At 35.3% G+C, this 138,055-nt stretch overlaps 1 long non-coding RNA gene and 1 other non-coding gene across 2 annotated transcripts; one reads left to right on the top strand and one right to left on the bottom strand.

Moving 5' to 3' along the window:
- Nucleotides 1–17,622: 17,622 nt before the first annotated feature.
- LOC140595059 (uncharacterized) lies at nt 17,623–78,699 on the bottom strand. Its single transcript, XR_011996454.1, has 3 exons — nt 78,525–78,699; nt 75,913–75,992; nt 17,623–20,152 (listed from the first exon to the last, which is right to left on the bottom strand). It is a non-coding gene; the product is annotated as an uncharacterized lncRNA (long non-coding RNA).
- A 15,456-nt stretch (nt 78,700–94,155) lies between these two features.
- LOC140595234 (U6 spliceosomal RNA) lies at nt 94,156–94,261 on the top strand. Its single transcript, XR_011996759.1, has one exon. It is a non-coding gene; the product is annotated as a U6 spliceosomal RNA (small nuclear RNA).
- Nucleotides 94,262–138,055: the final 43,794 nt, after the last annotated feature.

Genomic DNA, 138,055 nt, shown 5'->3' with positions numbered 1-138,055 from the left:
TTTATGATGGTACACTTTTTCCATGTTTAGAATAAAAGGACAAAAACACATTAAAGGGACTCTAAATAGAAATATGATTTACATCTGATATATTTGGATGGTCTCCAAAACCACAATAGAATCTCTCATCCTCTGATCACCTTCTGGTGCTGATCTTGCCATCGTTTAGTTATTCAAAGACTCACATTCTCTCACCAAAAGCACATGGATCTATCTTGGAGTTGCTTTGTGTAACTCATGGCCATAATTTTCAGTATTTCTTAGACAGCATGTTGCAAGATCCTTTATGTGGAGAGTATATCTGATGAGTATTTCTACTTCTCAGTTGAAAAAAAATAGACATTTTGAAAGACCAAGAAATAAACATAGGCCTTAGACTGCATTTCTAAGTATCTTATAACTTAAAGAAGAATTTGCCAATTTAAATGCAGTGTATAATATGCAGGTGGTATACCAGTCCATAGGGTCAGTAGGATATAATTTGACACTCCCTTAATCAGACAATAAGGAAATAGCTTAGACTCTTGGCCAGATGGTCAATAGCTATATTATTTCAAGTATGTATCTTAAACTCTTTAAGCCTCAATTTAGTTAGCTGCAAAATGGAGAAAATCAATTCTTAGGGTTATTGTGAACCTAAATGAGAATCTATTTGTCAATTGATTAGCACAATGCCTGAAACAGAGTAAGTGCTCAATAAAGGTCAGTTGTTAATTATTATTAATAATTTGTAGATATCAGCTAGATATTTCCAGATGTAAGAGTACATGTTGCAAATGAAATAGGAGAAAAGTCCATTTAAAGGGGAAAAAATGTTAATCTAAAAAAAAAGGTGGTTAGAAATGGTTCTATCCTTTAGCTCAGGTAATCTAGTTTATTGATATAAATTCCAGAATCGCATAGTGTTCAGAAGGCCCAGGACAAGATGCTAATTTTTGGAATACTGCAATATAGGCAAGAGCACTAAGAAAAGATTTTGAATATAAGAGAGTTTTGAGTAGAGGATGGAATTGACTATGACATATCAATAATCATAAAAATATGCCTCTGATAATAATTTACATGGGAGTTTAATAAAATGTCATGTAATTTTTAATAAATTACATGGGAATAAAAATTCTACACAGCTGTGGAGGCCATAATTAGCATTCCAGATTATAAGAAAAATAGCTGGTACCACTTAATCCCAGTTTTAACTGACCAGTCACTTATATATATATTAATTACCTGCCTAAGCACTTCTCCTGGAGGGAAACACCTCTGCTAAAATTTCCTGGATGCATTCTAAATTCAGAAACAGGGAAAGAGCGTTTTCTCCGTGGAACACATTAAATGCCTGATATTTCTACACCAGTTTGTGAGGGAGTTTGAAGATGTCTCTCTGATCATCACCCAACCCTTCTGGGTCTCTAACTCAGGATAAGAGAATTCATCTCTAGTTAAAGAGTGAAAAGAGACAGATGCAACCCAGATGATCTGTGTTAGCCAGAGAAAGATGTGCTGTACTTTGTTCTGAGGAGGGAACTGGAGGGTCAGCTTTTCTTCATTCCATCCTCCTAGGAACTGAAGCCACAAACCCCCACCCCTAACCTCCCACTTCTACGTTCTACTCCCCTACCAGTTCCCTCAGGCAAAAACTGCTTGGAATTGGTTAACTGCTAGCTTAAGGAGTCTGAAAGAAGGAGAAGCAAGCAGGACTCCTGGCGAAGGTAAAGTGGTAGAAAGACAGACAGAACTTTAGAAGAGAGGGAAAAGAAAGATGGCAGTATGCTAGTGAGGAAGGACCTTCTGCTACCAACCTGAGACAGACAGGCTATGGCTTGAAAAGTGGGTTGAGGGTAAATATAAAGAAAATTTACATCATTAGGATTCCTTGCATGTACTTCATTTTCTTTGTAAACATACCTTTCCAATTTTAAGAACATAACTAAGGACTTTCACTTCTATTATTATGTTATTCACTTGGCTGCCATAACAAGATTTATTTCTCATAATTCTAGGGGCTGAGAATTTACAAAATCAAGGTGCTGGGGTGGTTCTTGGTGAGGGCCCACTTCCTGGGCTTGTAGACAGCCAGTGTTCACATTATGTCCACACACAGTACAGAAGAGGGAGGGGTTCTGATCCCTCTGTCCCTTTCTAAGGGCACCAGTCCCAAAAAGGAGGCTCCACTCCTATGACCATACAAACTCAAAAGCCCCAATTCCAAACATCATCATATTGGGATGAGTGCTATGACATGTGAATTTTGGTGGTAGTGAGTGGGGGACACATTCAGTCCATAGCAGTAATGCTGTGACTGCCTCAGGTAAAGTGAGCATGAAAGGGTGGAGGCAGGACTGGCCATTAGGATTCTAGGTGTTGATGTCAGGAAGATTGACCTTTCCACTTCCCATCTTTGGTTTCCAGTTTTCCTATTGTCTTTCTATAATGATATCATATAGTATATCCACATAATACCTTTAATTGTAAAACAATGACATGATTTCTTCAATAGAGAAATAACAGAGAGAAATATTTTACTAATGTCTTATCTTTCTTTCCTGGTTTCCTTCTAGAATGTAATACTTACTTTTTTCACATTTTCAAAGATAATTAGTGTACTTTTTCTTCTCTCTCCATTTTAGAAATACAGTGACCCCAAAAGCATTGTGTAGGCTGGGTGATGAAGTGTTCAAAAGCATTGGATAGACCCCATTTCAAATCCTAGTTTTACGTCTTACCAGTTGGTTTAATTTCATTCAAGTTGGGAAAATTAAGTAAGAGAATCTAACACCAAATATGCGTGCGTTAAATGGCATACAATGAACCCTTCTCGGCAGTTTTAGTAATATTTTCTGCTTTCTTGTATCTGGAAAGATCTGATATTTAAAACTATAACAAAATTGTAGACTTGTTCTACTGAGATTAAAATAGTCAAAGTTGAGCAAATTTACAGCCCCTCTGAAAAGCATCCAAATTCCTATAAACACACAGGAGCACAGCAACCATGATCTAAATGTAAAGGTTACCTCTGCACAATCAAGATGTGAATTATTTCCTGTCTTATTGGATGTTACCATATTTTCTAAAAATCACTATTTCTGCCTCTCTTTCCCTTACCCTCTGACAATCAGTCATTGAGTCCTTTTAATTCTATCCTCTGATTATTTTGGAAACTCATCTCTTCTATACCCACTGCCATTGTGCCATTTCTTGTCTGGATTATCTCAATCAGTGTGTTTGTTTGTTTTTTTCCACTTGCCTCTCTAATCCATCCCTTTTGCATTTAAAAGAACAAATCTGATCATATTTCTCCACCTAAAACCTACCCAGTGGGTTCTCAATGCCTTACATGACTCATTAGAAGGTTCCTAGGTTGGCCTGCCACATACTGCTTGTTGTCTTCTAGTTATCCATTTTCTCCTTTTCCTTAAGTAATAGAACCCTTCCCCCCATTTTTAGGAGGCACATAGTTTTCCACACTGAAGGTAAAATTCCCCAACTTCCCTTGTAGTTCATTGTAACCATCTGTCATCCTGGTCGCTGGAATGGAAGAAAGAGTGTCATGTACCATTTCTGCTAAGCATCCTTAGAGTGAGGCAGCGTGTCCTACTTTACCTCTTTCTCTTTCCTGATAGATTGTAGTATGATGGTTGGAGCTGGATCAGCTCTTTGAATTTGTGAGGTGGGTTGCTAAAGATAGTAGAACAGCAAGAGAGAACCTAAATTTATAAGAATTAGTGCTTCCAAACTTGCCTTAGACTGGTTTCCTCAGGTAACAACTTATGTATGAGAGAAATAAACTTCTGTCTTGTATATGTCAATATTATTTTGAGTTACTGGAAGCTAAATCCTAAAATATAGAGCATCCACTATCTTTCAAAGTCCTTTTTACTTTTCATATTTCATATTCCATCTCTTTACTACTGGACTTCTCCCTACAATAATACCAATCTCAGAATGGTTTCATTCTTACTGCTTTTGTTCATGTTGTTCCCTGGAACTTGCAATTCTAGTCTTCCTTATTCAGATTTTAGAATTCCTACTTGATTTTTAATATACCCTGTTCAGACATCATCTCCCATAAGCAATCACTGACAATCTCCCTTATGCTCTCAAAAATAATTTTGCCTTTTCTCTGTGTCTTACACCTTCCTCAGTTGTATAGGATTACACTATTTCACCATTCACACACATTGACAATTCCTTATTTATGTGTGTTTTTTTTCCCCACCATTCCTTAAGGGAAGTGATTCTATTATATACATTTGCTGTGTCTAGCAGTAACTGACAATCAGTAAGTAACCCATAAAAATTTGTTGAGGTATGGTTTTGATTGTATAGAGCATAATTACAATCCTGGAGTTTTTAGATAAAAATAATGTTTCATTGTCATTATTTCTCAATTCAAAGGGGAAAAAGAGCACACTTATTTGTTCCATTAAGGGCTGTTAAAATTTTTCAATTTTTCTGTTGTTCCATGTTATTCAAAACTGCATGACTTATTTTCAGATACTGCATTCTGTTTTGAAATGCTTCATGATAAAGAATGTGACCTCAGATCAGTGTTAGAACATTAAAGTCACATTTAATTCCAGTGTAATAAAATTAGCTAGAATTGAAAGGCATAATTTTAGATACATCTATTATCTTTCTAAAACATAACTTTCTAACAATATTTCTTTTTTGTATGAAATCTTGTACCCAACTTTTTTCCCCTAAATGTTTCAGAACAGTTTCCCATGTTTTTTTAAAGATTTTTAAAAAATTTATTCATGAAAGACACACACACAGAGAGAGAGAGAGAGAGAGGCAGAAACATAGGCAGAGGGAGAAGCAGGTTCCCTATGGGAAGCCTTGTGTGGGACTCAATCCTGGGACCCCAGGATCATGCCCTTAGCTGAAGGCAGACTCTTAACTACTGAGCCACCCAGGTGCCCTCCATGTTTTTAAGTCATCCTCAAAACCATTAAAAAATACCTACATAATATTTACTATATGGCTTCTATATTTAACTACTCTATTTTTCTGTCCTCATGGATTTGCCTATCCTGGACATTTCATAAAACTGACATCAGGCAATATGTGGTCTTTGTGACTGGCTTTTTTCACTTTGCATAATGCTTTCAAGGCTCATTTGTTGTTGTATCCACCGGTATCAGTACTTCATTCCTTTTATTGCTTAATAATATACCATTCTATGTCTATACCACATTTTATTTATCCATTCATCAGCTGATGGGTATTTGGAGTGTTTCTATATTTTGGCTGTTATGAATAATAATGATGTGAATATTTATGGACAAATTTTTGTGTAGACATATATTTTCATTTCTCTTGGGTATATACCTACAGATGGGATTGCAGAATTGTATAGTGATTTCATCTCTAGCATTTGGAGGAACTATTAAACTGTCTCCCAAAATGGCTATACCATTTGACATCCCCACCAGCAATGTATTAGGGTTCCAATTCCTTCACATTCTCCCCAGTGCTTGTTGTTGTTATTGGTATTTTGATTACAGCCATTCTAGTGCCTGTGAAGTGATATCTCATTGTAGTTTTAATTTCTTTTCCCCAGTGACTAGTGATGTTGAGCACCTCATCATGTGCTGATTGGTCATTTTTATATTTTTGAAAACTCTCATTTATTTCTATAACAAATCTCACCAGTCTGTTTTAGTTCATAGAATTTAGTGTGCAATACTCTAGTGCTAGTACATTCTGGAGATATTCAACGTCACATAGCAAAATGGAGTAAGAAAGGACCTTAAGAGTTTTTAAGTGAAATACAATTAATTTACAGTTAAACGAATTAATAGCTAGAGAGGTTAAGTGATTGCCGATTGAGGTGAAGCAGCCTAGAAATCGAAAGCAATGATTACTTTCAAACCACTGTGGTCTCCTTGCAAATCACAGAGAGACAGGGTACTTTGTCAATGATATAAACTCTCAATTTACACTTGAATGTTTTGGTAGCAAGAGAATTGAATGTAATAGACAGTAGAAAAATATCCTGCTTTACTTTTAGCTACTGAAAGAAACTGGTAATAGTTTGAATTTGTACAATTTATCTCAGCTGATGACCTAGACCTAACAATTCTGTCCGTAGTAAAGCACAATATTAATAGGTTTCAAACATATCACTCAAGGAAAGATATCTAGCTTATCCGTTGCTGGATTAGGACCAGGATATTAAACTCTTAGATTCCTGAGTCACTCACTGGGTTGGTAATCTTTTAGCTAAACACTACACTGCACCCTCTTTATTAGATCCTTCCAGGAAGCAGAGTTGTCTGCAGTCCCTGGTGCAATTACTCTGGGAGTAGTTCATTCTAATAAAATCACACTCAGGAAATATTAAACTACTTTTTTTTTAAAGCAGGCTGTGTAGAATTTGCTGTTTGCACAGATGAAGTTGTATAGACTACACAGAATATTGAGAAGGAACCCAAAAGAGTTTATTACTGACTTGTTCTTTCCCAAATGTTAGTATTCAGAATTTCTAAACCTAAGGCATATCTGAGATGCACAGGAGCAATGTGGGTGATGTGCAGTGTTGTGTTTATCAAAGTCATTTCACATCAAAGGGGCAGTCATATAATGAAAGAATGCAAAGCATAAATAATTTTTCAAATTACAATAATTAAACATAAGTCACATTTATCTAGGGAGGCTAGCTTTAATTTTTTTTGAAGTTTTTAATTTAAATTCCAGTTAGTTAACATACGGTATAATATTATTTTCAGGTGTACAATGTACTGATTCAGCACCTCCACATATCACCGGGTGCTCATTACAGCAAGTGCACTCCTTAATCCCCATCACCTGTTTTACCCGTCCCCCCACCCACCCACCTCCCTTCTGGTAACCATCAGTTTGTTCTCTGTACTGCTCATTCATTTTGTTTCTCAAATTCCATATATGAGTGAAATCCTATGGTATTTGTCTTTTTCTGACTGACTTATTTCGCTTAGCCTGATACTCTCTAGCTCTATCCAGGTTGTTATAAATGTCAAGATCTCATTCTTTTTTATGGCTGACTAATATTCCATTGCCTATACATACCACATTTTCTTTATCCACACACCAGTCGATGGATATTTGGGCTGTTTCTGTAATTTGTAGATAATCCTGCTATAAACATCAGGGTGCATGAATCCCTCCAAAATCGTTATTTTTGTATTCTTTAAGTAATACAAAAGCATTTCTTAGGTAAATACTAGTGCAATTGCTGGATTGATCATGGAGCAGCTCTATTTTTAACTTTTTCAGGAACCTCCATACTGTTTTCTACTGTGGCTGTACCAGTTTGCATTCCCACCAATAGTGCAAGAGGATTCCCCTCTCTCTGGTGAGGATGTCCTCACCAGCACCTCTTGTTTCTTGTACTGTTGATTTTAGCCATTTTGAAGGATGTGATGTAACAACTCATTGTAGTTTTGATTTTTACTTCCCTGATTATCAGTGATGTTGAGATCTTTTCATGTGTTTGTTACCCATCTTCTTCTGACTTGTTCTTGTCTTCTTTGAAAAGATGTCTAATCACATCTTCTACTCATTTTTAATTGGCTTATTCATTTTTGGGGTTTTGAGTTTTATAAATTCTTTATATATTTTGGATATTAACCCTTTATCAGATATGTCATTTGCACATATCTTCTCACATTCCATTGGTTGCCTTCTAGTTTTGTTGATTGTTTTATTCACTGTGCAGAGCTTTTTATTTTGATGAAGTCCCAATAATTTGTTTTTGCTGTTGTTTTCCTTGCCTCAAGAGACATATAGAAAGAAGTTGCTGTGGCCAATGTCAAAGAGGTCACTGCCTGTGTTCTCCTGTAGGATTTTGATGGTTTCCTGTCTCACATGTAGGTCTTTCATCCATTTTGAATTTAGTTTTGTGTGTGGTGTAAGAAAATGGTTCAGTTTCATTCTTTTGCATGTTACTGTTCAGTTTTCTCAACACCATTTGTTGAAGAGACTGTTTTTTTCCCATTGGGTATTCTTTCCTGCCTTACTGAATGAAGATCAATCGACCATATGGTTGTGGGTTCATTTCTGGGTTTTCTATTCTGTTTCACTGATCTATGTGTCTATTTTTGTGCTAATACCATACTGTTTTGATCACTTCAGCTTTATAATAAACTTGAAGTCTGGAATAGTGATGCCTCCAGCTTTGCTTTTCTTTTTCAAGGTTGCTTTGGCGATTTGGGATCTTTTGTGGTTCCATACAAATTTTAGAATTGTTTGCTCTAGTGCTGTGACAAATGCCATTGGTATTTTGATAGGGATTGCATTAAATGTATAGATTGTTTGGGGTAGTTTAGACATTTTAACAAAATTTATTTTTCCAATCCATGAGCTAGCTTTAATTTTAATGGCAGATAACATCTCATGATTCAGTGAGTGAAACTGGACTGGAAATCTTGTTATTATCCATGGCAAAGCCACTTAAGAACTGCATATTTTCAAAGGTCAGGTAACTAGGGATTTTTACCTTTGAATAGAAATAGATACTAATAGAGAATATGTCTCAGGGATTATACCTGATGTTGGAAAAACTACTATATTTCTAATATTCTATATCTTATATATATTGTATATACTTTATAATCTAGAGATCAACCATAAAATACTAGACTGCAATGAATATAAATTGTGTTATGGAAGACATGTTTAGGATTTAATAATATTAGTACACCATTTCTTCCGAGGATATCTCTTCTGTATTTTTTGCATTATTTTATCATTGTACATCTTTTCAAAATAAAATAATTTGAGTATAAAGCAAAGGACTACAATTGTCAAAGACATTTGAAACAATTTCATTATTTTTTTGTGTATTTCTCTAAAATCTCTTAAAATTATTCTAGATCTTTAATGTTATTGAAATCAAAATTTTATGTTGTAAAATTTCTGATTTTGATTCTTTTGGTAAGCCTGCTTTCTCTTTTGTGACCAATAAGAATTTATAAAACATTCTATTTCATCCTCTATGCTTTCTTTCACAAAGACTTTTCATATCAAAGTCCATGATATACAAAATTATTGCTTTTATAAAAAAATCTTGTATATTCTGAATCTAACACTAAAAGATGACAAAAGTTCCAAGCTTGCATGTACTATTCATAATTACAAGAGAAATACCAATACTGATTACATATGAAATCCATCATGATCTAAAGATACTCTTCAGGACTTAGATAAATTAGTACCTCTCAACCACTTTGAGGCCATGCCAAATCCATTTTCTTTCTCAAGGGAAATTTCATTTCTGAAATTCCATCATAAGTAACTGAAATCTAAGTTACAATTATTTTTAAATATTTAAGAATTTCTATCTCAGAAATTTTCTTATTCTTCTCTCTCTTTGCTTAATTTTACTTAAGTATATCGAAAGGTGAGTACTAGTTTGATTTTTTGTGTTTCTTTGTTAATTTTTTGTTCTTTTATTCATTTAATATTTATTGACCATTTACAATAATGAACAGGAAGCTACTGGGGTGACTGGATGGCTCAGTCGATTAAGCATCTGCCTTCAGCTCAGGTCATGATCCCAAGACCCTAGGATTGAGCTCAGCAGGGAGCCGGCTTTTCCCTCTCCTGCCTCTCCCCTCTGCTTGCTGTGCTTCCTTTCTCTCTGTCTCTCAAATAAACAAATACAATCATCTGAAAGAAAAAGAAAGAAAGTAAGTAACTGGGATGCCTGGGTGGCTCAGTGGTTGAGCATCTGCCTTTGGCTCAGATCATGATCCCAAGGTTGTGGGATCAAGTCCCTCATCAGGCTCCCTGCAGGGAGCCTGCTTCTCCCTCTGCCTATGTCTCTACATCTCTCTGTGTTTCCCTCATGAATAAATAAATAAACTATTTTTAAAAAAGGAAAGAAACTGTACTGATATCTATACAAGACAGAATTAAATGCCAAATTGACCCTGCTCACAATCTACTAGGATAGCTAATTCATGCATAAGTTGAATACAAAGAAAATAAATGTTTTTTCTCTCCTTTCTATTCATCTTTGTGACTGTGAAAAAGGTAAATCATGAATGAGAGAGATATTAATGTTATTAGCTAAAATGAGAATTTAATTCTAATTAATTCTGATGCTAAATACTGTGTATGATTTAGGTGTATAATAATTTGCAGAATGTAGTCCTTCTTTTAAATATTTACAGGTCTATTGTGGAGTCAGATAAATGAATAGATGCCTACTACACAATTTGACAAGTATTATAATAATGGGAAGTCCAGAATAATAGAGAACAACAGAGAGGGGCTACAGTGGCCTGGACAGAACTTAAAGTGTGACTCTAAAGTTCTGAAGGTAAACATGAATATATATCCAGGTGGACTGAGAAAGATTGAGGGTGGGAAGGACAAGTCAGAAGCATAGACAAGGTATTTTTATGAAACTGTATGGATGGAAATGACCCTGAAAAACCTTGATAAAATGTAAAATCTCTGAGGATGTTTGTTGTTTTTGTTATCTAGAAATCAACATAATAGACACTCCAGAATAAGCCCATGGAGTAGTTTTCATCTTCGATTTTTTAAAAAGATTTATTTATTGATTCATGAGAGACACACACAGAGAGAGGCAGAGACATAGGCGGAAGGAGAAACAGGCTCTTTGCAGAAGCCGGATGTGGGACTCGATTCCAGATCAAGGATCACGACCTGAGTCGAAGGCAGCCGCCCAACCACTGAGCCACTCAGATGTCCCTTCATCTTCAATTTTATTTGTGAATTGTGTAAATTTTTTAAGTACATATTTTTTTCATGCTGAGGAAGCAATTTCCTTTTCCCTCTAATTATTAGAACTGTGTTAACAGGACGCCTGAGTGGCTCAGCGGTTAAGCATCTGCCTTTGGCTCAGGGCGTGATCACGAGGTCCAGGAATCGAGTCCCACATCAGGCTCCCTGCATGGAGCCTGCTTTTCCCTCTGCCTGTGTCTCTGCCTCTTTCTCTGTCTTTCATGAATAAATGAATAAAATCTTTAAGAAAAAGAAAAATAGAACTGTATTAACCTCTAAGGGAGTACCATCTAATAGAGATCCTGACTAAATCAATACATATCTCGGAGGGCTGGCTGGGAGAACTAGAAAACTCAGGGGTCTGGACAGATAAAGAAGGAATAAATGATGATAACAATATCTTTGTCTGATATGTGCCTAATCAAAGAGAGCTGTAAATGAGGAATCCTACAAAAGTAAAAGTGTTATCAGTCCAACATTCAATGGCAATATCCATAAAATATGCTCAACATCTGCAGTCATCAGGGAAATTCAGATTAAAATGACAAAATCTCACTATCTACCACCAGAATCTCTAAAATCAAAAAGTCTGACAATATCAAGAGGTGGCTAGGTTATGAAGCAACTAGAATGACCTCATCTCCCTGCTAGAATGTAAAATGGTACAGCCACTTGGGAAAACAATTCAGTAAAATTAAGCACACTTACCATATGAACCAGCAATCCCCATCCTAGGTAATTACCGAGGTAAATTAAAACATGCCCACACAAGATTTGTACATGAATATTCACAGCAATGTTGTTTACAGCTGCCAAAAACTGTAAACAACCAATATGTCTATCAACAGGTGAATTAATAAGCAAATGATAGTTTATCCATATGATGGAATACTGTCTAACTAAAAGGTACTAAAGCTACTGTTACACACAACATAGATACATAAAAAGAAAGAAGAAAGAAAGGAAGAAAGGAAGAAAGAAAAGAAAGAAAGAAAGAAGAAAGAAATGAAATAAGAAAAGAAAAAAAAGAAACCACAAAATCTGATTTTCTTTATGTGAAATTTTAAATCTGTATAAATTTACAGTATCAACAGATCAGTGGTTGCCTGGGTTAGGGGCTAGGGAGATTGCACAGAGGCATGAGGAAACATTTTGTGTTGATGGGGATATTTTATACCAGGATTGAGGTGGTGGTTATCTAAATGTATATATAAGCCAAAAATTCATTAAATTATATACTTAAAACTAGTGCATTTATTGTATATAAAAATAAGCCTCGGGCAGCCTGGGTGGCTCAGCGGTTTAGCGCCACCTTCAGCCCAGGGTGTGATCCTGGGGACCCAGGATCCAGTCCCACATCAGGCTCCCTGCATGGAGTCTGCTTCTCCCTCTGCCTGTGTCTCTGCCTCTCTCTCTTTCTCTGTCTCTCATGCATAAGTAAATAAAATATTTTTTTAAAAGCCTCAGTAAAGTCGATCAACAATAAGATTTTTAAAAAAATCCATAAGAGAGGGACGCCTGGGTGGCCCAGCAGTTGAGCATCTGCCTTTGACTCAAGGCGTGATCCAGGGTCCCCGGATCGAGTCCCACATCAAGCTCCCTGCATGGAGCCTGCTTCTCCCTCTGCCTGTGTCTCTTCCTCTCTCTGTGTTTCTCATAAATAAATGAATAAAATCTTTTTTAAAAATTCATAAGAGAGAAAACCAAATACTGATAATGAGATCTTTTATGATATAAAGTGACTTTTCATTAAATGAGTGGATAATCTGTTGTGAATAATTGGTGACACAATAGCCATGAGCAAGTATGGCATTTACGGTTATGTCTTTTATCTGCTAGATGATGCTAGACTCTACATCATCTTTTTTTTTTTTCTTCTACATCATCTCTTATTCCCATCTTAGACAGTTCACTACCTGAGGGGCAGACAGTAATAAGATTAGACATAAAGGTGACTTGAGAATTTCATGTAGGAATAAGGAGTGATAAGACTATGCATTGTTTACATTGTTATTATAGGGGTACAGCTTTGCATACTGGTTTAGGCATATTTCATTCCCAGGGATCTCATTCACAATGAATACTGAGGTTTAAGGCATAATTTAGTATTGATACCTCACTCAAGTAGAAAATTAGCATAATTCTAGCAGCATTCTAGGAAATTGCATGAAAAGGGCAATAGACTATATTTTATGTGATCCAGGTGGAGATACATAAATGAAAGCTTTAAAGGTTATTACTCTCCGTATCTGTTTGGTAATTCCAAACATCCACCCTATCACCAATTTTCACCTGGCACACTTTAATTTGGCATTTGAAATTACTCACCATCCTGCCCCTTTTTTTATAATAAATTTATTTTTTATTGGTGTTCAATTTACCAACATACAGAATAACACCCAGTGCTCATCCCGTCAAGTGCCCCCATCAGTGCCCATCACCCATTCACCCCCACCCCCGCCCTCCTCCCCTTCCACCACCCCTAGTTCGTTTCCCAGAGTTAGGAGTCTTTATGTTCTGTCTCCCTTTCTGATATTTCCCACACGTTTCTTCTCCCTTCCCTTATATTCCCTTTCACTATTATTTATATTCCCCAAATGAATGAGAACCATCCTGCCTTTGATAGATCAAAAGAATTATGTAAAATGAAATGATGATGATAAGTAAGGTATGCATGCCTTCACTCCTCATTTTGGCTTTGTGTTCCCCTTCTTATCACTTATCAGGACTATCCTATTACATCACAAGTGTTCAGTACAGGTGACAATAATGAAGCATTGCATGTATTATTAGGATATTAAATATGATGAACAAAGCAGTTTTTAAAAATTGATATAAGAGAAACAATGTGAATTAATATGTATTTCTAGGACTAGAAGTGAATTTATATGTGTTTCTAGGACTTTAAAAAAACAAGAAAACCAGTATTATCCAGAGAAATATTCAAAAATTCATTTAGTCTGTAAACCTAGCCTTTGCCTAGTTTGATCTTGAAACATAGTTATAAAGCATGAAGTAATTGTGGTAGAGTGGGATAAAAGCCATTATCTCTATTTTGTGGTGTACAGTGATTTCTCCAAGGAGATGCTGGACAAAGTACATTTAAATTTTACCCATATAACTATTGATTTTGACATTTCACTAAATTCCTGAGCTTTAATAACTAATTTATGCATCAGATATGAGAATTCAGACGTTTTAATTCAGTGAGTTTCATAGTAGGAATGAATTCCAGTGGAAATCCTTATAAGCTTCTTTAGGTTATAGAATAGAACATGTGGCCTTGGTTACCACCGAGATTTTTTTTTCCTTTAAAGATAAACATGAACACCTTCACGATAAACATCAATTTATGGCATTAAATGTCTTTTACAATACTGGAGCTGATATACAATTTTAGGATACGTGAAGCCTATTCATAAATGTCTATATTAAGGAAACCTGCTTTATAAAGAAGAGTCTTTAATATGGAAAAATAGTCTTCAGGAGTAAAAATCTTCCTCTCAACCCACATCAATGTGCTTCGTGGTGAGTAAGAGAAATTCTTTAGATTTTTGAGTCACCCGAACATTCTTTGTTTCAAAAATTGGGAATGATTGATTTTTAAGTGACTTTAACAACATCTACTAAACAATAAGCTTCTGCTAACGATCACTAATTGGTACTTCTGTCAGGAAGGAATGCATTTTACCCTCATTTTACAGGATATTCAAATTATAGATACTCAACTGGATAGATTAAATTTCCAAAACTCTTACAAATTTAAAAGAAAAAGAAAGAAAGAAAGTAAGAAAAGAAAGAAGAAAGAAAGAAAGAAAGAAAGAAAGAAAGAAAGAAAGAAAGAAAGAAAGAAAGAAAGAAAAAGAGAGAAAATGCCCAGAAACAGGCTGCTAAAAGAAAGAAAGAAAGAAAGAAAGAAAGAAAGAAAGAAAGAAAGAAAGAAAGAAAGAAAGAAAGAAATAGGCTGCTCAGAACTGATCTAAGTGACTCTTAGATGCCATCAGCGATATAGCACCTTTCAAGTCTCTGTCCGGTACCCCAGGGGGCAGCATTCAGATTCATTGCTGTTGTCCCATATTCACAGATTGGATTCTTTACATTCAGCATTTTAGGGAGGAAAAGGGAGAAGAACAAAAGTTGTGAATTGAGTCTCTTTTAGAAAGCATTTTCAACTCTTGGAAACTTGCGCTTTTATTTCACTGGTCAGAACTATCACATGGCCACTTGTAGCTTTCAGGGAGGCTAAAAAATGTAATTTTGCACATGTTTACATACAACCTCTATCAAAATCGGGTTTTATCACCACAGGTGAAGAGAACAAACATTGAGTAGGCAAAGAGAATTGTCTGTCAGAGTGAACAGAAATTCGAGTGAGCAATACAAACATTGCATCTGTGCAACACAGTGGGATTTTCTTTAACTTTTTCTAAGAACGAAAGTCTTTTATCCTTAAATTTTAGTCTAAATTTTTTGCTGTGAGGGTGAACGCTATGCCTCGTTGTTTAGCATTAATAGTCAAATGAGTATATTTGGAAATGGTTTATATGCTAGATTTGAAATAAAAATAGAAATGCTATGTTTTGGCAACAGATGCACCTGGACTAAATCTATGTGTAATATAAATTGTATTTTACCAAATTATCCCATAATATTTGTGTAATTAGTGAATACTTTCTCAAAAACCAGTTTTGTGCACAATATTCCGAACGGTTTGTATTCATTAATAAAGAAATCTGTCAAATGGCTCTGGTATACTGCTATGATGAGGTATTTCCAAAAGCTCTTGTAACTAAAATATAGTGCTTATAATTGATCCCTTTAAAATGAATTGTACATGTGTGTGTATTTGCATTAAACATAATTAGCTAACCACAGCCCACAACTTATGTCTGTACGGTGTGTGTAATCTGTTTATAGAACAGAGCAGATGACATAATGTAGATTTTGGCAAGTAATCACATTCTCCTTCCACAAACAACATCTGAAATGATAAAAAAAAAAAAAATAACAAAAAAAACCATACAGATGAATAGCTCCTCATAGGTAAAATCATTATAACCCACATTTGCCAACACAATTTAATCCTGTTTTGTTGGTCAAATATTTTGAGAGCAAAGTATATGATCCTAGCACATGGCTCAATATTTCACTTTAACAAGAGAGTAACTCTCAGCCATCAAGGATGTGGGGTCAGGAAACACTTCAGTTGGAACCCTGAGCTGGAGGCTGAGCCCACCTGCCCTGGGTCAGCTTTGCTGAAAAAGCCAGCACCATGATCCTACATGTAGTCTTAACCCCATGTGGCCACTTCCTTAACCTTTGAAACAGAGTTCCAATTGTATATACTCCCTCTCTGCCCCCTGCAAAAAAAAGAAGAAGAAAAGAAAAAATGTCATCTAAAGATGTAGAGATCTCCCTTCTGCTCTGCTTCCTGCCATGTGGAAATCCCTCATCACATGTCAGGCATGGAAGGACAGGGCTCTCCCCTAGTTTTTTTTTCAAAGTGATGAAGATATTGCCACTAATCACTAATTTTTCAATATATTCTTCCAGCATCCCGCCTATTCTTAACTGGATTCCTAGTTACTTTCTCATAAAGTTTTCAATTTCCTGAAGAGTTTCTTTAAATACACACACATGTTTTCCAGATTATAAAACTGTTCCTATTCACTCTAAGTTATTTAGAACACTTAGAAAGGTAATGAGAACGAAATTTTAAGTTATCTAAAATTAAGAGGTAAGAATTGTTAGCATTTTTATATTTATTTCCTTTTTAACACATATATTTAAAAATATGTTTAAAGATTCAGATCTTATCTTCTATATACAACTGAGAATTGAGAAAATATTATAAATATTGTTTATGCCATTAAATATTGTTTGGATAATTTTTAGTGCTTTTAGGGTCTGTGTCATGCCACAGTCACTAATTCTATTTCCAGTTTTGGTATTATAATTAACATGGCAATCTTTATACAAAAATCATATCTGTGTTTCTGATTATTCACGTAAGCTTGATATAACAGTTGAGATATTTTCATTGTACAGTAAAAGAAGACCAAACTCTAAGTTGATTTTTTTTAAAAAAAGAGTTTTACTATCTCACTTAACAAAAAGTCTTACTATTACTAGTTAGCATATAAAAAAATTGTTACAGTCCTGCCTTCAGGCAAATTTCTTTTACAGAAAGAATGTACAATGAGATGTGCACTTAAATCTGGCAAATCGACAGGATTCCAGTTATTTTCAACTGTTTGTTAAGAGGACCCCAGAAAACAGCTGTAACGCCAGAAGTTCCACTTCCAGCAGGTGCCTGCAGGTTTTTCAAGCTCCAGCGTTCCCCATCAAAGAAACATTGAGATCCCACCTTGAACCTTCAGTTAATTGTGCACTATATTTCCTGTTCTAATCATTTCCAACTTCTTGGGATCCCACGGTCTTTTGAATATAAGGTAATGATTTTATATGTTTCTCAGGCCTTCTAAGATCTTTGCATTTAAACATTTAACCTGATTTGAGCTCTCACTATATACCACGTGATGACCTAGCTAACGACAATGTAAGATACTTAGACATAAGTACGGTGTGTGGGTAGCTCACCCATGATTGAACCAACTGAATGTCTGTTCTGTGTAATGTAAAATCCTTCCTTGCTTTCTTGTGTTAAGTATATATTCTATTTGTATGGAATTCATATTCAAATAGATTCCTATTAAAGAATGTACTCTTATTGAGGAAAAACCCTCCTATTTTTGAGTTAGTGGTTGCAGCTTGTGAGTATAAACGCTAATAAATATCTTAACAGAAAAAAAAAGATTTTTTTTAAGATTTTATTTAAGTTTTTTTTTTTTAAGATTTTATTTATTTATTCATGAGAGGCACAGAGAGAGAGAGAGGGGGGCAGAGACACAGGCAGAGGGAGAAGCAGGCTCCACATGCAGGGACCCCGACGTGGGACTTGATCCCTGGTCTTCAGATCACACCCTGGGCTGAAGGCGGCGCTAAACTGCTGAGCCACCAGGGCTGCCCATAATCCCCTTTTTAAATAAAAGGCAAACTAATACATGCAAAGAGACTTCATGAGCAAATTGCTTACACAATCTGTTTTCCCCCTACCTAAACTTTACGGTTCATGGTTTCTGTGCGGTCACATTTTGTGCTTTTATTTTCACAAGGTTTCAGTGAATTTAGGGTGAGGCCAAGAAATAGGCAGTTTTAACCTCGCAGATGATTCCTAACTGTGGACCATCAGTTGAAAAATACTACTTAGAGTGATTTGGCTACTTTACTTCTGGCTATTTTTATTTCTTTGTGCTGGTAAAATAAATGTAGATGGAACAAAAGTATCTTTTAAAAAGCAAGTTTCTGTCTTCAGTTTCCAAAATGGTCGGTTCAATGTATCTGATTAATTCCAGAGGCTATGGAGAGAATGTCTGTTTGCTTGTCTTTTGTTTTGGGTTTGAATCAGGTCTGTCCCTTATAGTACAAAAGAGAGTTTGTGAGAAGTAAGATTTTTCAATTGGGAAGAAAGGTGATAAACATAAATTAGTGTGTATGCCTAATTGGTAACAAATTGAAAGGCTTTCCTTTGTATTTGGTGAGAGTAATCATCTAATATTTATCACCAAATTATTGCTCGAGTATATCCAGACTGTAACACTGGTTTTTAAGACAGGCTATTCATATGGGACATTTAAATAAATGTTTCTTTTTCTGTAAGTAATACCTTGGAATAGCACAGAGTGATTTCCTTAACACACCATATGCTGTTTAATTGGCCCTTGCTTGATTTTTGTTGGAGGTAGTTTTACAATATTACAACTTTGGTAACAGTGGTCATTTAATGAACAAATAATAACTGCATTCCAATTAATATATAAATCAAGTCTTCAATTTCATTTTATGTTAATGTGTTGATAAATAAAACTTCAGAAGAACCTGGTTCTTTAATGAGGACTTTCCAAAGTTTAAACTAAGAAGTAGTAGGTTATATAGCTTGCACTACTAGCCAACTTATATCTGTTATCCTTAGATCCTGAAAATCTTATTGTAAGATTCATCATTACAAAATAAACTGCTACACTAGAAAGCATTTTTGACCTAGCATTCTTCTTTTGTTATTTATTATTCCTGCCTAATTCTTGAGCAATAGTACATATTTCTGAAGAAGCCTCTGTTATATTCCAGCTTCCAACATGGTTCTTTGGATTATGACAAGAAAAACAACAATACACAAATATCTTCAAATTGTGAGACATTTCACTACTTTGAAAAGTGTGATTATTTATAACACCTGTTATCATAATATTTTTAAATGATACCAGGTATAAAGACTCTCAATACCACTTCATTAGGGTTATCTTGTAAAAATTGCAAGGCAAAATGCTTTTCCACTTTGAAATGAGGCCTGGGGTCCAATGCAGGGCAAGGAATAAGACCCTTAAATCTTAATCCCACGTTTACTATAAGATAACCAATTGTTATTACTTCATAGTACTTTGTTTTTAAGATGAGGAATATGGGATGCAATGAGTAACTTTGCCTAAAATTACAATATAGGCAATTAGAGCATATCAGGAACCAAAGAACAGCAACTCAGATATACTCCACTCAGTAATCTCCTGTGTCTTGAGTTTAGAGAAACACAATGTGTGTATATCTCAAAATCAAGCCAAATAATATTTCTTACCACTAGAATGTATATTAGCACATGTGAGGGCTGTGCTGGGGGGGCGGTTACAATTTGCCCCATTAAGTCTGTGCTGGTGCCACTTGGGTGGCACTTAGGTAGGGGCTTGGAGTAAAGTAGACTTGGTTTGAACCCAACTCTACCACTTCCTTGGTATATGACCTTGGACAGATTAGTTTTCTTGACTTTTCTAAACCTTAGTTTGCTCCTATGTGAAATAAAGCAAGTATTAGGAATGACTCAAAGTATTTGTAAAAATAAAATAACAATTACATAATGTTCTAGACTCAGAGACCTGGCATAGGGTGAACTTCTATTCTTCATTGTCACCTTAAATATGAATATTATTATTTTTTAGCTCACAGAAGAGGAAACTGAGGAACATCAATTAAGGCACCAACCATCTAAAACCATTCAAGGAAAAAAGTGGTAAATCTGAGATTGAAACCCAGACTATACAACTCCAGATAAACATACTTAGCCACTGTGCTAACCTGTTTGATTCTTCTATCTGAAACACATTTCTACCCTATTCCTCCTTCAGGAAATTCAACTTTTTCTGGACATTTAGGATAGAATGAAACATAAAGCCAAATAACTTCCTATAGCTAAATGGAAGGTTAATGGGAATGGCTCCTGCTAATTCTCAGCATGGCACGGGACTTCGGTTATTGCTGAACTGATGCAGGATCTTCTCCATTGCTTTCTGTTTGGTTCTTCAAGGTTCTGAAAAACAGATATATATCAGAAATCATAATAGCCATTTTACCCGGTTTCCAGAGTACGATGATTATAACACAGTACTGGGGAAGATGATACTCCCCAGAGTACAGTAGTCCACCATCAACCTCTTCCATTCTCCTTTCTGCCTTAAACATTTTCTGAAATTGCAGGCTCTGGATTATCATAGAAAGAAAAACTTAAGGAAGTAAACAATAGCACTTTGGCCATCTAAAAAAGTAGCCCACCGGCACAAATGAAATAACTGTCTGATTTTCTACAGGGCACCAAGCCTGGGACTCTGACTTAGTAAAGAGAAGAGGTTTTCAATGACCCTCTTGCAATTGGATAAAGACTCTCGTTTCATGAGACAAAAGCATGGGTGGCCACAAATTATTGCCTTTAGTCATGGTCTGTGGCTGTGCATGGGCCTTTGAACAATACTGGGAAGTATTGAGGGTACTTCCTTCACCTAACCCAGAGTTAGGTATTTGTCTTTATTTCTAAGGAGGAACAATCAATTGCATGAATAGTGAGAGTCCAACATGATGAGTGCTGTAACAGAGATAGTATATGGCACTAAGGAGACACAGAAGAGAAGTAAAGAACTCCACTGCTGAGATAGTCTTTGCTTGGAGGAAGAAAAAGAAAAAAAAAGCAAAAACAGGTCACCAGAAGGTGGTTGCTCTGCCCTAATTGTAGGCAGTGATGCAGGATCCAAGCCGGGGTTTCCGAAATGAATATAATCCCAAGAAAGAAAATAAAATGATACTAAACCATGAAATTTTTTTTGTGGAGAGTGAAAAAGAATAACCTTGGACAATTAACATGGAAATGGCAGAGTAAATTTTAACCTAAAGCACGTAGAAATGTGAGTACCCAGTTAAGAATAGTATGATTTAAGTTCTCATCCTGGTTCTCTCCCTACTCAGTGTTATGTGGCAGGTTAAATCCCATCTCTGGACCTCATTCCTCATTCATAAAGCAAGATGGGTAGCCAAGATGGGCTCTGCAGACCATTCCAGCTCTAGTGTTCTCTGTCTCTGCATCTTAGTCTTGCAAAGCAATAAAAATAGGCAAATGTAGTGCAACTGTCACAGTCAAAGAAGTAGTGCTCGCCTCTACAATTCAAAATTAAGATGGCAGCCCCAAACAAAGTGAGGCCCCCAAAGGAAGCATAGCCAGCGGGCATATTACAGAGATTGAAAATTTAGAAATAATAGCTGTTGAGTACATTTAAATGTGAAGCGTCAGACTTATACCAAAAAATAAATTAATTATTCCTGAATTTAAAAGAAAAGGTAAATTCCAGAAATGAAAAAGAAAGAATTTGCAAATAGAATGAGAGTAAAAAATTAAATAAAATGACCAGGGATAATAATTTTCAGTAGTCACATGTTTGCAAGTCAGCTGTTTATAATAAGTTTAAACTTCAACTTGATTAATTATTTTATTGTTGTCTGTTCTTTTGAAAATAGTTACTTCAAATAGTTTGAAAATAGATCCAGATGTAGTGCTTCTTTGACATTATTGGGTATATATGAGCAAATAGATGATTGATGATTTGATTCAAAATAACTAAATAACTCATGTCAGAAATTCTGAAATAATTTTAGTGTTAAAAGTGTAATATGCAGGGGTGCCTGGGTGGCTCACTTGGTTACACATCTGACCCTTGATTTCGCCTCAGGTCATCATCTCAGGGTCCTAAGATCGAGCCCTGCATTGGACTCTGCACTGGCATGGAACCTGATTAAGATTCTCTCTCTTTCTCTCCCTTTTCCCTCCACCTGCCCTGCTCATGCTCTCTCTCTTTCTCTCTAAAAAAAGTGTCATAAGGCAGCCTGGGTATGATCCTGGAGACCCGAGATCGAGTCGGGCTCCCTGCATGGGGCCTGCTTCTCTCTCTGCCTCTCTCTGCCTGTTTCTGCCTCTCTCTCTCTGTCTCTCATGAATAAATAAATAAAATCTTTAAAAAAATAAATTAAAAAATTAATTAATTAAAAAAGTCTAATATGTAACCTTAAAAAAATTAACCTATTTGTAATAGTGAAGAAATACATTGGCATTATTGCTAATTATTGAAGATTAGTGTATCTATGTAGAAACTCATCTTCACAGAGTTAATTGGTTATTTCTTCTTTCTAAAAAAAAGTAGGGGCAGAGAAAAAAATGTTAAAGTAAAAGGGAGTGGAAATGTGTAAAATTGTCATGAATGGCTAGCTCTCATAAGGATGTTACAATAGGTCTTTGTTTATAGATGCAAAAAGATTATGAGACTTTTCAGTAATTGGAGAGAGCATTTATTTAATTATAGATATTTTCACTATAATTTTAGAGGAAATACCACACAATTACATAAACATTGAATATAATATCTTTTTAATTTGCATAGTGTGTGGTTAAATCTATACTCCAAAATAAACCAGAACCATAATTATATATACTTTTGAAGTTTATGCCTAATCTTTTTACCAAATACAACTCTGTATTATTTTATTTGTAAATATGTTAGCATATCAACACTTTTAACCATTAATATATGGTGATTCCTTGAGAATAATTATTTATATCCCCTTACTCTTTTGCAAATATCCATATCATTTCACCTGGTTAATATTTTAGAAGAATATGGTTGGCAATATTTTTAAAATTTCCATGTTTTAAAATTGTATTTAAAGTTCTATGTAGAATATATTGCTTCCTGTTTGCAATCTATAAGGCTTTATTTCAATTTTTTTTTCTTTTCACTTTGAACCATAATTACTATGTTTATGCTACTTAACAATTTTATGCACACTGAAGTGGTTTTTTGGTTCAGTGTAAGTTGCCAACATAGTTTTGCAATGTTTTCTACAATGCACATCTTTATAACTGTTCGATGAAAGAATTAATCTATTTATCTGAATCTTCCACAGTATACAGTAGATCTTTGGAAAAAAGAAATAGTTTTTAGCCTAAGTAAAAGAGTTTCTGGTGATTATAGTGCATTTCATTTAAAAAAAAATCTTAATTCTCTTAATAAATTTTCATTGCTCATCTGCTATGAACAAGGCACAGGAATTCACACAGGAGCTGGCATGAACACTGCCTTTAGTGAATTTACCAACTCTGAGGGGAGACAGGACACATGCACCATCTAAACAGATAGAAAACAAATTAGAAACACAATAGAAAATCAAAATTTTAGGGACACTGAGTGGCTCAATTAGTAGCATACAACTCTTGATTTCAGTTCAGGTCATGATCTCGGAGTTATGAGATGGAGCCCCGGGGTGGGCTTCACACTGGGCATGGAGCCTGCTTAGGATTCTCTCTCTTCTTCTCCCTCTCCTCCCTCCCCCTGCTCCCTATTCACTCTCTCTTAAAAAAAAATCAAAATTTTATAACAGACAAAAGAACAAATTTGGAAAAGATGAAACTGCAAAAAGGTTGAGAGATAGACAAGAGACAAAGTTGTTTAAGCCTCTTATGCCCTCGCATCAAACATCATTCTCAGCAAAATGCTACCTGGCTTTCTATTCACTGAGAAAAATGAAGCAATCAGAAGAGAACTTCCATTAAGTACCACCACCACTTCTGTCCACTTCCCCGCACCACCTTATCCCTGGTCACTGTGGGTCACCTGTACCTTTATCCAGGCCAGTCACTCCATTTTCTCTCCAGACCTCATTCCTTCTTTCCTTACATGGATGTTTCTCCAGCCATTCTTCCCTCTGCCTCCTATATCATTAAGTTTTCTTTCTCTTTGATTCATACTGATTAGCATACAAACATTCTTTCTTTGATAAAATAGGTAAACCTCTTGATTTCATTTTCCTCTCCAGGGAATGACATACTCATTTTCTTCACTTTATAAAACTCCTTGAAAGAATAGTTCCCATTTGCAGTCTCCAATAAAATTCTGAATACACGATTAATCAGCACTTTCCGTCTTCAATCCAGCAAGAACTTGATTCAGCCTTTCCTGGTCCTCACTTTCATCGACCTTCACCTATCAGCAGCTACAGATGCAGGTGATCGTTCCTGCTTGAAATCTTTGCTTTGATTTAGCTTTCTGTCTACACTCACTTGGTTTCCCTCCTAACTTTCTGTCCTTTCTTTAGCATTCCTTAGTATTTCTCCTCATCACCTGACCTCTACCCTGAGCATCAGGACTCTACTCTTGGATCAATTTCACTGCTATTGGAGCTTACTCCTTTGATGATTTCATTCAACACATGACTTCAAAGATGATCTTTAGGTTGATCACTCCAGCCTATGACCTCTTCCTCACCATTCAACTGCCCACTTGATAGGATTACCAAACTCATCAAATAAAAATGTAGGACATTGGATAAAATCAGAATTTTTGACTAGCAATGCATAATTTTTTTAGCATAAGTATGTACCATGAAATCATTTGTTTTGTACTTAACTAAAACTAGTTTTGGGATTTGTCGGAAATTCTAACTTAACTGGGCATCCTGTGCTTTATCTGACACCCTATCACCCAATATCTCCATGTTTCCACTTTGATGCCCAAGAGGCATCTCAAATATAAAATATCCAAAACTGAGCTCCTGAAATTCCCTCTCACACCAGTTCCAGAATATCCCTTATCTCAGAGCAATGCAACTTCATTCTTCTAATTACTCAAACCAAAAACATGTAGCTGTCTTGACTCATGTCCTTCCTCACATTCCAGCTTATTTATCATCACATATACTAGGTCTAAGCTCAAATGCAATTATTCAGAAATTGACCTTTTCACCTGGTCCAGCTGCCACAACCTTCTCTTATCTCCCAGTGAGTCTTTCTGCATCTACCTTTATCCTCCTTCAGTCTGCCCTCTGAACAGCAACCAGAATACAAATATAAATGCTTAAGGTTGGAGTCTATATAAGTAGTTGACCATTTTAAAAGAAAACACCAAACTTGGATTTTTTAAAAGAGCCTTTAGAATTAAAAAAAAGTACAGACTTGAATCTTGTCCAGATTGTTTTAAATAATATTTTTATAAGTAAAACTTTGCTGCTCACTAAAGATTTTTCTTCCAAGGTTTATAGGAAGATAAACTACCATTATGTAACCTACATTTGCATCCTTGAAGTTATGTCATTCTGCAGGGTAAATGCCAAAAAGTCTTGGCAGCAGAGCCAAAGGCTGAACTCTTAAAAAGGTTTGAGAAATTTAAAAGATCAACAATTCAAATAGCTATTAAGTGATTGGTTTTCTCCTTCTGTTTTCTACAAAATAATAATAGATGACATTTATTGACCAACTACTGTATGTCAGAGCCTGTTTTAAGTACATGAATCTCTACTGCTCTATCTTCACTTCAAGGTTAAGTGAGTTGGCTGGGGCCAGCAGTATAGCGACGGAGTTCAGCACACTACACATTGCTAAGTAGATCAGGAGCTCCTTCACCTGAGCTATTCAGTCTTTTTTTTTTTTTTTCTTCTTGAAGTTAGAGTTACAGTGAATGTGTCCATGTTTTATTTATTTGGAATTCTTATGTCCTTTGAAAATTCCCTTTGCAATACTTTACTTCTGACCTTATATCATAAGAGAAAAAGATGTTAATAACCCTAAAAATATAAACTGGCTATACAGTCATACACACACACATTCCCAGAGTTTGAAAAAGCTATTATGTTGACATCTACAGCCCCAACCTGCAAAGATATGTTTGAAAGATTAGAACTTAGTAATTATGCTTTTCCATGACTTCTTGAAATCATGTTGGTTAAACAATGCAACTATATTCTGAAGCCCAACAATTATTACTGATGAGTTAAATACTATGGCTTAGTATTATTAGGGGGTCTCTCGTGTGATGCTTAGGAGGATTATGCAGCTGTCCTATGTCTCTTTTGGAATCCCACAGACCCAAGAAGAAGGTTGGCAGAAATCCATAATGGGACCCATCCACCAAATAGTGCTACATTTCTCACATCCTTTACTGGCCACACAGGAGAAACTTCTCCAACTCGAACAATGACATTAAGTAAAAGTTCTAATCAGCAATGATGAATAAACAATTCTGGTGTTTAATCCTGAACGTACATCTGGCAATAGGAAGTTAATCTTCATTGGAGAGCCAATGGATTTCTCAAAGAGAGTAGCTCACAGATTTATTTATGGAACATGTCACAATGATGACAACAGAGTACAGTGGCAGTGTCAATGTGGGCATTTGGCCCCACTGTCAGACAGGTTTTGTTTATTTTTAATGAAAGAAACTAGATTAAATAGAGCCATTTCCTTGAGTATAATTTCATCCAAGAGAAATAAGAGAGAAAGTTTTATATATTTGATGTCAAAACATCACATTGATTCACTTAAAGGACACAAATTGTCAAATTGACTTTTTGTGTTTTATAATAGCAAAACAACTGATTGGTAGACTGATTTTTGTTCACTTTTTAATTGATTGAGTAGTATATATTCTTTTGGGGAGAAAAGAGAGGATAACTATCATATTGATGAGACTTAATTCAATCTCTTTGATTTTTTAACTAAAATGAATACATTTTTTTTTCATGTTGAAGTAAAACTGGTGGTTGAGAAATGAAATCATAAAAAATCAGAGAGTTATTCTCAACATTTTTGTTTCTAGTAAAAGAGGTTTTGGCAGTATTCATGAGGATATTAAAAAATCAAAATTATACTAAACAAGTCAGCATACTTAGATATCACTGCCATATCATAACACAGTCTATGGTTACTTGCACTAGTCACTTGCTTACTATTCAGCATTGTTCGTGTTTAGAAATAAATGTTTGTTACCTTGACCACACTCACGAAAGAACTCATAAAGCAAAGTTCTTGCTGGGGTTATTTGCAATATTTATTGAATATTTCCTTCAGTAAAATGAACCCTTCTCTAGACTGTAGCAAATTTTTACTAAGTTCAGTGTTTATGATGATAGACATTGCTGTAAAAATTTATATTTCTTTTAAGAAGTAGAATTGTATTAAAATATCTCCATAAATTCATTCAAGATTTTATTTAAATTTAAGTTAGTTTACATATAGTGTAGTATTGGTTTCAAGGGTAGAATTCAGTGATTCACCAGTGGCGTGTAACACCCAGGGCTCATTACATTAAGTGTCCTCCTTAATGCTCATTCCTCAATTACCTCATCTTCCCACCCACCTCCCTTCCAGTAACTCTCAGTTTATTCCCTATTTAAGAGTCTCTTATGCTTTGCCTCTCTCTCTGTCTTTATCTTAGTTTTTTTCCTTCCCTTCCTCTACTTTCATCTGTTTTGTTTCTTAAATTCCACATCTGAGTGAAATCATATGGTTTTTTTTGTTTCTCTGACAACTACTTAATATAACACACTTTAATTCCATCCATCTCCACAAATTCTTTGATACTTCTCCCTTCAATTCCCCATTCCTTGTGACTGGATGGTACAAAGTGACTTGCTTCTGACAAATAGAATATTGAAACATTAGGGCACCTTGGTGGCTCAGTAGGTTGTGTCTGCCTCTGGCTCAGGTCATGATACCTGAGGATCAAGCCCAATGTTGGGCTCTCTGCTCAGGAGGGAGTCTGCTTCTCCCTCTCCCTTTGCCCTTCCCCTTCCTCTGTTCGAGATGTCTCTCTCAAATAAATAAATAAATAAAATCTTAAAAAAAAAAGAATATTGCAACATTGACAGTGTGAAACTTCCAAGAATGGGACATAAAAGGCATTGTGGTTTCCCTTTCCAGGATTACTCACTCTGGTGGAAACTAGATCCTTGGCATCTAGGATACTCCAGTAGACCTATGGAGAAGTCTATGTTGTGAGGAATGAAGCCTTCTGCCAACAGCTATGTGAGGAAGCCATCTTCAAAGTGGATCCTCTAGTCCTAGTTAAACTTTCAGATAATAGTAGCCTTGGATGATATCTTAATAGCATCTCATGAGCAACCTGAGTCAAAACCACCCATATAATATGTTCCTGAATTCCTACAGAAATTCCAACCCACAGAATTTGTGAGATAATGTTTCTTATTTTAAGCAGCTTGTTTGGGGAGCAATTTGTTGCACAGCAATATATAATTAATACAGGTAGGTAAACCTCTTTGCTCAAGAAAATACATAAAGAAACCGCTGGAATAAAAGATAAAGCCCTGAAGACATGAGTGACAGTCATAGCCCAGAAAGCCAATAGTGATTATTGATTCGCTCTGCATGAAAAAAAAGTAAGGGAATTGGGTTTGCTTCCAAAGGAACATGAGAGAGAAGAAGAGAAGGGAAGGAATGGAGAAGGCAGTAAATGCCTAGAAGCCATACAACCTCCAGGGAAGAGCTAATGAGAAAACTCAGGAGTTTGGAAGTCAAAGGGATTTTTTGTTTTGTTTTGTTTTGTTTTGTTTTGTTTTGTTTGCAGAACGGGAATTTTTTTGAAATGGAATGCTTGATGTAGTTTTAAGGTTTGGGGTGTGTGTGTGTGTGTGTGTGTGCATGTTTGTGTGTCTATTTGAAAATCAAGGAAATTCAAGATTAGAAGGAAGCAAAGATGAACATAGAAATAAATGTCCCCCTTCTTATTTAAACCTCAGGGAGCTATTTGGGCTTCCTTAACATATTTTGCTTAAATCTCAAGAGTCTCAGGGGTCCTTAATTATAAACATTCAACAAAAGTTAATAATGTTCTTATAAACAATTTGCCCCATCCTGAGACAAACCAAGTGAAGCAAGGCCAATAAGGTTTGTCATAATATTTTAAAGGCTATTTTTCTTTTCTTTTTTTTGAGTGGGTTCCACACTCAGCATGGAGTCCAATACAGGGCTTGAATTCACAACCCTGAGATCAAGACCTGAGCTGAAATCAATGGAGGCATCCAGGCACTGCAATTTTTCTTAACGTCATTTCATGATGCCAGAAAAGTAAAACCTAAACTGACAGGTCATTTAACTGGACTAAATCTATTATCTTCCTATTTTCCTATCTCTCCTTTCATTCACTTTCTTTCTAACCCTTGTTATCTCTAAAAAACTTTCTCTCTAAATGTCTATTTTGCATCTCATTGAGGTAGAGCAATGTAATATTATTCTAGAAATACCATGGACTTTGAAGTCAGATGGGTCTGGGTTCAAATCCCAATTCACATTTTCACCTGAAAGCTGCTACAGCATCTTACAAAATCTTCTTAACCTCTCCCAGCCTCACTTTTCTTTCACATGATATGGGATTTATAATGTTTACCACCTAGGGCTCTTGTAAAGATTAAGTGAAATGATATACAGAAAAGCAGACTTAGTTACAATTGGCAGCTCATATATTGGAAGGAATGGTTGCTCTTGTTATTATGAATATAATTTAAGATTTGCTCTTGGCTATCTGCCCCTATTAAAATGCAAGCTGTTAAAGCAATAAGTACTACCTTTCTATATTACCCCTGAAGAGAGACAAACAGAATGGCCTAGTAAATTATTCTGGAATCTCAGGTTACCTCAAATCTCTTGAGATCTGGGTTTTGCCTCCCTTAGGTTGGGGGAGAGGGCTTTTCACTCTCAGTAGAGGAGGCTGCCTCTAAATTCAACCACCTAACTTTCTGTGAGAATGGTTGAGGAGGCTGCCTTTCGCCTTCAGCCTAAAGCCAATTCTCATGAATATCATCAGACACTAACACTTGGTGCTATTAGACAACTGTGCCTACTCAGGTGTTTTGGTACCAGAGCCCTGTTGACTAATAGGCATCCAGAGGCTGTTCTCATTATACAAGGAAATAGGCATCATCCTTTGGACCACAGCTGTCTGGTGTATCCAGAAGTATCTCAAATGCCTTTCTGTGATACGCTAAGAATATGAGGTGTTGGTTCGCCTTAATGATCTTGGGCTTTCACACATCCCCAATAAAGTTGGACTTTTATATCTATGGTGCATGACACTGTAATACTTGCCATCACACATTTTGCCTGTATTGAACCAAAGATGAAAATCCTTGCCCGGAGAGCATATATTCCATTGAGAAAAAGAAAAATAGAAACAGAAATAAAGATAATGGATCAGTAAAATATGATATATGTATAGGTAAAATACATACCTATGTAAAAGATACATGTGTATTTGAAAAATATGCAGTAGATGAAGGTAAGTAATTTGAAGAAAAAGTAAACAAACAATAGGGAGTGTTGGAGAAATACACATATTTTACTCTGGTCATTTACCAACAGCTAGATGTACCCATGCTCAATGTATGTTCTAGGAGACATACACAGTGATGCTTGTTATAGTGATGTTTAAGGTATTTTTAAAAAGAGGAAAGAGCTAAATGTCCCTCAGAGAGAGGTCACCTGTTAGTGGGCTTCTGAGAGAAAGATGACTGTAGTCAACTAGCTGATGGAAAGGAGAAAGGTTAAGACTGGCATCAGGAAAATTTGGTAGAAGATCACTGAGGTAGGTTAGAGGATAATAATCATAGCAAATATTTTTGGTTGCTTTCCATGTGCTGGATGATGTTCCAAGAAATTAATGTAACCCATTTAATCCTCACAACAACTCTATGTAATAGATATTATTATTATTATTATTATTGTCTCTGAAAGGGAGAGCTTAAGGGATCTTTGCAAGATCACACCTTAGTGGTGAAGACAGGCCTCAAACCAGATGGTCTGAGTTCAGAATCACCATTTCAACTATGATTAACTATGTTACATGCCATATGTTCTCAGTAACCATAAGAGCAGAGAAAGCATGAAGAATTTCCACAAGAGAATTTTTCTAGGAAAAATTATATTTCCTTCTACCTAGTTGCCATCATTTATGTTCTGGGATTCCTGGGAAAAAGTGTTATATGGAGAATAATTTATATGAAAGGAATTCCAATACTAATGTGAGACAATAGTGTTTTACAGCCCCACATCCAGTTGACAGAACCAAGTTCCATCTTCATCAAAATCTGCTTAGAACAATTTGTCTGCTCCTCTTCTAATTAGGTTTAGAAATATTTGGATGAAAAGCATAAGCATTCTGTTTATATCATAAAAATATAATTGTTTCCCATCTGCTTTCTGAGCGACAAATTAAGTGCTAAGTTATGAAGCCTAAAATTATATCAGAGATATTTTTATCTTTTGTATTGTCTCATGTATATGTTTTTATGTTATTGTTACTAGCCCTTGATTTAATGCTAGATTATAATACTTTTTTTAGTTACTACATTATCATTTTGAGTGTGAATCATAAATCTAACATTTTAATGAAATGGCAATAGATTAAAATCAGGCACTAAATGTTCTAAATTATAATGGGCATGGATTATTTTTATTGCAACCATCCTTTTCCCCTCAAGTATGAGATCAAGTGTGTGCTATACAGTAGTGTTCTTAGCTCTAAGATTTATAAAACTGTCATTCTTATACCAAAAATGTCAGAAATAATTTTGTACAGTGTCTACAGCAAGGACATTGGTAATTTTGAACATGGTGAGCCTTCTCTTAGCTTCTTCTTTAAAAAGCTATTATCTCTTTTTAATGCATTTATCTTTAGGTAGAGTTGATTTTATTGTTTAACCATAAAAAGAAAATAAAGGAACACTTTAGATAGATTATTGGATTTATTAGTCTCAGCAAATCCAGTTTGGAATAATAAGAACCTTGTTGAGTCATAAAAGACTGAAATATGGTATATTTGTTCCTATAACTTGAGCTCATGTACTTCATGCTACATTGAAACTTTTAGAACTTTGTAAACTTTTTTACCTTGAAATAACTACGCTATTCAGCTATCAAATAGTCATACTTCTTTCCAGAAAGATTCGAGGATATCAATAACCTTAAAATCCTGTGACATTTTTCTTTTTTGTACGCAGGAAATAACCATAACTCAAGCACATTCTCAACCCAATCTAGTCATTGGGAAAATTGAGAAACTCTTCTATGAAGAATAAATGTCAAAATCTCCATGAGCTCTAGAAAATCACCAAGACTAATTTCTATTGTGTCTGTGCAGTCAGATGAAAGGAAGGACAGATCTTGGAGATGCAGAAAGACCTGGGTTTGAGTCTCATCTCTACTCTGTATTCTGTGATGTTGGAAAAGTCTTGTTTTCCTTTTTTAACTTTAGTGAGGCTCAATTTCCTTGCCCACATTTGTAATTATGAGATAAAAGTATAGCTACTTTGGAGAGCTGTGATGCAGACTAAATAAAACAAAGGGTTTGGCATGGTACTTAAATGCATATCTTGTCCCCATAAATGCAGATCTTGTCATTATTCCTGCCTTATTATTTCATTACTTCCTTCATGATATCCTGGATTTCATGCATAATAAAATGGAGAGACTGTGGTCTCTCCAAATGATAACACTTTACTTGAATGTCCCAAGAATCCAGGTGCTAAGCAAAGAACATGTAAGTTTTTGATTTGTAGGCACTGTCACTCTAAGATAGCATGACCAACATATCAATATAACCCATGGTTCAATAATGCAGAATTGCAAAGAGTGGATTTCAGTATGTGTCACATCATAAATTAACCCTGCTTACAGTAATAAAAAGGATCATAAGAGAATACTATGAACATTTGTATTTCAACCAATTGGATAATCTAGATAAAATAGGCAAATTTCTGGAAACATGAATTACCAAAACTGGCATAAGAAGAAATAGAAAATCTAAATATATATATATAAATTAATGAAATTGACTTAGTAAACAAAACCACTAAACACAAGAAAGTTCAGGACCAATTGGTTTCACTGTTGAATTCTACCAAACATATAAAGAGTTAACACTAACTTTTCCCAAGCAACTCCAAAATTAAAAGAGAAGGGAACAATTCTTCACTCATTTTCCAAAGTCAGCATTACACTGATACTACTGCCTAAAAAATATATCACAAGAAAACAGCATGCCAACAACCCTTATGAGTATAGATGTAAAAATCCTTTGGAAAATACTAATAATTTGCATCCAACAGCATAATAAAAGGATTATACACCATGTCCAAGTGAAATTTTTTTTTTCAAGTTTTATCCCAAGCATGCAAGGGTGTTCAAAATACTAAAATAGAACACATAATAATACATCAATAGAATAAGGGGGGAAACCACATGATCATCTCAACTGATGCAGAAAAGGATTTGGCAAATGTCATGATTAAAAGCACTCAGCAAACTAGGAATAGAAGGGCACTTCATCAACATGAGAAAGGACATTTGTGAAACACCTACAGCTAACATCATACTTGCTTTAGACTGAATTGCCTCCCCTCAAAATTTATATCTTGAAGTCTTAACCCCCAATGTGACTATATTTGGAGCCAGGGTCTATATTGAAATAATTAGGATTGAATGATGTCATGTGGAAAAAGAAGAACAAAGTTGGAGGGCTCACACCTCTTAAAACTTACTACCAAGTTAAAGTAATTGAATCATTATGGTATCAGCATAAGATAAAAATATTGACCAATAGAATATCATTGAAAGTCCATAAAGAAGCCCATACTTCCATGGTCAAGGATGCCAAGATCTATCAATGGGAAAAGAATAGTCTTTTCAACAAATGGTGCTGGAACAACCAGATAGCCACATGCAAAAGAATGAAGTTCGACCACTACTTCACACTCTATATACAAAAATTATTCAAATGAAACAATCACTTAAATGTAAGAGTTAAAACTATTAAACTTTTAGAAAAAATAGGGGAAAATATTCATGACCTTGGATTTGGCAAAAGACTCTTAGATATGACATTAAAGGTACAACCACCAAAGAAAAACAGATAAATAAATAGGACTTCATCAAGATTTAAAACTTTAATGCAGCAGAGGACATTACCAACAAAGTGAAAAGAAAACTTACAGAATGTGAGAAAACATTTGCAAATCATATATCTGGTAAGGGTCCAGCATATAGAATGTATAATGAACACTTGCAATGCAACAACAAAAGACACAAAACCCGATTAAAAATAGGCAAGGAACTTGAGTGGGCAGTTCTTCAAAGAAGATATACAAATAGCCAACAAACACAAGAAAACATGGTCAATCATTAGTCATTAGGGTAATGCAAATCAAACCTGCAATGAGATTTCACTTCACAGCCATTATGATAGATATTATTTTTATTTATTTATTTGAGGGAGAGTGAGAGAGTGCACAAGCACAGGAAGAAGGAAGGGGAGAAGGAGAAGCTGCTCCCTGCTCAGCGGGGCTCAATCTCGCAACCCCGGGATTATGACCTGAGCTGAAGGCAGATGCTTAACCAACTGAGACATCCAGGCACCCCAGGATAGATATTATTTTAAAAAATGAAAGGAAAAGAAAAGAGTAAGTGTTGGCATGGAGGTGGAGAAATCCGAACCCTCAGACATTGTCAGTAGGAATATAGAATGATGCACAACTGTGGAAAGGTTTGTTGGTTCCTCAAAAAGTTAAACATAGAATTTACCATACCACCCATCAAGTCCACTCCTGCTTATAAACCCGATATAAGGAGAGCAAGTGTTCAGACAAAAGCTTATACACAGATGTTCATAGCAGCACTAACCACAATAGCCAAAATATGGAAATCACCTAAATACCCATCAATGGATGAATGGATAAACAAGTTGGCACAAACATATAATGAAATATTCAGCAATAAAAAACATGCTACCGCAAATCTGAATCTTGAAAACATTATGCTAAATAGAAAGAAGCTAGTCACAATAGGTTACATATTGTATTGTTCCATTTATATCAGATCTCCAGGAAAGACCAATTCATAGAGACAGAAAGCAGATTGGTGGTTGCCTGGGGCAGGGGGAAAGGACTTGAGAGTGACTTCTTAATGGGCATGGTGATAAAAATATTTTAGAATTAGAGGCAGTAATTGTAGAACACTGTGAATGTACTGAAACCCACTGAATTGTGCACTTTAAAATGATTAATTTTATGTTATGTGAATTTCCGGTCAATTTTTAGGAAGGGAGGAAGGAAGGAAGGAAGGAAGGAAGGAAGGAAGGAAGGAAGGAAAATTAAAAGAAAGAAAGAGAGGAAGAAAGAAAGAAAAAGAAAAAGAAGGAAAGAAAGAAAGAAAAGAAAGAAAGAAAGAAAGAAAGAAAGAAAGAAAGAAAGAAAGAAAAGAAAAGAGAAAAGAAAAGAAAAGAAAAAAGAAAGAAAAGAAAAGAAAAGAAAAGAAAAGAAAAGAAAAGAAAAGAAAAGAAAAGAAAAGAAAAGAAAATTTAAACCTGTCCCTAGAATACCACAGCATCTAATGGCATTTTCTATAATCAAAAAACCTGTGAGAATTAGCTCCACATATCCAAAGGCAAACTCCCATCACTACAACCAGGTGTAGGATTACTTCTTGACTATTCCTTAGGTTTCTGGGGTCTGACTCAGGCAGGGTAGCCCTAAACTCCTTTGAGTTAGGGAACTTTCCCGGACTCCCCATTTCTTCCTTTGCGTGTGTCCTCCTAATCCCCACTATCATCAATCCCTGCCACAAAAGAGTTCAGTGATCTATCTATTTCATTCTGGCTCTCAATGTAAGCCTCCAGTATTAAAACAGAAGCCCGAATAAAAATACACCATTCTGGATCACCTTTACCCATATCTACCTATTACATAACCCCTACTGCCCAGGGTTCCCTCCAGTCTAGCCAGATAAGCTTAAATATCCTTTTATTCCTAAAGCCAAATTTACTCAACTAGATTATGTGGCTTTATAGCTCTACTCACAAGTATTAATTCTTTTCGAGATGAAATACATTCATTAGTATTATTTAAAGCCTGCTTGGCTTAAGTTAATTTCTGATCCTCTTTTATGAGTTTCTGGCCTTGGGCTTTAATTAATCTATGCTAAGAATGGTAAACCCCTTCCTTGCCATCTATCTTTCCTTATTTTAATAAACTTAAAAATGCTCACACACATTCAGCCCGTCCAACCCTTAGCACTATGTCTATATCCAAATATTTGGTTGTAGAAAGATAGGATAAAGGGCTGCATAAAGGCAGGGCACGGATTTTGAACTTCATGAAGGAAAGGAACAAAACGTGACTTTTGAAAAATGTAAAAATCTTGGTTCAGAAATTTTGGGCCAATAGTTTGCAAAATGAGTTAGCAGAAAGATTTAAGCATCCTCCAGTGACCAAGTAATAAAAATCGCCACCCTTAATTTAAAGAGTCCTGCAGAACTAGAAAAGTGGATGAAGTCAAATCATATAGGATCTCTTTCACCTTTCCAACTTTACTTTTTAAAGACTTTGTATTCAATCTTAGTCCATTTAAATATGCAACTCCTTGGATTCAACCTTCCAAAAGATAGTTGCTTCTATAGTAATTAGCATTTATATAATTATAAAGCTATTTTAAATACACTGCCTCATTTGACCAAAAAGAAAATATAACTGTTGTCATCCTCATTTTAGAGATGAGCAGCCTTAAAATCAAAGCATTTGAATAACTGATAAGCCACTGAACTGGAATCCAAACCCAGATGTTTTAATACTCAGGCTTTCCAAACTCATTTTGCTATTTCTTGAATGACATGTTATGACTGACTGTCCTAAATATCTTTTTGCCTCTATTATTTAAGTCTATTTTTTCTGGTAGGATTTTAGGTCCAAATGATATGGAGACCCCATATGTGATCATTTTGAATTCAAGAATTTTTTTTGTCATTAGCTAATCTGTAGAAAACATTGCATTAGATAGGTTGGAAGATTAAAATAAAGATAAATGAATAAGATCTTGAAATGAATCTATTGAGTGATAAAATTTACACAAACAGCTAAAATGCACATTAACAGCGTTTGCCTAGTTTCCCCTATAACATAACTCCCCTAGGTGCACTTTGTAAGCCTATACAGTTCCATAGGCCTCTCCTGAAGATTCTGATTTCTTGGTATGTTAGTTGGTATATTAGTGTTGGTGTGTTATCAAGTATTCTGGGTGATTTTTATGATGGGAAACACTGGATTATAGAAAGCTGATGGTAATAGCAGGAATAACTAAAGTCCTATGGTACCTCAAAGAACATAGAGCCTACTTCCAGTTGTGGAAATTTACAAAGGCCACATGGAGAAAGTGATATTTAAGTCATTATAGCTGGGTAGGATTTCAAGAGCAAGGCAAATTCACAAAGTATCATGAGTATCATACAATATATTTTGGAATGGAAATTATTTCAGCATAACTAATATTTATGACAGGTATAAAGAAGGATAAGGCCATATTGAAAGGGGTCTTTGACTATTTATTCTAGAGAATTTTAAATTAATTTAGTGTGTTATGAAAAACAGTGATAAGCTTCAGTTAAGAAACCAAAACGATTATCTAAAATTCTGTTATTTTTTACTGACTCCAAAGTGAGCTAAAAGTGATCTCTTATTTTCATTACTTAAAGCAAAACCAACATTTTTTTTGAAAAAGAAGAAAAGCAGCTTATGCACTTTGCTATGCAAGTGAATAAATCATTTATATAAATGCAAGATTAGGGGTGTAAATATAATAATGGCTATTACACTTTGTATATATTCATAGATTCTTTATAAATCTTTCCTGGTAGACTTAAATTTATCACACTGATCTTTGTATCACTTTTTTTTTTAAAATTATGTATCTATCTTATGTCCCTTTTGCATCCCAGTGCAATTATTTTTCCAACGTCCAGGTGAAAAGCTTTATTAAAGTACTTTAATTCAGGAAAGTATTTTGGATTCCAGGTTTATTTTTCCCTTATTATTGGGAAACTCAGTCATGGGGAAAAAATCCTACCAAGCAATCATTGAATTATCCAAATATTTTTCCTCTGTCCATTCTAGACTAAGTACCAAGGTTAGCAAGGCACAATCCTACCAAGGTGGAGTTTGCCTTCCAACAGAGGGAGACACAGGTGCTAATAAATTAAAGCAATGATTCACTATAATGCTGTGATAGAAGAGATAGTAGAGGGATAAAAAAGTGTATTCGATTCTGGGGCTGAAAATAAATGAGTGAAAAGATCAGACTAGAGGTAAGAAAAGCTTCTACTTGCCCAGGAGCATTCAAACCAGATTCAGCTTATTGCACAAATCATGACCTGCAGCTACTCAGGAGAAATTTTGCATGTCTTTCTGAAGTGCTCACACTGGTTCCCCAGAGTGAGTTTTTCATTTACAGTCATTTATATACATTTATGTCTTTTATGTCAAACCATTTTGAAAACACTCTCGAAACATCATGAGACATATTAAACTGTTTTTGCTTAGTGAGGTTATAGACAAAACAGATGCTTCATTACATATAATGGCAAAAATAGGAATAAATTATTACAAATTTAATGCATTAGAGGTCAGTTAAACAGTAAAGGAAGACTGGAAAGTGTGACATTTGTGATATACATGTACCAACAACAACAATAATAATAGGTTATAAAATTCCAAAAAAATGCTCCCTGTTTGAAGCAAAAAAAAAAAAAGTATTTTGGCCAGTGCTGTGCGTGGAAGCTTCATCTGGCGTGACATGGGTAGAATGAGGAGAGAGGACCTGGTGACTACTTTGGGGACTGCTGCCAGATTCTAGGCTAGTGCTATCAAGTACCAGATTATAATGCATCAGGGAATGGAAGGGAAAGAAAGAGGCAAGAGACCTGGCAGTGGTTAAGGCAAAGGCTTCCATCTGATATGATGTGAGGAGACAGGAAAGAAGAATTCAGTATGACTTTGAGGTCTGAGGTCTGAGCAAGTGAAAAATTAGGGGTATCATTTACATAAGCCAAGAGAAAAGCTGGCTTTGAGGGAGGGGTGATCAGTTCTATTTTGACCTCAAAATATGACAGCAAGTGATTGTCGGTAATGTTTTGGTTCATTGAGCTGTACAGACTGCTATCACTTATAACAATAGCCTAACTGGCAAGATCAAGGACACATTTTCTTGGAAACAGGGAAATGTTATTATGGTATTTGATCAGCATATCCAAGTGACCAGTGAATTCTATGCCGAGACAGCCACCCTTCCCACAGAACCCTGTGAGAGAGGTATGTGGACAGAAGGGAATATTAGGGAAAGAAACATCTACTGGGATTTTGGTTCCAAAGTGAAACTTTAAACCTATACAGAACTAGACTAGATTGTGGAAAGCCTTAACGATTCCTTTTGCCTAAGTGGCCTCTTTTCTCCTAGACCTTTCTCTGGTGGTTTCTTGGCTTACAGCTAAGTCTGGTGAAGGAGGTGTGAATATGTATATGCTGGAGTACTGGTGTAGGCTTGTGTGTGTGTGTCTAGGACATTTATCTCCAAATTGGAGGAATTCCTGAACCTTAATTACCTCCAGTTTGGTGAAAGATAATGATAGCAGTATTTAGCATGACTTCAACTATCTAAGTATATTACAGGGATGAATTACTTAATTCTTATAGAAACCATGTTTTTCTAACTCCATTTAACAAAGGGGAAAACTTAGGCAAAGCGAGGTTAAGTGAGTTAACCGAAGTTGTACAGCTGGTAAGTGACAGAGTCAGGATTCCAATTCAAGCAGACTGTCACACTGCTTCTTAGTAAAGCTCTTTTAAATCAATTTCAAACGTAGAAGCTAGCCAAACAGACCAGTGTTCTCCATCAACCCCACAGGGCCTAATGATGGACCACTGCTCTGCATCCCTTCTGTCAGGTTCAATGATGGATCGTGCTCTCCATTCCTTCCATAAGACCAAATGATGGATCAGTGCTCTCCATCCCCTTTGGAAGACATACTGACTAAAGATAGGAAACCATAAACTTCTACTTGCAACATACATTTTGTGCCTGCCACAAAATGTTATATTTGTCCTCAATCTATTTTTTGTCGGTTGACCTTATTGTTGGCATTAAATAATATAATTAAATATTACATTAACTAATGATCAATGGCTGCAAAAGGAAAGATAAATTAGTGAAAAGAAAGAACTATTGATTATATAAAATGTTAAATTTTTAATTAATAAAGAAAAGTCACTTCAATAATATTGCTGTTGAATTAGGAGTGGGAAAGTCAATTATAAAAAACTGTAAAAGTTTAGAATCATTTTGCATTCAGACTGCTATGACTTAACTGCTTTAAGTCATAGTTTTACCTCAAAAAGTTGATATCAGAATTTGTAGATGATATAATAAAAGTTTAGTTTGTGTAAGAAAGGCTACAAATTCTAGTCAGGAGACAGATCATTTAAAAAAGTCTTTATTTATACATCAAAATGTCTGTATTACCTAAAACCATCTACAGATTTAATACAATCCTTATGAAAATTCCACTGGCATTTTTCACAGAGGCAAAAAAAAAAAAATCGCCAAATTTGTATGGAACCACAAAAGACTCTGAATAGCCAAAGCAACCTTGAGAAAGAAGAACAAGCCTGGAGGCATCACAGTTCCTGATTTCAAACTAATACTAAACTATAGTAATCAAAACTGTATATTGGCATAGAAACAGACACACAGATCAATGGGATAGAATAGAGAGCCCAGAAATAAAACCACATATATATGGTCAATTAATTTATGACAAAGAAGCCAAGAATATACAATGGGAAAGGATAGTTTATTAAATTGTGTTGGAAAAACTGAAGTCACATGAAAAAGAATGAAACAGGACCACTCTTTTACATCATATACAAAAAACAACTCAAAATGGATTAAAGACTTGAATATAAGACAAGAAACCACAAAACTCCTGGAAGAAAACATAGGGGGTAAATTCCTTGACATCAGTTTTGGCAATGATTTTTTTTTTAATTTAACAACAAAAGCAAAGACAACAAAAGCAAGAATGAATAAGTGGGACAATATCAAACTAAGAAGCCTCTGCCACAGCAAAGGAAATAAGCAACAAAATGAAAAGTCAACCTCTAGAATGGAAGAAAATATTTGCGAACCACATACCTAACAAGGATTTAATTAATTAATTAAGTTATTTATTTTAAAGATTTTATTTATTTATGCATGAGAGACATGGAGAGAGAGAGAGAGGCAGAGACACAGGCAGAGGGAGAAGCAGGCTCTACTCCATGCAGGGAGCCTGACATGGGACTCGATCCAGGGTCTCTAGGCTCCAGGCTCCCACCCTGGGCTGAAGGCGACACTAAACCGCTGAGCCACCAGGGCTGCCCCCTAACAAGGATTTGATATCCAAAATATATAAGGAACTCATGCAACTCAATAGCAAAATAAGCGCAATTAAAAATTGAGCCTGGAATTTGAATAGACACTTTTGAAAGAAGACATACAAAAAGCCAACAGGACATGAAAAGGTGCTCAACATCACTACTCATCAGGGAAATGCAAATCCAAACCCCAATAAGATATCACCTCACATCTGTTAGAATGCCTATTATAAAAAAGACGAGATAACAAATGCTGGCAAGGATGTGGAGAAAACCAAACACTTGAATACTGTCCATGGGAATATAAACTGATGCAGCCACTATGAAAAACAGTATGGAGATTTCTCAAGAAATGAGAAAAGACTATATATGATCCAGGAATCTTACTTCTGGGTAATGAAATAATTATCTCAAAGAGATAACTGTACTCCCATGTTTATTGAAGCATTATATACAGTAGTCAGTGCGTGGAAACAATGTAAGCGTCCGTCAGTGGAATGGATAAAGAAAATGTGGGCAGCCCAAGTGGCTCAGTGGTTTAGCGCCACCTTCAGCCCAGAGTATGATCCTGGAGGCCCGGAATCGAGTCCCACCTCCGGCTCCCTACACCGAGCCTGCTTCTCCCTCTGCCTGTGTCTCTGCCTTTCTCTCTGTAAGAATAAGTAAGCAAAATCTTAAAAAAAGAAAAAGAAAATGTGTATACATGCAATGGAATATTATTCAGCCTTAAAGAAGAAGGAAATTGGGCGGGGGAGGGCGCTTGGGTGGCATCCCACTTTTGATCTCAGTTCAGGTCTTGTTGTCAGGGTCATGAATTTGGGCCTTGTTCCCCATGAGTTTTGCCCAGCATGGAGCCTACTTTAAAAAGAAGAAAGAAAGAAAGAAAGAAAGAAAGAAAGAAAGAAAGAAAGAAAGAAAGAAAGAAAGAAAGAAAGAAAGAAAGAAAGAAGAAAGAAAGAAGAAAGAAAGAAAAGAAAAAAGAAAAGAAAAGAAAAGAAAAGAAAGAATAAAAGAAAAGAAAAGAAAGAAAGAAAGAAGAAAGAAAAAACAAATGAGAAAAAATAAAAGAGAACCTGCTAGAGGAGTGCATGAAGCCAAAAGAGCCCTGGCATCAGTATCCCCATGATACCCCTCTGCAGTCACACCAAGGCTACACTCGCCCAGAACTGGCATCCAGCAGCTGACTATGGCAGAGTGCTGGAGCCAGGGCCTTGCTGCCCGGCCTGGGATGCCTCCCACAGGCAACATGCAAGGGCCTGGCAGAGACTCAAAGCTCTGCCATCTGCTTCTCATAGGACCACACTGACATGTTTGTATCCAATATACGTGATTCTTCAGCTCAAGAGAGATCTGGGCTGGCCATACACACTGGAGAATCTTTAGCACACAGGTGATAGTTAAGATCTGAGAATGATTGACCTCACTTCACAAGATTGTGTGAAACTAGAAAGGATACGCACTATGACAGAAGCAAGCTGTGCACTTGAGGTAAGTGGCAGGGAGAAGAACTCGAGGTGGAAACTGAGTAGTGGACAGGGAGGTAGGAGGGAGACCAGGAGGTTCAATATTGTGGAAGATAACAGGAAAGCATATTTTAAGAAGTGTCAAGAAATTGAATTCAGCAATAAAAAGATCATGTGTGTGCCTGGCAGGAAGAGTTTTGTCGGCAAAGCCACATGAGAAGCTCCATTTCAGAGGGTTGAGAAAGTAAGCTGGAGGGGATGAAGGGACTTGGTGAGTGAGGAGAATGATCATAAATTTGTTTCTGAATGGGAAATAAAGGGATTTGGGTTCTCTGGTGGCTCAGTTGGTTAAGCATATGACCCTTGATTTCAGCTCAGGTTATAATCTTTAGAGTCTTGAGACCATATCATCTCTTATTCAGTACATTGTCTTTTTGTTTGTTGGTTGTTTCCTTTGCTGGACAGAAGCTTTTTTATTTTGATGTAGTCCCAATAGTTTATTTTTGCTTTTGTTGCCCTTGCTTCAGGGGACTATCTAGAAAAAAGTTGCTATGGCTGATGTCAGAGAAGTTAATGTCTGTACTCTCTTCTAGAATTCTTATAGTTCAAAGTCTCATATTTAATCTATTTTTGAATTTTTCTTTAAATTCAAAATATTGAATTTATTTTTGTGTATAAGAAAGTGATCCAATTTAATTTATTTGCATGTAGCTGTTCACTTTTCCCAACACCATTTGTTGAAGAGATTGTCTTTTTCACAATGATTGTCTTTTTCACAAGAGATTCTTGCCTCCTTTATCAAAGATTAATTGACCATATAATCATGAATATAATTCTGGGCTTTCTATTCTGTTCTATTGATCCTGTGTCTATTGTTGTGCCAGTAGCATATTGTTTTGATTACTACAGTTTTATATCATATCTTCAAGTCTGGAATTATAATACTTCAAGTTTTGTTTTTCCTTTTCAAGATTGCTTTGGCTACTTGGGGTCTTTTGTGGTGTCATACAACTTGTAGGATTATTCTAGTTGTGTGAAAATTGTTGATGTTTTAATAGGTATTGAATTAAATCTTTAGATTGCTTTGGATAGTACAGACATTTTAACAATATTTATTTTCTCAATTCATGAACATGGTATATGTTTCCATTTGTTAGTGTTATCTTCAATTTCTCTCATCAATGTTTTATAGTTTTCAGAGTACCAGTCTTTGACCTCCTTGGTTAAGTTTATTCCTAGGTAATTTATTATTTTTGATGCAATTGCAAATGGGATTATTTTGTTAATTGTTCTTTATGCTGCTTCATTATTGGTGAATAGAAATGCAATGGACTTTTGCATATTGATTTTGTATCCTGTGACTTTACTGAACTCATTTATCAGTTCTAATAGGTTTTTGGTGGAGTTTTTAGAAATTTCCACCTATAGTGTCATGTCATCTGCCAATAGTAAAAATTTTACTTTTTTCTTATTAATTTAGATGGCTTTTGCTTTTCTTGTTTGATTGCTGTGGCTAGGACTTCTAGTACTATATTAAATAAAAGAGGAAGGAAAGGATATCCTTATCTTACTCCTGATTTTAGGAGAAAAGCTTTGTTTTTTTATCATTGAATATGATGTTAGCTCTAGGTTTTTTATATATGTTTTTTATTACATTGGGGTATGTTCTAAGTCTATTTTATGAAGGGTTTTATCATGAATGGATATTGTACTTTGTCAAATGCTTTTTCTGCATCTATTCAAATGATTATACAGTTTTTATCCTTTCTCCTCTTGCTGTGTCACATTGACTGATTTGTAAATATTGAATCACCCTTCCATCCCAGGAATAAATCCCACTTGAACGTGGTGGATGACTCTTTAAATGTATTATTGGATTTGGTTTGCTAATGTTTTGTTGAGGATTTTTGCATCTATGTTCATCAGGGATATTGGCCTGTAGTTCTTTTTTCTTTTTTTTTTCTTTTTGAACTATCTTTATTTGGTTTTGGTATCAGGGTAATCCTGGCCTCAGAGAATGCATTTGGAAGCTTTCCTTCATTTCTGCTTTTCTTTTTTTGAGTAGTTGAGAATAATAGATATTAACCCTTCTTTAAATGTTTGGTAGAATTCACCTCTGAAGAGAGAGTCTGTTCTGCCAAGTTGTTTTCTGGGTTATTTACATATATAGATGTTATCTAGGTGTATACATGGATCAAAGTGAACCTGTAATCCTCCAACCATCTTCCTCAGAAATCCAATAACTACTGATTTTATCACTTTTCTCCAATCTATAATAAGAGATTTTTAAGTCTATTTGACAGATGACAGAATATAATAAAAATATTAAAGTAGTTACAGTTTAAATTTGTTTTTTAAATTTTTTTGAGTGTAGTTGACACACAATGTTAAATTAGCTTCAGCTGTACAACATAGTGATTCAACATCTCTATGCATTTTCCTATACTCACCACAACAGCAACTGCCATCTGTCACCGTACAACACTATTACAATATCATTGACTATATTACCTGTGCTGTGCCTTTTATTCCCACGACTTAGTCTCATAACTGGTAGTCTGTAGTTCCCACTCTCCTTCACTCATTTTGCCCATTCCCTCACTTCCCTCTCTTCTGGCAACCATCAGTTTATTCTCTGTATTTATAGGTCTGACTCTGCTTTTTGCTTGTTTTTTCATTTGTTTTGTTTTTTAGATCCCACATATAAGTACAATCATATGGTATTTGTCTTTCTCTGTCTGGCTTATTTCACTTAGCATAATACTCTTTAGGTGCATCCATGTTTTGCGAATGGCAAGATCAAAGGCTTAATCTGGGAAAATATGTATCAGAAGAGTCCTCAAACTCTACTATCTTTTGGAGCCAGTCTAAATAAGTATTAAAAGAAGGGATTTGTTACAGAACTCAAAGATTTACTTTTGTCATGATATCATGTTATTGGAGTATCTATTTTTCCTTATTTGTTCATAATTATGAATTATATTTCACTCACAGCAGTGATGGAATATTAAAGGGCTTAAAATGAATGGCATTGAAGGTTGAAGGCAGAAGGTTGAAGTCCTTTTTGTCATTGCCTGTGCTACCTCTATCAACAATGTAAAGAATGTTTAGAATGTGTCTGTGTGTGGTCTAGACACTCTGGCTCTCTTGTGATATTTCTGTAAAAAACAAAGAATCACCAAACTACAATAACCTGCCACAAAAAGTAAAGACTGCAAGTCAAGGTTCAGGTTTTACCCTTCCAAAAAGTTCATTCTCAGATGGGTATCACATTTGAATTTAGCAGCAAGTGGGTGCAGAAACATTGGAAGAAATCCTGTAGATTTTTTCTGGTTGCTTTGTAGTTGTCATTCATGGGCAAACAGGTCTATTCTCCTCTAAGCAGTGATATTGTATTTTAGATATCAAAAATATAAACCTTTTCAGAGTCACACTGAGCTGACACTTACTCTGTTGGAAATAGGTTCAGGAAACCATCAGATCGTTTTATGAGAATCAGAATATAATAAAAATATTAAAGTAGTTACAGTTTAAGATTCTAAAGAAAACCTCACACTTGGGGTAGATAAGATTAAAATGCACTTCCTCTTCACATCAATGTACATCATTCTGTAGAAATACCCTAGGGACTAATAATTGAATGTTTATTTAAAAGTGATAGAATTTTCCCCTCGGTGGCCCAGCGGCTAAGCACTGCCTGCAGCCCAGGGTGTGATCCTGGAGACCCTGGATCGAGTCCCACGTCAGGCTCTCTGCGTAGTGCCTGCTTCTTCCTCTGCCGGTGTCTCTGCCTCTCTCTCTCTCTCTGCATCTCTATGAATAAATAAATAAAATCTTTAAAAAAATAAAAATGATAGAATTTTCAACAAAGGATAGTCTGAACTATGGAAAGAAATGAGAAAATATCTTTATGTAGGGAATGGGAAAAGCTCATAGATATTCTCATCCCATGATTTGTCTCAGAATAGCACAGCTTCTTGGTCAGCCACACTGCATTTATATGGGTATAAAAATGTGTTGTCTTCTTATTCCAAGTTTCCAAATGATGGACTGGATCACACTTTGAAATGTTGCTCTCCTTACCAAACATACTGAAGAAATCTTAATAGGTTCCCAATGAAGGAGTCAAAAGATGGCTTTTGTGGTAATAGAATAAAGGTAGTTATTTTAAAGAGTTACAAAATAGGGCACATAAAGTTTTCAGTGATTTTTGGATGGGAAATTCTTTTCCACCCATTGTATCACATAAAAATATCTACACCATAGTATTATAATACACCAAGGAGGAGAAAATCATGCATATTCTTTTAGAATATATTCATGTGCTCTCAGGATATAATTTTCCACTTTTTTGAAGCCAAATAAAGGAAAAATAGATTATTACTGGATATTTCTTTTTAAATGTTGGCCAAATAATGAATGAGCTTGACAAGCACTGGGATTATCACTATAGTCTTTCCCCATCTTCCCAAGCCAGATCTGACATATAAAAATGAAATTTCCCCTTTTTTCTTTTCTTTTCTTTTCTTTTCTTTTCTTTTCTTTTCTTTTCTTTTCTTTTCTTTCTTTTTTTCTTTTCTTTTTTTCTTTTCTTTTCTTTCCTTTCCTTTCCTTTCCTTTTCTTTTCTTTTCTTTTCTTTTCTTTTCTTTTCTTTTCTTTTTTTCTTCCTTTCCTTTCCTTTCCTTTCCTTTCCTTTCCTTTCCTTTCCTTTCCTTTTTTTTCTTCCTTTCCTTTTCTTTCTTTCTTTCTTTCTTTCTCTCTCTCTCTCTCTCTCTCTCTCTCTTTCTTTCTTTCTTCCCGCAGGGGATTTGTTTCTCATTTTTGAATTTCTATTAACATATAAGCAAATGCCTATAAAAATATGGTTTTAAGGGGTCTGTATTCCAAAGTGATATTCACAGGACTCTGTTATCCTGCTAAAATTCCTTACTTTATCCTCCTTCTTTGTATTTGTCTAGAGGTGGAATATTTAAAAATAAAATTAACAGAAAGACTATCATTGAGGTAAAATAGAATGAGAACTTGGTACTTGGTAAACTGAAGACAATGGAAGAAGTCAGTATAAAAGACAGGGCTTTCTTTAAATGAATGCATAAATGGAATTCAAAGTGGATCTTTAAAAACTTTTTGGTTACTGTATTTTGCTTTAGTAATGGGATAAATTTGGAATGTCATTGCCACCAGTGCAAAGACATCTTTTTTTTTTTTTTTTTTTGGAGATGGAGAGGAGCACATGCTATTTCTTGAAGTTGCAAAGCTCTCTTTTAATGGATAGAGTTCTAATAGATAGCCCTTTATCTTTGTACAACAAAAAGAATGAGGCAAAAGTGAGGTGTCAAACATGTACTATTAATATGAAAGTCAACACATTTTTAAAAGACAGTAAAAGTCTGTAAGCACTTTAGAATAATATGGTAAAAGAAATGTTTTAGAAATTCAGCTTTATGTGGAAGAGAATATATGTGCCTAAAAGAAAATTTCCAGGCACCTTAGTAGCTCAGTCAGTCAAGTGTCCAACTCCTGGTTTCTGCTCAGGTCATGATCTCAGGGTCCTGGGATAGGGCTCTGCACTCAGCACAGAGTCCAATTGTCCCTTTCCCTCTGCTCCTTCCCTTGCTCTTTCTCTTTTTCTGAATAAATAAATAAAATCTTAAATAAAAAAAAATTTCTGAGAGGCCAGGGATTTTCTAAAATCAAATAATGGAAAATAATTTAAAAATGCAAAATTATGTGTATGTACTATGGACTATTTCCTACCTTGAATATTGCTGTGGCATTTCTATTTCTGGAATCCTACTATCCAGTGTCACTTCACAACATCACAATATCAGCAATTCAATGGAGTTTCCTCTTTTTATAGTTGATTATAAGAATTGCAGATGTGAGGGGCACCTGTGTGGCTCAGTTGGCTAAGCATCTGCCTTCAGCTCAGGTCATGATCCCAGGGTCCTGGGATGGAGCCAGTGTCCTGGGCTCCCTGCTCAGTGGGGAGTCTGATTTTCCCTCTCCCTCTGCCTGCCACCCCCTCTGCTTATGCTCTCTCTGTCAAATAAATAAATAAAATCTAAAAAGAAAAAAGAATTGCAGATCTGAATCCAAAAGTACATGTGACTCTTATGGCATGAAATTATGTAAACCAGAAAGAGTCCACAAAATCTACAGCATTTAAAAATTTATCTCATTTTAGATAATCAACTACCACTTGATGGAAAATAAAGCTTCTGTTTTTTTGTTTGAGAGAGACAAGAAATGAATATGCCTGGCTAATAAACTGTTGTGGTTTATCCCCATTATCCTTTTATGGTCTTAGCTATATACCAGAAGCTATGGGGCAATGGTCTTCCTCCTTCCTTACTTCCTTCCCTTCTTTCTCTTCATCCCTTCTTTCCTTCCTTCTTTCTCTTCTTTAAAAGTTTTGATCAGCAATTCAATGGAGCTTCCTCTTTTTGTAGTTGATAATAAGAATTGCAGATGTAAGGGGCACCTGGGTGGCACAGTCAGTTGAGTGTCTGACTCTTGGTTTCAACTTGGGTCATGAGCTTAGGATCAGAGGATGGAGCCCCACATGGGACTCTTCACTCAGAGTGGCATCTGTTTAGGATTCTCTCTCCCCTCTCCCTCTGCCTCTCCCATCCCCCCTCTATGCTCTTTCTGTCTCTCTGAAATGAATAGATAAATCTTTAAAAAAAAGTGTTAAAAATCATTATTAAAAAAATGTTTGTTTGTTTTTTACTAACAGACTATGTTTTTAAAATATTCCAATAAGGGAAACAGAAAACAATGGAGCAAGTTAGGTTGAAATTTCAGTAAAGACCCAGAGCCCAGGACTTCATTTCCCCTACTAGCAACCTTATGAATTATATAAAATAAAATAAAATTAAATTAAATTAAATTAAATTAAATTAAAAAGTCTTAGCACTTAGAAAGCATAGAGTATAGTCAAAGAGGTACAGTGAACACACGTGAAGCAATTACATGATGTGCAACACATAAATGTGCTAAATTAGACCATCCATTAGACAGTCCATTAGACTGTGCCATTTGTACAGCAGTGTGTTAGAACCTCTCCCCTGTGTTATTTTTTACCTCCTCCTTCATGGTAAAGTTGTTTGGGTTACCTATAAACTTAAGGGTATACATTTTCAGTAGAAACTTTTGAATTATTAGGGAACTCAAAGGAGGCAGCAACAGGGTCTTCTTGGTGATTGAAGAGAAAAACCACCAGTTTCACTGGGCCAAAAAATAATCAACAGAACAATCTAGCCACACAGAGACATCTAGGGCTCGAGTTACCAGGGATAAAGTGGAATGATAGATATTCGATGCTTTGAAAGAGTTATTTTGTGTGTACTAAGTTCTCTTTTACCTTATTTCTGAAAATGCTCAATTCCATATGACTTATTCAATGAAGAAAATATGGCTTTACATTTATGCGATAGTTGAGTTGATCTTAGATTTCTGGGCACTGGCAAAAAATGTTTGTCAATTCATTATAAATTTTTATCTAAACTTTTATCTATAAAGACCTGAATAGCTACATGCTTTTTGAGAACCAAAGAATAAAAATGATTTTTCTAAGTGTTTTGTGCCCTCTCACTTAGTGAGAATTTATTGAATTTCTAACATATGCATATTTTCCATCATTGCCTTTAATCACATGACCAGGAAAGCAGATAGAGATGTAGAAATTTCATGAAGTTAACAGAAACATTTCTTTATATATCTCAGTATTGAATCTGATTATATTATGGTAATATGACAAATAATCTGTTTCTCCAACAGTTTGTCCTCAGGCTGCACATATAAGATTATTTTAAAGGTCTGTTAATTATAGTCATAGGTATTATAGATACAGATTGTTTCTACCCCCCTCCATTATTAACTGAAATAAAAATAATAAAGATATTTCTTTCCCTTCTTCTTCTATGATAGAAGACATAAGTTTACAATTTTTTATGCAGAGTTTAAAGTAACTGGTACCATTGTGAAGTTTGGTATTCTAGGATAGTTTTAAAAATATCTCAGATTTCTGGGTTGACCAGTCTTGAGAGAATACTTACTGAGTGATGTTAATTGACTATCTCAATGCAACGTTGTAAATATTCTTTCTCCGCAGGAGGAAACTTAAATATAAAAAAAGTTTCTTTTGTTCTAAATGAACTATCAGTGCACATGAACAACTGAAATATCTTTTGAAGATGATAAAACTGCTATTCAGATGTCCAAACCTCATTTTATAAATGATATATCTTAGATTGAAAGGTTAGTTTGCCCAAACAGCTCATAATTAGTGGAGCTGGGATTCAAATTCAGACCTGCCTCCAATATTAATACATTATTTAAATCCTATCTATCCAAGAGAATGAGTCCATTTTAAAAAAATTACCATACAATTATTCTGACTTATTATCCTTTGAAGATCTTTAGAATTTTTAGGTTATATTTACTTTGCCTCTAATATTTGTTGTTGTACTTTCTCTTTTTTTTTCTTGAATTGTCTCACTATAACATTGGCAAATTTGTCTTTGTAAGGAAACCACTTTCGGCTTTGTTCACTCTCTTATGTCTTTTTCTCTATTTTATTAATGTCTTTTCTACCCATTATTGTTTTCTTCCTCCCATATTCTCTGAGTATGTTACACTATTCCTTTTTTTTTAGCTGCTTGAATTTTATTTTCTCACATACATATTTAAGGCCGAACATTTCTTTCATGTTATTTTAGCTATATCTTACAAATTATAAAGTATTTTGTTCAAAATATTTTATCATGTCATTATGATTTCTTATTTGACTATGAGTTCTTAAGAAGTGTTTTATAATTTTTTAATTTTTTTTCTGATTTTATGGTTAATGATTTTTGGCTTAATTGCATTATAACCAGAGGTCATGTTTAACCTCCTTTTATTTTTTTAAAAAAATGTTGTAACTTATTTAATGACCAAGTACATAGTCAATTTTCTAGTAATGTTCTGATTTGCTTGAAAAGAAAGTCAACTGGCATAAAGGCATATGCTCATTAGATCTGGTTTGCTCATCACTGTTCAACTGTTTCTAGTTAATTCTTGACCTTTTTTTTTTTTCTTCTATTACTGGAAGAGGCATGTTAAATTTCTCCACTTTGAAGGTTTGTCTATTCCTCCAAATAGTTCTGTTAATTTTTCCTATATAGATTGAAACCATTATTAGAGCCTTAAAGGATAAATAATAATTCTTCCTGGTATATTTAGCTATTTATATTGTGAAGTTAACCCTTTTTCTTTATTTTTTTTTAGAATTTTTTTTTTTAATTTTTATTTATTTATGATAGTCACAGAGAGAGAGAGAGAGAGAGAGAGAGAGAGGCAGAGACACAGGCAGAGGGAGAAGCAGGCTCCATGCAGGGAAGCCCGACGTGGGATTCGATCCCGGATCTCCAGGATCGCGCCCTGGGCCAAAGGCAGGCGCTAAACCGCTGCGCCACCCAGGGATCCCCCCTTTTTCTTTAGTAATGACTTTTACCTTAATGCTTTCTTGGCCTAATATGCATATTATTCCACTAGTACCTTCCAATTCATATTTTTGTGGTATATTTTTCCAACACTTTTTAGAGCTCTGCATATAGCTTTGAGATATCTCTTCTTAGCAGCATATAGTTAGATTTTTAAAATATTCGGTCTTTGTGTTCTCTTACCTTGATTATTTAGCTCATTCACATGGATTATGTAACAATCTTCCATTAAATATAACTCCTGTACTTAATTTTACATATTAGTTTTTTCCACTGAGGAACTCATTTTATTACAGTTTCCCAATAGGTAAAATGAATGTAGTTTTCAGCAGTAGAAAGCATTTCATGTGTTTCTGTTAATACGATAATATGTAAATATGATCTCTTCCCCGCTCCTAGTGTGATGGGATGAAGACAAGCAACTTAAATGATAACAACAGGATGCCATAATGCAACAGAGTAATGTAACAATTTTTAAGTTGCATCCTGTTAAAGAATAGTAAAAAGCACAGGAAATGGAGACTGCAAGCCAGGACTACTCTTAGAGAACGGCAGTAAGAGAATGACGAGAGAGTAGGGCAAATGTTTGGGAAGGAGGCCTGGTTGTGAGAGAGACTTTTATAGGTTGAGAAGGAGTAGAGAGGCTGAGATCAAGGCATCATTAACCGATGCAGTTAGGGGCTGGTGGATTTGGGGGCTGATGGATCAAGTACAGAAGTGGAGGGACTTACCTGGGAAAAAAGAGTTAGTAACATAGTGGCTACTTTATGAACAAAGAAGGGATAGTAGACAAAGTTTGCAATATTATTGAATTTGTTATTAGGAGCACTTGGGTAATGTAGTCAGTTAAGCCTTTGAATCTTGGTTTTGGCTCAGGTCATGATGTCAGGGTCCTCAGCACAGGATCTGCTTGAGATTCTCTCTCTCTCTCTCTCTCTCTCTCTCCCTCTGCCCTTTCCACTTGTGTTCTCTCTCTCTCTCAAATTAATTAATAATCCTTCTTTAAAGTAGAATATATTGTTAGTTGTGATGGGATTTTTGTCAGTAGCTGCATATTCTAGTTTTCTTGAATGATAGATAATGTATTTTCCCCTTGCTTCATTCCTTTATTTGACTGATCTTTCTGGGCCACCAAAGTGCATCTTTCTCAACATTACTGCAAACTAAAGGAGAAGTCCAGGTTCACCATGTAACCTCCTCTGATATCTGAAGTGGGGAGGTGAATAGGTTCCTCATTCCCACCAGGGTGATGAATGTACCAGTTCCCAAAGTAGTTTCCATTCACACCATGGTGGGGGTGACCATCTTAACATTGGGCAATGTAAAAGGTCTGACATCTCCACTAGCCTTCCTCTGATACCACCCCAGCAATGCGAGGGAAGGTCACCTTGTTACTGTCTTTGGGAGTCCAGGCTCCTCTTGTGTTCTCCACTGCACTGCAGGATAGGGGGACCTGTGTTAGAAGCCATCAGAGATCAAAGTCCCAGATCCTTGTGGAGTAGTGGGGTGCCTCATATAGCCTTTCAAGGATGGAGTCTAGATGATCCACTTTTTGCTAATGGGGGTAGAGATGGGGCCACACTTTTTCTTTTGTGTTTAAATTTCTAGTCTAGTTGGGTTTCTAGTTTCCCCCCTTTTCTTCATCCTTTGGTGAGAGAGAGAACAGAATTTTTTTTCTTTTTCTATTTTGGTCTGTATCTGTTGGTATTTAAGGGAAGCCAGCTTCATCACCATCAAGTCTGGGATATATAAGGCAAACAAACAAACCAACCAACTACAGAAAACACTCAGAGAACTCATCATCATATCATTTCTTGGGTCCTAAAGTTTCTAGCTGCTCTGCCTTCTGCCTACCTTTCAGAGTCTTATTATGCTTGTTTTATGTATAATGTGCATGATTTTTAATCATATTAGCAAAATAAGGAAAAATGCATTTAATCCATCTTGCCAGAAGCATAAGTCTCCAATGTTAGGTATTAATATTTAATGTTAAAAAATATCTTTCATTCTTATTTCATTCTTATTCATATCTATTCTTTCTCTCCCTCTTTCCTTCCTCTTCCTTCCTTCCCTCCTTCCCCTCTTCTTTCCTTTCTTCCTTTTGCTTGCTTGCTTTTCTTTCTTTCTTTTTTTCTTTCTTTCTTTCTTTCTTTCTTTCTTTCTTTCTTTCTTTCTTTCTTTCTCAATATGTCTTGCTCCATAATTTCCAGTTTCTCTTTTCTCTCTTAAACATAGCAATCATCTTTGCTTTATATTCTGTATTTGATAATTCCAATATTTGAAATCACAAAAAGTGATTTAGTTTTACAATTTCTCAATAATGTTGCATTGTTCCACTTAGTTGTTAGCTATCATTCACTGTCAAACAATCATTCTTGGGGAAAATTATTTGTGGCACATACTTAGGCCTGACAAAAAGAATTTTCTTTCCTTTCAGGAGAATTCACATTGGTTTCTGCCAAGTACCTTGGAACACTACCAGTCTAGGTCCACTTTATACAATATTCTCAGCTTAAGGCTTATTGGATCTCTTAGTAATGTGACTTAAGACACAAATCCACTCAAGAACTGACTAGTAGTGACCCTGTCTCAAAGATGTCTTCTTCCCTTCAGTCCCTTTCTGCTCTCTGCAGGCAATTTGACATGCAGTCCTCCAGGATAAGGAGTCAGAGTGGACTGGCTTCTGGGTCACTTTATACTACTAGTGCTGTGGTGCTTTGGGGCTGGAATTTTGTGAATAAGATGGTAGCCTAAGATGAGTCCTCAGTCCCCCATGTCCTGTGAGTGAACGAAATGGCAGCTCTGTTTTTTATAGGCAGCAATTCCTGCCAGGCAAAAGGTACCTTAGATGCTCATATTACCTCTCTGTGTCCAAACCTTCATTTAGATTTTGGACTGATAATCCTTACAATTTTTTCAGGGCTTCCACGATTTTCAGAAGAGTTGAAAAAGAATGTTTTAATACTTTTTAGCAGCATGGTAGGTCTGAATTACCTGAATTTTTTTCAGAAGGGGTAATCTTAAATAAAAGATTAGGAAATTTATTCCAACACTAAAATAGTAATACAAACTATGTGATAAGCTATACTTCAGGATGCAAGATTCATTAATTTTTTTTAAAGATTTCATCTTTATTTATTCATGAGAGACACAGAGAGAGGCAGAGACAGGAGAAGCAGGCTCCATGCAAAGAGCCTGATATGGTACTTGATCCTGGGACTCCAGGATCATGCCCTGAGCCTAAAGCAGACACTCAACTACTGAGCTACCCAGGCATCCCCGCAAGATTCATTTAATAATTACAAATCCAAAGATACACTTAAGCCATTAATAGATTAATATAAGAAAGATTGAATTATCTGCATAGATAACAAAACAAATTTAATAAAACTCAATAATAAAATTTATGTTAAAATAAAATATATTAAAACCCTCTAAATAAACTAGGAATAGAAGAATGATTTACTAATGAAATAAAATATATATTTCTAAAATCTATATTTAAAATCATAACTTAATAGTATAATACTAAAGTCATCTCTCAATTTCAAAAGTAAAACAGAAATTCCTGTAGGCCACTATTATGCAATATTTTTCTAGCAATTTTAAACAATTCAATCATATTAGAATCATTTACTCTTAAAAAAAGAATAAAATTTGGGCAGCCTGGATGGCTCAGTGGTTTAGCGCTGTCTTTGGCTCAGGTTGTGATCCTTGGATTCCAGGATCGAGTCCCACATTGGGATTCTCCCGCTGCCTGTATTTCTGCCTCTCTCTCTCTCTCTCTCTCTCTCTCATGAACAAATAAATAAATGTTTTTTAAAAAAAGAAGAAAACGTTATTTACAAGTTTAAAACGTTAGATATAACGAACTAAGAAATGCCTATTTATAATAAATATAATGGTCAGTTGTAATACATGTAGCAGAATCTAGATAGAAAATATATTAGAAAAAAATCAGAATAATTTTAAAAATATAAAATATAGAGGAACCAAGAAAAATTGTAACGGATCAATATGATGAAAAAAATCAAACTTTTATTAAGGACTATAAACAAAGCAATAATAAATTGGCAGATACATCAAATTTCCAAATAGAAGACTTAAAATGGTAAAAATAACATTATATATATATACATTTAAGTCAATCCAAGCTAAAATTCTATTCTGGTTAACTGAAGACAGTGGCAATATTGTTAAATTTTTATTTGAAAAAAAAAACTCAAAAAATAGCAAAAACAAGATGTCTGTAGGCATCACTGGCAGCTGGAATGAACTCTTTTCCTCCCCTTGGAGTCATGATGTTGTGTGATATTTCAAGGACCACAGAATGTGATTGTTATGCTTACTTACATAAACACAAGTCAATGGACATGGTCACTAAAATGTGTAAATAATTTAGTATGTACAAGAAATGAGCACTTCAGATCAGTAACAAGATGAGTTATTTCATTAATAGTGTTAGAATCACTGATTCACTTTTAGGAAAGAAATAAAGTATCTTCTTGTATCATACAGCAAGATAAATTATAAATGTATGAAGACTTAAATCTAACTTCAATTTAAATGGTCAGGATCAAATAACAAAAGTGCTAGACAAAAACTAAATAAATATTGATATCATCTTAAACTTAAGAAATCTAAGTATAAACCCAAAGGTAAAAACCTTGAGGAAAAATTGATAGATTCGAGTATTTGAAAAAAAATTTTTTTTCAGGAATTATCATAAAAAATTGAAACACCCTGAAGAAAACAGAAAAAAAGTTTGCAATACAGTAATAGATAATCTCTTAATTACTGTATTAGTTACTCTTCAGGCTGCTGTAACAAAATAGCATAGACCGTATTGCTTAAAAACAGATATTTATTTTCTCACAGTTCTTGTGACTGGAAGTCCAAGATCAAGATAGTGGCGGTTTCTCTCTTTTGCTTGTGATTGCCACCTTCTCACTGTGTCCTCACATGGCCTATTCTCTATGCAATATATTCCTAGTGTCTTTTCTTCCTAAGGATACCAGTCTTACTGGCTTAGGGTCCCAGCCTTCTGACCTCATTTAACCTTAATGACTTCTTTAAAGGCCCTCTCTCCAAAAATAGTCACACTGGGAGCTAGGCCTTCAATTTATAGTTTGGAGAGACAAAATTCATTCCATGACAGTTACCATCCATATAAATTATAAGTCCCTCAAATCAATAGGGAAAATATGAACAAGTGGACAAAGAGAAAAAGAAAAACACAAAATCTACTGGGAGAAATATGGATGTTCAATTAACTAAGGAAAATGATTCAAAGCATGGGTTACTAAAATGCTGACATGAAACATGTTATTTGCCTGTAATTAGTGAATATTATACTAAAATATTAATAATTATCAATTAGTAAAGCTAGAGGGAAAATTACTGCTTAGATTTCATGACTGAACATAATAATCTGTTAACTCAGAGCTAAAACTATCTCTATATTTTAGAATAAATGTCCAAATAATTGACAGAAATTTTCATTTTATAGGTAAATATTAAGTACTGAACAGGTGGTACATTATATAGATTACAACCAAATTTGGAATTCAAAATGTCAAAGTTGGCTTTTTTAAACTTAAAAAAATCCTTATATGAATTAAATATGATTTTAAAAAAATAAGATAATTTCTTTCTCAAAAGTCTTCTTAGAAGGCTATAATCTTGGTACTGACAAAGCCATTATGTTTAGTTACACTACAGGAAACTGAAAGGTAGCAGTGCCTTCGCCTCATTGTCTAAAAAAATTTCATTAGGCTTATTTGTAAGTAAGTGGGAAAATACATAAGATGTTATGTAAAACATGGTCATAATTCTGATTGTGGTAAAAAGGATAAGAGGTTTAAAATATGACTAGGATATTTTAAAATTTGTAAGCACCCAAAGTATACCATAAACTGACAGACTATCAGAAAAATACTCAAGGATGTGCAATAGCCAGTGGAAAATGAATCAGCATGGAAGAATAGAGAAGGTGGAAAAGATGATAGGTAACAAATAGTTATAGTGATTTAAACCTAAAAAAAATAGGAACTCTTAAGACCCGTAACAAAAGAGTTTGCCGTACTTCTAACTGAAGGAATGTAATGAACCCATGAATATTGTGCTGAATTAAAAGCCTTTTAATGAAAGTCAGTGAACTACAAAGGATTGTGGCCCACAGTCTCCTGGCAAGCTGCTGATCTAATGACAACCTTGGATCTCTAGGATAATTAATTGCTAGAGAATGAAACAATAGTTTCCAATTGTAAATATTTGTACTTAAAATGTTATGGAGTATCATTCTAGCTCCTATCATGCTTTGAGATTAGTTTTTTGGCAATGTACGTGGTGAGTGATGCATTCATATTTATGTCATGAAAACGAAAGAATCTGCAGATTTAAAGTAAATTGTTTTTAAAAATAAGCTTTTGAGATTACATATTTGATTAATGATATAGTTATCTTTTTCAGTGTCCCAAAAAAAAAACTATGAAGTGGGTGATTCAGGTTAATCTTTTAGAAATACTCACCCACAGAGAAACAATATGCAGTAATTGGTAGAAATTATTTTATGCCTTTAATCAATTGAAAATATTGAAAATAAATTAGACTGTCACCAGACTGGACATGCGGAGGATTCTTGGAATTCCCAAACGATAACATCTAAGTTATAAAGGCTTTACTTTGGAAAATGGCTCTTTTTTATACAAGGTTTATTAGGTGGTGAATTATCCAGAGATACATCTGTGATATTTATTGTAAGCCTATCAGATATTCAAATGCTTAAACTCTAAAAATGGATTAATGTCCATGAGAGTAATTGCTCCTAAGTCCTTAATTGGGATAATACTTGCCATGTGTCATCTATAAATCATATTTTAACTTGAAGCAGCAGGCTCCTTAGGTGATGATAGTCATTATGTAAGAAATAATATTTTGGAATTTCACAAATGTATGCAAAATTCAGACATTTTCATTTTTCTATAGGACTGCATAGTTAATAGCCCTAGGGAAACAGAGTTCTAAAGCAAGCAGAATGTTTCATTTAAGGTAGTAAGTGATTAGTTTTCACAATAGAACAACAAATAGATTCCTAAATAATGAATTTGATAATGCATGGCAATTTGGTATTGAGAATATGACTAGCCACATTTACAAAATAGTTGTATAACAGAGTTAGCAGTCAAGGACAGAAGACAGCCACTAACATATCATCTAGAAGTCATTTATACTCTTTTTGTAGAGGAAAGTTAGTGGTTGGCTTCAGATCCTCTGTCTTAATTCAAACTGCATTATGCAAATCAGTGTGTGAAGCTGGGTCCTTGCTATATACCATGTGAAATGTGCACATCCTTGTAAAAATTCTAATGCATATGCCTAATTTATGCCTCTGTATCATTGAATGAACTAAAGTCTACTAGTTCAAAGGGGAAAAAAAGGATATTTACAGCTGATACTAAGACATTATCATATGGATTAATTATTTTTCTAAAATTCCTTTGCTTTAAGTGTGTATATTTGTATCATACCCACTATGGGGTTTTTCCTAGAGGCCTCACTCACACCTACATAAATGACCTGGGTAGAGATTTCATCAAGCCTTCAACCTAAAAAATATTCCATTCACCCTCACCATCAGTCATTCATTACTTTGAACTGAGTCTGTGATCCTCATTGAAATGCACACATCTCTGAAGGGAGTTACATATATGTAATGCTAATCTCAGTAACATTTCATTATTCATTCTTTATCAGAGTATCTCAAGTTCATTGGAAAAAAAAATGGTTTTGGTGTGTCTGAGGGAGGAAGGAGAAATCTGGAGTTTGGAACTATGATCAGCTCTGGTTGGAGAGGCATAGTTACCTGGAAGACGTTGAAAACATTGAGTGGAGGAAGAGAGGAAGAGGATCAACACAGAGAAAAATAGGATGGCATTGAATTCCAGGAACAACCATGTCTAATTCATATTCTTAGTTTTTCTCCTGATGAACTCTGTGCACCAAAATCAAGTATACCACCAAGTGCTGGACAAATTTTGATATATGTAGTTCCAATCTTACAAATACATTACCTAAAACTGATTTATGTGTCAGTTGTTTCAAAGCTAGAAAACACTTTCCCAGAGAAACAGTGCTTTAAATCATAGCTAGGATCCTGCTTTAGCCCTGAAATTCCATTTAAACAATGTAGTAACTCTTAGCTGTCTATTGCTATAGAACTGACTACCTCAAAATTTAGTAAGAATAACCTTTTTTATTATTTCTCACAATTCTATGAGTTGACTGGTTTTTCTGTTTCATGTGATGTTATATTGGCCTGCAGGCATCTGGGGGCTGAATGGGTGGAAATGTCCAAAATGGACATTCACATAATTGGCAATTGATGCTGGCTCTTGGCTGGGAGCTCTGCTGGCTAACAACCAAAGCGCTTACACATGGCTTCTCATTAGACTTGGCCTTCTTATTGCATAGCTGTTGGTTCAAAGAGGGAGCATCCCAAGAGCAAGAGTGCCAAGAGACAAAAAGGAGAAGCTGCCAGGCCATTAAGGGTTACACCCAGAACTGACAAAGCATCACTTCAGCCATATTCTATCAGGCAAAGCAGACACAGAACCCACTAAGCTTCAACGGGGGGTAGGGAAATAAACTTCCATCTGTTGGGAGAATGCTAAACTCACATTTCAAAAGATGATACGAGATGGAAACATTTATGTGGCCATCTTTGCAAAGTACAGTCTACTCCCTATCTACTAATACCATAAAAGTGAATTTTAAACTGTGTAAGGAGATAGCCATGATGTATTGTACTAAGATCAAGGACTTTAAGGCTTCACATCCAGGTTTACTTCATTTTTGTAAGTTTTAGTAGCCTCCCTCTAAAACATGGGACTTTATAACAATACAAAAACTGCTTATTTAGCAACTGTTAGATTGAAGTGTTTTATACTTGTTTGCTTATTTAATCCAGATGATTGCTCTATGAGGTAAGACCTTTTATTATTCCTATTTTAGAGTTAGGAAACTGAAATAAAAAGAGATTAAATAATTTTCCCAATGTTACAAGATGAATAAGTGACAAAACTGTGATTTCTTCAGTCTTCTCATAAGGTTTAAATAAGGTAATATATGTAATTACAGGAAGTTCATGTCTTCAACATTACATATAACTAATTCATAATATCTTAATGTTAAACACATTTTCATTATGAGGTGTTACAAACATGCAGAAGACTTCAGGAAGCAATATAATAGGTACAAAAAGAACTACCATATACACATTGTTTAGTATTTGACATGCTATGGGTTTAGTGAGCTACAGCTGTCATTATTATTAATATAAGCAGTTTCCCATTTAAATGAAAATTATGGTCCTTAATATACCATGAAGCTTTAATTAATCATTTTTGAATTACAAAAGAAAATTTGGCACCTTTCTCCACCACATTCCCTGCTGCTTCACAGTGTGGTGAGAACTACTCAGTTCTACCCTTTGACTGAGAGATGTGATTCTCCAGAATTATACATGTGTCCACCTTGTGGTGTTCAGTATTAGAACTAATTTGAAGGAACACTTGGGTGAGCATCTGACTCTTGTTTCTGGCTTAGCTTGTGATCTCAGGGTCATGTTGAGCATCTGACTCTTGTTTTCAGCTTAGGTTGTGATCTCAGGGTCATGAGATCAAGCCCTGTGTTGGGCTCTGTACTGAGTGTGGAGTCTACTTAAGATTCTCCTTCTCCCTCTGCCCTTCCCCCTGCTCACGCACTCACTTTCTCTTAAAATAATAATAATAATAATAATTTGGAGAGTAAAGTGAAGAAAACAGTTCTTTAGGCAATTCCAAGACACAAGAATTTAAAGAGAAATTTTGTTCTACATGGGATACATAGGAGACAAAGGAATTAAGGAAGAAATACCATATTGGTTCCTTTAGTCTCTGAAAGTAGAGCATTTCTATTAAAACTTTTGTAAACTGAAATGATGTAAAACAAAGAAGCAATTACCACTAATTTATATGGAAAAGGCTTTGAGCATTCCCAGACCCAAAAATAAATTCTCTTAAGCTTTTCTGATACCTTAGAACACATCTTGCTAATGAATCCCAGAGTAAATTGAGATAGAACACAGATGCTCACAGATACAATTCAAAGCTATGGCCGCTCACTGCTGAGACACTGAGTGTAGTTCCCTGGAAAGGAGCTTGGCAGTGCCAATCTTGCTACACAGTGTATCCTGATTCCTCAATGGCTCAGTGCAAAACAAATGCTGAACACTATTTTTGCTTTTTACCTTTTCCCATAAAAATCATAATTTACCTCAGCTTTCTTTCAGTTAACAAAAAAAGGATACTAATGTAGGTAGGTCTTTTGTAAAAAGGAAGACTTTTAAAAGGTGGGGGATACATGTATCCTCAACATAAAGACACCACATGTTTTTAAATCTGGTGCCTTACTAAGTTAAAGAAGATAGACTTTTATACAACAATGGGTGTTTTGTGGTCTCTCTATATTTAGGAGAAGCTACAATGTACATCTCAGTTCACCAAGAACAGCCTTATTCATCCTTGAGTATTATTATACATCTTTTCACTCAAAAATGTCCCAATTTGGACACTAAATTACATGGTAAGTCAACCTAGATTTAGTCAATGGAATTACCATTCTTTCATCATCCTGAGTTTTATCTTATGTTCTCTTGGCATTCATTCATTCATTTGGCAAGCAAGCAAGTAAGCAAGCATCTACTCACTGCTTAGGATGTGATATTCATTGTACTTGGGACTAAGGATACAGAGATAAATAGAACATAGCTTCTATTCCAAGCGAGCTTACACACTTGTAGGTGTAACAAGCATATAAATATATTATTAAAAATAATGTATCACCAATGCATGCACATATCATACTGTAAAAGAATAGACAAGAATATATCAAGGAAATCTTAGAAGAGGTAAATCTTGAGTTAAGTCCTAAAAGATCACTGAGCCAGATGAGCAGACAAAGGCCTAAAGATATCAGCGGAAAAAGCATCCTTAACAGCGGAAAGAGTATCCTGGAAAGACTATTAGTTTTCTATAGCTTTGTAATAAATTACCACAAACTTAGTGTCCTTAAATAATGCACAGTAATTATGTCACAGTTTTCTGTAGATCTCAAGTCTGGGCACACTATGCATTCTTTGCTCTGGGGTGAAAATCAAGGTGTTGATCGATAATACAGTTCTATCTGAGGCTTGGGCTCTTCTTTCAAGTTCACTGGTTGTTGGAAGAATTCATCTACTTGCAGCTAGAAGATGGAGGGTCCCTGTTTTCATCCTAGCTCTTGGCCAGAGACCACTAGAGGCCATCCTCAGTTTCTTGCCATGGGCTGTGACCAGCTACAATGCTGTTTACTTCCCAGAAAGAACATGTATGTCTCTGATTTCCTGGTCTGTGACCCACTGAATAAAATTCTCTGCTTGTAAAGGACTCATGTGATTATGTCGACCTACCAGATCATCTCCCTATTTTAAGGTCAATTGATTTAGGACTTTAATTACAACCACAAAATCCCTTCATAGCAGGAGCTACAGTAGTGTTTGATTGATCATGTAGAAGATGTGTATACACCAGGGGTCAGGACCAAAGTGGATGGGAATTAAAATTCCAGCTACCACAGAAGAGACAAGTAGCAGGACCTAGAGAAATCACAAATAGGTCATAGGACCCTAGAATTTCAGACGTTCTCAATCAAAGTGTGGCCTATAGCACTTGCATAAGAACACCTGCTGTGCTTGTTAAAAATACAGGTTACGATTTTAAATGTAGACTTCTGAAGAAGATGGCAGAGTAGGAGGATCCTAAACTCACCTTGTCCAGTGGGGCACCTAGATAACACCCACATCATTATACATAATCCAGAAAATGGCCCTAAGCCTGGCAGAACAGACTGTCTACAGTGAAACAGAGAAGAGTAGGAAAAGTGGAGACATGCTTGGGAACCAAGCTGACCCTGGGACTGTCTGTAGGAGGGAGGCCACTGCAAACACAGAGAAATCATGGGAGACCCTCACTGGGAAGACAAATCCCCACAACATTTGGTTTTGAAAACCAGAAGGACTTAACATCACAAGATTTTATAATCAGCGGGCTTTAACTGGCCTAAGCGGGTACTTTAAAAATTAGTAACTCTACTCTGGGAGAGCCCAACGGTGATAGGAAACTGAGTTCCGGCCCTTAAAGAGACAGAATAGCAGGAATCCCTGGGTGGCTCAGCAGTTTGGTTGCTGCCTTCGGCCCAGGACGTGATCCTGGAGACCTGGGATGGGGTCCCACATCGGACTCCCTGAATGGAGCCTGCTTCTCCCACTGCCTGTGTCTCTGCCATTCTCTCTCTGTGTGTCTCTCATGAATAAATAAATAAAATATTTATAAAAAAGAGAGAGACAGACAGAATAACAAACAGCCCCACCAAAATACAGCATCAAAGCAGCAATTTGCAAAAGGGCTGGGGTATGTGGGAAGATTTCTTGAATGATCTCAGAACATGTGCTGGAGGGGCAAGGTTCTCTGAAAGACTTCTCCAATAACAAAAGTGGAGATCATTTCCCTCTCCTCCTCCCAGCCTATATACATGGATACCCACAGGAACCAGTGCAGAAGAAATACCCCACCTTGCTTGCTAATAGCGCAGCCCACCCCTGGTCATAGCTCTGGCAAACTCAACTGATCCAACTCAAGCCCAATGCAGCTACAGAAAAGTCCATTAACAACACAGGGACCAAACCCTGCCAATAACATGCAAACAGCCATTGCGGATGACTAGACTAAAAGCAAACAGGGCTCAGCCACAAGAGGAAGGCCCACACAGCACAAAGGAAGCACTCCTGAAGTGCCAGGTTCTGCTGAACAGGGGACATTACACTACAGGGCACTACAGGACCTCTTCTTCATAAGGTCACTACTTTTAAGAGCAGGAGATATAGCTGACTTCCCTAACACATATCAACAAACATAGAGAGATAGATAAAATGAAGAGACTGAGGAATATATCACAAATGAAAGAACAGGACAAAATCATAGCAAGAGAATTAAACAAAATAAAGATAAGTCATATGCCTGAGAGAAAAATTTTAAGTAACATTCATAAAGATATTAACTGGACTTGAGAAAAGAGTGGAGGATCTCAGTGAGACCCTCAACAAAGAGAGAGAAAACATAAAGACCCAAAGATGAAGAACTCAATAACTGAAATTAAAAACACACTAGAGGAAATAAATAGCAGACTAGAGGAAGCAGAAGAATGGAACAGTGATCTGGAGGACAGAGTAATGGAAAGCAATCAAGCTGAACAGGACAGAGAAGAAAGAATAATTTTTAAAAAAGGGAACTCTGCAAAACCATCAAGTATAATAACATTCACATTACAGGGATCTCAAAAGAAGAAGAGGTGACAGAAAATTTATTTGAAGAACTAATAGCTGACAACTTTCCAAATCTGGGGAAGGAAATAGATATCCAGATCCAGGAGGCACAGAGAGCCCCCAACAAAATCAACCCAAGGAGGTCCACACCAAGACTTTCTAAGTACTGGAGTAATTAAAATAGCAAAAAGTAGAGATAAAGAAAGATTTGAAAAGCAACAAGAGAAAAGAACACAGGTAGATCCAAGGAAAGCCTCATAAGACTATTAGCTGATTTTTCAGCAGGAACAGATTTTTTGCAGGCCAGAAGAGAGTGGCATGACATACTTAAAGCGCTGAAGAGAAAAACTTGCAACCAAGAATACTCTATCCATCAAGCCTACTATTCAGAATAGAAGGAGAAATAAAGTTTCCCAGGTGAACAAAAGTCAGAAGAATTCCTCAACAATAACCCAAACTACAAGAAAAGTTAAAGACGATTTTTTGAGTCAGAAGAAAAGACCATAAACAGGAGTAAGAAAAGTAGGAAGCACAAAGCATTAAACTTAAGTGTATCTATAAATATCAGTGAAGGGATTCACAAAATAAAAGGATGTAAAGTATGACACTGTACCCAAAACATCAGAGGAGAGGAGTAAAGGATGGGTTCATACTTAAGAGACCATCAACTTCATATAGACTGCTACTTACAGGGCAGCCTGGGTGGCTCAGCAGTTAAGCGCCACCTTCAGCCCAGGGCGTGACCCTGGAGACCCAGAATCAAGTCCCACGTCGGGCTCCCTGCATGGAGCCTGCTTCTTTCTCCCTCTGCCTGTGTCTCTGCCTCTCTCTCTCTCTCTCTCTCTCTTTATGTTTCTCATGAATAAATAAATTAAATCTTTTTAAAAAAAAGACTGCTACTTGCAGAAGTTGTTAGCTACAAACCAAATGGTAATCATACATCAAAACCACCAAGAGGAATGCAAAAGATAAAGAGCAAGGAATCCAAATATGTCACTAAAGAAAGTCAACAAACCATGACAGAAGAGAACAAGAAAAGAATGAAACAGAGAAGAACTGCAACAACAACCATAAAACAAATAATAAATGGTAATAAGTACATACCTATAAGTAATTACTTTGACTATAATAGGCTAAAGGCTCTAATAAAAAAAAACATACGTTGATAGAATGGCTAATGCAAGACCATTCTAAATTCTGCCTGCAAGAGATTCATTCCAAACCTAAAGACACATAAAGATTGAAAGTGAAGGGATGGAAAAGCATATATTATGCAAATGGAAGTGAAAAGAAAGTTGGGGTCTCAAAACTTATCTTGGACAAAACAGTTTAAATCCAAGACTGTAACAAGAGACCAAGAAGGACACAATCTTGAAGAGAGCAATCCAGCAAGATGATGTAACAATTGTAAATATTTACACATCCACATCGGAGCATCCAAATACAGATATTAGCAAATATAAAAGAAGAAATAAATAATAATACAATAGTAGGGGACTTTAACACTTTACTTTCATCAATGGATAGATAATCTAAACAAAAATCAACAAGAAAATAGTAGCTTTGAATGACGCATTGAACCAGATGGATCTAACAGATATATTCAGAACATTTCATCCTAAAACAGTGGATCACACATTCTTTTCAGGTGCACATGGAACATTCTCCAGAATAGATCATAATGGTGGGCCATAATACAAGTCTCAACAAATTCTAAAAGACTGAAATCATTTCCTGCATTTTTTCCAACCACAGTGCTATGAAACTAGAATTCGACAACAAGAAAAAAATCTGGAAAGAACATAAATACATGGAGGTTAAATAACGTGCTATTAAACAATGACTGGGTCAACCAGTAAATCAAAGAAGAAATAAAAAAAATACATGGAAAGGAAAAAAATATAGAGAGACAAATGAAAATAAAATTATAAATGTCTACTTATAAAGATTAAAATTCACAGAATTGAGTTGATTATAATCTTCAATCCATGTACGTGCTATCAATTGTCATTTACAGGACCCCTCTTTGCTTTTATATTACTCTTCTCCATCCTCGTTCTCATTCCTACTCCTTATCCCACAGTCACATACACAGTGACTCTAGTATATTTAGTATTGTTACTAATCCACCTTTGGTATGTCATTGAATATATGCACATCCTTGATAAATACACAATGTCGTTTTGTGGGAGTGTGTTTTATTAGATCGGACATATAAGACATTGTGCTATAAGTCTCTTTCACATTCTCTTACTTTTTTAGTCACTTTTACTCAATGTCTGTTGTAAAAGTTTCTGTCGTATTGAGAATCAAAATTTGCTCATTATATTCAGAATCAAAATTTGCTCATCCAGTCCCCTGGGATTGGAAATTGGATTGCCTCCAACTTTTTGAAATCATATCCTTTGTTCTCTTATGGAACTGTGCGAGAATTTCTCAGGGCTACATATCCAGGAATGAAATTGTTATGTTATAAGGCATATACATACTTGATCTCATTAAATGCTATCAGATTTGTCTGCAGAAATCTTGAGCTAGTTCAACCTCCCATTGGAAGTGCTTGAAAGGCTTTTGTTTCCCAATCTTCCTACAGTAGGTATTTTTTAAAACATATTTTTGGCAATCTAGTGGGATTAAAAAGGTATCTTGTTAGTTGAAGTACATGTATCTGCTTACCAGTGAGGCTAAATATTTCATGTTCTTTGTTCAGTATTCTTTTGTCTTTCTTTGCTGTCTTAAAACAGTTGTTTTATATTTTAGCTCTTGAATAATGGCAAGTTTTAGAAATTGCAAATACTGTAGTCTGTCACCTATCTGTTATTTTAGCTTTAATGTCTATAGTTGAGTAGAATATGGAAATGTGATGTTTTCAAATTCCTTATAAGTATTGTTTACTAATAGTCAAGGAGTTATTATACATTTTATTTATCTTTCTGCTCTTAGCTTTATAAATGTGTCTTTCCTGTTTAGATCTACAATTCATTTGGAGTTATATATGGTATGATATCAGGAACTAACTTAATTATCTTTTCTCCATATTGTGAATTTATTATTCCATATCCTTTACTGAACCATTTCTCATTTCCAAAATTTATGTAATATCATCTCTATCAAATTGTTATATATAAAATGGCCTGATTCTGAGCTTTTTTGGTCAATGGGCTTATTTGACATGCTGTGCCAGGACTATAGTGTTTTAAGTGTGGTAGTTTCGTAGCATGTCAATTGCAAAAAGGGAAAGCCACCTTTTTTTGGTTTTTTGGATTTTGTTTTTCTAAAATTGCCTTTGGCATTCATTCAAATACATTTTAGAATCAGTTTGCAAGTTTTAGAAACAAAAAAAAAACTGACATTGTTATATCCTTTATGCGATTCTAGACATTTTTGTTGTTCTTGCTGGTTTCAGTTTCTTGCTCTTGTGACTTATATCTTGTTTTCTGTTAAACTTTCTTCTGCTTGTTTGTGATGTAGACAAAGGCTACTGACTTTTCTTTGGTGATCTAGTAACATTCCTGAACATCCTTATGTTCTCACTATAACAATTCGCATGCTCATAAGCACAATTAATGAAAATTCCAGAAAGTTAATACCTAAAGAGAGAAAATGTATTAATGGTAATGTATTAATGGTTATGCAATGACCTGGATAAAAGATACCCTTGATAGGAAAAAGAGAAAAATGTATCACAGGTTACAAAACCTCTTGTCAAAGCTTGCTATTCAAATATGTTTTCAAAATTATTATTTTAAGTGTAATTATAAAATTAATATATATCTGTAACACAAGATTCTATATGACACATTGCATATTTACCTTTTTGTTCTTTACTTTTTCAAAAACTGTGCAATATGGTATATACTTCTATTTTTTTACTTATAATATGAACATTTTACTTTATTGATTTTATTAAATATGATTTTTAAGTCCTTAACTATTTTCTTTTTACTGTTACACTTTATTGCATATAATACATTATATATATGTATGTGTATATGTATATGGAACAGTGAACAAATCATTATTCTACAGTTTGATAAATGTTCATGAAGTGAAAACACTGGTATAACCAGCAGCCAGACGAAGAAACACACACAAAAAAGCATAATTTTGAATGTTTAGGTTGTTTCCAATTTCCCAACACATAAAACTTTATTTACAATTCTGATTTTATTTCCTTTGGAAAGATTCCTAGAAACTGAGTTACTAGTTAAATAACAGAAGAATTTTTAAAGTTCTTTCTATATATTGGCAAATGCCTTTTGGGAAAGATTGAATCATTTCATAGATCCAATAAAGGAGCTCATGGAAGAGCATCTGTGCCTATGTAGAGTACTATTGCTTTGTTAATATTTTCCAATTTGATTGGTTGAAAAAAATCTTATTGTTTCAATTTTTACTACTAAAAGAATTGCACTCTTTGGCATCTCTTTCCCTGAAATTACCTGTCCTTCATTTTTGCTTTTTCTAGTGTAATGTTATCATTTTTTAAATTAATTGACAATTTGTATTTTAAGGATATTAACATTGAGTAATTGCTACAAATAGTTTTCTATTTATGACTATTGCCTTTCAATTTCTAGATGGTTTAAATTTAGTTTTAATTTTTCAAATATATACATTTAATTAATTTAGGGATAAATAATTCTAGAAAGCTTAATCATTCTACTGTCTATCTCTCTATCCATCATCTATCTCAGTCTGTATTTCAGTCTCCCACCACAAAATTCTCCTTTCTAAGAGGAACTAACATTTTCTTTAGTTCTTTCTTTTGGTACTCACATTTGTTTTTCCAAATAGCATACTTCTATTTCTATTTCTTGGTTTTCTTTTTTAGATGTCAGTCATTACCTTTTGACTCTTTCTTGTAAAAATGAAAATTTATCCCTCTTTCACTGCCCTGCTACTACCCACTATCCACAAACACCTTACCCACCTGCCCGTACCAGTACAATAATACTATTTCTTAGGTCAGAATTCGGTGTCTACATCATCATGGCTGTGCAATCATGTTCACAGCAAAACCATGTACAAATCAAGTTTACTTTTAGTCTGCATTACAACTTTTTGTTTCCCCTGGAGCTAATAATTTCTTGCTTTCTGTTTACTTACTTTCTAAATTGTTGTCTAGTTCTTCCTCAACCACTGTAAATTGTGTAAGTTTCTTCCTAATATGTTAAAAATATGATAAATATTCTACCTATTTAATCTACCAGCAGCTATTTCTTTCTCTCAGAGCCTCTGAGCACCGCCAGTCCATTCACGCTATTCCTTGGGCCTGCTGTCCAGATGCCATCCTAACAGATCTTCTTCTGCCTTTCTCATATGCTTGAGCCCTGGTTTTCTGGATTCTGTGGTTCATTCCTTCTTTATTTAATCCTTTGCTCTAATTGAAAACTGCTTTAAAATGGTGTCCATCTGAGATTGTTTTCATCCTTGTCTCATACTTTATTGATAGTCTTGTTATATGAAGGCTTTTCATACTCAATGATGAGATAACACCACATACTCTCATTTACTGGAATTAGCATGACCTCCCGCCCCCACATACACAGAATTCTGGCTACCCGGCTGTACCCTCCAGATAGGAGATTAGACAATTCTTTTCCATGAAATCTTGACCAGTCTAAAAAGAAAACTAAAGATAATGACATTCTGGACTCCCTAATGAAATAAAAGAAACTTCCCAGATAATAATCCCACAACCAGCAAATTGTAGTTAGACTTTTCCCCAGGATTTTGAAAGCATTGTTCCTTTTTCTTCCAGCTACAAAGATTACTAATGAGATACTGTTTTCATTCCAATTCTTTTATCCTTTGAATATAATCCAAATTTTTGGGTTTTATCTGGAAGCTTTTAGGATTTTCTCTCAGTCTTCAGTGCTCCTGAAATTTTATGACATGTACTTTGGTATCCTTCCATATTAGTCATTTGTAATGAGCATTCAATGTACCCTTTCAATATGGAAACTCCTGTCCTTCAGTTGGAAATTCTTTTGAAATGTTTTTATTTACTCTTCTCTGTTCTCTCTTTTCATTTTTTTTCTTTAATATCTACTATTTAGATATCAAACATTCTGGACTAATCCTTTGATTGCCTTACATTCTCACTCTTATATTCCATCTTTCTATCTTTCTTTTCTACCTTCTGTAAGATTTTCTCATGTTACACTTTCTTCCTTTTTAAAAAAAATACTACTATATTTATAATTTCTTTTTTGTTTCTAAAGTGGTCCCCTTTTAAAAGTAAGATTTTAAAATATAATCCCATTGATGTGTCTTGGATGCCACATGTCTTTTATCTCTTTGAGAATACTATAATTTTTTAAAATTTCTATGTCCTTGCCTCTTCTCTGCTATTTCTGAGTAGGTATTTTTTCCTTTTATATTTCATGTTAGAGTTTTCTCAACAACTTGTCTAGTTTTTTTTTTTTTAAGATTTATTTATTTATGACAGAGAGAGAGAGAGAGAGAGAGAGAGAGGCAGAGACACAGGAGGAGGGAGAAGCAGGCTCCATGCCAGGAGCCCGACGCGGGACTCGATCCTAGGACTCCAGGATCACGCCCTGGGCCAAAGGCAGGCGCTAAACCATTGAGCCACCCAGGGATCCCCCACTTGTCTAGTTTTTATTGGTTGTCCGTTAATTTAAGAAGGAGACCAAAGCCCTTCTATGCCTCAGGCTATCAACTGTAGGCTTCACTAGAGGGTACTGATTTGAACAGTTTTTAAGCTGTTGATGTTGTTTTGATGGGGAACCCATGAGGTAAGTATTTTACCTTTCTTTGGGGCTGTTCAATATGCCACAGACAAGAATTTTCTACTCTTCTGCCTAGGAGATATAAATCTGGCTGCCAAAACTCTGTGGGCTGATTGCAAACAAGGGGCAAGGGAGTGGTTTCTTAGCATTCAGTATGTATACTTTCCTCAATCTACCTGTTTATAGCATAATAATCTTGTCTACTATTATACCTGGTGTCCTCCAACCTGGAAAATATATTTTTCTCTCTTCAAGGAGTATGCCTCTGGTTTTCTGCGAGGTAAAAAAGGAGGAATTCCCAGCTGCTTTTTATAGTGGCAGTGATTAGGGTTGGGGGTAACTGCTTTTTAAACGGAACCTCACCCCATCCCTTTCTTTTCAGCTCCAATCTCATTCTCACTTCCAGAAGTACCTGGCACTGATTCCTAAGCTTTGCGGGGTCTGCAGTGCAAATCAAGTTGCTTCTCAGCTCTCTCTGCTGCTGACGGAACTCTCCTCTCTCTGTTGGGTAAATCAATTATCAACAGTCCTTTTGCTCCATACTTTCAAGTTGTGTTTCTGTGATCTTTATACCTCTTCTCCTTGTTCTTGTGAGTTTGCTGAGGTTTTTTTCCTTTAGCATTTATATCACTTTGATGGATATTGAAAAGAAATAGATACAATTTTACAGTTCACTCTCAACAACTTAATGTTGGCTTATTTCCTTTTATAAAGTTGCACTTATTAACCTTTTCCTTGACAATTGTTTTATCTGTTTTTATGTTCAGACATTTTTCTATTTTCTGAAATAAAACATGTTCACTCATGTTTTCTTCTACATTTTATGATTTCATCTATATTCATTTTTTAAATTCACTTGGATTTATTTGTATGTGTATATGTCCTTTAAATAGTTAGCCAATTTTCCCTTGCCATTTGTTGAAAAATTTGTTACTTTGCCATTGTTTAATTAGACTGTGTTCATTATCATTCAATTCCTATAATATCTAGGAATGCTTTCAGATTTTTTGGATGTGTTGGTTTACTGTCATGGCTATACCATAAAACCACATCATGGAGAGATCTAAGGGCTATTTTTTTTTTCCAAAAAACAAAACCAAAACTTTTTGATTATTCTTCCTGGGAAATTAGCAAGATAATTAGGTGCCAAGTGTGTATAATTCTGTTTTTAGAAGACAAGAGTAAACTTTTACTTTATAATCTAGCTAATATAGAACTAGCTTAATTTTTTAAATGCAATTTTTAAATTAAATTCAGTAAACACATTTGCAGATATCAAATGGATGAGTTCAAAATAATCAAAAGGAACCTTGCTGCTTAATTATTTTAAAATTTATTTAACCTACATTTAGTTAATTCAGGTTTACTGCTCTTAATTCCACTGGCACTTTTTGTCTAATTTCTTTCTGTATTAACATTGAGTCAAATAGTTTTCTGTTTCATGTCAAAAGTTACCTGAGGTGCTGACATTTGCATTAAAAACTGTGGTGGGAGTTTAGAAAAAGAACAAGTAGGATGAAATTATGGACTAAATTGTGTCCACCCACTCCTCTGCCAGTTTGTATATGGAAGTTCTAAACCCCTATGTGAATGCATTTGGAGATAAGATCTTTATAGAGGTAATTAAGGTTAAATGGAGTCATAAGGCCAGGACCCTAATCTAATAGGACTAGTAGCCTTATAAAAAGAAAATGAGACCCCAAAGATTAATTTACACAAGGAAAAATAAGGCCATGTGGGGAAACACAGTGAGAAGGCTGCTGTCTGCAAGCTAAGATAAGAGGCGTCAGAAGGAAACAACCCTATCAGGAGCTTTCTCTTACACTCTAGTTTCCTGAACTATGAGAAAACAGATTTCTGTTCTTTAAATGACCCAGTGTGTGGTATTCTGTTATGGCAGCCACAGCTGACTAATACAAGTATATAGTTATAAAAGGTCTTTATATGTGTTCCTTCAAGTTCACTGGACATATTTAGGAAAACTGATATCATTGTATTTCTCTTCTTTAAAAGGTAATTCTTAGTGCAGTCTACTAAACTGATTTCATGACCCACTATTGGATAATTTGAATTTTAAAATGCAGATTTGTCCTACTACATCAACATCAGGTCACAGGACACACAGGATGGAAAGCATACCCACTTGTGTGATCATGAACTATGCTTCCGGAGAAGGGAGAGTTCTTAGCCAAGTCACTCACATAGGTGGGAGTAGCTGCTTAGACAGATTTCCTGCTGCTTAAGACAAGAATGCTACTTCATCACCATGCCAAAATTTTTGGTTTGGGTCATACCTTTTTTTCTTCTTTCTTTCTTTCTTTCTTTCTTTCTTTCTTTCTTTCTTTCTTCTTTCTTTCTTTCTTCTTTTTCTTTCTTCCTTTCTTTCTCTCTTTCAGTTTTTTAAAGATGTTATTTATTTATTTATTTATTTATTTATTTATTTATTTGAGAGACAGAGAGAGCAAGAGCATGAACTGGGGTGAGGAGAAGATGGAGAGGGGGAAGCAGGCTCCCTGCTCAGTGGGACTATGTTCCGAGACTCTGGGAACATGACCTGAGTGCAAGGGAAACACTTAACTGACTGAGCCACCTAGGCACCTCTTTTTAAAATTTTTTTCTTTATTTATTCGCACGCACGCACGTGCACAAGAGAAAGAGACAAAGAACACAAGCTGGTGGAGAGGGACAGAAGGAGAGGGAGAAGCAGACTCCCTGCTAAGAGCAGAGTTAGACACCAGGCTCCAGGAGGAAGCTCAACTCCAGGACCCTGAGATCATTACCTGAGCTGAGGTCAGACACAACCAACTGAGCCATCCAGGCACTGCTGGTCATACCTTCAAATGAAACATGCCACTCAGTTGTTGTCTATCTCAGTTTATCAAAAGTAAAAATGGAAATAGCTCCTTGCTTAATGTCAGACATTGTTTGGGTTAAAATAAGTTACATGTGAAAAATATCTGAAAAGTAAAATTTAAAAATAAGTGCCAGACTATGATATTTAAGGATGTAATTTATTTCCATTTCATTTTTTCTCTTGCCAAATATGTACAAGGAAGAAGTCACAGCAATAAAAACAAATGATTATAAAATAAAAAAAAATATATGAGTTGGCAAATTTGGAGGAATTCTTAATAGTAAATTCTTAACTTTTTTATCAAAGGAAGATCAATTGGATGTATCATGTTATTTTTAAAAACTGAATGCCATTGGTTATGGTCCATTAAGTTGATTGCATCAAATTAATTGTATTTCTTTTTCAATGATGGCTTACTCTTTTGATATGTTTTTTATGATTTATAAAGTAATACATAGTATACAAATTGAGAGACCACAGTAAATTTTTCCAATGCACAACCATTTAGATCTTTAGGAAAGGTCTACCAGCTGTGTGTGGATTTGGGGGGACACTAGGGAATGGGTTGTGTTTCTCACAAGAGCTGGAACAGGAAGTATGAGGAGATTGTTGTGGATGAGGACAGCTAATCATGACATAGCCAATGCCTGGTTGCAAGGCTATGTCTTCCCCATGTATTGCAAATATTATCCTATACTTTCCTTGGGTAGTCATCTCTATATTTATATTTTAAGATAAAGCGGTTGATTTTGCATTTGCCCTCGATGTGACACCACTTACCTCTTAAGCCTCTTCCTCTGGAAGCTCCATGATCAGTTCTAAGCAAGTCACTTCTTCCCTTAGGGCCTGTGCTTCCTCAACTGTGAAATGAAGAGTTCAGAAGAGTCTTTAAAATCTCTGTCTCTAGAAACCTCTGCTTTCTCTGTATAAGATCTCTAAACATGTTTCATTCCTGAGAGTAGACTTTTTATTTAATTTCTTCATAGTTTCCATAATGCCTAATACTTCAGTTCAGTTCCATACACATTGATTACATTATTAAGTGCCTACTATGATGTTGGCACAACATGTCAGCTGACTAATATACACTAAATAAATAAGAAATCAAATTCTTCTGATAAAGAAGTAACTTTAACTTTTAGAATCTACATTGCAGACTGGTTGTAGCTGGTTTTACTAAGCTTCTGTTTGTGCTTTTGTTCATTTTTTGTTTGATGACAGAAATGTTACAATGCTCCCAGGGACAGAATAGATATCATAGAACATTCTTAAGAATTATTATTTTAGTAGAACATAATTGACTTGGTTATTGTAACACTTGAATAATCTCAGTTAGAAAAAAACCTATGCAAAACCATTTCTATACATATTTAACCTATTTTTTAGCAAAATCAATATCATTGCTTAAAATAACATAATGTCATAACATAATGACCAGTGAAAGCTGAATACACCTGTACTTGGGGCCTATAAAAAGAGCAAACTTAACTAAAAGTTAAGCATGTGTTAAACCTTGACTATATTTTTTCAGAATTAATGGAAATGCAAACTTCATCTGGAGCCAAATCTCTGGGTGTGACTCTGCCAAGAAAAATAGATATTTGAAGGGTTAAAGCAGGTGGGAAACAAATGTCTTTCTAAAAATCATTCAATCATAACCTATTTAATGAAAGTAGTAGTGAAATTCAATTGCTCAAGCCCAGCATATCCTTTTATACTAAGGATATGGCCTATTCTAACACATGAGGTTTTATTTCTGATATCCCCATAATAACCCAGCTAACCTTATTCACCTGTGTTTTAGTCATCTAACAAGTGTTTATGTGACTATCCTAAGTGCTAAGCCGGGTGGCTTCGAAGAAGAGTTGATTTTTCACTAGAATCTTGAAAGCTATACTAGCAGTTCACCAGTGAAACATCAAGAGGAGCTCATTCTAGCCAGAGAATAGGGCCAGTACTGATGGACTCTTCACATGACAAGGCCATTCAAGATGTGATCTTGCTTCTTTGCCTACCTTGAGCCATCCTTTCCTCTCCTCTATTTATATTGTAATATCCAATCGTGCTCAACTCTTAACTCTACTTCCATGATTTATATACAACTTACTCTAATATTTGCTTGAAAACCACAGTCACCTTTTAAAAATAAATTGAAGCATTATTTATTCATTGAATCTTACCTTATTCCTGTCCCCAAACCCAGTATAAAACCTTTCTCTCCCCTGTGTCCCTAAATACTTAATGTCATCCCTTTGTTTACATTTGAATCTCTCCTTCTAGCCTGTTAGTGTAGAGCCTTACTTTTTAGTAGTCATGGAACCCTGAAGCATAAAACAGTGCCTGGCACAGTGGAAAGTTGATAAATACATATTTAATAAGTAGAATTTTTTATTTATGGAAAAACTACACAGACATTTGAAGGAACCCATTATGTCCTATAATTTGGAAGATTTTTAAATGATTAAAATTAAAACATGATGTTAAAACACTTCTGTAAAACTAGACTGTGAGAAAAGGATTTTAGTCATCAGTAATTGGGTTCTGTGTCCTCCTCAATATATAACTTAAGAAAAATGTTGAAGTGTATCAGTTCCAATTTAAAAATGAATGGTGTGCTGAAATTGAGAGTGGAGAGCCCACTGTCTATTCCTCATTCTATATTTAATCTACTATTTAAAAGAGTATCTATTAAAGTAAATACAATTAAGTAATTTTTGCTGCCTTGAAATTTTGGAATGACTCGAAAGACTTTGAGCAATAAGTTATGTGATGCCAGATACCTGTATTATATCATATCATATTTTGTGGCTAGGGTAATTTGACTTTATATCGAGGTCATTATCAATGATATATTATTCTACTCTGACAGACCTTTTAAGAATAATTGCTTTCTCTAAGCAAGTTTTAAAATTAAAAATTATGTATTTACTATAAAATAAGATTTAAGTAATATTCAGAAAGATATAAGGAAAAATGTAGGGATGCCTGGGTGGCTCAGCGGTTGTGTCTCCCTTCTGCCCAGGGCATGATCCCAGTCCAGGGATTGAGTACCACATCGGGCTCCCTTCGAGGAGTCTGCTCCTCCCTCTGTCTATATCTCTGCTTCTCTCTATGTCTCTTGTGAATAAATAAAATATTTTTTAAAAAAAGAAAAAAGTAAATTTTTTCCAAAATATCCCTCTAGATATATCAGAAATAATCACTGTTAATGTGTTAATGAACATTCTTCCTAATTTATTGCCTATATATTCTCTCATAGAGAATACACACACACACACACACACACACACAGGTACACATATACACACATACATACACATATACACACCCAGTTAGTCAAAGATATAATGAAAAAGAAGATGATATTTAGAATAGTAATTCAAAAGATATACCTTGGGATCCCTGGGTGGTGCAGCGGTTTGGCGCCTGCCTTTGGCCCAGGGCACGATCCTGGAGACCCGGGATCGAATCCCACGTCGGGCTCCCGCTGCATGGAGCCTGTTTCTCCCTCTGCCTGTGTCTCTGCCTCTCTCTCTATCTCTCTGTGACTATCATAAATAAATACAAAAAAAAAAAAAAATTAAAAAAAAACAAAAGATATACCTTTAAGGTTACTATTTTAAGTTACCATCTTTTTTCTGACTGCATTGTTTCATATTTCCAAAGTAATGTAAGTTTCCTTGTTTTAACCCTTTCTTTAGCAGGAATGGATCCAGTATTTCCAAATTATCTAAAATGCTAGCTTGAAGACTGAGACAAACATATTATGATATCAAGGAAGGAATATCCTTCAATACTTTCTCAATATCTATAAATTTGATATGTTATTTTTCTCAATAGAACTATTAATATAGTGAATCAAACCAATGGATTTCCTAATATTGAATCATACTTGCAATCTTGAAGTAAACTCTTTTTTTAATGTGCTGTGGGATTCTGTTTGTGACTTTTATCTTAAAATTTTTGCATTGTTATCATAGATCAATCCATACTTGTTCATTTTGTGTACTTTTAATTCAACTTTAGTACCAATAGATAAAAAATTATTGGTTGAAATGGAAAACTGCCTTATATGTGAAAATAAGTGAGAGGACAGCCAACAATAATGATATTTAATACTGGCAATGATAACAGAGTGAAACTGAGAATATTTTTCTGAGATTCCTTCAAAATAAGATATTCATCAAAAATAAGAAGTACTTTTTTTTTCAAAAAACATTGGACCCTCAAAAAATTTAAAATTAAATAAAAGAAATTTTTAAAAGATTGGATTCTTACTGGGAATTTTTTCCATGGATTTTTTGGTCAGACTTTTGCAGATGACATGTTTCACATTCATAATCTACTAAATTAAGTTGTGTCATTGGTTATTTAACATAAAAAAACAAAAGCTAAATCTAGTAAAGATATAAGTACATTCACAGGCCACAGAATTAGTAAAGCAACCAAAACACTTAAGCACTTTATGATTCTTCTTGTTACTCCTGAAACTCAACATAAAAGTTGAGTTCTCATTTTACTTGGCTCTAATATTAACATTATCATTGTATTGAATTCCGTTGTGTGTTGCAAAGCTGAACTTCTAGATGTAGGATTATATGGCCATAAATTAGAATTATTTGACATGTGTCAATAAAATAACATTGCCAAGCACTAAAACACTTTGGCTTTTTGTCAAGTCTGAGGTCAGGATTTGTAAGAATGACATAGTCCTTTTTCTTGCCTGCTTATTGCTATGGCCCTGAGGCTGTAGTAACCAGATGTCTGGCACTTTGCATTTAAAAGTCTCACGGTTTTAGCTGATAAAGCCTCAATTTTTCTTTCTTTAATGCAAAGTTATACTGTTTCCATTAAAATACTTATTTTTATCAATCTTATTTTTTCTATAATCTATTATCAACAAAGAAAAATAAGAAAATTGTAATTTATTGTGTATTTGAATTACCCTTTCTACTAAGAGTCAAAGAATAAATACATTTAATTTTTTCCTTATGCTTCTTAAAGTGTGTTGTGTAAATCTTAGATACTGTTTGAAATGTAATCTTCCCATGTAGTATAAGCAATTTGATGGCAGTTTCTTATCTTCTTCTTCTTCATCTCTGAATCTCCAGTCCGCTATATACTTAAGTGGTGTGCCATAAATATGTTGAAAGAATAAATAAATGGATGAATCTGGAACTAACATCATTTGAAACCATGACCTTCTAAGATTACCTTCATATTGTGACTCAAAAACAAAACAATATCAAAATCAAAACAAAAAACAAAACAAACCAAAAAAAAAAAAAAACAAGGCTTGACTGCACTAGTTTCTTGAAAGATTGTTCACTAAATCCCTGTAGGGAAATTTATAGTTGGACCTACATTCATAGCTAAAGAGAATTGAATCTCATAGATATTCAGCTATATTTTTAGTGTTTTATATGGGGAGATGAGAATCCAAAATGTACTCTTAGGAATGATAGCAACTATATCATTAAGTTCCCTCCATTAAATATTATAATTAAGGGATGCTTGGATGGCTTAGTTGGTTAAGCATCTGCCTTCAGCTCAGGTCATAATCCTGGAAGCCCAGGATGAGCCCCACTTCAGGCTCCCAGCTCAGCAGGCAGGGAGTCTGCTTCTCCCTCTCCCTTCTGCTCCTCCCCCTACTTGTGCACTCTCCCCCCCCCCCCATTCTCTATCCCAAATAAATAAATAGAATCTTTTAAAAAATTAAATTAAATTAAATTAAATTTTATTTGGTAATTATGACCAACCATCTGGGTTTTATCTGAGTAACTCAAAGACCATAGGGTTCTGTTGCATCTACAATAATCTTTATTTTAGGAAAAAAATAATAAAGCCTTTCATAAAATATAGGAAGAGATTGTAAATACTATCTAATGAATACTTGAATCCCAGAATAATCTTATAAAAATAGAATCAAAGGGTGGCTGGGTGGCACAGTCAGTTGAGCATCTGACTCATGCTTTCAGCTCAAGCCATGATCTCAGGGTTATGAGATTAAGCCCTGTGTAGGTCTCTTCACTGAGCATAGAGACTGCTTAAGATTTTCTCTCTTCCTTTACCTCTGCCCCTTCCCCCCACACTCTCTCTTGCTCTCTCTCTCCAAAATAAGTAAGTAATTCCTTAAAAAAAAAAAACCATGAAAGCACCAAGACTGATTTCAGATCAGTCACAACAGATACACCCATGAACCTGGGGCATCATATTGTAAGAGAAATCAAGAAATGTATTAAGGGTTATTTAAGGGAATATCTTGACTCAGGAATCAAGTTCTAAAGGCTCCCACTGGCCAAAGATGAAATACTTTGAGGATCCATAGCAAAATGTTCTGTGCATTGAAACACATAACATGTTTAAAATCCATAATTTATCACACACATGCACACATACATGTCCATCATTGCCTTCATGGGTCACCTTTCAAGGATATCAAGTAAAACACCTCAGTATTTTTAGAACTAGTAATAAAGGAAAATAAACAAAGATTTATCCTGCCTATCCTATATGAACTGTATATCAAAGTAACCTCATAAGTGGATAAAAAGTTTCTCAATATAGAACCATCCCAACTAACATGAAGAAGGAATGATGGAATAAGACTATTATTTTGCCATTACTTGTAAACTAATAAATCTAAGAAATAATTACTAAATGCAGTTAACACCACAAATACTGAGATAACCAGATATTCATGTCTGCTGGTGGATATATACAGCACCACCTAGGAAGTTATCCTGCCAAAAACTAATTCTCAATTTGATCAAGGCATTAGATGAGCTACCAGTCTACATGAAATATGAGAGACAAGGGTGTATGTTACATAACATTCTGAAGATTAAAAAAACAGCACACAGGCCATACTCTAAAACAGCACTTCACAAAATATGGTCTCCAAAATGAAAGATTTAGTAATTGTTAACAGTCCATAATGAGATAAGGAGCTTGTGCCAGATTATAAATCAATTACATCACTAAGCACACTCTTCAGTTCAGCTGAAGGAAGCTGTGTGTCATTATCATTCTGAGTCAATCTCCTTATCTCACATAGACTAGCTCTTGCTTGCAAAAATGGCCTGGTATCTTTTAAAATTTATATAAAACAGAGGAAATAAAATGCAGAGACTAAAAAAGATCTCATAGAAATATCAGCTAATTACTGTGTTAAGTGCATTTTCATGCTGATGTAAGCAAGTTATAATGAAAATATTTTTTAAAAACTTGAGCACTGACCAGTAATATTAACAAATTGGGGGAGTGTGACTATAGTTAATATTTGGAGACACATTTTTGGAGTATTATGGCTGAAACTATTCGATGCCTGGAATTTGCTTCAAAATAATATGAAGTGATGTGAAAAGTGGGTAAGAGGTGTCGATGTAACATGATCAGGCATGTAAGTTGAAATTAAGTTGAATGGTAGATATATGTACTTTCTTCACATTATTTTCTCTAGTATATATTAAAAATCTTCCAAAATAAAAGGTTAAGATCAAAAAAAAAAACAGAAAGAAAACTGAATTTCATCTCTATAAAAATAAATAAAGAATAAACATAGAATTTGTAGAAAGTGAGAACTAGAATTAGGACCAAAATAGCACTGAGTAATTTGTAAATAGGCAGCAGTAGTTTGTAAATGCATAACATGCATGTTGGATGCATACTTACAGTTTTCTTTGCCAAAAAATTGCTTTTCTCACACTGAAATTTAGCTGTTGGTATAAGGATATATACAGAATGTTCCTATAACCCACTGTTATGGATTGAATTGGGCCCCTAAAAACATATGTAAAAGCTCTGCCCTGGTACTTATGAATATGACCTTATTTGAAAAGAGTTTTAAGATGTAATCAGGTGAAGATGAGGTCATTAAGGTGGACCTTAATCCAATACAGCCGATGTCCTTATAAAAAGAGGTAAATTCGGATATAGAGATAATAGGTAGAATACCAAATGAAGATGGAGGCAGAGGTTGGAGTGATGCAACTATTAGCCAAGGAACACCAAGGACTACTGGCAATCACCATGACCTAGGAGAGAGATGCAGAACAGATTATCCCACAGAGCCCTCAGAAGAAACCAATCCTGTTGACGCCTTGCCTACAGAATCTGTCCTCCAGATCAGTGAGACAATAATCTTTTATTGTTTTAAGCCACACAAGTGAAAGTACTTTGTTATAGCAGCCCTGAGAAACTAGTAAGGCTCATGAGCTTGGTAAAACCGGTGCCCACACGTCTGTATGTTGAGGGGAGTGAGGCAGGGAAAGGGTGGTTCACTGTGTTTTTACAAAGGCTAAACTTTTAATCCAAAACAATGTTATCATTTAAAACTTGACTGGGTAGGAGGGATGCCTGGATGGCTCAACGGTTGAACGTCTACCTTTGGCTCAAGATGTGATCCTGGAGTACCAGGATCGAGTCCCAAGTTGGGCTCTTCATGGAGCCTGCTTCTCCCTCTGCCTATGTCTCTGCCTTTCTCTTGCTGTGTCTCTCATTAATAAATAAATAAAATCTTAAAAAAAAAAAAGTTGAATGGGTTGTTGAGTTTTTAATCACAAAGCTTGAGAATACACAGCTACAGCACTTACTTGCAAAACAGGAAGGAAAGAAAAAAACATCCAAAATGTTTACAAAGCAAATGGGCATTTTTCCTGCAAAATAAACCATGACTATCCAAAACACGCCAAAACAACTGGTCATTATAAGTGAAAATCTGATTTCTTGGTGAACTTTTAAAAATGTGGTCTGCTAATTATATGGGTATCATCTGGGCCAGTGGTCTACAGGCACTTCTAGATGGCCAACTTTTGAAAAACATTATAATGAAATTCGATTTGTTTGTACATACAGTTCCATGGAATAAGGAGACAGTTTTAAAACTACATTTCTTACTGCAATTGGGAAGACAAAAGAAGAAAAGGAAGAGAAAGCAGGACAGGGGTCCAGAAAAGAAAAAAAGAGACCAAAGAGAAAAGCTTATAATGGTTGACAAACACATGATCGCTTTTCTCTGCTTGGCCTCATGTATAGTTAATATTGGTTTCCTTTGTGGTGAATAGATTGGATGTCTCAAGTCTGCGGTATATTCTCTGGAGTTGACTAGCAAGTTACTTCTGTGATCCAGCAAGGACCTAACAAAAACAGATCCCGTTCCTTTACAAAATGATAGTAGGAGAAAAAGAAAATCTGTCCTAAGAAAATGAGAGCTCAAGTTTTCCTAGAAGAGGATCTCAGGGAATGAAACTCAACCCAAAAGAAGTTTATCTGCCGTTCACAGCCATAAGCTTCGTTGGCAGTTCTTAACTCCTGGCACCATTCAAAGTTTCGTCAGTGGTGAGACAACTCATTGTTATCCTTTCAACACCTTCTCTGAGTGCAACGTATGGTACTTTCCTGCTGCCTTCTAGCAGCTGCTGTCATGCTCCACAGGAAGTCTTCCAAGTTCTTCAGAGCTGCACGGGGGAAATAAACCTAGGAATGGAAAAACATTGTCACCCCCCTAGGTGCTCCTTAAGCTATTTAATATCGGAGACCTGATGTTCACTCCAACAACAGTATTCCCAAGTATTCTAAGGATATAGGGTATCTACTATCACTAGTTCCAGGGCAGGTCAGGAATGAGAGGTGAGCATATTTAAGAAAACACACAAAAAAAAGCATCTTGATTTAGATGATGTTATTTCTTAAAGAAATATAAAATATTTCAGCTCAAACAATTTCCAAAATTTCCAGCTCAGGGACAAAATTTGACTCAGCAATAAGATACATGTTTATGACTCCAGTTTCATGGTTGGGTTTTTTTTTTTTTTTTTTTGAGTCAATGTTAGAGAAGAGATCAGATGGTTTGAGAAAGAAGGTTATTGAGTGACCAAGAAAGATAAAGTGAACAGGCAAGAAAGAAATGGAGGGAGGATACAGAAAGAGAGAAAAGTGGAGAACAAAGTAGAAAAGTATCAGTTCAGTAAGTTTTGAAGTTAAATGTTGATTTATTTGGGTTACCTAGAGTTATCTGATCTTTGGCGATGTTAATTAGCTTATTAGTCATTGCTCACAACTTTTACTTCTTGAGTTTAAACCAAGGATTCTCAGTTCTGAGTACACATTGTAACCACATGGAAGCTTAAAAAAATATGATGTCTGGATCCTTTTATTTATTTTTTATCTGGGTACAGCATGCTACTGTGCTTTCTAAAAGTTCCTCAGATAAATGTAATGTGTGGCCAAGGTTCAAGTAACTTCCACGAAGCTCCCATGACTGACAAAACCAGAGCACCCTGCCAAAATAAGGAGTGAACAGCACTCCCACAACTGTGGGATCTATCCATATTTTAGACCAGTGGCTTTCAAAACAAGGTGTGCATCAAGAGCTCTTGATGAGCTCATGAGTGTGCTCATGTGAGCTCAGGTGTGCATCAAGAGCTCACTTTTTATGAGCATCGATTTCTGATCCCCATATTATTGGTTCTGACTTAGTAGGTTTTGAGGTTTTCCCTGAGCATTTGTGTTTTTATTTTTTTATTTTTATTTATTTTTTATTTTTTATTATTTTATTTTATGTTATCGGAGTTCAATTTGCCAACATATAGCATAACACCCAGTGCTCATCCCATCAAGTGCCCCCCTCAGTGCCCGTCACCCAGTCACCCTCACCCCCCTGCCCACCCTCCTTTCCCTTGTTCGTTTCCCAGAGTTAGGAGTCTCTCATGTTCTGTCTCCCTCTCTGATAATTCCCACTCATTTTCTCTCCTTTCCCCTTTATTCCCTTTCACTATTTTTTATATTCCCCAAATGAATGAGACCATATAATGTTTGTCCTTCTCTGATTGACTTATTTCACTCAGGATAATACCCTCCAGTTCTATCCACATCGAAGCAAATGGAGGGTATTTGTCATTTCTAATGGCTGAGGAATATTCTATTGTATACATAGACCATTTGTGTTTTTAAAAACCTTCATGGATAGCTCTGAAGTAAAAACAAGTATATAAAATCACTGACTTAGATGTTAAGTTCTCATTTGAAACTGAGAGTCGGGAAAATATCAGAAAAAGAGATGACCTTTGCCAAACATAGAAGTTTCTAATGCTGCCCTAACAAAGTAACACAACTTAAACAACAGAGATTTTATTGTCTCACTGTTCTTGAGGCTAGAAGTCCAAGATCAAGGTGTCAGCCTGATTGGCTCCTGTTGAGGTGGTGAGGGATGATACATTTCTAGTTCTGGTGGTTTGCCATCAATCCTTGACATTCCTTGGTTTGTAGATCTCTTCTTTCATGACGTTCTCCCTGTGTGCTTGTCTGTGTCCAAATTTCCTCTTTCTGTAAAGACACCAATTATATTGGATTAAGGCCCATCTCAGTGATCTCATTTTAATTAACCACCTCCATAAAGATCCTGTCTATCAATAAGGTCACATTCTGAAATATTAGTGCTTAGGTCTTCAACTTGAATTTTGTGAGGACACAATTCAACTGCTAGCATCAGATGTCTCCATTTTTTTTTCTCCAAAAATACTTTGGCATTGGTGAATTCTGCATTGCCAATTATCAAGGAATTAGAATTCAATACAATATAAGTAATGTTAATCGTCCTGAACCTAACCTAACTCATATTTGTAATCTTAAAGACAATTATAATCTTAAAGACAATCTAAAAGAAATTGGATTCTGTAGTTCATCTATCAATCTTCTAATCAGTTAAAACTGTAGCGAAGATATTTTATAATTGTCTCTCTGTGTGCAAAACATTTACGGAGACTTTATAACATGCTAAATTTTAAGAATGTACTGGCTTAAAGACATTTTTAAACTAAAATGGTGGTGAGAAAACAGTGGTTTCTTATGCTAAAAATATGAAGCTTTTCCCTAATAAAAATATTTCTACTGCCCATGAGTTATTTTCCAGGTTTACAATAAATTTTGTAGGCAAATCTGTAATCCTGAGGATAACAGATATTCTTTGTAATTCTTCATTTATTAAGCTTACTTTGGCTCCTATTCTTTTCATCCTCCCTCCCCCACTTTTTTTCTGACAGCTGAGTAACAGGTCCTTGGACATATATGGTTATCTGAGATAGTGAGATTTGACCTACAGTTAGCAAGCCACCTAGCTAATTAAATTGGTCTTGTAAAATAAAATATAGAACATTCTCTTTTCCACCCTACAATTTCTAACTAGAATTTTTATTTTTTGTAAAGAAACAAAACAAAACCCGAGAACTTTTACAAATGCTCTAACTAGCATAAAATCTGAATGAAGTTCTTTCAAAACTGTTCCAACTGATTTTTCAAAGGAAAAGTTGGAAAATAACATCACCTTAGCACAGAAAAGGATCTAGTTCTTGCATGTTCATATGCAGACAAATCTCTTAAATTTCAGAATTCAACAAATGAATGAACTGAAAGCATTTCTATTTTATTTTGGATCTGGGAGAGGAGTGGTAGAGGGAAATAATGGACATAATTAAGATAAGAACTAGTTTCATGGCAGTTTCACCAAGAACTGTCATCATCTGCTCATGTGAAAAAGGATGTTAGAGCAAGAGACCTTAAAAAAGAAGACCTAAACAGACCAGAGCCAAAACACTAAGCTGTGGATTTGGGTTTGTTCTGGGTTTTCACAATTCCTCTTTGAGGACTTTGCTTGAAGATAGAGTTCTGTCTTAAGCATTCTGCTTCCCTGAAGTGATTCCATATTTTATAAGATAGGGAACAAGGAGTATGTGTGTGTGTGTGTGTGTGTGTGTGTGTGCGTGCATGTGTGCGTGTGATTTTTGGATTGTGTGAATGTTGCCTTTTCTCTGATATACAAAAGCAGCATAGTTTATATGCACATACTTTCCACCTAGAGAGAAATGAACCCAGAATTGAGGGGACGTTTTGGCTGAGAGCCTCAGTTGGGATGTGGAAAGCAAACAGAATAAGGTTAGTTGAAGGTTAAGCTGCGTTGTATTGATGTAGTAATGTTGTCTTTAGAACAAATTAGCTCACTGGGACTTAGTGACACAGTGGAGTATTAAACCCTTCTTTACGAAAAGAACATGTGCAGGTTGTTTCTAGCTTGAAAAATGCCAGTGAAAAATTACACAAAGATGAAGCTTGAAAAATGTTTACTTTGCAGAAAATCATTTAAAAATGGAATTTCAATTTTGTTGGCAGCTCAGTTTTTTAAAAGGGCTATTTATTCTAGACTCCTGCAGCATATGGTTTATTGCAGTTTATATGGTGTATTGGAACTCATGAGCTTGAGCACCTTAGGGAATGTTTGTTTTTATTTTTTCAAAGGTGGTTGGACTGAAATTCAGTATGAATCATATAAGAGAGATGTAGAAGCACGTGAAGATAAATGTTTCCCATGTGACACCGAACAGCACATCTGGAAGGTGATCCTATATAAATAAATACTTGAAAAGACCATAGTTTTAACAGATATCAATAAGGAATAAGATTGGTTTTTCCTTAATTTGAGAAGAAAATACGACTTTTTATACTAAAGAGAATACTATCTTCTCAAGCAAATTTCTGGAAGCTCCATTTGTGTGGAAATAGTCCTGTTATTTATTCTTTCACATTGATTCACTGATTCATGTGCTCATTACTATCTGCCTATTATAGCTGTTATTCTGCTAGGCTCAACTGATATAAGACAGTAAGACACTTCTCTCTCTAAAATAATTCTTAGGTTAGTCATCAATATGTTTCTTAAAACATGTGACTTCCATGAATGTCAGCTGATGCCCACTAACATAATTATATGTATTAAGAACCTACTGTAATCTAAAGAATTATGCCTAACTTCTATCCAGTCTTGTGAAGAATTTCTCTTTTCTCTTTCACATCATTTTTTAAATTTTGAATTTTTTCCCCCACCCAACCTCATTGCCAGGGACATACCTGTATTACTTGTTAATCCTTAAAATGCGTTTTTTACTTTGTTAAAATACAGTAAAATAAAGGTTTTATTTCAGATTTGAATCAAAGAATCTTTCAGTTTTGTTCCTCCTTAATCTTCTTTTTCCTTCTTTTCATTTTTCTTTTCAAGATTACTTAAAAAAAAAAGAGTGGTCTTTGTTCACAACAAAATTGAGAGGAACGCATAGAGACTTCCTATATACCTCCACCCCACACATGCATAATGTTACATCCATAGTCTTCCCTATTATCAGTACCACTTGCCAGAATGGTACGTTTGTTACCATGGATGAGCCAACATTGACACATCATAGTTAACAAAAGCCATAGTTTGCTGTAGGTTTCACTCTTGGTATTACACAGTTTAGTGTTTGAATAAATGTATCAGGACATTCTTTCATCATTTTAATATCATAGAGAGTACTTTCACTGCCCTAAAAATCTTCTGTGCTCTGGCTATTTATCCTTCCCCTCAATCTTATCTCTAGGAACCACCAATCTTTGGTGTATCCATACTTTTGCCTTTTCCAGAATGTCATATATTTGTAATCCTACAATATGTACCCTTTTCAGATTGGCTTCTTTCACTTAATAGTATGCTTTAAGGCTCCTCTCTGTGCTTTCATGGCTTTATAGCTCGTTTCTTTTTAGTGCTGAAAAATATTCCATTTTTCTGGATGTACCATAGTTTATCCATCCACTTACTAAAAGACATCATGGTTGCTTCCAATTTTTGGCAATTATACAGAAATCTATATGAACATACATGTGCAGGTTTTCATGTGGACATACATTTTCATCTTCTCTGGGTAAATATCAAGGAATGTGATTGCTGGATCTTATAATAACAGTATATTTATTTTTGTAAGAAACTGTCAAAATGTTTTCCAAAGTGGCAGTACTATTTTGCATTTCCACTAGTGACAAATGAGAGTTCCTGTTACTCTACTCACCAGCACGTACTTGTCAGTGTCCCAGAGTTGGCCATTCTAATAGGTGTGCAGTGATATCCCACTGATGTTTCAATTAGCATTGCCCTAATGTGGAGCATTGTTCTTAATGTTTTAAATACATACCTAAATATAGTTTGGGTTTTAGTTCAGAAAGACCTCAGTTTTGTTGTTATTGTTGTCATTGTTATTTTATTTTTAAAGTCTGCTAAATATTGAGCTTTCGGTACAGTAAAAAATCAGACTTGTACTTTTTTAAGCATGCTATTCAATATTTCCCAATATACAATTTCTCTAGTCTGACAAAGAATGTCTGAAAGCACATAGCACCTTCATAAAGTATGAAAACAAGGAATTGACATTGAAGACACTGGATAGTAGCCTTCTTTCCTTTAAAAATATTACATTAAAAATTATATTAAGTACATTTGATATATAGCCAGATAATCAATGTACAATTATATTGTTAGTCATTGAATACTAGTAAATAATCTATTTTTAGACACCTCCCTGACTCATTATGTCAGTGACCAGAACAGTATCTAGTACCTAGTAGTGGGTATTAAATAACAATTTTTTTAATGAATGAATAGTTGGGGGTGAATAAATTACCATAAAACATGAATGTTTTGCAGTTGGCAGTTATTCAATATTTATTACTGATACACTTAAAATTTATAAAAATAAAAACTCTTCTTAAAATGTTTGACAGAATAAATTTATTGATCTAGAACTTAAAAAGACAAATATTTAGAAAAACCTATCCCCTGCTTTTCTATAGGCTCTTTTCTACCTCCTTATTTTTTTCTTTAAATAATAACAGGGGAAGAAAAAAAAAACAGCCTTTTAACCAGCTCCCAAGAATAACATTAACATAATTAGCATAGTATATGTCTTTAAAAAAATAAAAGTCAAATGAAACCTGTTATGGATTCTTTTCTAATTTTGTTTATGTTTGAGAATACTATAGAGTGAAATCTTTTACTGTAACTTATTGTTTTCATATTTTCAAAAATTTAAAATTAATAGGGGCACCTGGGCGGCAGAGTCAGTTAAGTGTTCCACTCAGTTTCTGTTCAGGTCATGATCTCAGGATTGCCAGACAGAGCCCCACATCTGACTCCATGCTCAGCTTGGAGTCTGCTAGAAACTCTCTCTCCCTCTCCTTCTACCCTTCCCCCTGCTCTCTCTTTCTCTCAAATAAATAAATGAACCTTTAAAAAAATTAAGATTAATGAAGTTGGATCTATTACTCTTGGCATTTGATAAATAAGCTTATTAAAGGGGAGTTTTGGGCAGCCGGGGTGGCTCAGCGGTTTAGCACCTCCTTCACCGCCTCCTGGAGACCCAGGATTGAGTCCCTGGTCAGGCTCCCTGCATGGAGCCTGCTTCTCCCTCTGACTGTGTCTCTGCCTGTCTCTCTCTCTCTCTGTGCCTCTCATGAGTAAATAAATAAAATCTTTAAAAAATAAAAAAAAATAAAGGGGAGTTTCTTTTCTAACAAGAAATATCATTCCTTACTTTTTAGTACCTCCTTGTTGTAAGAAAGTTTTCACAAGAAAGAATTCAAATTTTACAACACCATTACTGAGGAGAAGCTTAATTGATTCCTAAAGTATATTTTGCTGATTTCATCAAACATGTCCCAATAAAAGTGCTTTCCCCAGAAACTGAATTATAATCTAATAATTTAACTTAGAGAATCTCACTTGATACATTTCAAATTTTTAATTTATATTTGTTGATATAGTATTATGTGTTTTTCCCCAGGTTAGGTCATTAAAGAAATGATATACTTTTTCATTATAATTACATATGAAAAACTGATTTAGTGTGACTTTTAGGTCTAAAGACTGAATTGAGCTGAATCATTTCAGAGAAGCATTTCTCTAATTAGGTCACTTATACTGTCTAATAAACTATAGTCATATTTTTTATTGTCTTCAGTGATCTTTATTTTAATAACTATTGCATGTACTATTTCCTGTAGTACATGTCCCATTTCTTCATCAGTGAAAAGGAGAGAGTGACAGTTATCATTTCATGATGTTAGAGAAGTAAGCACATGATTCGTGCTTGGTACAATGTCTGGCACAAAGTAACTAATGCTATTTATTATGATAAATAAAAATTGTCCAATACGCCTCAAATTTATAGATATTGTCACTAAGATAAAGAAAAGAAAGTAGAGGGATATAGTATTTTGGATATAGAATTTTGGATATAGTATAGTACTTCGGATATAGTATTTACACTACACAAGCATCTGTACTGGGTGCATTAAATATTATCTTTATTTACTCTTGACATCAACCCTTTGAGGTAACTGGAGATAAGAGATAGGATGGATATAGCATTGAGCCCACCCATTATCCCAGTTGTTTATTGTAGCACATGTTTCTTTCTTCTTCACCTCACAGTTTAACATGGATCCCCCGGGAAATACTACTCCACACAGACATCCTGAGAACCAGGCTGTTTCTATAGAGTGATTCTATCCTCTTCTAAGGCTTCCGAGTCCTCAAATTGGGTCTCTGCTTCCAGTGAACAGAAAGGGAAGAGAAGGTCAGATTTGAGAAAAAAATCAAACTTAGGGTCAAGGTTAAAACAATAATTGTATGACATTATAACCTTGCTATTTCTTAAACTGTACTATTTATTCTTCTCTGTATCTCTATCACTTCACATTAAGCATTTGTTTATTGAATTATTCATTCAACAAACTATCCCGTTAGTTCACACAATATATTAGCTGAATGTATTAAATATTAAATTTATTAATATAAATAGTCACTGCTTACCTATGGATATTACCCAGAAAAATAGGAATCTAAAACAATCTCTATCTATTGGCAACTTCCTCCATTCTAGTTCTACTCCATGGTTCTATAATTTAGTATCATAGTTTAATTTAATTATGCTTAAATTTGTTATTTGAAATTAGGATTACTCTATTTCCCAAAAAAGTGAAAATATAATAAAATATTTTCTAATGCAGCAAAGAAGAGAAAGCTAGTCTTCATTTAGACTTAAACTTTAAAAATAAATTATTTCTGGGAGCACCTGGGTGGCTCAGTGGTTGAGTTTCTGCCTTAGGTTCAGGTCGTGATCCCAGAGGTCCTAAGATTGAGTCCCGCATGTGGGGAGCCTGAATCTCCCTCTGCTTATATCTCTGCCTCTGTGTGTCTCTCATGAATAAATAAATAAATAATCTTTACAAAAATAAAAATAAAAACAAATTATTTATGACAAATGTCTCTTCTGCCACCTATGAAAGATATAAATGGCAAGATTTCTGATTCTTAATGGTAACTATGAAATCCAGAAAACTTCTCCCTTAAAAAGAGTGGAACTGACGGAGTAAGGTATTAGATACAAAGGACAGAAGAAAGACTGAACTGGAGGTGAAAATTTGAGATTATAAATTTATGAATTATTTATAAAGCTAGGAAACTAGGCTCTTTTAGCCTACAAGTAGGTATAGAATAAGAAGAAGAATCAGAACTCCAGAGAATGTCAATGTTTATTGCACAGGTAAATGTTTTATGGATTAACCCTACTTTGAATGAATGCCAACATTTTAAGAATGTTTGGAGTCCCTGGTTCTCCTCTCTATTGGTCTCGATGCCCTAAAATTTCTACTTAAAAAAAAAAAAAAAAAAAAAAAACTTACCTGGCCTCTAATTCTGACGTATTTTTCAATTATCAAAGCAAAGTTGCGAGATGTCCAAAATTTCTTTCTTGCTCACTCATTGAGAGTGAGCTTGTTTTTCACTTCAGGTAGTTTGATTTTTGCATTACTAATAGCCTGCTTTTAAAGCTGTTGCTATTTTGTTGGTTTTGAATTGTTCTAAATGATCTGTGAAACAAAAGCAAAACTTGGACAGTTGAATATCCTCAAAGGAAAAAATTGGATACAAGAATGAATGACCTTCCAATAGATACTTTGGGCCAGGTCTGCTTCTGAGAATGCCTTCCCCTACCGAATGTGTGTCCCAGAATTCAGTTAACAAAGGAGTGAATGATACAAAGTCAAAGACAAGAAAATTTGATTACCAATGTTAACATGAGAATTCTAAAATCACGAGGTAAAACCGAGAGCGATAAACAAAATAGCAAGTTTTGTACATTTGATTTAGTTTTTAGTTAGTTTGTTGTGCTCACTTGGGCAGCACATACACTTAAAATTGGAAGGATACAGAGAAGATTCATGTGACCTCTGTGTGAGTATGACACAAATTCATGGAGCTTTCCATATTTAGTTACAGTTAGCCATACATTTTTCAAATTATGTATATAATATATGTAGACATTACACATTTAATGATTTATTTATATATTGTTTTGCAAAGCACACAGTACACTCAGAAAGGACTTGGCAGAGTAATTGTCACAGAGGAAGAACAGATCAATCTTAGTTGTTTTTTGTTAAGCTCTTGGCCTGCACTGTCTCATTAAATACTCACCATTCTATGGTACATGCTACTGGTGCTACCATTTTAAGGGAGGAAATGAAAGATTTAAAAACCTAAATAATTTTTATTGAAGTATGATTGAAATAAAACTTTCTATTAGTTACAGGTGTACATCATACTTATCCAGCATTTTTACACATTACAAAATTATTCCCACGATAAGTCTAGTTACCATCTGTCACCATATAAAATTATTATATTGTTGACTATATTCCCTATGCTGTACATTACAACGACTCATTTATTTTTATAACTTGATGTTTGTTCTTTGCTCATACACTCCTACTAGAGCTAGAATTCCTGTAATGTCTTGTGAAGCCAGGTGTCTCTTCATTGGTTTATCTCAACCTACTATAGTCTTTATCTGACTCTCTTTCCTCTTATGCAGGCATGGCCCATTTTGGAGCAAAATTTATTGCTGGAAAAGAATTTATATAACCTAAAGAATAAGCAGGCTATTTATGAGCCATATAGGTGTCTGTTTCAGACACGATTATGTCTTGATAGGAAATTAGAAATGTGCAAGTAACGGGTGAAATAATTAAAGTATAAGATTTTTATTAGCATCCAATAAGTAGAAGGCTCAAAATGCAAATAGGGGTTGCTTGTATTCTAATCAGTTTCTCTTGAGAAATAGTATGTCCCAAGTTTTAATGATCATTCAGAATAAAGTTAGACATTCTTATTATCTTATTTCAGCTAATGATATGAAATCACTTCCTGTTATAGCAACCACTTCCATAAATGCCAATATTTATGTTTCCAGTATTGAAAAAATCACAACTTTCTCAGTCTCAGTATACTCAAATTTAGTACCAGGTTGCCAACTGCAACCCTGAAATAGTACCTGGCCACCTACCTTTATTCGTAGACCAATAAAATCTAGAGCCTTAAAAATGCCATCACCTTGTTTGACTGCACTGAACTGTGAAACCTGGAAGGATGTAGAAACCAGAACAGGCTGCTAAAATGAAGTCATCTTGCTAAAGGGACAATTTGTAATGGGGCATTGTGCTGACAGGTCTGCAAGCCTACAGTCTAAAGTCACTAAGTATATTTGAGCTCAAAATAGACTTGTGTGTGACAAAAACAGCATTATTCTCAACAGTTGAGGGAACTTGATGGATATTGCTTCTCCAAACTCTGGAAAATTAAAATTGAGGCCCTATGGGAAGGCCTATTCATGTAGTATGCTCTGATTTCTTCAAGAAATGATGGCATCTATAGAGAGAATGGTCTACACATGCTCACTGAACATGAGGTACTATCTTTGTCTTTATTTTTTAAATTGAAAAAATGACTATATATGTATATTGATTTTTGTACTCTAATCATTAAAAAGTTTATCTCAGTGTAAACTCTAAACCATATTTCATAATGCATCGCTTTTGGTGAAAAAAATTTAAATGATATTAAATAGCATTGTCCCAAAAGTCGGTGTGGAATTGTTTATCTAGAACCTGATACTTTATTGACAGAAATAGCGGAGTATATGGAGTAGTTTCAGGAGATATAAAAGTTTCTTCTTTTTGTAATGCATACTTTATGCTCTTATGTATAATCTATATGATCAACATAAGCAGATTTTCACTTTGGTTTTTTTTTAATTGTCAAATAAATATGCACATGCAAAAAAAAAACTTTCATTTTCAAATATTTGTCTATTGCAAATTTCCAGATACCTCAAAATTAGACATGCTCCATGTTAATTTATAAATCAGACAATTCTTCTCTCACAGTAAAAGTAGAATTTATTTTCCTCCATGGAAAGAATTTGTCTGGACAGTCTTCAGCAGCCATCTTGGGTGGATGAAAATCAGAGAATGAGAACTGTAGTCCTAGCTCTTTGAGATTTGTTCATCCCTCTAGATCAGTTTCCTCATCCAAAAGATGAAAGGCTTGAAGTCCACAGTAGTAGTTAATATTTACTGAGAACTTGCTTTGTGTCAGGCACAAGAGCTCTACAAGGTCATTCCTGATATTACTTTCATTATATGAATGAGGAAAATTGAGACACAGAAAAACAAAATAAATCTCATAAATAATAAGAGAGGAAGCCTGAATTTGGACTAAGGTACTGGTTCTACAGCACATGCAAAATTAAATCTCATTCTGCCTTCCCAAAGTGTTTTCTTGCTGTAAAGAAAATGAATGATTCTACATCTTGCCTTGTTATAGTTTGCTGTTTAAATCTTTGTGCTTGGGGAACCCAGGGTGGCGCAGTGGGTTAGCGCCTGCCTTTGGCCCAGGGCACGATCCTGGAGACCCGGGATCGAATCCCACATCGGGCTCCCGGTGCATGGAGCCTGCTTCTCCCTCTGCCTATGTCTCTGCCTCTCTCTCTCTCTGTGTGTGTGACTATCATAAATAAATAAAAATTAAAAAAAAAATCTTTGTGCTTGAATTAGGATTATGTTTTCCCACACTTTTTATATAAACAGTCTATTAAAGAGTGGACATGTAAGTAGGATCATAATAAGCACTGTGATGTCAAATTAAAGACAGCTTCTTTTTCTTTTCTTTAGTTCTTTTGAAAATAAAGAACTGACCTACTTCCTATACTCACAACTAAGCAAAGAGAAAGAACCTAATAGTCATAAAAAATAAAATAATGTCTGGAAAAAAAAAAAAAGAAAAACTAAGATGGCCAATTTCCAGATCCAAGTAACAGGCCTATTGGAAAATAAGTCACTTTCTTTCAACTTGCCTAGTCCAACATTGGGAGATACAGAAGCCAAAGAAACTCTCTGATCATTTTCAAAGTTGTATCTAATAAAAGCAAATTCTAGCTATATATATATATATGTATATATATATATGTAGATATAATTAATTTTATAAAATCAAGTCATGTGGAATAGATGAATAGTTAGTAATTTAGAGGGTTCCAAGAACTCTGAAGTACCCCAAATCACACACTTAATTAAAAACACTTGTTCAGGTGAAATGGAAGCTGGATGGACCTAAGCACACCCTAAGAAAACCAATTATTCTGAACTCTAGTTATTTATTTTTTTTTTTTAGATTTTATTTATTCACGAGAGACAGAGACAGAGACATAGGCAGAGGGAGATGCAGGCTCCCTGCAGGAGCCCAATGCAGGACTCAATCCCAGACCCTGGAATCATGCCCTGAGCCAAACACAGACACTCACTGCTGAGCCACCCAGGTGTCCCCTGAACTCTATTTCTGAAAAGCAAAATTATCAACTGTTATTTGGCTTAAAGAAAAGTTTTACATTTGATCAAATTAACATACATTTTTTTCCTGCCTTTTACCAACTCCAAGAAAAGAACCCCAGCCATTTCATAAAATGTTCAATGTGCTCACAAATACATCCTATCAGAAGAGAAAATTATAGGCCAGTATCCCAAATGAACATAGATGCAAAAATCTTCAACAAAATATTAGCAAACTGAATTCAACTATACATTAAAAGTATCCTCTAGCAAGATCAGGTGAGACTTAGCCCTGATATTCAAGGATGGTTCAATAGCTGCTAATCAATCAATGTCATACATGACATTAACAAAAGGAAGGATAAAGTCATGATCATTTCAATAGATGCAGAAAAAGCATTTGACAGAATACAATATCCATTCATAATACCTCTCTGCAAACTGGGAATAGAAGGAATGTACTGCAACAGAATAAAGGCCATACAAGACAAACCCGCTGCTTACATTACACTCAACAGTGAAAAACTAAGAGATTTTCCTTTAAGAACAGAAACAAGACAAAAATGCTCACTCTTGCCACTTTTCCATACGACTAGAAGTGCTAGCTAGAGCAATTAAACAGAATAAATAAATAAATAAATAAATAAATAAATAAATAAATAAATGGTATACAAATTAGAAAGGAAGAAGTAAATGGTCACTATTTGCAGGTGATATGATATTACATGTAGAAAACCCTAAAGACTCTCCAAAAAAACCTATTAGGACTAGTTAGCAAATTCAGTAAGGTCACAAGATTTAAAATCAATATACAAAAATCAGTGTGTTTCCGTAAGTCAGCAATGAAAGAGAAATTAAGCAACCCCATCTACATCTGCATCAAAAAGAATAAAATACTTAGGAATAAATTTAACCAAAAGGTAAAATATCTTTGTATTAAAAATTGTAGGATAGTGATAAAAGAAAGTGAAGGAAATTCAAATAGCAAACACATGGAAAGATATTTCATGCTCATGGACTAGAATTAATATTGTTAAAATGTCCATACTACCCAAAGTCATCTACAGATTCATTGCAATCTCTACCAAAATTTCAGTGGCATTTTCCACAGAAATAGACTAAACACTCCTAAATTTGGCATGGAATCACAAAGTAATGAAATATCCAAAGCAATCTTGAGAAAGAACAAAGCTGGAGGCATCACATCTCCTGATTTCAAACTCTAGTATAAAGCTATATCAAAACAGTATGGTACTAGAATACAAACAGTCACATAGATCAATGGAACAGAATAGAGATTGCCAAGATAAACATGGTCAATTAATTAATGACAAGGGAATCAAGAATGCACAATAAGGAAAGAATGTCTCCTCAACAAATGGGGTTGGGAAGGCTGGACAGGCACATATAAAAGAACAATACTGGACAAAAAGCAACTCAAAATAGATTAAAGACTTGAATATAAAATCTGAAGCCATAGAACTCCTAGAAGAAAACATGGGGATTAACATTGGTCTTGGTAATGGGTTTTTGGATTTGTCACCAAAAGCAAAGACATCAAAACCAAAAATTATTTTTTGCCAATAAATTTATTTTTTATTGGTGTTCAGTTTGTCAACATACAGAATAACACCCAGTGCTCATCCCGTCAAGTGCCCACCTCAGTGCCTGCCACCCAGTCACCCCCACCCCTCCCCCACCTCCCCTTCCACCACCCCTAGTTCATTTCCAAGAGTTAGGAGTCTTTCATGTTCTGTCTCCCTTTCTGATATTTCCCACTTATATTTTCTCCTTCCTCCTTTATTAGCAAGTAGGACTACTTCAAATTAAAACACTTCTGCATAGCAAAGGAAACCATCAACAAAATCAAAAGACAACGTATAGAATGGGAGAAAATATTTGCAAATCATATATCTGATAAGGGGTTAATATCCAAAGTACGTATAGAACTCATATAGCTCAATATTGCAAAAAATATTTTTAAATGGGCAGAGGAGCTGATAGACATTTTTGCAAAGAAGATATACAAACGGCCAAGAAGTGCCTGTAAAGATGGTCAACATCACTAATGATCAGGAAAATGGCAAATAAAAACCACAATGAGATAGCACCTCAAACCTTTTAGAATGACTATCATTAAAAAGTTGAAAGGTAGCAAGAGTTTATAAAGACGTGGAGAAAAGGGAACCCTTGTGCACTCTTGATGGGAATGTAAATTGGTGCAGCCTCTATGAAAAACAGTATAGAAGTTCCTTAAAAAATTATAAACAGAACTACCATATGATCCAACAATGCTACTTCTGGGTATATAACCAAAGGAAATGAAATCATTATCTCAAAGAGATATCTGAAACTCCACGTTCACTGCAGCATCATTTATAATAGCCACAACATGGAAACAACTTAAGTGCCTATTGATGGATGAATGGATAAAAAAATATATATATGGTGTGTATGTATATATATGTCAGAGAAAAACAAATACCGTATAATCTCACTTTATATATATGGAATCTTAAAAAACTGAACTCAGAAACAGAGAAGAGTTGGTGGTTGCTAGGGGGTATTGGGAGCCAGGAGAAACGGGTGAAGATGGTCAAAACATACAAACTGCCACTTATAAAATAAATAAGTTCTGGGCATATAATGTGCAGCATGATAACTATAGTTAATAATATTGTATTTTATATTTGAAAGTTGCTAAACAAGTAGATCTTAAAAGTTCTCCTTGCAAGAAGAAATAGTTGTAATTATATGAGGTGGTGGATGCTAACAAAACTTAAGATGATCTTTCACAATATACACATATATCAAATGATTACGTTGGACAGTTTAATAATACCATGTTACATGTCAGTTATATCTCATAAAACTAGAAAAAATAAAATTCCAAAGCTATTAGTTTAGAGGAAAAAAAGGAATATGAGTAAACCGAAAAAATAGGTTAGAATAAATCATCCAGACTCAAGTTTATAGAGGAAAAGAAAAGATTTTTTTTTAAGATGTTATTTATTTCTTTGAAAGAGAAACAGGGATAGTGAGATAGTACAAGTGGGGAGGAGAGGGAGAAGAAGGCTCTCTGCTGAGCAGGGAACCCGACTTGGGGCTTGATCATAGGACCCCAGGATCATGACACTTAACCAACTAAGCTACTCAGGTGCTCTTTTAAAAGCATGTAAGAGACAATAGGGAAATATGATAGAGTCTAACAGTTATGTGCAGTTCCAGTCCTAAAAGAAGAGCAATAAAGCGGTACGAAAACTATTCAATGATAATAAGAATTTCTACACTGAGGGGGAAATCAAGTCTGAGATTCTAAAGCGTATTCCAATAGCTGAAAATCAGTAGTGCAGGCATCAGAATTATAAGTCACTATATGTTTTTTTTTCTTCTTGTTACATCTAACTGTTTCGCTTTATAAATTTTATATAGTCTAATGTATTTGTTTATTTGTAGAGAGAAAGAGCACAAACGTGTGCAGGATGAAGGGGAGTAGGGACAGAGGGCGAAGGAAAGAGATTTTTATGCAGGCTCCACATTCAGTGGGTAGCCTGACTTGGGGCTCGATCTCATAACCCTGAGATCATGACCTGAGCTGAAATCAAGAGTCAGAACCTTAACTGACTAGGTACCCAGGCGCCCCTATAAATCTTAATTCATTTAGAGCATAAACACACATGACTGTTATACCTTCTTGATAAATTTCATCTTTTAATTTTTAATCCTGAGCTCTCATGGTTAGTCCTTCAATGCTTTTCATTCAGAAACATTTAATTAGTGATTATTATCACCACTGCAGGTGTTAATAGTTTTATTTTTGTCCATTCATTTTGAGTAATTTGTCTGTTATGTGCATCTAGTAACGACAGAAATGTAACTGATTTTTTTAATTGGATTTTTAACATGTATGCCTTTTGATATAAGGATTTAACTCATTCAATTTCTTATGCTTATTGATATGTTTGACTCTTCCTTGTCATATATAAATTTCATTTTCCTATTGATAGTTTGATTATTCAATTTGTTTTATTCCTTTTGTAATCTTGTGGGTTTAAAACTATGTGTATATGTATATTTTTCTCCAGTTGGTACCCGTAATTTTTATAAATGAATTTTAATTTGTCTTTCGGTATCAAGGATTGAACTATATTTGAGCTGCCCTCTATTGAAACAAGACAGTCATCTTATTACCTGTCCTCTCCACCATATTTAATTGAAATTTAGTTCCAGATTGGTTTTGTTTATTTGCATTTGCATAATGTCTTGACCAGTTTGGACACCTTTACTTACATTGTATTGAATTGCTGATTTACATTGGCAGAGATTGTTTAGATATCCCTACAGGTTTTCTTTGCTCAATATTTTTTCTTTTTTTTTTTAAGATTCTTTTTTTTTTAAGATTCTATTTTTATTTATTCATGAAAGACACACCGAGAGAGAGGCAGAGACAAAGGCAAGGGGAGAAGCAGGCTCCACACAGGGAGCCGGACGTAGGACTCGATCCCTGGACTCCAGGATCACTCCCTGGGCTGAAGGTGGCGCTAAACCGCTGAGCCACCTGAGCTGCACAATACTTTTTCTTATATTGCATGTCTCACTCTTTATTTTTTTAATTTTCCCTTTCACCAGATTCTTTTGTTGAATAATTTTGTTCAGAGACAGTATGTACTTTCTAAGTGCCAGTACATCTGAAATAGTATTTTATGCATATGTACTGTTTTCCCTTAGCATTTTGAAGACTTTATTTATCTTTATCTTCCTGCATTGTGAGTTTCATAGAAATCTAATGAGAGCTTTAGTCTCCATGGTAGGAGGCTTGCTTTTTGGTTATTCTTTTTATTCTCATTGCTCAGAAATTTCAAGAGGTCTGCCTAGCACATATGTGAAGATATAAATCTTTCTTAATCTCAATGTAATTTTTACATCTTGCCTTTGATTGTCTTTCCCCTAATCTCTTGTCCTGAAACTCCAGTTGAGTGATACTAGCCATGATTTGCCCCCATCAATAATCAAGGATATAACTTTTTCTCTAGGACTTCAATGCTTTGCGTACACCTTCTGAAAGATATCCTTTTTTATCGATGTCCAATTCAATCTTTGTCTTAGCCAGCTTAAGCTGCCATAACAAAATATCATGAACTGGATGTCACAACAACAGAAATTTATTTCTCACAACTCTTGAGGCTAGGTGTTTGCAATCAGGGTGCCAGGACAGTGAGGAGAGGGCCCTCTTCCAGGGAGCAGACTACTGACTTCTCTTTGTATCCTCAAATGGTGGAGAGCAGAGAGGGGAAGCAAGTCTCTAGTAAGGGCATTGATTCATCCCATCATGAAGCTGCACCATCATGATCTGAATTAAACCTAATTACTTTCCCAAAGGCCCTATCTCCTTTTGTTGTGTGTTTTTTTTTTAATTTAAATTCAATTTAAATTAAATTCAACTACCAACATATAGTAAGTACATCATTAGTTTCAGATGTAGAGTTCAATAATTTATCAGTTGCATGTAACACTCAGTGCTCATCATATGCCCTCCTTAATGCCCATCACCCAGTTACCCCATGCTCCCACCCTCCACCCCTCCATCAACCCTTAGTTTTTCCTATAGTTGAGTCTCTCGTGGTTTTTCTCGCTATCTGATGACTTCTCATTCAGTTTTCCCTCCCTTCCCCTATAATCCTCTGCACTGTTTCTTATATTCCACATATGAGGGAAACAATATAATTGTCTTTCTCTAGTTGATTTATTTTGTTCAGCATAATACCTTCCAGTTCCACCCATGTCGTTGTAAATGGTAAATATTCATCTTTTCTGATGGCTGAGTAATAATCCATTGTATATATATGTACACCACAACTTCTTTATCTATTGATGGACATCTTGGCTCTCTCCAAGATGGCTATTGTGAACATTGCTGCTATGAACATTGGGGTACAGGTGCTCCTTCAGATCAATACATTTGTACCCCAAAGACCCTACCTCCCAATACCATTTTACTGAGGGATAGTGCTTCAAGGTATAAATTTGGGGTTTGGCAGGGACACAAACATCCAGTTTATAATAGTCTTCAACAATAGACATATTTAGCCCTTCTATTAAACTTTTAATTTTGGCCACTACTTTTCAATATATATGGAATAATTTATATAGTTGTCAATCACTCTTTTTCATAGCAGTTTGTTTATATTTGATGTATGTGCAATCCTCTGGTTTTCCCTAAAAGTACAAGTTGCGGGGGGGGAGTTAATTCTTGTGATTTTTGTTTTTTGCATTACCATTAGGTCTATTCCTTGTGGGGTCATTGTTCTAATGTCACCTCTGTTCTTTCTCTTCGTATTATTGGCTTTTACTTCTGTGCTCCCTCATCCTCTTTTCCGTGACCCTCTGCCAATAGCCTCACATTTAATCACCCTGATAGAGACGTCTTTGTAATTGTCTCCAAATTCAGCATTTTCCTGGAGTTTTGACAGAAAGCACTAATCTCCCCTCTATAATGATCCTCTATCTCTCTCTCTCTCTCTCTCATAGTTTTTATGTTCATCTGCCTTAATCTCCCAGAGATATCTCAATATTTCAGATGCATCATGATAGTCTTATTTTTCCCATCATGCCATAATTTTGGATAAATTCTTTTCATTAATATACATTTCATCTTAACTTTTTCATAGAATTTTGGCAGTGAGAGATGAAAGATACAAATACATGAGTTTACTTGGCCAAATCGAACCAGAAGATTTGAATTGCTTTTCCTCAGAAAAGCCTTACCTACGTCTTGCCTTTAATATATGCAAAACTAAAATATAGTTGCTTCATTTCCTGGGGAAAAAAAAAGTGTTCCTTCTACTGGCTAGTCTTGATATCCTTTATACAAGAAAACAAGATTTAAAACTTGCTACCTCTAAGCTTTTAGGAGCAGAAATCATTTTTGTTTTCCTTTAGTGAGCAGTTCTTAGCAGAGTATAAATTGATACATACTTTTAGAAAGACTGTATCTTTAAAATCAATAAATTTTATTTTGAAAAAAATAATCTAGAACTTCAATAGAAAATGTTCCTACTAGAAATAAATAAAAATATGTGCAGATTTTTCATTTTGTTTTTTTAAGTAGACCCCATGCACAGCATGGAGCCCAATGGGGAGCTTGAACTCACAACCCTGAGATCAAGACCTGAGTTAAGATCAAGAGTCCCACACTTAACTGGCTGAGCCACCCAGGTGCCACAAAATATGGTTTTTTTCCTCTTTGTATTACACTATTTTCCAATATTTTTGGTGCAATACACTCCATTTAAAAAAAAAAAAAGTTGAGCCTTTCTGGAGATACCAAATAAAACTAATGGTGCTACACTCTACCAGTGGAGATCCTGAATATCAATACCTTGGATTTCACTGACATTCACATTATAACCTTGTGCAGGAAGACCACCTTAGGATTGATTCATCAATACAGACACAATGAGTTGGAAGCCTGGTCGAATTATTTATCATCAGGTTTTGTGCAAGTTGATCAATGAGTGGCAGGAAGTTTAGATTTAATAGAAAGTATCAGCAAGGAATCACTGTTACAGACATCCTTCTCGTGACCACCTCGTGCACTCCCTTGTTAAGTCACCTAATGGCTGTTACTTCCATGAGAAAGATTACCTTATAGGATTGATGCTGCTGCCAAGCACTGGCAGGTTAGGCAGGCAGCACTCAACATTTGCAATTTGTAGCTTTTTTGGAAGGAACCTGTGGGACTGAGTTTTAGGTACCAGGCCCTGAAATCAGACTACGAAGTGGCACTCTGACTGATCCTCATTCAAATCTGCAGCCTTTCAGTTTCTCATTGCTTGTTCCTCATTAGGATTTTCACCTAAGAGACAAAAGCATGGTTTTTCTTAAAGAAATGTGAGGCCCTGGTTTAAAATGCTATAAGACTATTAATCATGAACTATTATTTTTCAAACAAAATGTAGTAGTCTCTTGTCCCTCTTGCGATATCTATTTCCAACGAGCATTAGTCATTTGTCCTGGGATTTTTCCACAGTATTTTCCATGAGCTTCCATATGTTCTTCTAGTTATTTAGTTTTTTGTTTTTTCCCCTAGATTTTATGTAAGGAAAATTTCTCGCAGAAGACAATATGTACCTTAGTTTTGCAAAGTACTTGTAGTGAGCACGCGGGTTACTGAATGCCTAACTGCATATTTACAGGGCCCTGTTTTGTTTTTGTTTTCAAGGACTCTTCATTAACATAATTTAGGGATTTATATTTGGAAATTTTATCTGGAAATTTACAATAAACCAGCAACCAGAAAAGTTTCACATTAAACTTGTCTTTATTATTTCAGTTTTTCACTGTATTTCACTACTTGTCTGTTTAAAGAGAACAGATGAAAGAAAGAAAGAAAGAAAGAAAGAAAGAAAGAAAGAAAGAAAGAAAGAAAGAAAGAATTGCCACACTATTATTTGCTTTTAGAATTTCTTTGAGCTTTATTAAGAAGCAAAATGTTTGTGCCATACTGACCACTGGCCTTTTTATGCTGGCAAAAACACAGCCTATATTATAAAAACAAAATTAGATTCAGTGAAACGTAGTGCCATAAAAGGCCCTAATGAGTTTATCATTATCAGTGTTGCAACTGATTAAAAACAGAGAGACTGATTGGTTCATGGCCTTCATTTAAAAATTTTTTTTTTTCTTATTGAGAAATCTACAAAACCTCATCTTTTCAATTAAATACTCGTTTGGAACTTTTGAAACTGATTTGAAACTTAGGATTTCTGTCCTGTGTTTAACGCTTTTCTTCTTTGTAGTACCTGGAAGGCTTCATAGGTTATATTTTCTTATTTCATCTAAGGTAGGAAACTCCTTTCTTTATGTGTTGCTTGTGCTATTCATTTCCATTTGCTAAAAAGAACTCTCCAGGACAGTAACAGCAAAAAATAAGCACCACCAACAAAACAGCACTTGGGTAATGAAATGCATCTAATTTCATATTTATCTAAGCCCAGAGATCACATTTTGGATTACTGTGTCTCCAGTTAAATGACTAGAAAGCCGGATTCATCAGAGGTGCAGATATTGTCTGCTTTCAGCATTTCTGCCCTGGAAATATGACTTTAAAAATTGGCAATGATGCTTCATTCAGTACAACAGCAGGAGAGCTTTGCTCTGAATAGGGAAAACTTTATAACAATTAGTGCTACAAAATAACGAGGACTGCTTCCATGATTCATAAATTCTATGCCCCCAGGGGTATTCAACAACCCCTTATTGGGAAAATTGTAGAGTTAAACAAGACAATCATTAAGTATCTTCTGTTATTTCTATTACACACTCACCATGCTTGCAGTGGAAGATAGAGAAGATAAAGATGTGAAATATACACTGAACAGTCTCACTTCATGAACTCAGGGAATTTACTCTCTCATCTGATAGATGAGACAAATAGAATAATAGGTTCCATGCTAATATCACTGGTAGTGACCAGTGTTCTAAGATTTCAGAAGTACCCAGAACCAATGTGAAGTGTAGTAATCTGGTTAGTTTTTAAGTAGAAGCTAGAGCATTGCCTGGTTCAAAAAAAATTGTGGAGATTAGCTGGGCAGAATTGAAGAAACCATCTTCCAGGTAGAATAACACAGAGTAAAGAGGAGAGAATGAGCATTGTGTTCAGGAAAATCTATTGGTGTAAATTGGGAACACAGATCCCTTGGATTATTTTGCTCTTCATCTCATTCTAATGTCAGAGGCGATGAAACTGACTGAAACAATTTCTGAAACATTCATATTTGAAGACTTCTCAAAGTACTTCATTAGAGCTAACCACCCTCTATGGTCTACCCTTTAGCCAAACCCCCTGCCCCAGACCCATGTCATAAGAGTATAACTGCCGCCATTCATATTCATACAAGTTCACTGATCTCTACACAGAATTTAAAAGATACCAATACAATTTGCCTTGTCATTTTTATTGTGTAATCATGTACAAAATCGTTGACAGCATGAATGAACACAAACCAAAAGAAAACAATAAATAATTGCTGAATGAGTGAATATAAGGTGTGATTTTACTGTGTTAAGGAAAGGAAGTCTTTGTCACCAAAGCTTCAAATTCCCCTACCTCAGTATGATCAAAACACAATGGCAATCATCCCCTATGACTCTTTGTAATTTGAAGGATTAATTAGCTATAAAATGGTACATTGATATTTTAAATACAGGAAAAATGCTGCATATCCGATTATGGTTTGTGGTGCTCTTTTTCAGCTTAAAAAAAAAAATAGCTTGTTTTTCTTAAAGTAACTGGCCTTTGAAATCATATTTTGCCGGCCACAAATTGGTGTTAGTTTACATATAAGCCAGACTTCCAACGCTGACTTCAGAGGTTAACTATTGAAGGGTGAGTCAACAGAAGCCTGCGTATAAGAACGCTATAATAAAAAGCAAGTCACAGAGATCAGATTCTCATTAGGAAAACCTCCGTCTCTTTATAATTTCTGTGAAACATTGTTTTGAGTAACCTTTGAAATCCTGATGGGGAAAAAACAAACCAGGCTTTGGCTGACATTTACAGCAAAATCGGATCCTTCATCACAACTGGAGGGTGTATAATGAGTGGGTGTTTTAGCGTAGACAATGGAGGGAGTTCTTCAAGTCTGTTTTACATCAGCTAATGTTGGCAGGTAATGCCCTTATTGCTGCCACTGTTTTGTTAAGAAGGAAGAATGTGGTGTAAATCCCCTTAAAATTAAAAATAAGGCACCAGGTCTCCCACCCCACAACATGAGTTCATTCCACTAAAATGACTCCTTTTAGAATGGTTAAGGAAGGTCTCAGACCCACACCTTGCTCCACCCAATTACTGGAAGTCTTTTATTTTTTTTCCCCTCTGTGGGCTTCATGGTGACAGCCTTAGAGTGGAATGTGAATGCCTTTTCTATAGCCTAAGTAATGAATCATACCAGATTTGTGAATAATGCCTAGGCTCAATTTGAGACAGAGGCAAACAAGCCAGAAAAACCAGTGTCAAGAGAACTTGAACTGAATCAGACAATGTTATTTACTGTCAACATTTGAATCAAAGGCAGCCCCAAATCCAAGGTGAAAGCATGCCATGCCCAAAGATTACAGTGAGACATGGAATCAAAACCAATTCCTTGTATTTCTAAATCAGTATAGCTGTTAACGCTATCTATTTGATTTTTACAAATGTTTGGCTGGCTCCTATCAGGAGAGCATAAATTTGCACTGAAAATGAAGAGATAATAATCAATAGTTTTTGGAGTGAGGAATGAAACCCTCTATATAGCAAGCCACCATTCTAAAACCACCTCTGAAGAATTCCAAGGACACAACAAGGAAAGCAATTGCCTTTCAAAACAAATGCAATAAATGCCACCCGACTAATTTTAAGGAGCTAAGTTTAATAATGATCTCTAAGTAATTCAAATTTTATGAACTTTATTCAAGAATATTTTGATACTAAAGCAAATGGTTTATTGTTGAAAGTTATGTAACCAAGGCAGGGTTATGTACTTCCTTGTCTTCATTTGCAACATGGCCTACGAAAGGCAATTCCTGCTTTTGACAATTAGCACATAAAAATATTTATAATGATCATAAAATTAAAAAGCAAATGTATGGAGGTAATCACTAATTTATTTCTGGTTTCTAGTCTTTTTTTTTTTTTAAGGCTTTGATGACTTGATCAATTATTGTTCTCATCATTGCAGGTAACATATAGAACATGCAGAGTGGTCAAGAAGTCAAAGGAAGGAATATTAACCAGGCCTTCTGTTTTGCTCTCTGTTTCATCCTGTCCTTGCAGTCCTTTTTATTATCCCATAGAGAGTATTTGTGAGTTACTTTGTCTCAGAGATCCTTAGCCCATGCCTCTTAATAGGATGGAAAGTTCTCTAGACAATGATCACTAAACTAATAATAACTACCATTAATTGGGCCCCTCATAGGTTCAAAACAAAATATGAGCAATCTATGTACATGGTTGTATTTATCTCTCACAAGTATCTTAAGAAGTGGATCTTATTATTATGCTCAGTTGATGATGAGGTAACAAAATTAAATGAATTACCAAAAAACCGAAAACAAGGTGATGAAATAAGAGACAAGGTTAGGATCTAACTGAGGCCCATCTATTTGAGGGCTCACAGTTTTAACCATTACACTGTATTGACTACATATTGCTATACTATCTCATTGTTTGAGGTGAGCACAAAAATGATATACGTGAAAGGTGTATACTCCAGACACAGGGTATACTTGAGACAGTAAGGATAATCCAATTTGATGAGACTAGAAGTAATATGTGGTATACATAGAAGAAAGAGAAAAAATTAAGGGTTTTGATATCTAAGGTAAGGAATGACTAAATTAATTACATGAGGGTATGAAGAACTGACCATAAATCATCTATCCAACTTTTTCCAACCACAAATAACAGAGCATTTATTAACTACTGTGTGCTATATGTCACCAAGGAAGATATAAGGACAAGTCTAACCTGCAAGCACCAGGGGACAGAGAATAATTCGGTAATGCCTTCAGAGGGGAATTAGCACACTGATAACCACTTTTGAATGTGAAATGTGATGTATACGTTCTCCACTAAACAGACATTAGGTAAGAAAGAAGAAACTACAAGCAAAGAGAATCAGTACAAATAAGATTGAGTGAATCCAAGCATGAATAGGATGGAGGACCCAGAACCAGTTGCTGGAAAGAGAGTAATTTAAAATGGAGACATGTGCCCAGTAGTCAAGAAGTGGATCTCAGACATGCTAGAAAAAGACGAGGAAGCAATTGTCATTTCGTCATTCCTATATAGGCTGAAGAGCTTTTATCTACTGTCCTATTCATGAGAACCAAAATAAGTAAAGAAGTGGATTGAAATTAATTGTTCCAACAAACACTTCTAGACCAAGCACATTTCAAGGCACTGTGGGCCATGCTAAAATGAATGCATCACACATCCTAATACCAAAGACAAAAAACAAAAAAAACCTGATTTAAAAATGAGCAGAGGGCTTGAATAGACACAATCTACATTTTCAAGAGGTTCCCATTCCAGTAAAAAAGAGACCAAAGACACAAATTATTCTTCAGGATGTAATGGAGAAAGTGCCACAGACAGGTCGGAAGTGTAATGAATGCTCAGAATTATTTACCAAGACAACCGGAAGGTAACATAAAAGGGCTGATATTTGAGCTGTGCTTGAAAGAAAGGGCAGGATTAAAGGGATGTAGATGATAGGAGAGTTTCCAGGTAGAAGAAATCAGTAAAGTCAGAACCACCAGGAAGAACAGATACTTTGAGTGAAACACAATTCTGAGAATAAACACAATTTCTGAATACATGTTTGGGAAAAACAGTCAAAATTGGAAGTATATGATAGGAATTGATCTGGAAGTGCCTTAAATGCTACTGGACTTCCTTTGGCAAATAATTGCCTCAAGTCATTCCTTAGAATTTGATGTAGAAGAGGCAAGTTTATCAGAGAGTAGCAAAATGCAATTTATGCTTACAAATTATTAACTCAGATGTGCCTTTCAGCTAAAAGCACAACTTTGAGTATCTTGATCTGTATGAATATGGAAACTTTAAGGAGATCCCAGTTTGTGACAAATAGATAATGCTAAGCAGCAGCTAGATGAGACTTTTAAGAAATTTAAGTGTGAAAAATACAGTTCCAAAACCTGAAGTGTGTTAATACATACAATTTAGTGTCATGTCATATGTAGATTCAGAGAATGATGAAAAAAATATTTGGTAATAAATAGATCCCTCTCCCAAAAGGTGAAGAAATATATTTTCAGTCCAATTTGAGGAAAGCAGAATAGCAGGGATCTCAAAGTAAACATGAGTAAAATTGCAGTCCAAATAGGATTTTCATTGTATAGTAAAAAAAAAGTGGGCAGCTCTGTTTTAGAAGTAGATTTGACTCTATAGAGGTGTTTATGTGTGTATGTAAATTGAATATACCCTCCTACTAGCAGGACTTCTCCATGTGCTGAAATTGTTTTATTTTGTAATAACCATCTCACTGTGGATAAACAGCATGCAGAGAATGGAAGCCAGATGTTTACATGAAGTCCAGCCAAGGAAAGATGTCCATAACCAATTATTTTGACTATTTATATATAAGAAAATATGAATGGTCCGTAAGATAACACTCAAAGTTAATTGATTTAAAGAACTATATAGCCACATAATCCAAGAAACTAAACTGATAATTCCCTTTATTACTGCCTTAATTAAATCATCAGTATTATAATTTTAAATTTTATGCAAAAGCAATTATTAATAAACATTTTAAACTTATATTCTAGATGTAATATAGTCTTTCAATAGCCATTCTGTAATTTAAAACTGAGGATCCTATAACTGAAATTAAACCTGGATTTACCTTTAAATTAAAGTTCAAATTTTACAAATGCTTAATTCAAAACTAGCTTCAATTTTATTCTTGCTTTATTTTGAAAGCAAAAGATGACAGGGTGTATTAATTGACATCAGTAATACTTTTTTTCGGTAGAGATATTATACTATCTTCACCATTTTTTAAAATCTCCTCAAAATATGTCACAGTCAGCCAAAAAGAACAGCCATTGCACTAGCTTGGGCATACCACAGCAACAAACACAGGTTATTGTACCATTGCTTTCATTGCTCTATGATACTGAGTACCATTTGCTGATTCAGAATTTGCAGTTAAAATATCTTACAGGCAAAAAAAGGGGGAGGGAATATTTTAGTAACAATGTGCTGGCCCCATAGCACAGCATATATCCTGTCAAATCTTATTTAAAAATCATGTTTTGTACAGTATACCTACCAGGTGATGTATTGGATCACAGCAACAACAACCACCAAAAATTTTTTTCTTTGATATTCTGATGGATGGAACTAGAGGACATTATTCTAAGTGAAATAAGACAGTCACAGAGGATCAAATGCTGAATGATTCTACTTATTTGGAGTTATCTAAAATAGTCAAATTCATAAAAAAAGAAATTCAAGTAGTGGTTGCCAGGATCTGGCAGGGAGGGGGGAAAATAGGGAATTAAATTTCAATGGGTATAAAGTTTCAGTTACACAAGATGAATACATTCTAGAGATCTGCTATACAACAGAGTATTTATATAGTTAATAATATGGTATTGTGTACATTAAAATATGTGAAGAGGCTTAATTTCATGTTAAGTGTTCTTCCCACACACAAAAGAACACAAAGAAATTTTGAAAAATGATTGGTATGTTTAGAACCTGGATTGTAGTGATGGTGTCATGGGTGTTTGCAATGTTCAAATTCAACAAAATATTAAATATGTGCAATTTTTGTATATCAGTTATACTTCAATAGAACTTTTTAAAAAACAAATTATCTCTGGATTTCTGAGATTTTAGTGAAACAGCAGAACACATAAAACAAAAATTGTTTTCTTGTCCAAATACAAACTGCACTTTGCTAATATATCTGCCTATTTGATGAATGGTGCAAATGTAAATTTTGGCAATTTCCATTTAGTCTATAAACTTCTTACTAAAGAGAAGAAAAAGGTCTTACTTACAAACTCCTGCTTACTTAGCATACAACACTGTTAGAAAGAGATATGATTTGCTTGCTGGTGATATTTAAGTTTACATAATGACCATTTTTGGTCACTTTTCAGTTTCTTCAAAATGTGCAGAAGCAATTTTTTTAAGATTTTATTTATTTGACAGAGAGAGAGCACACAAGGTTCAACAGTTGAGCTCTACCCCAGGACCCTGAGATCGTGACCTGAGCTGAAGGTAGACACTTAACTGACTGAGCTACTCAGGCACCCCTGTGCAAAAGCAATTAATAAAATTTTGATTTTGCAGAAATGAAAGAAGGTCCTTTTTTAGACATTTGTCTACAAAATGGCTCTTATTGCTAGACATTAAAAAAAAAGATGTTTAAATGTGGGCCTGCTGTAATATATTTCCAAAATATGGGACAAGAAAATGTTCCCTAATTTGGAAACATATAGAGAATGAGAATACAGGAAAAGATAATAGTAAAACATAAATTTCTATACTGGATCTCCAAAATTATTTGTTGATCTTTGAAGAGGGCATAAGGAGCCTAGAAAAAATATGAACTCATATGAATATGAGTTGTTCAATATTACCTGTAAGTTGTTAAACTCACATGGCAAAAAGTTACTTGCTTCAAGGATAAAAGACAGCTTTGGAGTTAAAAAAATTATAAGCACTGAAGGGCAGTCAACATAAGCAAAAGTTTTTTCAATTTCTTTACTGAAACTGTAATTTCATTTCACAAGTTTAAACTATGTATGTCATAAAAATAATAATAAACAGAGACACCTGAGTGGTTCAACAGTTGAGCATCTGCCTTCAGCTCTGGGCATGATCCCGTGATCCGGGATCAAGTCCTTCATCAGGCTTCCTGTGGGGAGCCTGCTTCTCCCTCTGCCTATATCTCTGCCCCTCTTTCTGTGACTCTCATGAATAAATAAATAAATCTTTAAAAAATAATAAAAATAAATATTTGCCCTGAGAAATAAAGTTATAATTTAGGATGATGTTCACTCTGCCTCCCAGGGTTTAAAAATGATGGACATTTTAGACGTTGGGAGCCTACATGATGTATTTGCAAACCCAAAGGCCCCGATTGACAAATGACCAGTCTACCAAAACAGGATATAGACACAAAGAGATTTTTTGAGATCTAAAAATTAATATTATACAAGTATAAACTTACCTGCTGTTCCTATGAAGTCAAATGCTAAGTATTCCATGCTCAAATGCTTTTTGTTGAGAGGTAATTTAGCTTGACATCATCACATTGGAAGGACACCAGAAACTGGTGTAATCTGGGCTTGATTAGAAGTGCAAGTCAACACGCATTTTTTTTCATTCTGTTCAATTTACATAAAAGAGAAGAACCTCCTAAAGGTTTCAGGCAGTTCAGAGAGTATTTTTGGCAAAAGAAATAAAATAATAGAAATATCCTAATGTATCATGAGTATGAAAAAAGTTACTAAAATATTGTTGTATTTTTCTCACACATATCACTTTTAGTAAGTCCTAATATTAATCACTCCTAATTGCCACTGTTTACTAATCTTACTTTAGCTTTGTTTAAATAATAGCATTTATATCATAAAGGGTATATAAATAATACCTAACTTCAAATAAATGTCAATTTTTATAGCATATATGAGCTTGATTATTTATTATATGTTATATCGTTATGTTCTTTTTTGTTTGATATGACTGTGTCCCAGATTAGCTCTCTAACAAGTTGGTTAGAGATGGAAATCTGAATTCTGGTTCAGCCATTTACTAGCAATGTAGCCATGAGCAAATTAGGTAACTTTCCTCAGCCAAATACTCCTCATCTTGCAAAATACTTATAAAAACAGCTAATAGCCCTTTAGAGATTGTCAGAAGGGTTAGAGATGATAGACTGTCCTATATAGTAAATGATCAATAAATATTAGCTGCTTTTTTAGGTATAATTGTCCCATCTGAAACTATAAATCCATGGGGAGATCTGCCATGAGATTTTATTTTCCCTTATAAAGTTCATCTTTCTTGGTTCTGTGGCCTCACGGTCCTCAGTTTGCTTCTTGTCCAAGTCCTTCTCCTCTGAGCTCTTGTAATGTTCTGTGTGCAGATTTAAATTTGAACTAAGTCGTTTCTGACTCTTTCTCTGGTCAATTTTTTAGCCCAAATGCACGATTTAGTTGTCCAAATTGATGTACTTCTTTTTTTTACATTTCTGAGTACTTTCCATTCATACCAGTTTCTTTCAGAGGAAAAAAAAAAAACCCTATTATCTACTTCTGATTCTAGCACTTGGCATACTCAGTTTGCTCTATATTGTCAACCAAAGTTGGACTCAAAAGATATCCATACATCATGGGCAGGAAAGTACTGAAGGCTGGGAATTACGAATGACTTCTCTTCAGGAAAAGCAGTGATTTGGGGGAAGAGTTTTTTGAAGCATGGCCTTTTGTTTCTCAACTTAAGTGTGCTACCAAGAAACATTTCTAAGTGGGAGAAACAGGAAAACACCAGAGAGAGATGGTCAGTTTGTTTCCTAAAGGGATAATTTTCTAGTGGCATTGTGCCAGAACTAGTTTTTCCCATAGCCTTTTCCCACCCATTCAACACAGTTGCAGACTGTGTGTAGGGTCAGTGCAAACTGTGTCATCAGTCAGAGAGAAGCCACACTGGAGAGAAATGTGAGGTTTTGGCTTGTGGTTAGCGTGACCATGAGGCCAGACTGGTGGGTGGAACCAGAAGGTTCAATGTGGTGTAATCAGAGGAAGGCAATGATGTGACCAATGCAATCATTTGCTTTAGGACTCTCAGGCCAACACAGGGTCTTTAGAAGATGAGATGGCCTGAAACTTCTCTTAAGGGAGGATGTGGATAACATTTTTTTTAAAAAGTAAACTTTGGAGAGATCAAATAGAGTACACTACACAATAACAGAATCTCCTACAAAAAAGCAAAAACCCTGAAGCAAATAAATAAAATGCAAAAAAATAGCTAGTAACAAAAAAGTATCATATGAATTACTAACCCAAGTCCTCTTCCAAATTTAAATATGTACAAGTGAATGGAAATCCCATGGCACAGGTAAAACCCTTAGAATGTGAAGTCACTCTTCATTAAGAGAAGATAGGTTCTTCTAGAGGTGTTGGCTAACCTTCCTGGGTCAAAGGGGGGTATCTTTCTCCAGAGATGGTTGTGGGGGGAGGCACTGGTTATAAGTCTCATTGACCAAGGAATGAATGTTTCTGAGGACTTAAACTCCCAGGCTTTAGAATGTGAATTTTGGGGGGTAGGAAATAAGAGAATCCCAGTCCATGAGATACTGCAGACTTACTTGTTGCTCCTGGAGCCGGCTGCTTCCTTGGGTATTTGGTTGGTGGTATAGAAAAGGATGAATATGAGGAGACATGTATGCAATCTAAAAGACTTCAACACTGACAGATGGGATTTAAAGAATCCAAACATGGGACACCTTTGTTAGAAGTTAGTCTAGAGAGAAAGGGATTATACTTAATTTTGCAGAAAGAAAAAAAGAACAAATGAGATCTTGCCTTGGGAGTATCAAACTACAGAAGGCCACCATTGTCACACCATGCAGGGTCAGTTTCTAAAGGTGACACCATGTGGCAGCAAGAGGTAGATGCAGTAATAGACTGAGACTGTAACACTAGCCTAACTCTGATATAGAAGCCAATCACCACCCTATTTTCCAATTACACATTGGGATGTGTAATGCCCTCTGGTTCACAGAAAATCTAGAGGGAGGAGAAGGTACTAGAATTCTTGCTATCAAAGTAGTTATTAAATCCATTGATTACGTTGAAAATTAATAGAGACAGGACTATATTTTCATGCCAAGTAGTAGAGCACATATCCTGTCTCCAAAAAATACAGATTGTATATTTTAAGAGAAATCTACATTTTTAATGAACTAGCTTTTGAAGATATCACTAGATCCCCTAGTGTTTCACTGGAATATAAGTTTCATGAACATAAAGAATCCAGTGCTATATTCTTGGAACTTGGGAATATAGTAAGCTGTCATATACATGATTAAAAGCTTTGTTCATTGTAATATTTTGAGCTTCATGAATACTAATTAAATACATAGGTTGCTAAAATGAGCAGAGAAAAACTACAAACACATTGGTTGATTTTTTTGCATATCTGAGATAATTAAATATTTTGAATTTATCTAGGCCTAAGAAAATAAAACATAATTCAATTAAATATGCCCCAAAATTTATTGGATATTTATATTATGCCAGGTACTGTTCTAAAAAATAATGGAAAGAGAGTTTCCTGTTTTTAAACAATTTACTGGAGGAGATGTACAACCCAAAGAGACATTGCAATTGGTAGATGGACAGTATTCTGGAAGACTGCAGGGATTGAAGCAAACTGAAATGAAGGGGTTTATGACCCTTCATAATAATAATAATATTATTATTATTTAATAAATAATATTTATTATATTATGACAGGCTCTATGGAAGTGGTGACTGAGCTAAGCTTTAAGCAATAGGACAAAGAATAGTCAGCAAAGAACAGGAAAATATCCAGGTACAAAATACGCTCAAAATATGGATAGAGCATCTTGTGTTTTAGGAGAGCTAAAAGTAGCTTGATATAGCAAGAGAAAAGTATGCAAGTGAGGATGTATCAGTCAGAAGCAGAACCACTAGAAGGTAGACAGATGATAGATGATGATAGATGATATGGATGATAGATGATAGATAGATAGATAGATAGATAGATAGATAGATAGATAGATAATAGATATACAGATAAATGTAAAATTTAATAATTATTTGATCTGATGCAAGTGTGGAAACTGACTCAGTAGTTTTTGTAGTGCTGATGTCTTTACTGACAAAGATTTTAGTCCTACCATAATTGTTCATCGTATTTGTTGACCTTGGTCAGCATCTGGGTTTTGCCTTATTCAGCCACAGCCACTCATTTTTTTCTCTGTTGCTCATGTCATTTGTCCAAACTCTGTGCCTTCCATCCCCTCCTCCTGCTGTTCTCCTTTTCCAGACTAATATGTCACTGCTTTGAGTCTGCTGCTGTTGGGGAAGACTCTCATCAATCCCAGCTCCTTATTAAGGACTATAATGGTTGCTAAGGAATCTAGAATATATTCTGCATGGAACAACATTTGAAGGAAGACAGCTGAGTGCCTCAAAAGCATTTATTCTCCCTAATAATCACTAGTGGATTGCTATAGGCATATGTGCTTCTGGTTTGTCATACAATAGAGGAAATAGCCATTTTTGTTAGGATACTTGTCTCCTCGTCTCTCAATCTCCACCCCACTCCTGCCAGTTTCTCTGGCATTGGAGTAACCACCTATCCCTTTGTTGATGGTGCTACTCCCAATACCAAAGGTCTATGACTTATTCCCCCAACCCCTACATCTATTCAGTGAGGCCTTCTGGGAATGGTTGGTTCCTGAGGTAAGGAGGTATGCAGATTAACCCAGGTCTTACTACTCACCACCTACCACCACCAGACTTTGAATACACAGATATTTCCATTAGCCACTTAAATCTTTACTCTTCAAACCAGAGCCACAGTATTAAAATAGAAATTACTCTTTTATATATAAAACCTCTAAATTCCGAAACGTCTGTGTTGTACTTTTAGAATTCCCTTTCAGAATTTCAATAGAATAGCTCTATTTACCCCCTTCCTCCATGTGGCTTGTTTGTCTTTAAATGCCAACTACTCAAGATTAACTTTAAAAATAAATGAATTTTCCTACCATTACTCAATTTGTTGCTGTGGGGCTTTTTCATTTTTATTATATTATTATATTATGTCATTGTAATAAATATTATTTTTCAGTATTTTCGTGGCAAGTATAATCTAGCCAGGAAACACAATCTGGGAAAACTCGGGGAAGTATGTTTCAATATCTAGACAACTCTAACAAACTTTTGTTCCAATCTTCTTGGAATGTGACTATTTTCTGCAGTCTTTTGAAGACTATATAAACTAATCTCTGAAAAGTATTGTCATGGAATTTTGGATTGAAGGAAATTTCCATATAATTCAACTATTCATTATGTGAAAAATTTCCTCTTCAGCATAGAAGGTGCTCAATTAATGTTTTGAATGAAAGACTGTGTTGAAATGGATGAATAACTGAACTCCACCTCTGAAACTAATGATACATTTAGTTAATTGAATTTAAATATAATAAAATTTTTGGGGAACCTTGGTGGCTCAGCAGTTTAGCGCCTGCCTTCAGCCCAGGGTGTGATCCTGGAGTCCCAGGATCAAGTCCCACATCAGGCTCCCTACATGGAGCCTGCTTCTTCCTCTGCCTGTGTCTCTACCTCTCTCTCTTTCTCTGTGTCTCTCATGAATAAATAAATAAAATCCTAAAAATAAATAAATAGATAAATAAAATTTAAAAAATTGTGTTGAAGGTGACCTGAATTAATTGATTGATATTTATTAATCCCAATTATTTATACCCATAAACTCTATTATATTTTATTCCCTAAACAATTTTATTGTCTTATAATGAGATAGGTCAATATGGTCAAATGCATGCACACATGTATACACTTCTCACTTTATGTGTAATAGATACAATGTGCCTCTTTTTTAATCCAATAAGTAATCCACTTAAAGACAAAATTCTTAAATCTCCCTAAAATTAAATAAAATCTAGACTGATTTTTCATAAAAGTAAACATAACTCTAGTGTAAAAATATTTAAATAACAGGAGTAAAAGATTTCTACTTTCTTAAGAAAGAGCTAGAGCCTTTTAATTTCTTTAAGCACAGCATTTCAACTATGATCAAACCCAGGTTTTTACCACAAAGAAAAGATATCCAATGTATAAAACAAATAAGTTTTTATATATTAATAGCCATTTTAACAATTTTCCTTTCAACTTTTCAATATATGATTCTTCTGGAATGTACGGTCAGGAACTCCAAGCCGTTTTGACATTGATCCAGGAGGTATTGTATATTCTAGATTAAAATGGAGTCGAAAGCCTTTGATACATCATCAAAGCATTTCAGAATCATACACCTCTTCTGCGAACATTTATGTCAAACTTAAAGTAGCATGAAAATAGCTCTTTTTCTCAGTACTACCTCAAAGTCAACTGCTAACAGAACACATATTAAAGAAAATTTGAGAAATAATTTCACTTTTGTGTTTGGCTTTGCATCATTTCTAGTTCACTTTTCTAAGTGTAGTCCTTATATTCCTGCCAGACATCAGTTTCAGCAGACACTAGAATTGTGAGGCCCTTGAAAAATTAGCCACAACTACTTCTCATTCTCAATAATTAATAGGATCTTAGGTACACCTGACAGTTTCTCAGAAAGATCTGAAATTACAGGCTTAATTTACTTCCTTTTTTTTTTTTTTTTACTTCCTATTTTTTGACAGCTGGAGCCAAAAACGTTGGATGTTTCTCTTCAGCTGCTTTTCAAACTGTACAAGTGGAAAAAGAAAAGACCAGGGAGATTTAGTCCCATAAACAGCTTCCATTTCAACTTGCTCTTTTAAATCCCTTTAGTGAATATAGGCACGGGGTTCATACCAACTGGGCCTTCAAGGCTGTATAATTTATTTTATGAGTGCTGGCTTGTTTTTTGGATATTTTAACTTTTGCTCTTGGCAGGACATACCATGCCAACTGTGTGCAAAAGTAAGTTTGGATCCTAGTACATTGCCAGACAACATTTAGGGATAGTTCAGTTTATTTTTTTTTTCCTTTGGGAAACTCTTTGGGACAATTTTGTCATGGTGAGAATTTAGATGAAGTTTGATTTTGAATTGGATCATAATATGGTATAAATTGAATCTTTTCTTAATTTTGCTTACCTACATGGAGGTGGATAATGGTGACAAAATGTTCTTTAAAGCATTAATACTTAACCCAGCAACTCCACTTCTAATAATTTATCTTAAGGACAAAAATATGGATAAGAATTTTTTCAAGTTATGTTTCTCATAGCATCATTAATTACAAAGAAAATTCTTAGTAATCCAAATATCCAGCAAAAGATCACATAGCTGTACTAATGTCTGGGGAGTGTGAGTCAGGGTTCTTAGGAAATCAGGAAGCCCATATGCTATTGCTACTTCATTAGTTCTAGCATCTTAGCACTCCATCAGGGAAGAACAGGAAAATTTAGCTCAGTCAAGCTGATGCATAAAATTAACCATTACATGTAACATTCTTCATTTTTATTTTATTCTCCCTCTTCTCAGTTTTTACTTGTCCAAATCATGATATCTATTTACCTCAAATTCAACTTTTCTGTCTTCTCCATCAAGATATAGGGAAGAAAATTTTGCTTGCGTAGTAATAATAATTCAGCAGCACAAGGAATTGTTGATGTTGTCTGTTTGTTTAACCCAAAAGTCGTCAGACAATGCGTACGGGCATGAACTCTCTTTTGCTGCAACTTTCTGTCCCAGGAACACTCTGCCATCATGAATCTATTGGTGGGCCAACACTGCAACACTAAAAGGTCACACATGAAGGCTTTGGAGACACAAACTTTCAGAGTCATAGTTGAAGGATTTCTGATGTGGGTAGTTTATTCATCTGGGAATAAGTGATTTTTGCCTAAGTTGCTGGCATTCTTCCTCCCTTGTCAATGTCTTATCGACTTATGAGAACAGTAACTTTGGGTCATAAGAGAAAAAAAAAAAGCAACTCTGAGCTCAACTTCTAGCAATCCTAACTTCTGCAACTGAAAAAGACTTACCCAAGATGCAAAATCAGCTGAAAGATTAATTATTTAATAAATTATGGGAGAAGAGGATTCTGCTTTTTTTTTTTTTTTTTCCGACTTAGGCAGGAGCTGCTGTCATTTAAAGATTGTTCCTCTCAAAGACACTAAGGAATCTGAAGGAACCAGTACTGGTGGACCAGCTGTAAATGGTTAGCATCTATTTTGATTGGTTGATGTTTGAGCCATTGTGAAATGTTTCAAATGTTACTTTTGCATATAAATCAAATCCAAATCATACTCAAGGACGCAGTTTAGCTAAGTCCTTTAGGGGTTTTCTCCAAAGCAATGTTATGCATTTTTTTCATCCTGAAATATTGTTACTTAAATTTATTAGATAGATATTTTGCTAGGCAGGTGACAACTTGATAGTTGTAAATCTATTTGGCTTATACCGCTTCACAATTTAGAAATAGCCCTGCTCAGAAACCCTTATTTTAATTGTGTATCATTTGACAGAGTAGAAAAATAAGAGTTTAAGTACCAACTCACCCTTACTCAGTTTGCTTTTCTAAATGGCATTTAAGTTTGTCTCCCCTATTATGAGGTCAACAGCAATCATTCCTTTATTTGGAGAAACATCTCAATCTATTTGACCTTCTTGCCTCATAATACTGTGGTTGCTATGAAGACGTAAATTTGATGCCTAATCTAATTTTTAAAGGGCTTTTATAAATTATAGCACAATTTATGCATGTTGTAAAACCATCACACACACACACACACACACACACTCTGGTACTTAATTGTATAAAGTATAAAGTAAAATCTCCCATTCATTTTTCTGCCCATTATATACTCCCCACAGGAAGCCACTGCACTAAAGGGAAAATTCAGTAATGCAATTCTTATCAAAGGACCTGCTGCTTTACCTATATTTGTAGGTGACTTTACAAGTAACCACACAGGCCATGCAAGAGCCAGCAACGTGTATGGTACTCACCTGGCCTTTTTGGTTTTGGTGTCATCCATTTTGGTGTGTAGGACAAGGGCCAGGTTGCTGGCACCTTTGGCTACTCTTCCTTTTGCCGTCTATGTAAGTAACAAATGGTCTAAATTTCAACGTGCCTGAATCTGTCTGGTCTTCAACTTTATCTTTGCCCTTTATCTTTTGTGCCTGGCATATGAACCCACTTAATCCTCAAAATAATTTTATGAAGTAAGTGCTTTTTATAAGGATGGATAAACTGAGTGCTGTAGACTGAATGTTTGTGTCCTTCCATCTCAAAACTCATATGTTGAAACCGTAACTCCCAAGGTGATGGCATTAGGAAATGGGGCCTTTGGTAATTAGGTTTAGATGATGTCATGAGGGTAGAGCCTCCATGATGACATTAGTGTCCTTTTAAGAGCTGGAAAAGAACTATAGCACTCTCTCTCTCTCTCTCTCTCTCATTCTCTCTCTCTCTCTCTCTCTCTCTCCAAGAACAAAGTAAGATGGTGGCTATCTGCAACCAGGAAGAGAGCCCTCCACTAGGAACCAAATCTGCCAGCACCTTGATCTTGGACTTCCCAGACTCTAAACCTCAGAGAAATAAATATTTGTCATTTAAACCACCAAGTCTATGGTATTTTGTTATAGTAGCCTGAGTTATCTAAGGCACTGAAATACAGAGGTAACATAGGTCATCTTGGCAAGTGGTAAAACTCCACTTTAAACTAAGATGATTTTGTCATGGAGACTGTACTCTTAACCACTGCACTAAGCTGATTTTTATATCTATCGAAAACTATATTTCCAAAAAAAAAAAAAGAAAGAAAGAAAGCAAACCAATCAACCAGGATAGCTATAATAAAAGATATAGATAATAGATATTGATAGAGCTGTGGAGGAATTGGAACCCTCATGCACTACTGATAGGAATTTAAAATGGTGCAAGCCATTGGGACACCTGAGTGGCTCAATCCGTTGAGCACTCAACTCATGATCTTGGCTCAGGTCATAAACTCTGGGTCCTAGGATTGAACCTGTGTCAGGCTCCATGTCAGGCTCCATGTCAGGCTCCATGCTCAGTAGGGAGTCTGCTTGGAGTATACTCTCCTTCTTCCTCTACTCCTCCCCTCACTCTCTCTCTCTAAAATAAATAAATCTTAAAAAAATAAAATAAAATAAAATGGTGCAGCCACTTTGTAAGACAGTTAGACATTTCCTCAAAAGGACTTAGCAATTCCATTCATAGGTATATACCTAAAAGAAATGAAAATATATGTCTACACAAAAACTTATCCATGAACATTCATAGCAACACATTGTCTTTATCCATCCATTGACAAGACTCTTAGGTTGCTTCCATACTTTGGCTATTGTGAATAATGCTGCAATAAATGTGAATATAGAGATTTCTTCAAGATAATGATTTATTTTAGTTTTTGTTTTGCCCCCCAATCTATCTTTTATTATTTATTTTCATGGTCCTCAGATAGTTGGTTTATGTATTTTGCCCTAGGTGTTGAGTTGTAATCAGTGGTATAGGTAAACAAAACAAAACAAAACAAAACTTACTCTAATTTAGCCAGAACTGGAACTGTTCCTGGACAATGACCACACCCCAAGGAGAGAGATGAAGTGTCCATCCCCAACCTTTATAATATGTAAACTAACCTTTAAAATAACTTCTTATATAACTTCTCATTGTAAAGGTTGTTTTAAAAAACAAGAACTTTGCAATTTTGTTTTCATTATACCTGGTAGAGTGCTACACACAAGAAGCCACTTGGTAACTACATTTTAATAAGGATCAAGTAACTAATGGTTCTCTGTTAGGAAAGACTTACCACTGGTTTGAGTTTCCTTCCACTTCTGTGTGCCCATGCAGGAAATCTTTTCTAGTCTTCTATTTTCTCTATAAGTCAACAAAGAAATGGCAATATGGTAAAGGATGAGTAATTTCAAATAAAAGAAAAAAACAATAGTATCAACCTAATTTAATTTTTTGGAAGTACAAATATATTAGCTGTAGATAAGTTGGAAATTTCTAATGGTCTCCATACTTTCAAAGGCAAAACCAAAATATATGAAAATTGTGAAGAATAGTGAAAAATCAACACCACTGTAATCCAACAATGGTGTGTTTATAAATAGGATATCATTTTTTATATGTTTATTCTGAATGAATGTGTATATGCACCAATTAATGCCAGTTTCAGCTTTTGAGCCTGCAAACAAGAAAAAGATCTCAGATAAACCATAAAAATGAACAACCCTAATTTTGGTGTGGAAAACAAAGAATAATGAGTGAATCCAAGAGGAGAGAGAGAGAAAAATTTTTTAGAGGTTGAAAAAATGAGTGGGAAATGAGAAATCAGGCTTCGTGGCTGTTCTTTTGAGATCCAATAGAAATGAATCAAGATTCGCCATTGCATCTCAGACAGAACTGGGATGGCTTTAGAGCTAGAAGCTTCCTGAAGGTCTTTGAAGAGAAGGACCAAGGTCAAGAAAAGAGTAGATTTAGTAAAATAAGCTGGCAATCTGAACCAAGTAAACTCTTGTATGTTCCTCTAAACTCTTCCTATCTACTGTACAATAATGTTTTCTGCTTTAGCAATAAGTGACTGAGATGGTACCTCTATTCCAGACATACCATGGTATGTGTGAGGGAGTCCACCTGGGGGAGGAAGTTAGACTACAAATTCCAGCAAGCAAATACTCAGAGTGGTCTCTGTAGAAGGGACAGAAAAGGCAGGGACCCTGCATTTCTTGTACCTGCACACCTTCTTTCAAATGCTTTTAAATGATGAAGCAGTAATGGGAGATTCTGTAAACACATTCTCCTCTCATCTTGCTTTCAATGTTTTGCTTCTTGTTTTAGAATTAAAACTTTTCACATTAACTGAGAGAGGATGATTGGAGAACTGTGTAATTTTGGTTACGGCCATGTTCAGACCACTATGTTTTCCAAATCATATGTTACAAGAAAATAAATGACTGCAAATGGGCTCTAGGTAATCTTCTATATATAACATTTTATTGACCCTTAGAGGAATGCTTTCCACTTTGCAATAATGTCAGTCAATATTAAGAATTTGAGGTCTTATTAAAAGATTTTCTAAAAATGAAAGCTCTTAGAGATAAATCTGTAGCCACAAAGTAAAGCAAAGCATGTGATATGACAGCCATATAATGGAAAATTCACTATAAATTAGCCACATGAAACAGTACAACTAGGAGGGTACATTATCTTTTACTATCAAAAATGTGCTTTGTTCGGCATTGCAACATAGAGTATCTTATTGGCAGGAAAATAAAAGGCTGTTGGGTTTGTCCCAGCTGTGTACTTAACAAGGCCCCACAGCTGCTTTTTTAGATCTTTTGTGGTAAACCATTTAAGAAGAAAGGGAGTGTGTTTTATCATAAACATCCTTATCCATGTTCTCCTCCAATTCTTTCTCCACCTCAGACTTTTTTGAAAGTGCAGATTTGACCTATTATCAGTAAGTAAAGAAACCAAAGTTTTGCAACTAAAACTTTAATTTGGGGGACTTTTAAGTGTATCAGTGAACTAGCAGCCAGTGACCAAGGGAACAAAAGGAAGTAGTCATCCTCCTGGACACCCCCATGCACACCCCCAGTCAGAAGCTTGGCTGACAGCGCTGGGAACTGTTGGAGTGGACACAAGGACCTGACATTTTACCACTTGTCATCTACTGTAACCATAATATGGCTACCCAGGTAGCCCAGTCACATGTGGCCAAGTGGCCCCTGCCACATTCCTACACTCTTGGTTAGCAAAGATACATCAGCCTTTCCGGGCTATTCAAGAGTTTTGACCATGTAATATCTAAGGAAAAGAGCATAATATACCTAAAGCTTCAAAACTTTGATGGGGAAATCCACAGAACTTCTGGACAATTGCCTTTCACAAAAACTGTGGTGACTATATAGCTTTTAGTACAAATCAAAGGCAAGCACTGTCCCAAGGTATTCAAAATGGCCCCACCAGCTTTTCTCCATTGCCCCTACAAGAAAGATTCTTGAAGCAAGATTCCTGTGGCTGTTCCGCTTTGTTCCTTTATTAAACTGTAAAACATGAGCTTCATGATTTCTGGTTCATGCTTCTCATTTCATGCTTTCAAATTAAAAGTAAAAATTTCTTGACCCCCTCTTCTTTCATTATTACTCATTTTTCTCAAACCAGGCAGTTGAGTGAGGATGAATAAAATGAAGACCTTTGCAAGCCTGGATCTTTGTCTACCCTCAGAACACCATACTATCGGCTTTGGGGAGGCATGTAGGATTTTAGCCAATGCCTTTTACAAACAATTTTGCTGATTATTTCCTGGTTTTCAGTCTATTCTATGGGAAATGTGATTGAGAGAATCAACTGCTTTAAATTTATGGTAGGCAGTATGTTCTTCCAAGGACTTAGAAACATAGGTAACCAGATCATGGAGATTGCAAAGAAGTTTAACTATTTTCCTCTCTAGTTTGGTCATTTCTTCCAGCCGCCATGGAATCTCATGTCACCTCCAGGAGAAGATATTCAAGATCCTAGAGAGAGGTGCAACGAATCACCCAACCTCTCTCTCTCTTTTTACCGAGACAAACAGTTCTGTTTGCCAGTGGTTTGGTGGCAATGGAAGAGCAGTGAGAGTGGAGAAAGAGAATGGGAGGTAATGGTTGAAATATGTTAAGAGTTATTGATGCACTTCTGCCCCTCAAACCCTTTGACAATCAAGATTTGGTTCCACAATATTTTTCATTAATCCCATAGCCACTGTAGGATGATTCAAAACATATTAAATACCCTTCCTTTATGGAATAGAAACTAGCTAATTCAGATATACTACTCTCAGATATATCAATAAATTAACACCTTTCCAAATACTCGGGATGTGTATATGGGGGTATCTTACCCATAAAATGACACCATAGCCAATGTCACAGATAAATGTCTTAAAAATCACCTTTTTTGGCTGAACTTTCTGAAGATGAGACTTACAAAAATGGAGTATCACTTACTTCCTCATTTAGCTTAATTTTTTTCAAAGTATATGCCTTCATGGAGAAAGCTGAACTGTATTGCCTAATTATCCATAAAATTATGGAAGCTAAATAAAGTTCTAAATTATTTAACAATCTGCTACACATTTTTTATCTTCCCAAATATTTTTGTTTTACAAAGTTTTTGACTTACTTTGGGAAACTATCTAACCATTACATAAACTTTAAATTGTGGATCTAGTAACACCAATGGCTTGTACAATTGATTGATTGTTTTACTCATAGTTTATGTAACATTAGATATCCAGAATTTTAGGAAATCGTGGATAAATCAGGCACACATCTTTACTTCAAGAAGCTTAGGGACTAGTAAAGGAGAAGACATTTGTATAAATAACTATGGTTTAAGGAATAAATGATTACATGTATTGAAAAATGATACATGTGCTATTATATTTATATAGGGTTTTTGCTAATTTATACATATGAGTTATTGGAAAAAAGCTACTTTAACATAGAACTATATAACTGGGAAAGGGGAGCTAGCTACTTAAAAAAAATGATTTTATTTATCTATTCATGAGAGACACAAAGAGAGGGAGAGACATGCACAGAGGGAGAAGTAGGATCCCTGTGAGGAGCCCAATTTGGGACTCGATCCCAGGACCCAGGGATCACTACCCAAGCCAAAGGCAGACACTCAACCGCTGAGCCACCCAGGCGTCCCAATGGGAATTAGCTAAATTCACTCTGTAGGGAGGTAATTTGAAAGACTACACTTTTGAATCCACATAAAAATCTCAAAAACATACATGTCCAACTAAAGTTTTTAAAAACTCATATCTATGTTTCATAAATTATTCTAAAATTTATAAATAAAATTCCATAAAAAAAGAGTTCCAATAAAAGATGCTTTTTAGATAGCTGTAAGAAAAAAAATCCTACTAATTTTGACAAATACTTTAAGAGGAGAAGATTCTTTGCAAAACTCTGAGTATAAAGATCTCATCTAGAAGGTATAATGTGAGCAGATCATAGGAAATGGTGGATTCTAAGCATAAAATGATAGTGGAGACGTAGTCTTGGGGTGACTGCACAGAGACCAAAGACATGGAGTGGAGAAGAGCGGGTGTATCTGGGAATGCTGGGAGGCTTGCTGGTCTCGAGGAGAGTTCTGATATATTCAGGAAGGAGATTGGGATCACGATGTAGAAAGATTACGTTCTGAGCTATTTGGCATCGTTATTCCTGGATGACAGTGGGAAGACATGATATTCAAATTGTTCTTTACGAAGACTAACTGCAGTGCTCTGAAAAAATGCACTGGAAAGAAGAGACTTATTAAAATGTTGCTCTAATAGTCGAGGTGAAGACAGATAACTATATCCTGTGGGAATGCAAGAATGAAAGTTGTAACAGAAAGAAGGGGATGGTTGCTGATGACCTCCTGATATAATCATACATTAAACAAAGTAAGAAACTCTAACCCCTCCACTGAGTTGCCCTTGAAATGTAAAAATGACTCTTGCTTTAGGATACTATTGAGTAAACACTGAATGATTTCAAATAATGGACCAAACGAATCTTGAAAATAGCTATGGTTAGCATACACATCGGTCTGAGTTTCTCCTTGTTCTTGCATAAAAAGTTCAGAGTTGTGTACTCAGAGTATTTTTCACAGTACCATGCAAGTGTCAAGTTGACCAAAAGCACGTATTTCCATCTGATGTCAAACATAGTGCCAAGCTTTAACTTTGCAATGAAACTGCAGTATGCCAAATAGACTTTCCATGTACCAGCTGACCTGCGGATGCATATTGTCCTGGTTTGGGAATTAAAGAGGAGTCTCACCAAGATCATTTGGCTCCCAGGGTAAATAAGCCTCTGCATGTGATCTGATATTTTTATGTCAGTGATTTACTTGACTGTCTCTTCAAATTAAACTTCCACTCTCCTACCTTTCTTTGTGTCAGTTGTTCTTGCTGAAGTCTAAATAAAGGAAATTTAATCCAGTCAAACTATAGACTGAAAATAAACACTGTAGGGGAAAAGTAAGCAGCCTATGTTATTGGAATTCCAAGAGTTCTTTGAGTTCGGCCAACACTACTCTTATTGGGGACCCTCCAGTGGGACCTTTGGTAAGTACATAAACAAAAAGTGAAGTACTATCAAGTAATTGTCTGGCAATATCAGAAAATTTCCATCTTATTGAAGAAAAAAAAGCACCCTTTGGTGTCAGTGAGTATAACATAACAGTGAGGAAATCCACATTGGCATGCGATGGCTTTTCCCCATTAAGCCATAAAGGGCAGGCTGAGTTATGTTCATGCCTTGCCAAACAAGTTTTAGCTGAAGGCAGGAAAGTGGAAAATGCCTGGGTATTTCATTGTGCAACGGAGAGCACCAGATATATTAAGAAACAAGAAAGAGGCAGCAATTTATTGACTGACAAACATGCTCAAATGGAAATAGGGAGCCAGAGGACTGGCCATTGAGGAGATTTTCCTGTAATAGTTTGCAACAGAAATTTCCTGGAAAAGACCACCCTCCCAGAGAATAGAGAACTGCAATCGTGTGCGTGGCACAGGCCATCTGAATGGCCCACATGTTCAAACCAGACAATTTAGGAAATTATACGACTGGTATTTTAAAACCTGCATTTCTACTTCATATATCACAAAGTGCCACCATATTTCTTCTCCTATAATCTTTTAAGCTTGAAATTCCACCAGAGAAAAGCTTGATGAAAATTGTTCTTTTCCAACCTTTGAAATCCTTTCTTATTAATTTGAAGTAACTGGGCAACTTGTGATTATTGAACAGTCTGGATCATAAAGTGCTTCTAAAGCAGTTTTTATATTGAAAGAGAGAGTAGAGAAAGTCAGAGATGAAAAAAGAGAAAAAGACAACTAGAAGAGGGGAAAGAGCAAGAGACTATCTCTCACTTGAGGGAAAGAAAGAGAACTAATTTCCTCGACTTTTGCACATGTAATTAATTCACTTCCCAGAATGGTCCCCTGTGGTTATTGTGAACCCCATTCTACAGTTGAGAGACTAAGAGAGGTTAAATAAGTTGTCCAAGGTCATACAAATGGGAGAAACTCAACGGTAAGATTTTTCACTAGAAACCACTGACTCATAAACCCTATACCCCTGGTGTTCCCAGTGCATTCTGAGCATGCCCAGAGGTGATAAAGAAAGCTCCTTAAGAATGACCCTAATCCATGCCTGGTGGCTCAGTGGTTGAGCGTCTGCCTTTGGCTCAGGTCATGATCCCAGGGTCTTGGGATGGAGTCCCACATCGGGCTCCCCGCAGGGAGCCTGCTTCTCCCTCTGCCTGTGTCTCTGCCACTCTCTCTGTGTCTCTCATGAATAAAGAAATAATTTTTTTAATTATGACCCTAATCACTAACTACAATTTATTTCTATTATTTCGGTGGTTTATATTCAAATGAATGATTGTAAAATGCTTTTAAAAAGTGTTTCACAATTCACCATGTCATGCTGAAATAAAGACATCTTTCCCATTTCTGCCACAGCTTGGCTGTGTGACCTTAGGCAAGTTGCTTAAACTCTCCAAGACTCGCTTCCTTCATATGTGAAACAAGAACAATAAAATCAGCTTCCTAGGTTATTATGTTATATGAGGTAAGCCTTGAAAACTCTTAGCACAGTGCCTGGCACATAGTGACAATCAATTAAGGTTAATGACAATAACCAGGGAGATTATGCCACTTTGACAAACAGCCATCAAAGTATCAAAAGTTTTAAAGGATAAAATTAACTCGTCATTCACTTAAGTGATAGTCTTGGGGCACTTGAGCTCTAAATTAGGCTTCCTCGAGGTCTCAGAATGAGGGAAGCTTCAGTGTGGCATATGCTTCCTTAGTCACTTTAGTAAGAGAAGTAACAATAGTGACTTGGGCCTCGGGTCCTTAAGAACTATTATCTGCAAGTGACACATGATACTTCTGCTTATGTTTCATTAGTCAGAGAGCTTCATGATCCAGTCAAATTCACTGGGTTGGGGTAGGGTTGGTAGGGTATGATGTGCAATCCTATCATGTGCCCACAGGCGATTGCAGCAATTATTTGAAATAATTTCTGCTATTCATTTACTAAAAGGAATGTAAACTGAAATCCTTAAACAGAGTTTAGTCAAATCATTGCTAATGAAATTTTATTATATTAGCAAATGCAAATTCCTCTTCCTACCCAAATGTATTCATTCCCAAATTAATTACCAAGGGATTGGAACTGAGGAACATAGGTCCTTGGGAATCAAGTGAGACTCCACTAAATGAAGATCTTTTCCTCTTACTTATTTTTCACACAGATATCCCAGTATACGAACTGTATTTTTCTACATTTGCTTTATCATTCCCTCTCCCTTCCTCTCTCTTTTTCTCTGTCCCAATTTCCTTCTCTTTCCCACTCTCCTCCTCTATCTCCCCACTCTGTGTGTGTGTGTGTGTAACCATTTGAGATAAAGTCACAGACATGATGTTTCACTTAAGTATCTTAATATGCATTTACAACAAAAGTATGCATCTACATAATTTTAATACAATCATAAAAATGAGGAAATTAGCGTTGATATAAAACTACCATCCAATCCATTGACCCCATTTGGATTTTGTCAATTGCCCCAATGATATCATTTATGAACTCTTTCCTTTGTGGTTTGGAATCCATTTATTTAGTTATCATGTCTCTTGAGCCTCCTAAATTAGAGTAGTTCTTCAGGGTTTTATTTTTCCCTTGTATTTCATGATCTTGACATTTTTTTTGAGGCATGCAGACACTTACTTTGTAAAACAGTCCTCATTGTGGGTTTGTTTGATATTTCCTGGATTTAGGGTATGCATTTTTTGGCAGAAGTACCGCTTTATTCTTCTCAGTGTATCATATCAATAGGCACATACTGTTGATTTACGACTTGTTTAACCAAATATCTGTCATATATCTCCACTATAAGAATATTTAATAAAGTTTTTGTATTTGAAATTCTTGATAAGTATTTAATAGAAAAATATTCATAGCAATTTGATTATAATGCTTCTCATCAAACATTTGCCCTCTAGTTTCAGTATCTATTGATCATTTTTGTCTGAATCAGTATTACCATGAGGTTGCCAGATGTTCACTTTTAAAGTCCATTATTTCTTAGTAGTTGACATGTTGCTCTAAGACAGAGACTTCACTTCTCTCTTATTTATTTATTCATTCATCACTTTGATCAACATTCACTCCTAAGTTCCGATTTTACCCATAGGGTCATTCTACATTATTATCATCCCTTTTTTGATGCTCAAATTCTCCTAGATTTGAGTATTAGGAGTATCATAAAGCTGACCTCTGTATTCTCTTGATATTTCCCCCATCATTCTTTGAGCAATTCCTATTTTCCTATGCAAAAAGATATTCAAGGCTCATCTGTACTTTTCCTGCCCTAGTCTTGAAATCAGTCATCTCTCTAAAGACCTGGTTCGTTTTAGTGGGAACTGATATTTAGAAAACAAGATCTTGCTATTCATTGTCTCTGGAATGTCATTGCTGTGTAGGCCTTCTCAGAGACTAGAACCAGGAAATGCATACACTCAGAAATTCACTCATATGTTCATCTATTCCTAAACTTGCTTCTCAACATATATTAAAAATTATGAGTTATGAGTTCATATCAATACCGCCAATTCCAATTCAACTTCATGGGGTTTATTGTGTATCTTTCACCTCAGACATTCTTTTATGTTAGACCCACTGCTCTTGCCCCAGGTTCTTGAGATGTCTGAAGATCCTATTTTTTATCATAAAACAATTTGGAAATGTCAGGAAGAATTGAAAAGAAAATATTCCTTTTGGTGTATGGTCTCGTTTTATTCAAGAAAGGGTATTTATGAAGTGCCCACAATAAGGACTAGAGAAGGTAGAGCCTTTTCGGATTTGAACAGTGCTTTGTGTGCCCATAAATTTTTAAAGTAGGATAAGAAATGGCTTTCATGGTGCAATTTTTTATCATTATGTTTCCAAATCATATATAAGAAGGTCTACATAAAAAAATGTAAGGGATTGGGGTGCCTCGGCAGCTCAGTCAGCTAAGCATCTGCCTTCAGTTCAACTCATGATCCCAGAGTCCTGGGATCCAGCCCCACATCAGGCTCCCTGCTCAGAAGTGAGTCTGCTTCTCCTTCTCCCTCTGTGTGTGCTTGCACACACTCTTTCCCTAGTTCTCATTCTCAAATAAATAAGTAAAATCTTTTTTAAAAAATGTATCGGATACATGAAGTTTTTCTTTAGTATTTTTTTTCTTTAGCATTGAATTGAGGTCATTGATTTTTTAGGGTATATGTACATATTCATAGAAGAGACAGAAAACAGTTACAGTGGGACTTCTGATTTTAGCCAAGATGGAGCAGCTTCGTTCCTCCCAGTTTCTCTCTCTAAAAATTATAAAAAACACTGGACATAACACTCTGAAAAAAGAAGCCTAGAAAGTCTATAAAAAGTGGGAGGAAGACAGACTGCCTTGAAACCTCAGGACATAAGGAACAACACAGTGGGGAATCTTCTGGGTTTCCCTGATTGCCCTCTACATATCCCAGAGAAAGCACTGCAGGAGCCTTCAACCCTCAACTGCCAACAGACACAGGAGAAAACAAACAAACAAACATCTTCAAGAATATCCTATTCCCCCTAGCCAAAGGATGGAGAAAGAGTAGCCCGTCAACAGAAAGTAATTTTCCTACTACAGCTAAATAATAATAATAATGATAACAATAACAACAACAACAATAATAATAACCCACACTCTCTGTGGTTTTAGTAAGGCCAAGCAACAAAATGTTCTTCCAAAAAAACAAAAAAACAAAACAAAACAAAATGTTCTTCCACCCTGTGTATGAAAGCGTGGTTTTCTATCTTCTCACTCCATAGAGTCAGTATTTCCAAGTAGGGAGCTGAGCTTCCATCACCACCCAATATCAACAAGACTAGGAAAGGTAATACAAGGCAGGGCTAGCCAATATAGCTGGTGTCAGCAGATCTGGAGGAGCTAGATGCCTATACCCACCCAGCAGCAGTAAGACTGACTGAAGAGGTGCAGTGCTGGCCTAAGCTAGTCAGTATTTCACCCTCCCCACCTTGGTGTCAGCAGGGCACAGTATAGAGCTGAGCTTCCATCCCTATCTGGCATCAATAAAACAAGAAAAGATGGTGAGAGGCAGGGCAAGGTGGCACTCCACATAACTTCTCTACATCCTTGTCACCACCAGCATTCAGTAAGGAACTGAACGTCTAACCCAGCTCTGCAGCAGCAACACAGTGGCACTGAGCATAAACACCTACCTGACTTTCACACTACAACAGGTAACTGTTTAAAAAAAAAAAAGACTAACTAAATTTCAGAGTCTCATAATATATCTAGTCGTCAATTATAAAATCACAGGAAAACCCAACCTGAAAGAGTCAACAAAAACCAACACCCAGATGCACCATGTTGGAATTAAGTGACAAGGATTTCAAAGCAGTCATCATCAAAATATTTGATTAAGTAATTATGAACCCTCCTGATACAATTAAAAACAAAAGAAAATCTTAGCAGAAAAATAAGTTATTCTAAAAGACCCAAATAGATGTCACTAATTGAAAACACTGTATTGTATAATTGAAATTTTTTAAGAAAGCAGAACTTAAATGTTCTCATAAAAAAAAAGTTAAAAATGTAAGTATGTGAGATGATGGATGTGTTAACTCAATGGGGAAAGTCCTTTCATCCTTTCACTATGTATACATATTTCAAATCATCATGTTTAAATATCTTAAAGTTTTATTTGTATTTAAGCTTCAAAGTTGGCAAAAAAAGAATCAAATGGAAATTTAAAACTGAGAAGTATAATAACTGATAATAAAAACTTGCTGGATGGATGTAGTCATAGAATGGAGGTAACAGAGGCTAGAATCGGTGAATGGGAAGACAGATATATAGAATTTACTCAGTCTTGACAATAGAGAGAAAGTAAACCAATAAAAAGAAAATAAACAGTGTGTCAAGAACCTGTGAGACAGTAATGAAGGATCTAATATTCACACCAGTGGAGTCACAGAAGAAAAGGAAAGAAAGAATGAGATTGGAAACTCTGAATTTGGTGGAAAACATAAACATACACATTCAGAAAGCAAATCACAAAGAGGATAAATCCAAAGAAATCTAAGCCGAGACATATCATAATTAAATTTGTGAGAGTAAAAGGCAAAGAGAAAATTTTGAAAGCAGCAAGAGAGAGAAATAACCCATTACCCTATAGGGGAACAACAGTTTGGACCTAGCAAATATCCACTGAGGCCAAAAGGACACAATGTTTTTCAAGTACTACAAGAAATTCACTGTCAACTGAGAATTCTGTATTGGACAAAATACTCTTTAGGAATGAGGAGGAAGTGAAGACATTCCCAGAAGGAAAACTAAAACAAATTATTGCTAGTATACCTAACCCTAAAAAACGGCTGATGGGAGTTCTTTAAGCAGATAAGTAATCAAAATAACTGCTGTGGACCAGTTCTTCTTTCTCACCCTTATAGGCAGTTTCATTGGAGGAGTGGAATTTAGATATTTTATACTGAACAACGGTGTTCTCTGGAAATCCTGCCTATAATCCCAGTCCATAGAGCAATGCCATCTGATACAAGCTGAAAACTGTGAGCTGTAGGTGTGACCCTGGTTTTCTGTTGCTGATTTGTGACAGAAATGTGATCCTCCTATGGAGTCTTAGCACATCTTTTCAAAGATGGAGAGCCAAAGACAAATGACAGAGCATTTCAGGACTTGAGTGCAGCCTTGGCTGACAGTGCACCAAGAATACAACTTTTCCAACCTCCCCCAACAATAGAAGGGATGAACATTGCTTTAGAAATATACCTGGAAGTACTCTTGTAGGGATGTCTGGGTGGCTCAGTGGTTGGGCATCTGCCTTCGGCTCAGGGTGTGATCTCAGAGTCCTGGGATTGAGGTCCACATCGGGCTCCCTGCATGGCACCTGCTTCTCCCTCTGCCTATGTCTCTGTCTTTCTCTGTGTGTCTTTCATGAATAAATAAATAAAATCTTTAAAAAAAATAGAAATATACCTGGAAGTACTCTTGTAGATAAAAAAACGCCAGTAGTGGAGACCTGAAACTAAGGCCGGGACTATTCTCTTGGCAAGAAAAGAAGAGTTGGATTCTTCTATTTTGTTCAAAAAGGTTAGAGGTGAGGGTGGAGGAGTATTACTTTGGGGTATGAAGGTGTGTCTTAAGGTTTTAAGGTTAAAAAAAAACTTTTCCATTATTCCTCTGTCTGAATATTCCTAATCTGGAACACATCAAAAGCAGTTAAAAATAAAGTGGATTGCTTTGTTTATCTATCATCCCAATGCAGTTTCCATTTTATTTAAACAGGCAAGCTATCTTTGGGTGACATTTGCCTTAGTGATGTGAATTGCAATTTTCTTTATGATGTCAGAACTGAGTTATTTAGTAAGTGGGAGGAAAGCTATCTAACAGAATGTACCTTAATAGGAAGAAACTCAGTAGAATTGAATAAACTAGAGTTTACATTCCCTCGGTCTCTATTTTTCATCTAATATTACCCCATGTTACTGGAGCCTCAGCCAAGAATTGAATTTCATTCTTTCTGGCCCTGTGATTTCCTTTCAGTAAGAAATATTCAGGCTTAGACACATTAATCAATGCAAATAAATTTAGCTAGAATTTGCTTGGCTGATTCTCAAAGAAGATCAAGAAAGGAAATAGAGAATACAAATGATAAACCTATTTAAAGGAGCACTTTGAAATTGGCGAGGTGGAAGGAATGGTATTTTATGGTGGTTCAGATATGTCATATGTTTTATAGGATGTTCAGAAAAAAAAGAAAATGATCAAACCATAGTCTTTTAGACAACGATGGCATGGTAAGGGGTTTATTTGATACATACTCAAAATGACTTCAATGCATTTCAAGTATATTACTGGATAAGATTTGTTGAAGAAAACTTCCTCAGGAGACACACAGAGGTATTTGGAGTAGATTAGATTTCATTTGTGATGTAAGCGGAAAATATTCAGTATTTCTTTTATATGTTAAGTAGTTATTTAA

The sequence above is a fragment of the Vulpes vulpes genome, chromosome 13 (assembly GCF_048418805.1).
Source record: "Vulpes vulpes isolate BD-2025 chromosome 13, VulVul3, whole genome shotgun sequence".
Lineage (NCBI taxonomy): Eukaryota > Metazoa > Chordata > Mammalia > Carnivora > Canidae > Vulpes > Vulpes vulpes.
The sequence above is the reverse complement of the archived record's forward strand: the minus strand, read 5'-3'. Positions and strand labels throughout refer to the sequence as shown.